At 44.2% G+C, this 128,894-nt stretch overlaps 1 protein-coding gene across 1 annotated transcript; it reads right to left on the bottom strand.

Annotated features, from left to right (window-relative positions):
* Positions 1 to 8,972: 8,972 nt before the first annotated feature.
* On the bottom strand, positions 8,973 to 121,263 carry LOC143974934 (ectonucleoside triphosphate diphosphohydrolase 8-like). The gene is made up of 10 exons (XM_077476790.1): positions 121,167 to 121,263; positions 109,510 to 109,642; positions 98,514 to 98,631; positions 45,179 to 45,329; positions 25,458 to 25,617; positions 21,152 to 21,382; positions 17,837 to 18,094; positions 12,804 to 12,914; positions 12,318 to 12,455; positions 8,973 to 9,946 (listed from the first exon to the last, which is right to left on the bottom strand). Exons 2-10 carry the CDS (start codon positions 109,636 to 109,638, stop codon positions 9,731 to 9,733), a joined length of 1,512 nt encoding a protein of 503 aa, XP_077332916.1. The 5' UTR covers positions 109,639 to 109,642; positions 121,167 to 121,263; the 3' UTR covers positions 8,973 to 9,730.
* Between the last annotated feature and the right edge of the window lie 7,631 nt (positions 121,264 to 128,894).

The following is a 128,894-nucleotide window of genomic DNA, read 5'->3' as shown; positions in this document are numbered from 1 at the left end:
AAATGGCAGGTTCAGCCAATAATCAGCTCCAGGGTGATGAAAGGTTATGAAAAGTACTTGAGAAAGCCATTGCCTTTCACCTTCAGGATCATCTCAAATATAATAACCTCTTTGAAAAATTCCATTCAGGTTTCCGCTTTGCACACAGCACAGAGACTGCCCTTGTCAGAGTTACAAATGATCTCCTTACATCATCTGATACTGGCTTCCTTCCCTCCTCATTCTCCTGGATCTTTTGACTGCATGTGATACTGTTGATCATGGCATTCTTCTAAACCGGCTCCATTGCACCGCTGGACTTAATGACACAGTCCTTATTTGGTTTAAATCATATTTCACAAATAGGATAGAATACATCTCCCTGGGCCACTTTAAATTAAATCCGTATACAGTTACCTGCGGTGTTCCCCAGAAGTCAGTTCTTGGCCCCATTCTTTTTATCCTCTACCTCACTCCCCTTGGTCAAATTATTAGCCGCCATAAAATTAAATTTCACTGCTATGCCGATGACACACAGTTATATGTAAATGCAACAGCTGAAACCCTACCTTCACAGTCATCCCTATCAGTACTCACTACCTGTCTGGAGGAGATAAAGGTATGCATGGAGCACAACTGTCTTCAATTGAACAGTTCTAAAACTGAAGTTATTATGATTGGCACTCCTCACCAGACCAAATCATCATCCATAACCAGAATTACCTTTTCTGGTTCTAATATCCCCTTTCATCTACAGTTACAAATCTGGGTGTAAAAATGGACTCCCAACTTAATTTTGAAGCCCATATAAATCATCCATGTAAGACCTCTTTTTATCATCTTCGTAATATCTCTAAACTCCATCCTATCTTTTCCCTTCCAGATGCTGAAAATCTGGTTCATGCCCTTGTCTCCTCCAGACTGGATTACTGTAACGCACTTCTCATTGGGATTCCTAGAAAGAGTCTGCAGAGGTTTCAGTACATCAGTACATCCAAGACTCTGCAGCAAAGATCCTGATGAGAGTGCATATTACCCCTATTCTTCACTCACTCCACTGGCTTCCTGCCTGAGCCAGGATTGAACATGCCCCCCGCCCATACCTCAGAGAACTTCTTATACCACAAAACACATCACGTTCCCTCCGCTCCACTCACTCAAATCTTCTGCAAATTCCTGTAACTAGACTTAGGACAATGGGAGACAGGGCTTTTTGTTCATCTGCCCCGCACCTGTGGAAAGCCCCAACTGACACCTTGAGGGCTGCTCAATCCACTGACTGTTTTAAAAAAGGTCTTAAGACATTTCTTTTTAGCAAAGCTGTTTGTTTTTTTTTGTTGTCCATTTTATTGCATAAATTGATCATCTTAACCTGTTGCACTTTGAGATCTTTTGATGTAAAGTGCATTATAAATAAAATGTATTATTATTATTAAAGTTACCTGCGAGTAAGTCCACATTTTGTGGACTGATGAAAGCAAGATTGCTCTTTTTCGGTCTAGGGGCCGCTGACAGTTTTCTCAGACAACCTCCAAACACTGAATTCAAACAACAGTACACTGTGAAGCATGGTGGCGCAAGCATCATGATCTGGATGTTTCTCATACTAAGGTATTGGGCCTATTTATCGCATACCAGGAATCTTTGCTCAGCTTGAATACATCAAAATACTTGAAGAGGTCATGCTGCAGAAGAAATGCCATTGAAATCGGTGTTTCAACAAGACAACGACCCAAAACACACCAGTAAGCAAGTAGCATCTTGGTTCAGACCAACAAGATTAACATTATGGAGTGGCCAGCCCAATCCTTGGACCTTAATTTAATAGAAAACTTGTGGGGTGAAAATGTGGGGTGAAATGTAGTTTCTGAAGTAAAACCAAAAAATGCGGAGGAATTGTGGAATGCAGTGCAGTTGTCCTGGGCTGGAATACCTGTTCACAGGTGCCAGAAGTTGATCGACTCCATGCAACACAGATGTGAAGCAGTTCTCAGAAACAGCAGTTATACAACTAAATATTCAGTGATTTAAAAGAAAGCTAAATCTTCAAGCATTTTTCAGTTAATACAGTAAATGTTTGAGTTTGTAAAGAAAAATTCACACTGCTATTTTTTGGAAAAGCCTAATATTCCTTTTCTTCACTTTCTGTAAAGTAACAACAACTTTTGATTTGGAATAGATTGCGCAGTGTTCCCAATGCGTTTTCATGTATAAAAATAAACGCTATTATAAGGATTTCCAGCTTTTTTTAACATAGATTTTATTTATTTTTGACAATCAAAAAAAAAATAGATCATGGTACAAGAACATGCAGAGATATACATTTGACAGCAGTATCTGTTTTTTTAGCCAATTGAGTACAATATTTATAACAATCTTATAGGTCGCAGTTAACATCTTACAATTGAGAATAACACTACAGTATCCAAGTGGTGGGGGGGAGGGCGAGGACAAGGGTAGATTGGGGGGGGGGCGGGATGTGCGGGACCCGCAGGATCAACCAGGTCTTTCAGTGCCTATTTGGGAGAGAGGTCAACGGTAATCAACACAGTCTTTGGTGTCAAGTGGACACGGGGGGACAAAGGGTCGTCTGATCCTACTCCAGGGTCAGCTCTCCTGCCTCCACCCAGGCTGCCCAGATTTTATTGGATTTTTTCTTCCAAATTTGCCTATCTGGGGGTTGAGTTTGGTTCCATCTTAGAATAATTTCCTTTCTAGCAGAGAAAGACGTTTAGAAAACAAATAATCCTTTGAGTAGCCTCCAGGGAGTCACAGATCCCCAACAGAAGAGGGATAGGACTGTATGGGACCTTTATGTGCCCTATAGAGTTAATATCTTCAAGGATTACCTTCCAGGTAGGACCAGACCATATGGAAGAGATCTGCACCATCCGATCCGCATTTGGGGCACACTGCCGATCTACCGGGATAGATTTTTGCCAAGCGCACTGGGGAGTAGTAGGCACGGTGTAAGAACTTTAATTGAGTAAATCTATCTCTGGCTGAAATTATCAAGGGTAAATAGTGCTGTATACCCTCTTCCCAATCATCATCCGCCAGGTTTGGAATATATTCCTGCCATGCCCTACACAGCTGGGAGACTTTAGATGTATCCTGAACTGCCAACATATTATAGATACTAGAAAGTGTTCCACCACAGTCCGAAGATCTCAACAATTTCTCCAGTTCCGACATATGTAGTGATATCACAGGGGAGAATTGAGCGCGATATGCATGACGCAACTGGAGAAATCTAAAAAGCATGTGATTCAGTAGGTCTTTGTCTCTCTTCAGAGTATCAAAGGTGAGCATCCGTCCCTCCCATACAATGTCACCCAGCTGTATAATCCCATGTCTAGCCCAAATAGTTGGGTCAGGTATGGAGCGGAAGTGGGGCAGACGTGGATTACCCCATAGCGGAGTTGTTGGGGACCATGTGTTTGATTTCCTAGTCTTCAAGTTGACCGTGTCCCATACTTTAAGTGTCGTCTTCATAGGTGGGGTCACCTGCGTGTTGGATTTAGGTCCCCTGTGGATTAGGTTCCTGAGCTCTGCGTAGGAGCCCAACAGGGCTGCCTCCAATGTAGATGCTGGATTGGCCAACCACCATTTAACAGTGACCAATACTGCTGCCCAGTAATATTTTAGGAAGCTCGGAAGGGCCAGGCCCCCCAGTGCAAGCGGCAGTTGCAGTGTCGTCTTTGCTACTCTGGGTGCCACTCCCCTCCATATAAAGGCGGTGATTAAGCTGTCCAATCTATTAAAGAAGGCTACAGGGATGGCCACCGGGGTTTGTCTAAAGAGGTAAGTGAATTTGGGCAGCACTGTCATCTTGATGAGATTAACTCAGCCCACAGGGTAAAGTGGGAGGGACTTCCAGGCTGCACATCTTTGGGAAAATTGGGAGATTACTGGATTTAAATTCAAAATAATAAATTGATTTAGGTCCCTGTGTATCTCCATCCCCAGATACCTAAATTGGGAGACCCTCTAGAGTAGTGTATCTGAGGGCCAGGAATTAGTGTCAGAGTGGAGTGGGAATAGTATGGATTTTCCCCAATTTACACATATTCCCGAGTATTTTCCGAATCTGTCAATCTCCGATAGTGCTTTCTGTAGGGATGTCCCATCGTCTTGAAGATACAGGAGTGTATCGTCCGCATACAGTGACACTTTTTCATGGAGTGGGCCCACCGTAACACCACGTATCTGGGGATTGGATCGCAAGAGGATCACCATGGGTTCTATTGCCAGCACGAACAATCCTGGGGAAAGGGGGCACCCCTGTCTTGTCCCTCTGCCCAGAGGGAAGGGTAGGGAAAGGACCGTACCTGTACGGACCCTAGCTGTTAGAGACTTGTACACGGTCCTGACCCAGGAGGTAAAAACCGGGCCAAAACTGAACCTACGGAGGACCTCCCATAGATATTGCCACTCAACCGAGTCGAAAGCTTTCTCTGCATCCAGGGAGGCCACCACCGCAGGTTGTTTGCTCCCATCCCCAGAGGCCAAGACTGCATACAACCTCCGGAGATGAATGTCCGTCCCTTTACCGGGCATGAAGCCTGACTGATCTGCATGTACTAAGGTGAGTATCACATCGTTCAGGCGCTCGGCTAGAATCTTGGTCAATATTTTGGCATCTGCATTGAGAAGGGATATAGGCCTATAGGATGACCAAAATTGCGGATCCTTCCCTGGTTTAGGTATAACTGCTATAATAGCTTGGGCCATTGATTGAGGGAGATCCCCATCCTGTAGTGTTTTAGTAATCATGTGGTGCAGCCTAGGTACCAGTTCTGTCATTTACTGTTTGTAGAACTCTGGTGGGAACCCATCCAAATCTGGGCTTTTGCCTAATTGTAGTGAGCTTAGTGCTAGTTGAACCTCCTCCAAGGTAATCGGGGCTTCTAAACCTTCCCTCGCTAAGGACGTGAGAGTCAGAAATGGCACTCCATTCAGGAACTCGCCTAACTCTCCAACCATGCCAGATGTCCGCGAGGTATAGAGTTTGGAGTAGTAATCTACAAAGCAGGTGTTGACACCCACCGGATCAGCCACCAGAGTTTCATCCTCTCGTCGGAGCCGAGGTATAGTGGAAACTGGGGACTGTTCCCTGGAGATCCAAGCCAGCATCCTGCCTGTCTTGTCCCCCTGTTCAAATATTCTCTGTGTCTGAACCAATTGACGCTCATGTACTTTTGTTACCCTGCGTTATCATCACCTCTCTATAAGCCATTCTCATATCCTGCCCTGTAATAGGGTTCGCAGTCTGGGCATAGCGGGACTCAAGAGCTAGGGCTTTTTCCTCCACCTCTTCCAACGTAATCTGGTCATTCTTACCTTCCCTGGCTATAGAGTATATGTAGCAACCTCTGGTTTTATGCCTTCAAGGCCTTCCACTCATTCCCTGGCGAAGTGGTGCCCTCATTCAGTAACCAATATTGCTTAATCATTTTGGCCAATTTGATCTCCAGAGTAGGATTGGCTATCCAAAACCTGGATAAATGCCAAATCCTGTCTGCCAGGGGTGTTTTGGTTTGCATGCAGCAAAGCAGGGGTGAGTGGTCGGATATACCCTGCGTAAGCATCCTGATATCCTGTATTTTGGTAAGCATGCTAGTACTGGCGTACATAAGGTCAATACGAGATAGGGTGTTATGGGATAAAGAGTGGCATGTATACATGCGTTCCGAGGGATGCTTCCACCGCCATACATCGACCAGTCCAAATATCTGGGCCCATCTAGACAGGATCGAATCAGTATTAGATTCCGGGGAGAGTCTATCAAGAGAGGGGTTCAGGGGTATGTTAAAATCCTCCACCAGGAGAATGTTGTCTGTAGGGATTTGTGCCAGTAGGGAGGTAACCAAATGAAGAAGAGAGAGATTGGCAGGGGGCGGCAGGTATAAACCAACAATCACCATTTCTACCGTGTCTATGAGTGCATGTAACAGCACATAACGTCCCTCTGGGTCCAGTTTCACCGTAAGAAGTTCAAAGGCAAGAGACTTGTGTATTAATATGCTAACCCCTCGGGCATAACTCGAGTGGGTAGCGTGATAGTGGTGCCGCACCCAGGGCCATTTAAGGCTCATGATTCTGCCACCCACCAGGTGCGTTTCTTGAAGTATACAAATTTGAGGGCTGTATTTCTTCAAATATTCAAAGACTAGAGAGCGTTTTACTCTATTGTTCATACCCCTTACGTTCCAAGAAACGACCTTCAATGGAGCTATGGTTTAATAGGGGAGGGGCAATTTCCAGGGAAAACTCCACAGTCTGGACCCAGAGAGACCTGCGTACTTGCCAACCCTAGAACATCCCATATCCTCTGTCCACATGTAATACATAGCCACATAAAACAGCATGGTAGTTTTGCATTTTGTATTCACTGTAAGAGACTGTCTAGATTCATAGAAACAACAAAAAAGAAAAAAACTAAGAAACAAAACAAAACTTATAAACCAGAACACCCATCCCAGCCCACCCCGCCGCACATGGCACAGGGTGCCCTGAGAACCCAAATTTAACCCAACAGGGAACTTGTATAATTTTGCCCTAGGAAGGTCTCCTGTGGGGGCAGTGTGTAGCAGACAGCACACCAAGGACACGGTTTCTGACGGCAGGAGCAGGACACTCCGCAGTCTATTTCCTGGAGGCAGTATAGTTGAAAAGTTTCAGCAGAGAAAAAAATAAAAATAAAAACCCCCAAGGGGGCACAGAAACATAGCTGCCAGCAGTGATCAGCACCATACTCTTAGATCAATCTAAGGGCTTAAGCTTAGTTGCAACAATAACTTTAGTAACTGGAAAAAGGATCCTAAATCCACATAGGGACCATCCAAACTTGATCCCGAAAGGGGGGGGGACATAAACAGGGGGGGAAGGAGGTCCCTTGCATTCCCCAACTCCAGTCTCCTCGCACAGCTCCCTGTGATGATCAGGTGATAGTATCGAGTCCCGGTCAATGCTCCCATATCAACCAGGTCATTAAAGTGCGGGGACATAGTCTAACAGCGTGTCACTAGACCTTCAAATAGTTTGTTGTACCTCCCCAAGTCTCACACCCCTTACCTCCGCATGCCAGTCAAACATACACAATGGCTCTAAGGGGGACCTTCCAGGACCATCTTCACGGGAATGGAGAGGGGGGCAGGGAGGTAGTGGAGCCACCGGATCTCAGTCCTCAGCTCATTCAGGGAGACCCACCAGACGGAGGTTGTTCCTCCGGTTCTTGTTCTCCTGGTCCTCCGCTCGAGCCTCCATGGCTTTTACTTTCAGCTGGAGAGTACGAAGGGAGGCGTCATAGTCACGGATTGTGTCCTCAGCATCTCTGACTCTCCCCTCCGCCTCCGATATTCTATCACGGACCTTGTCCATGTCCCTTCTAACCAGGCCAATCTCCATCTGTATCTGCTCTATTTTCGCCATCAATGTAGTCTGGCAGCCCGTGATGGCCTGCATGAGTGCATTATATTGATCAGTTCCAAGAGCGGCTGGGTCTGGTTGTTCAGTTTGGGATGCCATGCTGGACGAAGTCGTCGCATATGGGTCCCGAGGCAGTGGTGGGGTTCTTGGAGCCTGATTCCACTTTCGCTACGAACCGAAGTTTCCCCTTCTCATGCCCAGTGCCAGCTAGCACACTTTGGTGAGGGTAACTTAAAGATCTATCCCCAAGGGTCGGATAATTGTGCCATCCAGATGCGGAGGTCCTGTCCCACACATCCTCTCAGTTCGCCATCTTAACCACGCCCCCAGGATTTTCAGCTTTACTCACTTTTTTAAACACACTGCTATTATTTTTAACACAACTATATATCCACATTGAGAGCCCCATTACGCTAAATCGAACTTACTTTGGTGTAAAAGATTTGTTGTAAAGCCTTTATTCCCTACAATACCCCTAGTAACAATAAAACAGGTTCACACACATTGAGTAGTCAGTTTATTTAGCTCTGAACCAACAGAGTACATTTTGCCATATACTTTCAATCAGCCCCGCTGACACTTTTTCTTCAAACCGGTCAAAGCATTGCACTGTGTTTTCCTGATGAATGTATTCATGATTACAGATCAAAATGCATTCACATAGAGTTTGACTGGTACAAAGGGTCTCCAAATTTTCACAGCTTGTGTGCCATATTTGAATAGTAGCAAGTGGTGAAGAGCTATGCTTAAATATAAAAAATAGCACACAAAAAGTCTAATGTTAAATCCCCAGTTCATATTTTTAACGGAAGAGATCAGAATTAAAACCTACTCAGGTTTTCATTGTCACCCTCCTGTTGACCCCACTGGGGAGATTTTCTTTCACTTCATGTCCTGTGATGCCCACACAAGAAATAAGTGTGCAGTCAGCAGGACAGGGAGACACAGACACAATAAAGTTTTTCCCTACTCTTCCTATTGGAGAAATTTCCCATCACTTCACAGACAGAAAAAAATAGCTCCAATTCTTCTCCATTCTATCGAAAACAAAAGGTTTTGGCTAAAGTTTGGCCATGGAAAACAGAAGGTCTGCTTTTTGTCAGACCCCTGCCCCATCAACACAAATTTAAAAAGCTATTGACCAAGAAATGGTTCTCCGTATAAAAACATGTTCCTCAGCCCTAGCTCTAAATGTTTCCGAAGTGTGGGTGATGTCACTAAGCTTCCTGGCAGAGCTGAGCTGGAGTGCATTCAGACAATATTGAGCACCCAATTATGCCAAGAGGCAAGGTGCCATCATCCAGGTCTACTAGAAGAACCGGAAATACAAGATGAGGTATTTTGTGTTTTGGGGAACAGAGTTTGTTGACCAAAGAATTTTTAAAGACATTTGTGGAGGTCACAGATGGCTGTCAAAAAACAGCCCTTCCATTTCCATAGAAAGTCTGCTTTAAAGGGTAACTCCACTATTGTGAGAAAAAAAATTTAGCAAAAAAAAAATAAAAAAAAAAAAAAAAAAATATATATATATATATATATATATATATATATATATATCATGTACAATTGTGACTCAAGTCATCAAGTCATATTGTAATTGAATGTTATTAAAATGACCCTTACTTTTAAACCTTCAGCCCTGTAATTTTCTGTCAAATAAAATGCAGTATGGCTACTTTTGTGAATGGTTTACTGGTTTTCCCAGAAGTCTGCACTAAGATACAAGTGGGATGTTTGGCCTCCCCTGCAACAAAAATGTAATTTTTGGTAAGATCAATGGAAAATCATGTCTAAAGGGATGCAGACCTTGCCAATTTCCTCATTCAAGCTCTGAAGGGACAGCAGCTGATTAATAATTATAAAACCACTCCCATACATATTCACTCTGCACACCGACACAGACAAACACTATCTCTTTAAAACAACAGAAGGTAGGAATTAAAAAAAAAGTTTGTTCATCAAATCCTTGCAACGTACAGTACTTACAGTATATCACCCAGAGGGGAATGTTTTTTCTTAACCAAAATGGAGTTACTCTTTATATTGTGTGTAAATATGGTGGATGAGGCATTAGGTGCCCAAATAGTTAAGCACCCAGTGCCCCCTGCTGGGAGATTGCCTTAGATCACCATTATATCACAGTCCAGCCCCATGAAATTTCTCCAGTGAGTTTTAAAGTAAAAAGTCTTAATGGAACAGATCAAAATACACAAAGAAAAATAAGTTACAAGTGGGAAAATTAGGGTAGGCACTATAAATTAATAATTTCCAGTTTTTTAGTCATGGTTATCCTGTGCGTCATCATGGCTGTACTGTGGCCTCATTTCCACCCCTCTTGGCCTGAGCAAGCATTCCGGAAGTAACAATGTAGCGGAGCAGCCACCAGTCCTGCTGCCACGCTCAGCACAATGAAGAAAATGGCAGCCACCCAGAGGTTGTAAATGTGAGCCTTCATAAAACTGGGGCCTTCTGATGGGATCTTATTTGTCATGTTCAGCATGTAACCCAGAGTCCATCCGACATCAGCATTGTTGGCCTGTGGACAACATCAAAATTAAGACATGTTTGCATAACCTGGGGTTGGTTCTGGTCAAACACATACTGTAACAGAACACTTACTGTAAAGTTACCTATACACAAGTAGAAGAATTATAGCATAAAAATGTGTGTTCATACCAGTGGGCTGTGAACAATTATGTCCTATGGGAAAACCCCAGTGCTGGGAAAATTATTGATCGATCCTAAAAGTTTAGGATGTTTTCAGATGTCAGAAGCAGCTGATAATATACATAATGGTTCCCTGGTCTGTTTTTGTCTGGATTGCAAAACAGTCCATCATTCTCTTAGCTTGAAATTACACTATTCAGTTTTGGTGTGTTAACATACAGGTTTTAAAAAGCACAAATTACCATGCAATTTGTTTCTCCAGCCCATTCATTGATGAATAGGCTGTCAACACACCACAGCAGCCAAGAAAATGCACATAACCCTCTTAGCAACACAGCACACCACAATGTAAGTTGCAATGTTTTGGAGAGCACGTGGCAACACGTTTTGACACTTTGTTCCACAACACACACATCTTAATTAATGGCCTGTTGGGATGGAGTAACAAAGTCTGATTGTAAATAAAAACCATAAATGGTTACTTTTATTTTGAGAACTTATTAGAATGTTGGGAAGAGGCAATGAAAGAGGGCATTTGATCACCTTTTTTTTTTATAAATATTTAAATTATTTATATAGAGAACTAGTGGAAAGGTGTTAAATAGACACAGGAGAAAAAAAAAGTTTAGACCTTTGCATATGGAAAGATGTTCAGTAGATAAGGGTGCTCCGAGAGGGGAGGAATAAAAAGTTTAAACCTTTGCATATTGAAAGATGTTCAGTAGATAAGGGTGCTCCGAGAGGGGAGGAATAAAATGTTTAGGACCTTTGCATATGGCCCTTTTACTGGTATAGCTGGGAAACATTGCAGGATGTTGATCTAGGGAGTTGTCTAGTTGCCTTAGGAAATCAGGAATTAATGTTTACTCTGTTTCAGCAAATTGGACACAACTTTATAAGAGTTTTTGCTTTCTTTCCAATCAAATGCATTTTTTTAAATTCAAGTTTGAGGGACATGTGTAATCAACCTAAAATAGGCAACAATGTACTAGTGTTGTCCCTGAAATGTACTATATTTGCCACTAGAGGTCAGGAAGGAACTATCTCCCTGATATGGTAAGCTCAAAGGGATTGTAAAATTTTTCCTCTTATTCTTTTAATAAACATGCTTTACTTACTTTGCTCTGTGCAATGGTTTTGTACAGAACAGTCCTGATCCTCCTCTTCTGGAAGTCCCCCGCTGGTGCTCCTGGCTCTTCCTACCTTCCCAGTGTCACTCATGCATGCTTCGATTCAGAGCCGCACTGTGTGCATCTACTGACACGCATAGTGCAGCTCGGCCCTTCCACGCTTCCTCATTCCTCATCACTGGAATTAATTGACAGTAGCAGGAACCCATGGCTTCCGCTGCTCTCATAGGGTCCAGTGAGGTTGGGAGAGTGGAGAGAGACACTGCTCCCAGGCACAGCGCTGGTTTGAGATCAGGCTCAGGTAAGTATTTAGGGGGGCCCGGAGAAGCTATATGTAAAAGATTTTTTACCTTAAGAGATTGCATTAAGGTAAATAGAAAAAACAACAACAAACAAACAAACAAACCTTTAGGCCTCATGTACACTGCTACTGCTAAATGGACTTTAGGAGCAGTTGGGCATTTTTTTCAACTGCTCCTGAACTCTCCTCTATGTTATCTTATCAGTACATGTATACAGGGTCATTTATAGTTATTTCTAGGCAGCTGAGTTTAGAGGCCTTTTTTGAAAAGCAAAAAAATGGCATTTCAAGCGCCAAATGCTTCTAAATGTGGCTAAACGCGGTAACTTGCATTTAGTCACGTTTCGTTTACAGGCATTTTTAATTTTTGCCTATTTAAAAAGAAAATATTTTTTTTTTTTCCAAGGACTTATAAATGTAAACGCATCAAACCGTGGCAAAACGTCAATAAACGTGGCATGTAAATGCAGAAAAATTGACGTTTTAAAACGTGGGTTACTATCTATCAAGTTAAATCATTCAGGAGAGGTAATAAAAATGTCACGTGTACATTAAGCCTTAGTCTTTATGATGACTTCAAGGCTAATGGCAATAATGTCCCCAACAAACAGAAATAAGATTATCCTTACATTTTATTTACATGCATAGCATAGTATCTATATATAGATCCCCTAAGCTGACCTTGTTCTGTCATAAAAACTATAGGATGAAACAACCAGTGACTGATAATAGCTTATCACACTACACAGTAGATAGGATTTATAGAATCAATCATAGAATTGCATATCTGTAGGTACACGTATACGCACCTGGTTTGCAAAACGTATGTTATTCCACGACTCGCTGGTAAAGTTGTACCCGTCCACCAGCAGAGTCAGTATGTACATTGCTGAGGTACAGTACTCCAACAGTCGCTTCTTGTTCTCACCCGGGAAACTAGCATTGAGCTGAAGACAACAGGAGCACATGGTTAGGACATAAACGGTTAATTGTATTGGGCCAATTAGCCTATGTAACAGTGGGGTTTATATAAAAGGTATCTACCCCCCCCCCCCCCCCACTCAAATAATTTGTATAAATACAGCTGTTTCATATAGACTTTTTTTTTTTTTTTACATTGTCTGAATATTCTAGGCCAGGTTAGGAGTCGTCAACTATAATGTTTTCAATAAAACAGGTGATCCTAGTGGAGGGGCATTCTTTGCACTTCGTTGCTATTAGGCCTATGGGCTCCACTGATGGAAATCCAGCCCTGCCTTTGAACCAATGTGCTATTCAATTAAATTTTACTGTACCTCTTTCCACTCGCGGGTGCAATAATTCCAGACAGAACTGTTGGCGATACTCAAGGGCTGCCCATAGGTCAGATTCAAGAAATTGAAGGTGTAATAGAAGGCCGAAAAAGCCTAAAGAAAATAACAGGGTGTGGTTAGACCTTCCTAGTAATATTAATACAAAAATAGTACAAAACGAATTACAGAAAAAGTATAGTGTTTTGCATTTTCCATTATGTAAGCTTCCTTTCATGTTTCAAAATCCAGTAAAAAAAAAAAAAAAAAAAAAAAAAAGATCAGCTCGAAATATTTACTGACAAAAAACACACTTGTACACTCATATGATTTCCAGCAGCACTACCCTTCTATGTAAAAAGAAAAAACATAGCTAACAGGGAAAACTTGTTCTTTTTGATAGAAATTCATATATCCAAACTCAACTGTAGTGAGTTTTCTGTAGGCTGCTTTCACACTAAGGAGCTTTAAAGGCGCTATAGTGCTAAAAATAGTGACCTGCATAGTGCCTGTAAAGCGCCTCTCCTGTCACTCCAGTGTGAAAGCCTGAGTGCTTCCACAATGGAGCGGTGCGCTGGCAGAAAGCTAAAAAAAAGTCCTGCAAGCTGCAACTTTGAGGCGCCGTAGGACCGGGGCATATGCCGCTCCTAAAGCCCCTGCCCATTGAAATCAATGACTAGTGCCGCCGAAGCGCTGCGACGCTTTTCAGGTGCTTTTAACTCTTTTTTGGCCGTTAACGGGGGTTGAAAGCACCCAGCTAGCAACCAAAAGGTCCGCAAAAACAATGGTAAAAATATCGGCTCTTTACTGCCAACGCCCCAGTGTGAAAGTAGCCTTAAACAAAAAATTTTAATTTTCTAGTGTTAGTGCATGTTTTTGCCTACGTCGACAGGTTTGAGGTTTCAGATGTATTCTTCCTGCCTTTGAGATACAAAATTAACACAATTGTGCTTTTAAAAACTCACAGTAGTACAAGTTGACATGCGTCATTACACAAGGTAGGCAATCTACTTTTTTGTCCTCTAGAAGTCTTCCACAGTTCCCATTACCAATGACAAAGTTTATGTATAAACCTTTGCACACAAGAACAGTGCTGTAATAAGCTCCTCTGTAACACTTATGGTGCGTACACACGATTGGATTATCCGGCGGAACTCGGCAGTCCGCTGGACAATCCGCCTATCTGTGTGCTAGTCCACCAGACTTTTGAAATGAACGGACTTGCCCACACACGGAGGCTCCAGGTAGACGGAACTAGCGAAGGAAGTGAATGTCGCCGCCTCCATCAGCGAGATTGACACCTCGCGAGCCCCGTCACCTGCTATGGATTTAAAGGGGAACCCCTACGCCGAAAAAACGGCATGGGGGTCCCCCCAAAGTCCATAGCAGACCCTTATCCGAGCACGCAACCCTGCAGGTCAGGAAAGGGGGTGGGGATGAGCGAGCGCCCCCCCCCCCTCCTGAGCCATATCAGGCCGCGTGCCCTCAACATGGGGGGTGCTTTGAGGAAGGGGGGCCAAGGAAGGACAAGGGCCTCTTCCCGACAACCCTGGCCATTGGTTGTCGGGGTCTGCGGGCGGGGGGACTTCTCAGAATCCGGACCCCCACCCAATGTGTATGAGTATGGGGTACATGGTACCCCTACCCATTCACCTACCCATTCACCTGGGAAAAAAAGTGTACATAAAAAAAAACACAACACAGGTTTTAAAAAAACTAAAATTGCAGCGCTAAATAAAGGTTTTTAAAATACTTTATTAGACAGCTCCTGGGGTCTTCTCTTCTTCCGTCTTCGGGGGTCTTCTCACCGGACTCCTCCACTATCTTCTGCTGGCTCTTTTACTAGCGGAGGAGCCTGGCTTTCTCCTTCGCCGCCGCTGCAATCCGGGGGTCTTCTTCCGACTTCGAGGGTCTTGTCCCGCTCTTTGGGGATCTTGTCCTGCTCTTCGGTTCTTCTTGCCGGGCCTCCGCTTTCTTCTTCCAGCTCTTTTACTAGCGTTGGCCCGGTCTTCTGTCGCTGTCACTGTCGCCGCCGCCACCTTCTGCTCCTTCTGCTTCTTCTTCTACCTTCTTCCGATGTTGACACAACACTCTCTTCAGCCCTAATGGCAGGGACGCGTTGTGCGGCGACTTATATAGGGACAAGGGGCGGCGTCACCGGGTGATGTCACATTGTGACCCTGCCCCTTATGATGTCACAGTCCCAGCATCCCCTGGGACTGTGACATCATAAGGGTCGGGGTCACCATGTGACATCACCCGGTGACCCCGCCCCTTGTCCCTATATAATCGCAGCACAACGCGTCCCTGCCATTAAGGCTGAAGAAAGTGTTGTGTCAACATCGGAAGAAGGAAGAAGGAGAAGCAGAACAAGCAGAAGGCGGTGGCGACGGCAACAGTGACAGAAGACTGGGCCAATGCTAGTAAAAGAGCTGGAAGAGGAAAGCAGAGGCCTGGCAAGAAAACCCGAAGAACGGGACAAGACCCCCGAAGTCGGAAGAAGACCCTCGGATGGCGTCGGCGACGAAGGAGAAAGCCGGGCTCCTCCCCTGGTAAAAGAGCTAGTAGAAGATAGCGGAGGAGTCTGGCAAAAAGACCCCCAAAGACGGAAGAAGATAAGACCCCCGGAGCCGTCTAATAAAGTATTTTAAAAAACCTGTTTTTGTGTTTTTTTTATGTATTATTATTATTATTATTATTATACAGGATTTATATAGCGCCGACAATTTACGCAGCGCTTTACAACATTGGGGTAGACAGTACAATGCAATACAATTCAAGACAAGGGGAATCAGAGGGCCCTGCTCGTTAGAGCTTACAATCTAGGAGGGAGGGTCAAGTTATACAAAAGGGTAATAGCTGTGGGGGATGAGCTAATGGAGAGAATAGTGAAGTTCTTAGATGGAGGCAGGATAGGCTTCTCTGAAGAGGAAGGTTTTCATGGATCGCCTGAAAGTGGATAAATTTGGAGACAGTCTGACAGATTGGGGTAGTGAGTTCCAGAGGATGGGCGAGGCTCGGGAGAAGTCCTGTAGGCGGATATGGGAGGAGGTGATGAGGGAGCTAGAGAGCAGGAGGTCCTGGGAGGAACGAAGTGGGCGAATAGGTTGGTATTTGGAGACTAGGCTAGAGATGTAGCTGGGGGCAGAGTTGTGGATGGCTTTGTAAGTAAGTGTTAGTACTTTGAATTTAATTCGTTGGGCAAGTGGCAGCCAATGGAGGGATTGGCAGAGAGGGGTAGCAGACACTGTGCGGTTTGTAAGGTGTATGAGTCTGGCAGCAGCATTCATGATGGACTGAAGGGGGGATAGTCTATTTAAAGGTGAACCAATGAGGAGGGAGTTGCAGTAATCAAGGCGAGAGATAACCAGTACACTTTTTTCCCCAGGTGAATGGGTAGAGGTACCATGTACCCAATACTCATTCACATAGGGTAGGGGGCCGGAATCTGGGGGCCCCCTTATTAAAGGGGGCTCCCGGATTCTGATAAGTCCCCCGCCCGCAGACCCCGACAACCAACGGCCAGGGTTGTCAGGAAGAGGCCCTTGTCCTCATCAACATAGGGACAAGGTGCTTGAGGGCACGCGGCCTGGTACGGCTCAGGAGGGGGGGGGGCGCTCGCTCGTCCCCACCCCCTTTCCTGACCGGCCGGGCTGCGTGCTCGTATAAGGGTCTGCTATGGACTTTGGGGGGACCCCCACGCCGTTTTTTCGGTGTAGGGCTTCCCCTTTGTATAACCATATTATATTACAATTGTATTGTGTTTTTGTCTCTTGAGTCCATATTCCCAGCCTGACACTTTTCACTGAGAAACCGCAAGTAAGCTAGCCCAGAGTTTGTTCTTTCTCCTCTAATTCACTCACTTGGGGAACATTTTTCCGTTTGGTTGCTCACATTTATATCTTTAGTCCTGCAGGATGGGATAGTGGCTTATAGTGATATATTGCCTTGGCCTGGTGGTGTTTTGTCATTTGAAAGACAATTGTTTTCTTTTGCTTGTTCTGCCATGTCTGTGACATAATATAAGTTAAACATTTATCTTATCAGTGTGTGTGTGTTTATCCTTTGTGTGACAGCAGTCACCTGGCCATGTGTCAGGGCTGGTTTAGCCCTTCCTTCTCTGGGCTGGCCGCTCAGCTGTCGGCTAATTGCCAGCTCTCTTCTCTCTCCCCAGTTACCAGCTGTTCCCGATGATGCTCGTCTGACCTGCCTACTTAACGCCTTCCAGCTCACTTCACCTCTGCCTTCGCGTTGGTCACATCACAAGGAACCATCTCCTGCGGTTTGTTTCAAGACTGGCTTGCTGACATCCCTCCTGGCTCCTTATCCTGCTTGCAGTTGCTCTACTTGGATCCCTGACTTCAGGCCTGGCTGATTACCCAATCTGGTTATTGAACTTTGGACTGGCTGATTACCCAATCTGGTTATTGAACTTTGGACTGGCTGAGTACCCGATCTGGTTACTGGACTCTGGCTATGCTTGACTATACTTTTTCTATTTATCTTTTTATTTTTATTAATAAACAAGTGTGATTTAATTGTACTTCTGTCTCAGTCTGATTCATGGTTTCTGACACCATGGTATTATGGTGGTGTCAGCAGGGGCAACACTCTGCTCAGGGCTCAGTAGTAAACAGGCTACCCAGAATACTCAGCGGTTCCTGAGAGGGTAGCGATACACAGCTATGAAACCCTGACCAGACAAAAATATGAGATCACTGATCCACTGACTTAATTGAAGGCAAAAATTTAATTCAGCCCATCAGCCTATAGAGGTGGGTACTACAACTGTATATTTTCCTTTAGATTATACTTGTTCTAAAAAAAAAAATATCAATAAAACCAAATTGAAATATATATATATATATATATATATATATATGAACTTCCTATGGCTTTGTCTGAACAAACAACTGCTACAGAGCTTTCTCTCTTTAGAACCCTTTGCCATGGGTGCACAATATTAATAATATCAGATATAACAGTAATATCAGCTTAAAACGCATATATACAAAAATAAAGAAAAAAATGTTACTTACATAGAACTTTCCATGTACAGATGGTTGGTAGATGCCATTAAAAGAACATGTTTTATATAAACATCCAGAAAAGTTGAAAATGTTCTTTATGGCCATCTGACACACAGAAGGATCTCCTGTACCCTCCACGGTAACGTTGGCTCCTATGTGACCTGGAGATGTTGACACACAGGGACTATTGTAGACGGAGGAAAGGGTGACAATGGCATTGTATCCTTTTGGGTAGCAAGGATGCTTGACATTCCCGCTGCTCGTCTTCTAAAGAATACAAAAAAATCCACCATTTCAGCTTTTATTTTAGATGTAAAGGTCGACACCATCACCCTGCCTTGTAAAAACAGTTTTTTAAAGCAAACATTATACATTCAAGCAGGGCAGAGCAACAGGTTTCTTTAGTTATATGTCCGACATTCAGTGGTGTACCTAAGATATCAATTTTTTTCAAATTATCAATGTAATAATTTTGGACACAATTCTACCCACCCACTGAAAATATTTCCAAGTAATAAAGTGGTGTGCTACGTTGAGATTTGTGAGTGTGGCCAAATTATGTTACCAGTAGGAGGGGCTTAAAGGGCATGGTTAAACAAAATCTGAGCTTCCCCTATACACAGCACACACATGCCACAGTCTTTATACCCCTCTCCCCAAAGTTCATACCCCCACTGTAAAGATCTCCCTTAACATCCCTAAATTCTCCTCCCAACCCACTTTTCCAGCACAGATCTCTCAGTATAGATTGACCCTGCCACACCCCTCAGTACAGATACCCCCCCCCCCCCCCCCCGAACAGTCCCTCAAGACAGTCATATCCTGTTACAGACACCTCTCCCCAGTTCAAACCCACCCCCCCAGTACAGACTCGCACAATCACTCCCATCCCCCCCGACTCGCCTCCCCAATACAGTCCTTCCAGGATAGTTACCCCTCCCAAGCACAGGCCCGCCAGTGCAAAGAAAACACCAACCCCCCACCCCCAAATGTATTCATTGGACCAGATAAAGTTTAATGTGAGGGAAGTCCTTTTTTAGCTCTGCCATATGCCCAGAGCAGGAAAGGAGGCTTCCCCTCACTCAGAACTTACTCAGGTAATTACTGGGTGGCAACTTGCTGGGAGTGCTGTGACCACCTGACAGCACCTGTTACAGGGTACTGTACACGCCCCATTTGGAAGGCCTCTGCCGCCACCCATCAGCATTTATTCACCTTCCCTTTATTCCCCCAGAGTCTTATTTAGATGCTGGGAGTTAAGGAAATGCCTAGTACCTTCCGGTATAGAAAAGCATGTTGTGATAGACTCACCCGGGACAGAGGCTTTTGTAGGGGACTGAATGCTAGCCTCTTGCGAACTATGTTTGTTTGTCAACCTTTATTTCAGCTCTGCATGCCCTTTTATGTCCAAGTCTCACCCTGTGTCTATTAGGGGCACAGGGTGACCAAGAAAATGGAACGGTAATATTTATCCACAATATTTCCCAGGAAATATACAAAGACTATTTCTTGTTTATTTGATTCTGAACTATACATGTTAATTATTAGAGCTGAGCACATTGGCCTCTGTACAATGTAGGAGATGGATAGTCATCTGCTGGTGGGCTCCTGCTATTGTGAGAAGGTGTCCTGTGTTTTTACTTATGATAATGTGGATTGTGTCTTCTGAGCTAGGAGATGGCAAGGCTGACCTGAAAGGTCAAACCTCTGAGTCACCTAGGCTAGTTAAATGATTAGTTAATTAGCTCATGTTAATTTATGTTTCTGGTTACAGTACGTATTGTTAGGGTAATATGATCAAGAGGGGGGAACCTCCTCCTCAAGAGTATATAGGACTGTATTCTTGTTCTAATAAACAGATCTATTTCTGATGTACTCCAAAACTGGGGTAACTTAGTCAGATTCACTGGTCCCATGTTCCATAGCTTGGGAAGCGATATACTGACGGAAGCACTCAAGTAGAGTGTGGGATGTTCCATCACACATGTGACTCACACCATGTGGCAATTCACTGTTATATGGTGTAGGGAGAGAAAAAAAGAAGCACAGTTTTGTATAACCTCAGATTCACTTACAGAGAGTCTTTCTTCATTTCAAACAGTTGAATAAATTGGTTGGAGAGAGAAGGGAAAATTAGTATGTGCATCTGACAAGGGGTGGGGTATTAATGTGAACTTGTGGCATTGGCTTGCATGATCATAGCACAGGTTCTCCAAAGGAATTTCTTAAAATATTTCTGCTATAAAACCATAATCCATCATATTATCAGCCAATAGTGTCTCTTTTCCAATATCATGATCAATTAACTATGTGACAATAGAGGACAAATACAACTTTAGGCTGGGTTCACACTAGTGAGAACTGGATGTGGGTTTCCCCACATCCAATTCGCATGACAGATTGTGACCGGCTCTCTATGGAGCCGGTTCACACATCCCCGGGGCGGCTGCGGAGCACATTGTACAGGAGTCCTGTGCGTCTTCTGGTCCATTTCAGGCAAAAATGAAACATGAAACACAGAACAGGAACGCACCGGACCCCTGCTGTGAGCCGCATCCATGTTTAGTGTGAACCCAGCCTTAATGCAAACCTTTCACAGAATCAGCACCTCAAAATGAGCATGTGATAAAAAAATGCAAGGTGTTACTATGAGTGAAAACTGTACATAAAAATAATCAGTACATCCAATTAAAATTCAAAATAAATCTAAATCCAACAACAAAATTGTAATCTATATCAGTTTACCAGTCCTTAGATGTGGTTGCTACATTTGTTTACTTTTTCAGGCTAAGTATGATCAGCTGATCCTGACAGAAATGCAGCGACCTATCAACCTCCTGTGAACTGAACAAATATCAAACCATGATATGAGTTTTCTTATGAAGCTTTGGTACTCTATAGAACACCTCCCCATTTCTGCAATATAGATGAGGAAAAGGAGAGGCGTTTGTAGTCCAAATTATCAGAGCAGCCTAGGGTGACAACGCTGCTCCTCCATAGATACAGTACAGCAAATGAGCATTGTTATTCTAGAACAGGAAGTTAGTTACTAGCGAGATCACCAAGTGAAAATTAAACGAAGGCTGAAAAGTTAAGAAAAATCCAGCCATCACATTGAAAGGCAGGTAAGCTGTAATATATTACATTTTTGTTTTTCAGTTTATATGCTATTTACTGCAATTCTTAGCTTTTCCTGTAAATTCAAACTTCACTGACAATTGAGGAATCTAAGATCATCATAATGTTGCTCAAGCATAAATTATATAATCATCCTATGATTTTAGAATATTAGGCATATTTTACATGAATATACACATTTCCCACCTCTATAAGGTAGACAAGGAGTCTCTTCAGTGCCTGGTCCTGGCCATAGCAGAGGTAGCTGTGTGTGTAAATAGTGTAATCAAAACCATAGAGTCTAAAGAACATCTCCGTGCTATTGTCTTCAATGTCACCGGATGGTTGAAAAGTCATTTGGGTAGAGGCTCCTCCAAGGTCCATGGCTCCAAACAGCTGGGCTTGCTGGGGATGTATCCAGCTGTTTACGTATGAATGCTGGATCCAAAGGAACAAAGGGCAATAAAAGTAAAGAGTAACAAAAATAAAAAAGGTTACTTAATAGAGATTTTTTAAATACCTTCATTAAAATATGTTAAGACACAGAAAATTACTTTAAACAAACTTTTTATTAGTAACCCATAATATGTATATATTGATAATTTGGTAACGTTTCCCTTTACAATTTTTGTTTTTTTTATATTTTACTATGTATTGATTTTTTTGTTTTTTGTTTTACTTCTATTGAATTATATGATACACTGCATATTAATATTTTGTATTATCTTTTTCACTCAGCAGATGGCAAGTTCTACACAAGCTCTTTGCAAGTACTGGTTTTCTAATATTAAATTACTTCCTGTTAGAAGGTGGCTATATTCATTCGTCACCCTCTCTTTCTTACTCATGAGATGGAGGACACACTATAAACTATGGGATAAGGGGCACATGACCACAACACTAATGTGCACTGCTCATTCCAAACAAACAGAAGTGAGGGGGGGGGGGGGGGGGGGAATAGCTACAGGATCGTATAATTCAAAGGCAAAACTTTTTTTTTTAGTTTTGGATAGAGTAGGGAGAGATTAGAACACATGTCAATTTTTTTTTGCCTTCTGTGCTCCCGTTAAGGAGATTCACCCTCTCTATTTTTCTTGTTTACCAATATCATTGAAAGTGAAAGTAAGCCCTTGTACACACGATCGGAGATTCTGTCGGAATGTGTCCGATCGGAGCGGTTTGTCGGATATTCCGACTGTGTGTGGTATGCATCGGACTGTTTCCGTTGGAATATCCGTCGGACCAAATTTTCCAACTTGCTGGAAATATTTTCCCTCAAACTGCTCCGATCGGACATACTCCGATCATGTGTAGAGAATTCCGATCCACGCATGAGCCAATGACGGCGCTCTTTACTGATGTGAACGGCTGTATCCAATCACAGCCGGTTACATGTAAATGCAGAAGTGCTGTTTATCGGCTCTCCTCGCCTCATAGCGACTGTGTATGGCAAGTGTAAGGTGAGGAGAGCCGATCAGCGGCATCTCCTCACAGAGGAGATTTTATAGATAATCAGGGCACCAATCATCAGTGCCCTGATAGTCAGTGCAGCCCCAGCAGTGCCCAGATGTGACCCCAATCAGTGCCCATCAGTGACACCAATCAGTGCTCATCAGTAACACCAATCAATGCCTATCAGTGACACCAATCAGTGCCCATCAGTGACACCAATCAATGCCTATCAGTGACACAAATCAGTGCTGCCTTTCAGTGCCCATCAGTGTCTGCTCATCAGTGCTGCTATCATCAGTGCCACCCATCTGTGCTGCCTATCATTGGCCATAAGTGCTGCCTATCAGTGCCCATCGGTACTGCCTATCAGTGCTCATCAGTGCGGCATATTAGTGCCTCCTCATCAGTGCCCATAAGTTCTGCCTCATGGTGTCAATTTCATGGGTCAGATGGTAACTGTACCAACAAGAAACAATGTGTTACTGGACCTACTGATTACTAACAATACAGACCTGATCGTGAAAGTGGAAATACGGGGCAACTTAGGAAACAGCGACCACAGGTCAATTAGTTTCAGTATAAATCACAGAATTAGGAAGCACAAGGGTAATACAAAGACACTGAATTTCAAAAGAGACAATTTCCCTAAACTGCACTCTGTGCTAGAAGATATTAAATGGGATAAAATCCTAGGAACAAGGAGTCAGTGCATTCCAAACGGAAATAAATTTAAAAGACCTAATAAAAATCCTGGGTGGCTCAACTCCAACGTAAAAATGCATATAATAGCAAAGGAAAGGGCCTTCAAAAAATACTAAGCTGGGGGGGGGGGGGGGGGGTCACTGTCAGCATTCCAACTTTACAAATAATGCAGTAAGAATTGTAAGGGTGCAATCAGGCCGGCTAAGATAGAACATAAATGGCACATAGTGGAGAAATTCTTTAAATATATAAATAGTAAGAAAGGGAGACCAGAACATATTGGCTGAAGGGAATCTGGTTACAGAAGAGGAGAGATGGCGAAGGGATTGAATATACTCTTCTCTTTAGTCTTCACAGGGGAAACTGGGGGGGGGTATAGTAACCAAGACAGTAATGCGAATCTTCATTAACACGTCACAGGAAGCACCCTCATGGCTAACAGAGGCCAAAATTAGAAAGAGACTTGAAAAACTTACCATAAATAAGTCACTGGGACCAGATGGCTTGCAACCAAGGGTCCTTAAGGAACTCAGTCAAGTGATAGCCAGACCATTGTTCCTAATTTTTGTAAACAGTTTATTGACTGGAATGGTACCAGCTGATTGTAGAAAAGCCAATGTGGCACCAATATTTAAAAAAGGGCAGATATATATCCCTGGGAACTACAGGCCAGTTAGCTTGTTAGCAAAAGTCTGCAAGCTCTTGGAGGGCATGATAAGGGACTATATACAAGATTTCAGTTATGAAAATGGTATCACTAGCAGTAATCAGCATTGATTCATGAAGAATTTTCTTGCCAGACCAATCTATTAACCTTCTATGAAGAAGTGAGCTGCCATCTAGCTAAATGAAGGGCTGTCAATGTGGTGTATCTGTATTTTGCAAAGGCATCCTATACAGTTCTCCATAAACAATTACAGTACAAACTAAGAACTGTTGACATGGAATATAGGGTGAGTAAATGGATTGAAAACTGCCTTCAAGGCCAAGTCCAAAGGGTGGTGATAAATGAGGAATACTCAGAATGATCCGGTGTAGAAAGCGGGGTCCCCCAGGGTTCTGCCCTGGGACCAATCCTTTTTAAATTATTCATAAATGATCTGGAGGATGGGATAAACAGCTAAATCTCAGTATTTGTGGACGATACAAAGTTAAGCAGGGCAATAACTTCTCTGCAGGATATAGAAACCTTGCCAGAAGATCTAAACAAATTAATGGGGTGGACAACTACATGGCAAATGAGGTTCAATGTTGAAAATTTTTTGAAAAAAATTTAAGTAATGCATTTGGGTGTCAAAAATATGAATGCAATTTCCTCGCTGGGGGAGAACCTCTGGGGGAATCTAGGATGGAAAAGGACCTGGGGATCCTAGTAGAGGACAGGCTCAGCAATGGCATGTTGCTGCAAGCAAAGCAAACAGAATATTGGCATGCATTAAAAAGAGGATTCACACCAGAGATAAAATGATAATTCTCCCACTCTACAAGACTCTGGTCCAGCCACACCTGGAGTATGCCGTTCAGTTCTGGTCACCAGTCCTCAGGAGGGATGTGCTGGAACTGGAGAGAGTCAAGAGAAGGGAAACAAAGCTAATTAATTGACTGGAGGATCTCAGCTATGGGGAAAGACTACAAGCATTGAACTTATTCTCTCAGGAGAGGAGACACTTGAGCGGGGATAAGATATCAATGTACAAATACTGTACTGGAGACCCCACAATAGGGATAAACCTTTACAGTGAAAGGGAATTTAAAAAGACTTGTAGTCATTCACTAAAATTAGAAGAGAAGCGATTTAAACTTAAACTGTGTAGAGGGTTCTTTACGGTAAGAGCGATAAGGATGTGGTATTCTCTTCCACAGGCAGTGGTATCAGCGGGGAGCATTGATAATTTAAAAAAAAACAATTAGATGAGTACCTTAATGACCATAACATACGTAGGACTGGATGGACTTGTTTCTTTTTTTTAACCTCTCCAACTATATAAGTATGTAATCAGTTCCCATCAGTGCTGTCTCATCAGCGCACATCAGTGAAGGAAAGGGAAACAATTACTTTTTTACAAAATTTTCTGCCAGAAACGAAGAAAAACTTGTTTTTTTTTCAAAATTTTCCATCTTTTATCTTTTTTTTTTAGAAAGAAAGCTATATTTTTGGAAAAAAAAAAATTGATTTGGGTACAGGGCTGCATCCCCGCACAATTGTCATTCAAAGTGTGACATTGCTGAGATCTGAAAACTGGCCTGGGAATGAAGGGGGCGAAAGTGCCCTATATTCAAGCGGTTAATGTCATTTTAATTTGACAGCCACACATAGGCCTATGCAAAGGTGGAAGGAGTTGGAGACTTCTCTACTGACCTGTATGAAGGTATCCAGAAGGTAGTTCACAGTGATCCAGCCAAATGACCCTTCCTCCATGCCACTTAGTATCCTTGCTCCCTGGAAATCCACTGGATAGAGCCTGAGAGTTTTTGACACTGCGTCAAGGATGAGATGAGTTTTGGTCTCATTCTGCAGACTGCAAAAATAGATTTAGGCCATACATGAACAACTTATCTGGTTTGGGTTTTAGATCTTTGTAGGAAATCTGCAATTATAATGATTTCCAGCTTATGTTTTTACCCCATATTTACATGTTTGGATACCATTGTGATACCATTGCCAGCCATAGACAGTTCGGATCTCAGCTGGTTCAGCAGGGACCAGGCAAGATTCCAACCATGAATGGGCAGTAGTTGGGTGGGTTGGGGGGGGAGGGGGGCCGGGTAGCTAAAGTCCTGCCCCACCAATGGTCAAAATTTGTGGCTCCTCTGACTTATGGTTCTAGAGATACGTGGCTCAATGTGCAGCCTGTCAGAAACTACATACAGCATGGCCAGTTTAAATACAAGCTGGCACACTCTATTTGCAGCAGACTGAGTGGATGACTTCTTGTCAGAGGCACTGAGCTCAATGGACAGCTTGGAGCCTTGGACCAATAGTAAAGCACCTTTGGTCCAGGCTGTCCAATGAAAATGCTCCAAACTTCAGTACTTAAAAATCTCCATAGGTGAGGCTTTAATCTTTTTCTTTTTTTTATAGGTTACATGTGAGTTACAGAGGAGGTCTAGTGCTATAATTATTGCTCTAACGATCTTAGCGATACCTCACATGTATGGTTTGAACACTGTGTACATATGCTAAAACAAGTCCTAATGCTGGTTAAATTAATAAGTAACCTGTGAATATGTAATCTGTGAGCATCTGGCTCTGATACTAACCAGTGCCTCACCAGCAATTGACCTCACCGGACATCCCTGCTGTATATAACAGAGCTCAATAACTCAACAATACCTAAAGCAGAACTCCAGCCAAAAACAAGATAAATATGAATAGCCCCTTAAACGATTTTTTTTTTAATGACAAAATCCACTTTTTCTGCAATATTAATTTTCACTGCATTACTTTTTTTCTGCCACCAAATGTCTTCAGTCTGATGGCCAGTATCATACAACCCACTTCCTGTGAAGCCAGGTACTCCTGGAGCCCAGAGGCGTAACTAGAAACCTCAGGGCCCCAGTGCAAGAAATCAGGAAGGGCCCCCTCCGCCCCGAAAAGCATGATTTTGATACTATATTTTTTTCCACTGTACAACAAAGTAAAACATTTCTGTGCAGCCTGTGTCCCGAGTGAAACCTGTGTCACCAGTGCATTGGTGGTACTGGAGGGGGGAGGCGGTGGTACTGGAGGGGGATGGTGGTCCTGGAGAGGGGTGGTGGTGGTGGTACTGGAGGGAGGTGGCGGTCCTGGAGGTGGGTGGCGATGGTGGTACTGGAGGGGGGTGGCGGTGGTACTAGAGGGGGATGGTGGTCCTGGAGAGAGCTGGTGGTGGTACTGGAGGTGGTGGCGGTGGTACTGGAGGTGGGTGGTGGTACTGGAGGGGGGCTGGTGGTGGTACTGGAGGTGGGTGGTGGTGGTGGTACTGGAGGGGGATAGTGGTCCTGGAGAGGGGTGGCGGTGGTACTGGAGGGGGATGGTGGTCCTGGAGAGGGGTGGCGGTGGTACTGGAGGTGGGTGGCGATGGTGGTACTGAAGGGGGGGTGGTGGTACTGGAGAGGGGTGGCGGTCCTGGAGAGGGGTGGCGGTGGTACTGGAGGGGGATGGTGGTACTGGAGGTGGGTGGTGGTGGTGGTACTGGAGGGTGGGTGGTGGTACTGGAGGAGGGTGGCGATGGTACTGGAGAGGCATGGTGGTCCTGGAGACGGGTGGCGGTGGTACTGGAGAGGGGGTGGTGGTGGTCCTGGAAGTGGGTGGCGGTGGTACTGAAGGTGGGTGGCACGGTGGTGGTGGTGGTACTGGAGGAGGGGTGGCGGTGGTACTGGAGGTGGGTGGCATGGTGGTGGCACTGGAGAGGGGGTGGCGGTGGTACTGGAGGGAGGGTGGTGGTCCTGGAGGTGGGTGGCGGTGGTACTGAAGGTGGGTGGCACGGTGGTGGTGGTGGTACTGGACATCAGGGTTCACAGAGGGCCCCCTTGCTTCAGGATCCCCAGATACCCCCCCTTACTTTAGCATCCCCAGAGAGCCCCCCTTACTTTAGGGTCCCTAGACAGTCACCCCCCTTAAAGAGGTTTCTCTGTACCTTGCTGGACTCCGCTGTGCACCTTGGCCCCCAGCAGATCTCTGTACCCCCCCCCGCACCTGAGGGGAGGCAGTGATCAGCAGCTCTATGATGTTGATGGGCGGCGGGATCTTCCTGAGTCTATACAAACACTGTAGAGGGGTCAGCACGGCTGTGAGTGGAGAGCGTGCCTCTCATGTAACAGCAGCACAGAGACACTGGGATTGAAGTTTAATTTTCCCTCGTCCTCTCTCGCACGGGACACAAAACACACTGCTGATCTGCTCCCCCTTCGGCCCCCCTCCCCTCCTCCTCTCCTGTGTTCTCCGCGGGAAATGTGAGCTTGTTAGCTTCACCCCTGAATGCCCGCGGAGAACACAGGAGAGGAGGAGGGAAGGGGGGGTGAAGGGGGCGCAGATCAGCTGTGTGTTTTGTGTCCCGTGCGAGAGAGGACAAGGGAAAATTAAACTTCAATCCCGGTGTCTCTGTGCTGCTGTTACATGAGAGACACGCTCTCCACTCACAGCCATGCTGACCCCTCTACAGTGTTTGTATAGACTCAGGAAGATCCCGCCGCCCATCAACATCATAGAGCTGCTGATCACTGCCTTTAACTACTTGTCGACTGCCTGCCGCAGATTTACTGCGGCAAGGCGGCATGGCTGCGCAAATCGAGTACCTGTACATCGTTTCACGCACTAACCCGTGTGGGGGGCATGCACACACGCGATTGGCCAGAGGGGGAGCCAATCAGTGGGTCTGGCGGACGCAATGTCCACCGGCCACCCGCGATCGTTCCCCACAAAGGCAGAACGGGGATCTGCCTATGTAAACAAGGCAGATCACCGCTCTGACATGGGAGGACATACAGATCTTTTGTTCCTGCTAAGCGTGTTGTCTCAGTCAGTCCACCCCCCACACAGTTAGAAAACACTCCCAAGGAACACACTTAATCCCTTGATTGCCCCTAGTGTTAACCCCTTCCCTGCCCGTGTCATTAGTACAGTAACAGTGCATATTTTAGCACTGATCACTGTAATAATGTCACTGGTTCCCAAAAAAGTGTGAGTTAGTGTCCGATTTGTCCACTGCAATGGTGCAGTCCAGCTGAAAAAAAAAAAAACGCTGATCGCCGCCATTATTAGTAAATAAATAAATAAATACAAAATTCTATAAAAATATCCCACGGTTTGTAGACACTATAACTTTTGCGCAAACCAATCAATATACACTTGTTGGGATTTTTTTTTTTTACCAAAAACATGTAGCAGTTTTTGGGTACAGCATCGCACGATCTTGCAATTGTCAGTTAAAGTAACACAGTGCCGTATCACAAAAAATGGCCTGGTCAGGAAGGGGATAAAACCTTCCGGTCCTTAAGTGATTAAACGTATTTCTAGGAAACTTTTGCATAAAAAACAGGGATTTTTGGACCACATATTGCAATACATGTTCCAGTTGGCCAACTGTGTTGAAAGTAATCCAACAGTTGGAGGAGAGCTATAAGCCAGATCTGGTCACTGACCTGCCCTATGCAGTAGTACTACTACAAAAGTAATACTGTGCATATAACCATTTGAGATGAATGGATTTGAGCACATACATTTGTCCCCCATTTTTACTGCATTACTCCCCAGCTTGGGACCAGGTAGCAAAGAGAAGCAGCAAAGTTATGATCTCATTTGTCACTCTACTGTCTCCTTCTGACAGCATGGTCCTTGCACATTAACCGATTGGCTCCTTGCACTGCTTCTGTCTCTCGCACTCCAGCCCTTCTGTACAGGGACAACAAGAGGCTAAAACCAATGCAAATTCAGGTACTAACATTGCTTGCACCGAACAAATACATTTAAAGCAGAACTAAGCTTATCAACATTAACCATTTAACCCTTATGCTGCCAGTATTAGAAAATATATAGGAAGGTATATTAAAATTTAATTGTTTAAACTTTTTTTTTGTATTTTTTTTTCCATTGCTTCCTGATTTCTGGCCTAGGCAAAAATGTCATACATCACAGGAGATTTCATGGACATTTTGCTTTTCTTTCATCTGGAGAAGGGGCTTTTGTCAGCTAAGCACATCCCCCTGCCTGAGCTAAGGGCAGATATCAGAAAGAAAAATGCTACATGATTCATCTAACCTTACTCAAGATGGCCACAACTAGAAATGCTGGGGAGTGGTTTCAAAGTGATTTCTCAAAAAACAAAACAAAAAAAACATGGGGATATGAGTGTGTGGATAAGTTTTCTTTGAATATTAAAAATGAATTAAATAGTATTTTAATGATGTATTAATGGTAGATCTAAATTAGTTTGTGTCTTTTATATCTGCCTGCAGCACTTTATTTAATTGTGTTTGTTTAGGATGGAGTGGGAAAGTATTAACCCATGTTAGGTTATGTTTTGCTGTCTGCATATCAAAAAAAAAAAAGTTTTGCCTTGACATACATGTTAGGTCAGAAACTGCCAGACAAAGACTCATTTCTTTTAGCAAATATGGGAAGTTTATATCAGCTAAGCCCCACTGCAAGGGAGAATTTTTTTTTTGAGTTTTTAACTAGAAGAAGGCACCTACAATGAAAAAAGAATTACTGATCATTTTTTGTTGTATGTTTCAGTCTGTTGGTTAAGAGATATACTGTATTTTAACTGGAAATCCATTTTAAAAAGCATAAAGAAGCATTCTTTCCAGCTTCAGTGGATAAAAAGGATGCCTCCAATAATGTGATCTCAGTTAATTCTGGTCTTAATGAAGAATGAAAAAATTAGAATTTTTTTTTATTATTCTTTTTTTTAAAGATAATTGATCTGCTTACAAGGTGGAAACACTAATCTAGGGTAAATATGACTAATAATCCTAACAACAAATCACCAATGACATCACAGAGATCTCAACCCAAGTGCTCAGTATTTGCCAGGGAATTGGGGACAAAGGTGATAATATTGATTATCCCATTACTGATGTTATGCATTCCAATTGAGATAAAATGTGATTAAGTAGCAGACTAAAGCCTCGTACATACGCCACCCTTTGGGCTCCTTCTGCTAATTTTGTGTTAGTAGAAGTTTGGTAAGTGTTGATTTGCGCTTTTCAGTTTGTTTCTGAACAGCTGTTTGTCAACCAGCCATGTTGCAGAATAGGAGGAGAGAACGTACTATTTTTGGCTTTGGAGTTATTGTTTTGACCCAATCCAGTCCAGTCCAGGAACAGGAGGAGGAGGATTTATTGGACCAAAAATTGGTTGCTTAATCGTGACCAGTTATGTCATATGCCTTTGCTGTAGGAGCTCCAGGAGAATAATACGGATGATTTTCGGAATTATCTCCAGATGACGGACCCCTGCTTTCATCAACTCTTGGCATTGTTGACCCCTATATTAAGAAGCAGGACACATGCATGAGGCTTGCCATTACTCCTGAGCAAAGGCTCATAGCCACTTTGCAGTACTTGGCAACGGGGAGAAAAGTCTCCAGGACCTCAAGTTTACCACTGGGATCTCCCCCCAGGCTCTGGAACTCATTATTTCAGAGACCTGCTCAGCCATTATTCAAGTCCTGCAGAAGGACTAGATTCAGGTAAGTTTTTTTCTTTAACATCACATTCTATGTATTTAATGTTTTCTAATGTATTGTATTAATTTCTTGATTCCATAATTAACATTATTGTAATATGCTGTGAATGTCATCTTTGTCCTCATGCATGCTGGAACCTTTTCCTGCTCTTTTTTGGGCTACATGCATATTTTCCTTCACTAATCTCCCCAGCATGCTATCCTGGGCCCAATCACACCTAGCCTAGTAAGTTAATGTTTTTGTCAGCTACATTTTTATGCTTACCCTAAACACCCCCTAAAATGTGTCCAAATGTTATTGTTGTCCTCCAATTCAGGCAGAGTACAAGAGGCCATTTTTTGGGGCCCAAACTCATTTGTAACCACCCCCCCCCCCCAATGCTAAGTCATCAGATAGAAATACTCTATCTGCTGACTTTGCAAAACCCATACACATTATCCCTCTTTTGTGGTCATATTTCTGGATGAATTCACCAAAGCATGTAGTACAAGGACCTGTCTGATTGTCTTCAAATTGTAACATAGAAAGTTTTTGTCTCTTATTATCTTGATAGGTTATTTCTGAATGTCAAAATGTGCTGCAATTTGGACAGTGTACAGCCATATTTTTTGATTATGACACTTCTTACCTGTGCACTGGGCTGCCAATAGTGTAAGTAAGGAGAGGCTGGCCAAAGTATCACATATTATTTATGCAAACAGCTCTCATGGTGAGGGTTACCTGTCCAAAACATCTACCCATTACCCCACCCCACCATAACATTTTTAGAATGGGCCACCAGAGGGGGTGAGGAATCAGATAAGTTGACCTTACATTTTTGTCTTTAAATAATCATTTAAGTTTTATACTTATGTTGGCCAAACATGTTTGTGTCAAATCTGCTTGCAATGTTATGTGCAGCAGTAGTAATTTCTTTTTCCTTTTTTTAATCCACAGTTTCCTTCCAACCCACAGCAATGGCAGGACGCTGCAGCCCAGTTTCGTCATCAGTGGAATTTTCCCAACTGTGGTGGTGCTATTGATGGAAAACATGTCCGGATTGTCCCACCATCCAACTCTGGCTCATATTATTTTAATTATAAGGGCTGTTAGCTGTTGTGTCTGCCACATATGAGTTCTTGTTTCTTGATGTTGGAAAGAATGGGCGCAACTCTGGTGGAGGAGACATTATGCAGAGTTCTACAAGAGGCTCCAGAATGGCAGCTTAAACTTGCCACCTGCTGAGGAGAATGTTGAGGGCCTCAATTTTGGTTTTGCTACAGATGAGGCCTTTGCTCTGGGGGAAAAAAATCTTATGATGCCATTTCCTATGAGGAACCTCTCCCCAGAGCAGAGAATATTTAATTACAGGCTCTCTCGTTTGAGAAGGGTGGTTGAAAATGCCTTTGGCTTCCTCTCCAGTCGGTTCAGGCTGTTTTTAACACCAATTAACCTGCCACTATACAAAAATCAACCATGTGGTATTATGCTGCTGAATATTCCATATTTTTTTTTACCGAGGAATGCTAGCAGCTACCTTGCCTCAGTGCCAACTGATGCGGACCCTGCAGTGGCAGTCCCAGCTGAGGAGGCTGCAGCTCGGCCGTACGTTATTTGCTACATGAGGTGACAATCTCTTCATCAGCTAACTATTATGGTGTGCTGTAGGTCTGCTATACACACACAATGTTTTTGTTCTTTATGAGTCTAATGCATGAATTTCAAAACATTATGACTTTTCAACTCCTTTCATTTTTTGGAGGCCAAAAAATTGCCGGAGTTGGCCACATTTGAGGGCACATTGTCCCTGTAACTACAACAACTTAACAAATACACTGGTATTTAGCATTAAAATTATAAACCACACTTGTTTAGTAAAAAACATTTTACTCAAAGCACATTCACGTGTGCGTTTTGAGGTTTTAAAACATACCAACATCTTGGTGTATAACATGTATGTTTGCCATTATTTTGCCTTTTTTGTGGCTAAACAGGCATGTTCGAAAACATAAGATACACATCCCCAACTCAGGAACTTACAAAGTTCGAGTTTGGTAAAGTGAAGGCCAAATGCGACAGTAGTATCCCAAGATTGTGTGGATGTTGCCTTCCTCAGATGGGGTGATCTCACCCTCTCAAAGCCAAAATTTGAAGCCACACACATGTAGAGGCCAAAAATGCAGGGACCCCCCATGCAGCTGGGGCCCCTGGGCAGAGCCCAGGTGTGCCCCCTCATTAATACAGCTCTGGCGAGGAGCTCATCCTGCAGCTCCTTAAAAGGGGGGCAAGGGGCGAGATCTATGCCACGACCCAACTGTGTGATTTTGTGGGCCCACATACACAACCTCAGCAGCCAATCCACCCACCACAGCCAACCCACCACAGCAACCCCACCCACCATAGCAGCATGGCGGTCAATGGCAATATCAGCCCCAAGACCCCCAACAAGGCCGCTGGTCTGGGGATTTTCACCCCTTCCCCACTTACTAATTATTATTTTATTTTTTGGTTGAATAATGATTTGATTTGTTATATTTTCTATATTTTTCAATCCATAGAATGCACTTTTTGTTTAAGTTCTATTGGCAGATAGCAGCTCTAATTGTATTTGTTTTCTTTTTTTAATGCACAATTAAAAACAATTGTGTAGAATAATACTTGGCTATGTGTTTTACTTCAAATTACAGTTTGGGAGTAATCCATTACATATTAAAAAATACAATGTAAAATTAACAAGGGACACCAACATAGTTGTATCTTTGATATTAAAAACTACAGGATAATAGTGTGTTGTGTTGTGGTAACTTGGCCAAAAAAACAAAACAAAACAAGCATAATAATATTATTCTTGATATCACTAGAAAACAAAAGAATGTTCAAATACGTTTGCCATAAATCTATCAGTATCACCAGCAAAGCAGCTTCATTATTATCCCATTAAAGAAAAAGATAATTGTGCGCTGCATTTCGATAATTCATAATTTGCCACGTCACGAATATTAAATCTCCATTACGAACATTAGTTTACAAGACTGACTGCTTCCGGCTCGTCCTTGCTTCCGAGCATGCGTTTGGACTTTTGTGTGACGGACTTGTGTACAGATGATACCGCTGAAAATTTACTAGCCTACCATCCAACATTTGTTTGCGGAAAGTTGGACAACAATTGTCTGATGGAGCATACTAACGGTCGGATTTTAGGCCAACAGTCTGTCATCACACAATTCCCTGCCGAAAATCCGATTGTGTGTACAAGGAGATCAGTGATCACAGCTGTCCCTCCTCCTGCACCGATCATCCCAGACTGTTCCCTGTATCCTCCTCCCCCAGCCCCCCCGTGTCCTTCTCCCCCCTTCTTCTCTGGCTCCCTGTCCTCCTCCTCCACCCCCCACCTCGTCTCCTCTCCCGCCAGTTGTGGAAATCTGGCAGGATGGCGAGCGGAGGAAGGGACTTGTTATTTACCGGCCCCTTCCTTTTCTGAATTGGACACAGTGAGCGAGAGCTCTCCTGTGTCATGTGAAAACTGAGCAAAGTAACCTGTGCTCAGTTTCTGAATGGACAGGAGCCACTGTCTCCTGTCCATTCATCTTCAATGCTGAGAAAGGGACTTGGGAATCTTTGTCCTCAGTCCCTTTCCCTGTCTCAAAGAGGAGATGTCAGGGGTCTGTTTAGACCCCTGATATCTCACCAAAGCCCCCCTTTTTTTATGCAAAAAATATATAGAAAAAATGAAATTGTAAACAAATTATAAAAAATGTAATTATAAAAAAAACAAAAAACTACTGACACCACTATCCTGCCTTACCAACACTGTCCACTGCCCCAACCCTCTCCCCCCAAAAAGCATTTAAAAAAAATGAAATTGTAAAAAAAACAATATGTAAAAGTAAAAACTACTGACACCATCCACTGCCCTACTGACACCATCACATACTCCCCACCCCTGAAACACTGTGAAAAACAATTAAATTTTTTTTTAAAGAAAATAATAAACAACAAAATTGTAAAACATAATAGAGAAAATAATAACAACAAAAAACTACTGACACACTGCTCTACTGACACTGTCCACTACGCCCACCCTAATCATTGTGAAAAAAAAAAAAACATTGTAAAAAAATAATAATAAAAATAAAGAAATACTGACACCGTCCACTGCCCTACTGACACCATCCTGCACATACTACTCACCACTGTACACTCCACACTCCTCACATGCACATTATACCCACCTACATAAACTCCGCTCTCCTCGCCTGCACAAACTACCCACCACCATACACTCCACACTGTACATTCCCTATTTAACATTATTACGTTCTGCAGTATAAGTCATCTCAGACTCTATAAAACCACGCCCCATTTAAGCCAACTCAATATGTAGCACGGTTTAGGCCAGGCACACCTCCCTGAAATTAGTTTTTGCAGATTGGGATGTCTGCTTAAGCAACATATACAGTATGTATGTTTTCAGGTCAAGTGCATGCTTGCTAAATGTTAAATAAAGTTAATCAATCTGGTCACTGGGGAACAGACTGAGGAAGTGCTCCCCCTTGTCTGCAGCAAACTGATATCATGAGCACCGAGCCTGGTGGAATTTCCTGTCCTGTCGTGGTCACCATTACCTCAGGGAGAGGACAGCAGCCATCTTTCACAACAAAGCTGTCAGACTCACCCGCAGTCCCCATTACCTCGGAAAGAGCTCAGCAGCCATCTTTAGTAAACAAAGCAGCCAGTTTCAGCCACAGTGACCATTACCTCAGAAAGAGGACAACACGGCAGCCATCTTTAACGATTTGTAATAATCGCAGAGTGAGATGTCAGTCACACTCGTGGCCACCATTACCTTAGAAAAAGGAAGGCAGTCATCTTTTGAAAGTCAGCCACATCTCAGAGAAACTGTCAGTTTCCACCTGCAGTCACCATTACCTCAGGGAGAGGACGGGAGCCATCTTTAACAGTCCAAGCTGTCAGTTTTATTTTTGGCCACCATTACCTCAGGGAGAGGACAGCGGCCATCTTCAATGCTCAGTGAGACTCCTAGAGAGAATTGTTAGCTGCTATTGCAGCGAGGTGTGGTCGGTGGTCATTTCTATAAGGGAGTTGGGAGTTTGATATTATATTTCTGCATGTGCCCCTCGGTGGTTTAGAGTGAGGATTCAAGCCAGATATTGAGACTTCTCAACGGGTCAAGGCAAATTTTGCCAACCATCACTTGCAGTCTCTACATCTCATGTACGGACCCCATTGTCTCTTATCATATCTCATACATCAGGTCAGTCTACCTAGAGTTTGCACTATTAAGCTATTAAGCTAACCGAGGTTCCTACGCTATTAAAGCGGGAGTCCACTGGGACTCCGCGTTTTTTTTTTTTTTTTTTTAAAAGCCAGCAGCTACAAATACTGCAGCTGCTGACTTTTAAAATAGTGACACATACCTCTCCAGCGCGCCCGCGATGTCGGCACCCGAAGCCGATCTCTAGATCGTCTCTCGAGTGCTGCCGCCGCCATCTTGGGTATGGGAATCAGGAAATGGAGCCTTTCGGCTTCATTTCCCGGTTCCCTACTGCGCATGCGCGAGTCGCTCTGTGCAATAAGGACGGTTCCCGCTGCCTCTGGGATCTGTGTGTTTCCCAGCAGGCAGCGGGACACTTGCGGAAAGGGGCGGGCACTTGCGGAAAGGGGCGTAATCTACGCCCCTTTCCGCAGAGAGCTATCCCGGAAGTGGGTGCAGATACCTGTACTGTACAGGTATCTGCACCCCCCTCCCCCCTGAAAGGTGCCAATTGTGGCGCCGGAGGGGGGGAGGGTTCCGATGAGCGGAAGGTCCACTTCAGGGTGGACCTCCGCTTTAAGACCAGTGAACAAGGATTGGTGAGAGAGGGTTGTCAAACCCATTTTACACAAATTACAGACACAAATATTGCTATATCACATGTTCTAGTAGTCTAGGACATCAAATAGAATTAGAATTCTTCCTGCTCACTCCTCCTGTTGGACCTTGTTTCAGTCTATATTCACCCATTAGTGTTTCTATTTATTTTATAAAGTATCACCTTACAAACATTGGATAAAAATTGATGATTTAAAAAAATGCTTTTGGAGTAAAATTCTATCTAAAGATAGTTCTCTATTTAACCATTTCCAGACGCCGATGTATGTCGGCAGAAGGGCATGGGCAGGCATATTGGCATATAGGTACGTCCATTTTTATATGCCTTTATATGCCAGGAATCAATGCATTTGTATAGCACTTTGTATACAACTGACAATGGTCCATAAAATGTGTCAAAAATGTCCGATGTGTCCGCCATAATGTCACAGTCACAATAAAAATCGCTGATCGCCGCCATTACTAGTAAAAAAAAAAAATTATTAATAAAAATGCCATGAAACTATCCTCTATTTTGTAAACGCTATAACTTTTGTGCAAACCAATCAATAATCACTTATTGCGATATTTTTACCAAAAATATGTAGAAGAATACGTAACGGCCTAAACTGAGGGAAAAAACGTTTTTTTATATATTTTTGGGGGATATTTATTATAACAAAAAGTAAAAAATAATGCGTTTTTTTCAAAATTGTCGTTGTATTTTTGTTTATAGCGCAAAAAATAAAAACCGCAGAGGTGATCAAATACCACCAAAAGAAAGCTCTATTTGTGGGAAAAAAAGGACGTCAATTTTGTTGGGGAGCCACATTGCACGGCTGCGTAATTGTCAGTTAAAGCGACGCAGTGCCAAATCGCAAAAAGTGGTCCGGTCTGAAAGTGGTTAAGATACATTAATAATTTTGTTCATTCAACATGAAATAGAGCTTAGTTTATGCAGCATGAGGCTGTATATTTTGCAATATTTACATTCAATGAATCCAAGCTCTGGAACCTGAGATAACATGCATTTTGCTTTTAATGAAAATTGCGTGGTCGTGCGGGTTCTACTGAAACAAAATTGGATGTTCTTTTTTTTCCCACAATAGAGCTTTCTTTGAAGGTTTTTGATCACCTCTGCGGCTTTTATTTTTTGTACTATAAACAAACAAAAAAAAGAGTGAAAATAAAAAAAAAATACATTTTTTTTTACTGTTTTCTATAATAAATATCCAAAAAGTAAAAACAAAAACAAAAAAAAAAACTCTCAGTTTAGGCCAAGATGTATTCTTCTACATATTTTTGGTAAAAAAAAACAAATTAGTGTATAAATATACAATAATTGGGATTTTTTTTACCAAAAATATGTAGCAGCATACATCTTGGCCTAAACTGAGGATACAAGATATTTATTATAGAAAACAGTAAAAACTATTGTTTTTTTGTTTTGTTTTTGCGCAAAAGGTTTGCGTCTACGAAATAGTGGATAGATTTATGGCATTTTTATTATTATTTTTTTACTAGTAATGGTGGTGATCTGCAGTTTTTAGTGGGACTGCGACATTGCGGCGGACAGATCGGGCATGTTTGACACTTTTTTGGGACCCCTGGCAGGGAAGGTGTTAACACTAGTGGTGATTAAGTCATTAAATGTGTTCCCTGGGAGGTGTTTCTGACTGTATGAAGGCTGGGTTGACTGGACGAGGAGAGAGATCGCTGTTCCTAATCTCTAGGAATAGACAATCTCTCTCTACTCCCCTCACAGAATGGAGGATCTGTTTGTTTACACTGGCAGATCTCCGTTCTGCCTCTCTCTGGAGCGATCGCGGTTGACTGGCAGACATCGACTCCATCGGACCCTCTGGTTGGCTCCCCCGATAGCAAATGGGCACGCGCCTGGCATACGATGGCGATTCACGCAGGCGAGTCAACCTGCCACAGTACAACTGCGGCGGCTGGTCGGAAAGCGGTTAAATAAATAAAAGAATTTGAATAGTTCTCCAACTATGTGTGATTAACCTATTGACCTAAAATCGGTTCTGAATTTGCTGTTTTACTAGCCTGACAGATTATTATTCTAAATAGGAAACCTTAATTTTTTTGCCAATATTAACCACTTGACCACTGGGCACTTAAACCCCCTTAATAACAGACCAATTTTCATCTTTTGGTGCTCTCACATTTTGAATGACAATTAGTCATGCAACACTGTACCTATATGAAATTTTTGTCCTTTTTTTCACACAAATAGAGCTTTCTTTTGGTGGTATTTAATCACCGTTGTGTTTTTTATTTTTTGTGCTATAAAAGAAAAAAGACAGAAAATTCAGTAAAAAAAATTTTTTTTCTTCGTTTCTGTTATAAAATTTAGCAGATTAATAATTTTTCTTCATAAATTTTGGCCAAAATTTATACTACTACATATCTTTGGTAAAAATAAGTACAAATTGGTGGATATTATTTGGTCTGTGTGAAAGTTATAAAGTCCACAAGCTATGGTGCCAATATCTGAAAATGTATCACACCTAAGTACTGACAAATACCCCCCAAATGACCCCTTTTTGGAAAGAAGACATTCCAATGTATTTAGTAAGAGGCATGATGAGTTTTTTTGAAGTTGTTATTTTTTCCCACAATTCTTTGCATAATCAAGATTTTTTTTTCCTTTTTTTTTCACAAAATTGTCATATTATCAGTTTATTTCTCACACACAGCATATGCATACCACAAATTACACCCCAAAACACATTCTGCTATTACTCCCGAGTACGGCGATACCACATGCATGAGACTTTTACAGAGGGTGGCCACATACAGAGGCCCAACATGCAGGTACCACCATCAGGCATTCTGGAGCACCCAGGCCAATTCTGACATTTCTTTCCTACATGTAAAAATCATAATTTATTTGCTAGAAAATTACATAGAACGCCAAAACATTATATATATGTTTTTTTTAGCAAAGACCCTAGAGAATACAATGGTGGTCTTTGCAACTTTTTATCTCCACGGTATTTGCGCAGCAATTTTTAAAACGCGTTTTTTGGGAAAAATAAAAAACTGTTTTGTGTGTAGAAAAGTTAGCCCAATGTTTTTGCATAATGTGAAAGATGAAGTTACGCAGAGTAAATAGATACCTAACATGTCACCCTTCAAAATTGCACACGCTTGTGGAATGGCGCCAAACGTCGTTATGTAAAAATCCCCATAGGCGACGCTTTAAAATGTTTTACTGGTTACATGTTTTGAGTTACAGAGGAAGCCTAGAGCCAATATTATTGCTCGTGTTCTAACGTTCACAGCGATACCTCACATGTGTGGTTTTAACACCGTTTTGATATGTGGGCGGGACTTACGTATGCGTTTGCTTCTGCATGCGAGCACATGGGGACAGGGGCAATTGTTATTGTTTATTTTACTTTATTTATTTTAGTTTGACACGTTTTTCCCCAAAAATACATTTTTTGATCACTTTTATTCCTATTACAAGGAATGTAAACATCCCCTGTAATAGGAATATGGCATGACAGGTCCTCTTTATAGTGAGATATGGGGTCAATAAGATCCCACATCTTACCTCTAGACTGGGAAACCTGAAATAATAAAAAAAAAACGATTCTGGCTTTGATAGGTTTGATTCATTATACAGATATCCCCGCACAAATTCAAGGACGTCATATGACGTCCGGTGGGCAGTGGTTAAAATGCTTATTTTTTTATAACACAAAGTTGTCCATTTATACAATATTTCTAACACATAGCATGTACATACCAAAAATGACACCCCAAAATAAATTCTCCTACTCCTCCTGAGTACGGTGATACCACATGTGTGAGACTTCCACAGCCTGGCCACATACAGAGGCCGTGTGCAGCCGAGAATGGCTGAGCATGGCAGAGTATGGCTGGATATGGCTGAGCATGGCTGGGTATGGCTGAGCATGGCCGAGCATCACCGAGTATTGCAGGGTATCACCGAGTATGGCTGAGCATGGCCGAGTATGGCTGGGTATTGCAGAGTATGGCTGGGTATTGCAGAGTATGGCTGGGTATTGCAGAGTATCACTGGGTATGGCTGGGTCGCCACCATTACCACCAAAATCGCCACCATTACCAGTAAAAACAATTTAAAAAATGAAAGTCGCTAAATCTATTCCCTTTTGTAGACGCTATAACTTTTGCGCAAACCAATCAATATACGCTTCGCTTATTGGGATTTCTTTTTTACCAAAAAAATTTAGCAGAATATATTTTTTTTTAACCTAAACTGATAAAGAAATTAGATTCTTTTTTTTTTATTTTTGGATGTGTATTATAGCAGAAAGTAAGATATTTAGTATTTTCTCAAAATTTTCACTCTTTTCTTGTTTATAGCACAAAAAATACATTTTGTTTGGGTTCAACGTTGCACGACCATGCAATTGTCAGTTAAAGCAACGCAGTGCCGTATCACAAAAAATGGCCCAGTCATTAAGGGGGTAAATCCTGAAGGGGCTGAAGTGGTTAAAGAGCACCTGTCATTTCAGATGAATCATGGCAGTGCTTGTTAGCGGGCATCCACTCACCTGCTGCCGCCATATCCTTCACCTTGTTGTGTCACTGCCACATTACCAGCCATCCCATTAAAGTGAGTGGGACTGTCATGAGTCAACAGAGGAGGAGCTGCTGTGGGACAGGGATGACAGTTGCTCTTTAAAAATTGTGATTTAAATTGAGTCGATTTAAATCAAGCCTTTTTACTAGTGATTTAAATCACAATTTAAATTGTGATTTGAATTTACTTGATTTAAATCAAATCCACCCTAAGCTCTTGTACACACGGTCGGAGATTCCGACAACCAAATTTTGTCCGACGGATCTTGTCAGAAACTGTTGCATACACACAGTCGGACAAAGTTGTCGGAAAATCCGATCGTTCAGAACGTGATGACGTAATTTCGTTACGATGGGACTACGTTCAGGCTAGTAGCCAATAGCTTTGATGTAGGAATTTGATCTGAGCATGCGTGGCACTTGGTCCGATCGGAATTCTCTACACATGATCGGAGTATGTCCGATCGGAGAATTTTGACGGAAAATATTTCCGGCAAGGTGGAAAATTTGGTCAGACGGATATTCCGACGGAAACAGTCCGATGCAGACCACACACAGTCGGAATATCCGACAAAACGCTCCAATCGGACACATTCCGTCACAATCTCCGATCGTGTGTAAAAGGGCTAAGAAGGATTAACCCCTTCAATACTGGGCACTTTTAAACACCTTCCTGTCCAGACCAATTTTGAGCTTTCAGCGCTGTCACACTTTAAATGATAATTGCGCGGTCATGCTACACTGTACCCAAATGAAACTTTTATCATTTTTTTCCCACAAATAGAGCTTTCTTTTGGTGGTATTTGATCACCTATGGTTTTTATTTTTTGCTAAACAAATAAAAAAAGACAGAAAATTCTGAAAAAATTTTTTGTTTTTGTTTCAGTTTCAAAACTTTGTAAATAAGTAAGTTTTCTCCTTCACTGATGGGCTCTGATGGGGCTGCACTGACGGGCACTGATATGTTGCACTGATGGGCAGCACTGATAGGTGGCACTGATGGGTGACATGGATGGGCACTGCTGGGTGGCACAAATTGGCACTGATAGCTGGCACAGATTGGCATGGATAGGCAGCATGGATGGGCATGGATAGGCGGCACAGATGGGCATGGATAGGCGGCACAGATGAGCGTGGATGGGCACTGATAGGTGGCACAGATGGGCACTGATAGGCGGCATTGTATTGTACTGATGGATGCCAATCAGTGCCAAACAATAATGCATGCCAATCAGTGATGCCCATTGTGGGCACTGATTGGCATCCATTATGGGTACTGATTGGCATCCATTATGGGCACTGACTGGCATCCCTGGTGGTCTCGGGTGGCATACCTGGTGCTGAGCATCCCTGGTGGTCTGGTGGTGCCCCTGGTGGTCCAGTGTGGGCATCCTCGGGGGGCTGCGCTGGTAATCGATCAGCACAGACCCCCCCTGTCAGAGGAGCAGCCGATCGGCTCTCCTCTACTCACGTCTGACAGACGCGAGTGAGGAAAAGCCAATCACCGGTTCTTCCTATTTACACTGTGATCAGCCGTGATTGGACACGGCTGATCACGTGGTAAAGAGTCTCCATCGGAGACTCTTTACCCAGATCGTAGTTGCGGTGTGTCAGACTGACACCCCGCAACAACGATCGCCGTGATGCACGCCCCCGGGGGCGCGCAGTGGCTCAAAATCCTGAGGACGTCATATGACGCCCGGTCAGGATTTTGAAACCACTTTGCCGCCGTCATTTTCCTATAGGGCCGGCGGCAAGTGGTTAATGGACCTAACCAAGATTCACCACTTGTGTACCATCGAAGAAGGGTCCCAGCTAAGCTAGCAAAAAACAAAAACTTTACGGTTTGGGGACAATCTCCTCTTACCTTTTATTAGCACCTGTCTCACTATTTTAATAAAGATCTTTTTATATATAAAAGCCCTGCAGTAAACTTTTTAGCAGGGCCATCCCTCAGTCTCAGAAGTAGCTTAGCTCCCTGAAGTTTTAACATTCTTGTAGCTATTCTGTTTGGAGGTCTGTCTTGTTACAAGTCAGGTGATAAACTGTTTGAAAACTGGGCCCAGTCACCTTTAGTGAAAAATCTCCATATTCAAGTCTGTTTCATGACTATATTACACAGTAGTAAATTTTTATAAGGTCATGATCATAGTTGTATAACCTTGTCTTTGTTGACTCACTTACCTTCAATATACTTAAGGTAATTTTAAACTGGTGTGGTTGGTTTGTGTAAAGGGTGTGTCAGAGTGGTCAAGGTATTACACCACTCAATTTAGTGAAAGCAGAATAACTCCAGAGAGATTACCAAACTAGGGGCTCCTGCCAGGGTGTACTACATATATTGCCTTTTATGCCTTTATCAGTCATTTCCCACCTGCAGCCACCATTACTTTAACCGCTTCCCGACCAGCGCACGACGATGTACGTCAGCAGAATGGCATGGACAGCCAAATGGGAGAGATTACCAAACTAGGTGCTCCTGGCGGGGTGTACTACATATATTGCCTTTTATGCCTTTATCAGTCAGTTTCCACCTGCAGCCACCATTACTTTAACAGCAAATGGGTGTACAGGTATGTCCCTTTGAATTTGGCGCCATGCCATCGCGTGCATGCCACCGCGCGCGTGCCGGTCGGGACCTCCTTGAGTCCGATCGCGGGTGCTGCAGACTCGATTGCCGCGGGGATACCCGTGATCTTCTCACGGGGAGGAAAAACGGGGAGATGCCGATGTAAACAGCATCTCCCTGTTCTGCCTAGCAACAAGTGACACTGATCTCTGCTCCCTGTGATTGGAGCAGAGATCAGTGATCTGTAAAACACAGCCACGCCCCCACAGTTATAAACAGACCCCTAGGACACACTTAACCCCTACACTGCCCCCTCCTGGTTAACCCCTTCACTGCCAGTGTCATTTACACAGGAATCAGTGCATTTGTATAGCAAAGACATAGATGACAAAGATGTATGATACCAGTCCATCCTGCTCTCTTCTGTCAGTAACATGGTGATCCTGGAACACATCTGCTGGTGATACCTGAACACCCTTTTTGCTGCCTCTCACACACAGAATACCTGATATAAAAAAAATGCTGGTATTACGCACAGCCACCAATAATATTCAGACTTGTGTAGAATTGGTGGCACAGGAAGCACAAGGAGGACACCACAGCTAGGAAGTACACACCTATTGCCCTCCCAATAATCCTTAAAATAGAGCTACCCATCACAAAAAAACAAACAAACAAACAACAGCGGGTCGGCCTTTACCATTCCCCACAACAAAAATGGAGTTACACTTTAGCATTACCCAAAACACAGATAGACTTGAAAGAACATGTAACCATCCACAAGTATGCCACAGAATAGCATCCTTATTCATTATCCAGGATGCTGCAGGATTCTGCTTTAACCTTAATTGCCATTTATGCAGTGTAAATATATCATACAGAAATAGCCGACTCACTTCAGTAACCTCATACCCGCTGTTGCTCCCAGTAACACTGTAGTCTCCTTGTGTTGTCCTGAGGGGATAATAGAAAGTGCCTCATCCATGCAGGACTTCAAAGCCTCTCCGGCCTGGGCTGGATTATCAGCATATGAAGAAAGTCCTGAATCTGTTGAAATAGGACAAAACATTGATATTAAAATGGTTTGCATTATGCAACATATGAAGTATACCTGTCTTGCTCTACCGGTCTTTCAAAGATTGCAGCTTATTAATTCGTTTAGTAGAGGCTTATGAAACAACAAAATACAAAACATACTGCAAATGGTATTTAGAACCAGGGCTGGATTTATCATAATGGTACCTATGGCTAGTATTTCCCCAGAGTTATAGGAAATGGATAGTTTCGGCATGTTTAGGAAATGGATAGTTTTGGCATGTTTGTTGGTCTGGTCTGTCTAGAACATTTTTAGAGCACAAATGATTACTCAACACAGGCTGTGTTGGCTGTTCCAATGTTCTGAGGCCTTTTTGGACATAGTGGCCCATTTACAGTATCTCATAAAAGTGAGCACACCCCTCACATTATTGTAAATATTTTATTATATCTTTTCATGTGACAACACTGAAGAAATGACACTTTGCTACAATGTAAAGTAGTGAGTGTACAGCTTGTATAACAGTGTACATTTGCATTTCCCTTTTAAAATAAATCAGCACACAGCCATTAATGTCTAAACCGCTGGCAAGAAAAGTGAATACACCCTTAAGTGAAAATGTCCAAATTGGGCCCAAAGTGTCAATATTTTGTTCGGCCACCATTATTTTCCAGCACTGCCTTAACCCTCTTGGGCATAGAGTTCACCAGAGCTTCACAGGTTGCCCCCGGAGTCCTCTTCCACTTCTCCATGAAGACATCACGGAGCTAAGGGATGTTAAAGACCTTGCGTTCCTTCACCTTCCATTTAAGGATGCCCCACCGATGCTCAAAATGGTTTAGGTCTGGGGACATGCTTGGCCAGTCCATTACCTTTACCTCCAGCTTCTTTAGCAAGTCAGTGGTTGTTTTGGAGGTGTGTTTGGGGTCATTATGTTGGAATACTGCCCTGCAGCCCAGTCTCTGAAGGGGGGGGGGGATCACCACGAATTTAGCACACCTGCTCCCCATTCACACCTGAGACCTTGTAATACTAATGAGTCACAGGACACCTGTGAGGGAAAATGGCTAATTGGGACCAATTTGGACAGTTTCACTTAGGGATGTACTCACGTTTGTTGCCAGCAGTCAGGGCTGGACTTACCATTGGGCTTGACTGGGCTCAAGCCCATGGGCCCCATCCAATAGGGGGCCCTGCGGGCCCCCCTGTTTACGTTTTAAATACTGTATCTTCTTTAAGTTTTAAATACTAGGTGTCTGCGCTATAGCCAAAAGATGGCTGCTGCATAGACTCCAATTGCCGGGAGGACGTCCCTGGACGTTCTCCTGTTTACTTCCCCAATGCGTGTCCCTTGGACATAGCCAATCACAGATCGGGCTTAATGGCCAATTACCGTGGCCATTTAGCACTTGATCGCAGTGTTCAATGGGAGATGATCTCATATGTAAACATATGAGATCATCTCTCATCACCAGCTTTCCCTCCTCACACAGAGACAGCGTGTGAGGAGGGAGAGCGAACAGCGGCAGCGTCAAGGTAAAAAAAAAGTGGAAAATAAAGTGCTCACAGTGCGACATGTCCTCAGTGCCACCTGTCCCCAGTGCCATCTGTATCCAGTGCCACATATAAGTGCCATCTGTCATCAGTGTCACGTGTCATCAGTGCCACATATTAGTGTCATCTGTCATCAGTGTCACGTATTAGTGCCATCTGTCATTAGTGCCACGTGTCATCAGTGCCACATATTAGTGCCATCTGTCATCAGTGCCACATCAGTGTAAGATGTCATCAGTGCCACGTCAGTGTCACGTGTCATTGTCCTGGTGCTCCAGGGCCTTCAAAAGTGTAATAGGTAGTCAAGAAGTTAGATGTGTAATTTTTTTTTTTTTTTTAATTGTTTATTTATAACAGGAGATGGGTCCACATAGACCAACAAGATACAAACATTCCACGTGTCTAACAGAGTAGCAGGCAAAACAGGTGGTACAACAAGTCTCTGCTAACATTAATATCAATATCAAAAACCGTTAATACCAATTTTGTGGAATTCAGCAGATTATCACTGTCTCGTGGGCACACCTCCCAAGGTCATTTTAAAGGAGCATCTACTCGGTTATATGGGGGGGGGGGGGAATAGAGCAAGAGGGAGAGAGAAAGAGAAAGAAAAAAGGAGGTAAACGGGGGGGGGGCAGGTGGAAAGGAGAGGAGCGGGAGAGCAGAAAGTATGCGGGAGGTAGCGGGAGAGGGGTGGGGGGTGAAGGGAAGGAAAAAAGGTGGGGAGCGGTGGGACACACGAACATAGAGCGTGCGGAAATCTGATCAGATGCGCATATACGGGATCTATATCTACGAGCCCTTAGCTCAGCCTACTATAGGTTCGTTCCGCAGTATTATGTGTCAGACCCTCTCAGGGCCTGGCCCGCAGCTGAATATATAAACACAGTCCAGCCCTGCCAGGTTTTAGTGAAGGCCTCTTCTCTATGTTGTGCTGTGAGGATAAGGTCCTCCATTTTTCTGATGTCCTCCACCTTGCGAAGCCAGAGGTCAATGGTCGGCGGAAGAGCCGATTTCCATTGAAGTGGTATACAGGCTTTAGCTGCGTCAAGCAGGTGGCGAATCACCGATTTCTGATATTTCCTCTCAGGGACGTTGGAGGCGTGTAAGAGAAAAAATGCTGGGTCGTCTGAGATGGGCTGGTCTATGAATTGTTGTACGGTCTCACGCACCACTTTCCAGAAGTGCGCTAGTTTCGGGCATGACCAAAAGATATGCAACATTGTCCCTTTATCGGTGTGGCAACGCCAACACAGGTCCGGTGTATTTGGGTAGTACTGGTGGAGTAACGAGGGAGTCCTATACCAACGTGAAAGGATTTTGTAATTGGTTTCCTGGATCTTGGCACATATTGAGGATTTGTGCGTAAATCTAAGAATACGGTGCCTCATGGAGGCATTGAATTGGCAAACTAGTTCTTTTTCCCAATTAAGTAATCCCGGGGGTGCAAAGTCTACTGAGGGGGCATTTAAAAGGTTATATGTCAGCGAAAGTGTGTGAGGTATGGTACCCGTGTCAGTGCATAGCACCTCCAGGGCCGTAAGCGTCTGGGCGTCCGCATTGGGAGGCGGAATTGTGGAAAGAAAATGTGACAATTGGAGAGTCCTCAGAAAATCCAGGCCAAACGGGCCCGTAGGGTCCATGAGGTCTGCCATTGGTTTCCAGCGCCCTCCTGAACTGTAGTGTGAGGCTTGGTGTAGGCCCGCCTCGCCTAGACTCCGGAGACAGCCGTCGTATAGACCCGGCGTAAATAGGGGGTTGCCTATTATAGGGTAAAGGGGCGAATTCGGGGAGGAGAGGGACGTTTGCGATATTATCCGGGCGCAAACTCTCGCCGTGTTACCTATCAGTGGGTGACGTTTTATCTCTGTCGGAAGTGCTGGGTAACACCATGGTGCCCCCCGTAGCGGGATTGGACTTTGGGACTGCTCCAGCTTGGCCCACAGCTTAATTCCCTGATGTCGGCACCAATCTATGAGTCTCCCCAAATGCACAGCTCTATAGTAAGCTCGAATGTTCGGCAAAGCTAGCCCACCATGAGACTTGGGGAGAACAAGAAGTTTATTGGCGAGTCTCTGCCTTTTTTTTGCCCAGACAAAGTCTGTAAATACAGATTGCACCCTTTTAAAGAAGACGGTCGGGATGTGTATAGGTAGTGCCTGCATCAGGTAGAGAATTTTTGGGAGGATAGACATCTTTAAGATGTTGCAGCGGCCTATCCAGGAGTGCATGCCTGATTGCCATTGGGTCAAAAGGGTTTTTATTTCCAACAGTAGTGGTGGGAAATTAAGTTCATACAGTTTCGAGAGTGTATGGGGAATGTATGTTCCTAGGTACTTCAGGGCCTTATTTGTCCACTTCAAGTGGAAGCTGGTTTGAAGGTGCGTGAGTTGCGCTTCCGGTATCCCTACCCCCATAGCCTCAGACTTAGCAAAATTAATCTTTAGGTTGGAGAGCGCCCCATAGGTTGCAAACTCATGCATCAAATTGGGAAGGGATATCACCGGGTTTGAGAGTGAGAATAGCAAGTCATCAGCGTAGGCCGACACTTTGTATTGAGTTTGCTTAATCGGTATACCCGTTATGTTCTGATTGGATCTGATGCGGCATAGGAACGGCTCGAGTGACAGCGCGAAAAGGAGGGGTGAAAGTGGGCATCCCTGTTGCGTACCGTTGGTAATCTGAAAGGGTTCAGAAATTACCCCATTAGCCCTAACCCTGGCCGACGGTGACGTATATATTGCGGAAATCCATTGCAGCATGTTATTTCCCAGTCCTATATGGCGTAGTGTGGCCGACATGAAAGCCCAGTTCACCCTGTCAAAGGCTTTCTCAGCATCTGTGCTGAGAAAGACACTTGGCTTGTCTCCCAAGATGGCAGCGTGCAGCAGGTTCAGGACTTTGGTGGTATTATCCCTAGCCTCCCTGGTCGAGACAAATCCTACCTGGTCAAGGTGTATCAGGTCGGGTATATATGGCTGCAGCCTTAAAGCCACAATTTTGGTAAACAGCTTAAGATCTGTATTCAGTAGGGAAATCGGACGATAGCTCCCACACTGGGACGGGTCCTTACCCTCTTTGGGGATCACTGCTATATGGGCCTGCATCGTGGTCTCATGGAGTTTACTTCCCTTCGGCAGGTGATTAAAAAGATTAAGCAGATGATGCCCGAGAGATGGAAGTAAAGTCTTGTAATATTGTATCGTTAAGCCATCAGGTCCCGGGGCCTTCCCTCGCTTGGTAGTACTTATTGCTAGTTGGAGTTCGGACAATGTTATATGTGCCTCTACAGTGTCCCGTATTTCCGTCGTCAGGGTGGGCATGTTGGAAGAGGTTATGTAGTCGGCTATATGTTCCTGGGTAGGCTGGGTCACGTTTAGGTTGTATAGAGTCTCGTAAAAGGACTTGAAAGTGTTGGTAATTTGGTGGGGCAACGTTTCTCGACTCCCGGAGGAAGAGAAGACGTGAGGTATATAAGAAGCTGTCCGTTGGGCTTTCAGAGATTGCGCCAACAGTCTGCCACATTTATTACCCGATTCGTAGATTTTTTTACGGGAAATCTGGAGTGCCGCCTTAGCTTTAAAATGGAGAAGGTCGGTTATTTGAGATCGTATTGTGTCCAGCTCACTACCTAAGGGAGTAGTCGGTGTCTGTTTGTGTGTCGCTTCTAGGATTTGAAGTTTACGGAATAGCTCGGATAGTTGAGCTGTTCTTTGTCTCTTGATCCGTGCGCCGTGTTTTATCAATACCCCTCTAATCACCGCCTTATGCGCCTCCCAAACGAGGCCCACGTCGCAGTCCCCTGTGTTGTTAGAGCGAAAGTAATGTGATAATTCTGTCGTCACGTCAGTTAGTACCTCTGCGTCTTGGAGGAGGCCCTCATTAAGCCTCCATGGCTTCTTTTGCCCCCTATAGAATTCGGTTAAAGCGTAGTGTAATGTTACAGGGGCATGATCTGACCACGTGATAGACCCGATAGTGGAGCCTTTGACCGCCTGAAGCTGGTTATGTGGCATCAAAAAATAATCGAGACGTGAATAACCGATCTGCGGCCTGGAGAAAAAAGTGTAGTCCCGTTCGCTGGAATGTAAGAGGCGCCAAACATCCACTAGTTGTGAGGCATGTAGGGCAGACTGTATGGCTTTCCGTGTGCTACTGGGGATGGAGGACAGCCCAGTAGAGGTGTCCTCCGTGGGTATCAATGGGATATTTAGGTCCCCTCCTACGATCAGTTGTCCTTCCGTAAATCCTTGAAGCAAATTTAACTGTTTCTTCACAAACCGGTCCTGTCTGCTATTAGGGGCATAGAGATTAGCAATGGTAACCTTCACACTACCTATCAGGCCTTTGAGAAATAAAAACCGTCCCTCAGGGTCTGTCATTACAGCTATCAGAGTCCATGGGACCTTGGCAGATATTTGAATGGAGACCCCTCTAGATTTGGCCTCAGAGTATGTGGAATGATATACTATCGGGTAAAATCTGTTTGTTAGGATAGGGAACCTGTTCTCCCTAAAGTGCGTCTCCTGTATCAAGACAATATCAGCGTTTTGTCGCTTCATATCGTTTAGTAGCATGCGTCTCTTCTCTGGGACATTGAGTCCCTTTGCATTAAGGGTAACAATTTTAAGCACGTCCATGTTCGTGTCAGGGTGGGTGGTATGGGAAGGGGGAAGAGAGGGGAGGGAAAAGCTGAAGGGAGGAAGAGTGCAGTATCGGGTGTGAAAATAAAAGGTTTAAAGAAGTGGGGGATAGACTTTCCAGAAAATGGGTAGCGACGGAGAGGGAAAGACTCCCAGCCGAAACTGTCCAGCGAAGCTGGATCACTAAAGTGCAGCCAATTGCTGCTTCAACGCCCACCAGGAGTGCCTGGATGAAAAGCGTCAACCTAAGTGGGGGAACGAGCAGTGCGGGCCGACGGGGAGCTCCCGGAGCCACCCCGGAGCCTCGGGCCCTATGTGTTTGCATAGATGTGGGCTATAAAGTGACGTCTGTATAGGCAGGACAATAGGAACAAAGGGATAGGGGTCGTCCAGGGTTCATGAGCATAAAACATGTCATACAACTAAACAAATTATAAAGTTGCACAGGTATCTACAAGGTATCTACACTGGCTGGAAACATTGCGCTAGCTAACAGCAAAAAACAAAACAAAAAACAAACATATAACAGCTACAAACAAACATCCCCCCATACAAAACATTGCAACACATCCCCCCCATGCCCCCCGGGGGGGCATCCACAGGTCCCGGGTAGAGGGAGACAGAGGGGGGGCGGGAAGAGAGGAAGGCAGGGATGGAGGGGACGGAGGAGGGAGGAAAACAGGCCCCACCCCAGCAGCCCCCACCCCACATCACAAAGTCCAGAGCCCCCCCCAACTGCTGTACAGGGCCCATCACAGTAGCCCACCCAGATCCCCAAATGTTCCGTTATGTCATCCCACTCCAAGCCTCCGCAGGAGCACAATAGTCTTGGGGTCCATGTGGATGGGTTGTGGAAGGCCCTGAGGGCGGGGGCCGCCCAGGCCCACCGGGGGGCCGAAAGCGTCTCCCCAGGGCGTTGCAACAGAGACCTCGCCTTCTCCCCAGATGGTGACACACATATGGAAGCGTCCAGGGATAGCATGTCTCCTCACGTCCCCAGCATGTCATCAGGGACCAGGACGGCCGTGGACAGTCCTGATTGGGGGGGATGTGGAGCACAGGAAAATAATGTGGATGAGGGGTGAAAAAATTCAGCCAGTGCAGAACAACATAGTAGGTGCTGAGGGGAGCTGTTATGACTCACGTGACCTGGTCACTGAAGTGGACGTAGTGCGGGATCGACCTTTGGACCTCTGGGGGCGAGCCGGTGGGGCGGCGCCACCCGACGTTGGGCCCAAACGGCCTGCCGGGCGTGGGATCCTCACCAGCCAGTTAGGCACTTGGACTGGATCTGTGCCCAGGAAAGCAAAGAGGGCGGGGAGGTCCGCCGGCGTGCGTAATGTAAAGGCTCCGCTATCCGTGCGGAAGATGACTGTTAGGGGGTAGCCCCATCTGTACGTGCAACCCCGGCGTCTTGCAGCTTCCAGAACTGGTTTCAGCATGGCGCGGCGTTGTAGCGTGGCCCTGGAGAGATCCGGGAGTATCTGAATCTGTGCACCGTCAAAGTCAATGGTCCCGTGGTCCCACGCCCTCTTTAGAAGTGCTTCCTTCCGTGCGTACCTGTGTAAACGGCATAGAACATCACAAGGTCGTGCTGGATCGGTAGATCTGGGGCCCAGTGCCCGGTGAACTCGGTCAATTTCCAGGGAGGGAGGCGGGTCACCCAGGAGCCTGTGAAAGATAGCCGTGACAGTCTCTGCCAGATCTTCGTGACCCGTAGCCTCTGGGATACCCCGCAGTCGCAAGTTATTGCGGCGACTGCGGTCCTCCATTTCCTCCAGGTGAAGCTGCATCTCCTGCGCCACCACCGCCTGGGTATCCTGTGCATGTTCCAGTGCTTGCACCCTAGTCGCCAATGAAGTGAGCTGGGTTTCCCCTGAGGAGACGCGGTCTTCTATGGCATGTAGCTCAGTCCTCACCTCTTGTATATCCCTGTTATGCGCCTCCTCTATCCGCAGGATTAGGGTTTCGATGTCTGCCCTCGTAGGGAGGGCCTCAATGTCCGCCCTTGTAGGCAGAGCACGTAGCATACTGCGGAGGTCGTCATCAAGGTTTCCCTGATTTGAGGAAGAGCCTGCCATCTCAGATCTGAACACCGCCGGAGTCCCTGAAAGATAGTCTGATGCGGGTGTACCTGGGAGGTCCTGTGTCCCAGCGGGGGCTGATTCCAATTGGGGTACCCGAGGCGTATCGGCGGTGTCACCAGGTGAAGTGCATGGGTTTACCCTGAAGAAACGTTGAATACCGGGCTGTGAAGGTCGATTGGGGGTACCGCGGGTCGCCGATCTTGTCCTGTAACTTTTGGGGGTGGTCATGCCGAGGTCACATCCGGTGAAGTTGCGTTGTGGCCCATAAGGTCCGGGTCAGGCATGGGGTCCCCCCATGGCTTATCTTCACCCAGCCATCCTCAAGTCACCGTCCCCGGGGAGGGGAGCTGTCCTGCCATGGTCCACAGGAATTCCTCTGGGAGCGCCCCCTCTCTGCCACAGCCGGTCCCGGGCTGTTGTTGAGTGACAGTTGGGTAGAGCACTAGGCGGCCCCAGGCCCACCGGGCACACTAATAGGCCAGAGGAGACGGCCAGGCAGCAAGGCCCCAAAGCTGGGATCTCCCCGATGCGGTGTGTCCAGGGCACAAATTCACGCACTGCAGCGTCTGTAGCCAGCAAGGGTCAGTCCAGGGGCTGTGGTGACACCCCAGGACAGGGCCTGGGACCGGAGAAATGACGGGGTGGGCCCAGACAGGCGGCCGCACTGATGAAGTAGGCCAGACCGGCCGCGGCAGCCTCCGGCGGGGATCCAGCCCCAGGAAACAGCGGGGATCCGCAGGCTCCACTAGGCCGCACTAGGCCGGACCGGGCCGCGGCGTCCCCGGGACCCGGAGAGGCCCTCCTATGCTGCCCGGGCAGTCCCCCGACAGGGTAGGGGTGAAGGAGAGGTCTCCTACCTCCAGATGGGTGGCGTTGTCCTCGGGAGGCCTGGGAGTAGCAAGATGGCGGCGGCCGCGGGAGTACCGGTGCGGACTCTCCCCGATGTTGTCAGCCGAATCCCGGGACAATAACCACTCCAGGCACTGCAGGGGAGCCCGGACTGTCATGCAGGCTGGTTTTTGTATAACTAGCCGCCGTGTATGAGCCCGATGGCGGCGGATAAGCACCGATGCACCCGGAGCTCTCCAGAAAGACGTCCGCCGTCGTCCACGCCCAGACACGCCCCCCTTAGATGTGTAATTTATGCTTCTAGAACACGTGATGGTGCTCCCTGCATGTTGGGCCTCTCTAAGTGGCTAGGCAGTGAAAAAGTCCCACACATGTATTATCGTAATACTCAGGAGGAGTAGTAGAATGTATTTTGGGGTGTCATTTGTGGTATACACATGCCATGTGAGAGAAATAACCTATTACAATAACAATTATTGAGATTAATTTAACATTTTTAATAGACTTCATCAATTAACATAAATTATGTAATTTTGTTTAGTTGTTTGTTCAGAATCGTGATCTCTATTTTTATTCTCAGTTTATTCTGAATTGTGTAGCTCTAATACATAGCTTGTGTATGTATCATTGTTTTATTTAAAGTAATGTATAGAAGGTAGGGCCCGAAAGTGACTCAAGCCCAGGGGCCCCCACCACCCTAAGTCCTGCCCTGCCAGCAGTATAGACATTAATGGCTGTGTATTGAGTTATTTTGAGGGGACAACAACTTTACACTGTTATACAAGCTGTACACTCACTACTTTACATTATAGCAAAGTGTAATTTCTTCAGTGTTGTCCCATTAAATGATAAAAGATATAATAAAATATTTTCAAAAGTGAGGGGTATACTCACTTTTGTGAGATACTGCATAATAGGTGTTGGTTGTGCCTCAAGCTCTTCCTTCACTCCTTGTCTGTTTGACATGGAGGCATGCAGGATTCCATTTGTCTTGACACTATTTGGATTTCAAATAAAGGGGGTGTTCTTTTCAGAAGATTCAGTTATTTTATTGTAAGGACGTGTGTCTTTTTTCAACTTAAAAAAGCGGAGCTCCACCCTAAAGTGGAGCTTCCGCTCATTGGAACCCTCACCCCCTCCAGCGCCACAATTGGCACCTTTCAGGGGGGAGGGGGGTGCAGGTACCTGTACAGTACAGGTATCTGCACCCACTTCCAGCATAGATATCTGCAGAAGCTACGCCCCTTTCCGCAGAATCTACACGCCTTTTTCCGAAGGTCCCCCGCTGTCTGCTGGGAAACACACGGATCCCAGAGACAGCGGGGACCATCCTTATTGTGCAGCATGCGCAGTAGGGAACTGGGAAATGAAGCCGCAAGGCTCCACTTCCTGATTCCCATAACGAAGATGGCGGCGGCAGCACCTGAGAGACGATCAAGAGATCGGCTTCGGGTGCCGACATCGCGGGCGTGCTGGGCGGGTAAGTGTCATTATTTTAAAAGTCAGCAGCTGCAGTATTTGTAGCTGCTGGCTTTTTTTTTTTAAAACGGCGGACTCCCGCTTTAAGTAACTAGGTACTCTTTGAATTACTCTATGTAGCACAGTTAAGCCTTTTTGGAACATTAGATATTCACATATTATTCTATTACATATCCTAAATGATGGAGCCATGCAAATTTTTCCCCGTTAGCATATAGTGAAAAACTACAACCTAATTTGAGTTAATCCAAGCTGAATACAGCTGTTTCAGGCTGACCATAGTTAGTGTAGTTTATGGTAACCATGGATCTATGAATTAGGGTTTGGAACCCAACAAGACAATATAACCATACAGGTTATGGTGAAAAGGGACTAAAGCAGTGGTGCACAAGGTTCAGCACACTACTTCCACCACCTGTCAACCTTGCTGAGTGGCAACAAGGTGCCAGGTGCTGAAACTCTGATACAGCCCTCAGCATTGAAATATTGACAGTACTGACAGGTGAGGTTATCTAATCTATGCCTGACAGTACAACAGACGCGGACTCACACTGCACTAGTGGCCATCAATGCAGTGAGGATTGTTATGATACTGGGGGGGGTAAAGTTTACTGCCACTGACTACCAATGCAGGGGGTGGGTTGGGTTAAATTTCACTTCCACTGACCACCAATACTGGGTGGGGGGTTCATTTTCACTGGCACTGACCACCAACACAGTCAGGGAGTTTAGTTTCACTGCTGCTGCACTGTCACTGACCACAAGTTAATGGGGTGTGTTAAATAGCACCACTACTGAGCACCAGTGCAAGATGGGGCTTAACAGCTCTACTACTAACACCAATACTGGGTGTTATTGTGGCCACTGACACAAATGTTTGGGGTTATTACTGTTATCTCTGACATCAATCTTGAGAGATAATATTGCAGTTATCGATAATTTTTTTTGTTTTATGTTTTTTAATGCAGCCACTGACACCAATTATGATGTGTATTGTGGTACAAATAATGCAGCAGGGTCAACATTTCTGGGCTTTGAGGTGCGTTAAAGCCCATTCAGTGCAAAGAACAAACACACATTGCTATTACGTAGTCTTCTGAAAGTTTTGGGGGCCACATGTGAGGTCCTTTATTTTCAAGTTGACCACCATTGGACTAATTTGACTACAGGAATCACAAAAGGTCTCCATCCGAATCACTCGGATGTAAAGTTCTGTGAACTAAAGATAGGTATAATGCATACACTATATAATTCACAGTACTTTACATTACATGTTGTTCTTCCAACATCCCTTCTCAACAGCATGTGCTTTGTCAAATTATAATCAGCTTCTTCTGGAAATAATTATGACATTCCTTCAACAAAGGCTTGGTGAGTGCATCAGCAGTCATCTCCTCTGATGGGCAGTATTGAATGTCATTAACACCTTGCTCTTGATTGTCCCTTGGTAGGTGATACTTGACGTTGATGTGTTTGCATTATACAGTGCCTTGCGGAAGTATTCGGCCCCCTTGAACTTTTCAACCTTTTGCCACATTTCAGGCTTCAAACATAAAGATATAAAAATTTTATTTTTTGTGAAGAATCACCAACAAGTGGGACACAATTGTGAAGTGGAACGAAATCTATTGGATTTTTGAAACTTTTTTAACTAATAAAAAAATGAAAAGTGGGGCGTGCAAAATTATTCGGCCCCCTTGCGTTAATACTTTGTAGAGCCACCTTTTGCTGCGATTACAGCTGCGAGTCGCTTGGGGTATGTCTCTATCAGTTTTGCACATCGAGAGACTGAAATTCTTGCCCATTCTTCCTTGCAAAACAGCTTGAGCTCAGTGAGGTTGGATGGAGAGCGTTTGTGAACAGCAGTTTTCAGCTCTTTCCACAGATTCTCGATTGGATTCAGGTCTGGACTTTGACTTGGCCATTCTAAGACCTGGATACGTTTATTTGTGAACCATTCCTTTGTAGATTTTGCTGTATGTTTGGGATCATTGTCTTGTTGGAAGATAAATCTCCGTCCCAGTTTCAGGTCTTTTGCAGACTCCAACAGGTTTTCATCCAGAATGGTCCTGTATTTGGCTGCATCCATCTTCCCCTCAATTTTAACCATCTTCCCTGTCCCTGCTGAAGAAAAGCAGGCCCAAACCATGATGCTGCCACCACCATGTTTGACAGTGGGGATGGTGTGTTGAGGGTGATGAGCTGTGTTGCTTTTACGCCAAACATATAGTTTTGCATTGTGGGCAAAAAGTTCGATTTTGGTTTCATCTGACCAGAGCACCTTCTTCCACATGTTTGGTGTGTCTCCCAGGTGGCTTGTGGCAAACTTTAGACAATACTTTTTATGGATATCTTTGAGAAATGGCTTTCTTCTTGCCACTCTTCCATAAAGGCCAGATTTGTGCAGTGTACAACTGATTGTTGTCCTATGGACAGACTCTCCCACATCAGCTGTAGTTCTCTGCAGTTCATCCAAAGTGATCATGGGCCTCTTGGCTGCATCTCTGATCAGTCTTCTCCTTGTCTGAGCTGAAAGTTTAGAGGGACGGCCAGGTCTTGGTAGATTTGCAGTGGTCTGATACTCCTTCCATTTCAAAATGATGGCTTGCACAGTGCTCCTTGGGATGTTTAAAGCTTGGGAAATCTTTTTGTATCCAAATCCGGCTTAAACTTCTCCACAACAGTATTACGGACCTGCCTGGTGTGTTCCTTGGTCTTCATGATGCTCTCTGCGCTTTCAACAGAACCCTGAGACTATCACAGAGCAGGCGCATTTATACAGAGACTTGATTACACACAGGTGGATTCTATTTATCACCATCAGTCATTTAGGACAACATTGGATCATTCAGAGATCCTTGCTGAACTTCTGGAGTGAGTTTGCTGCACTGAAAGTAAAGGGGCCGAATAATTTTGCACGCACCACTTTTCAGTTTTTTATTTGCTAAAAAAGTTTAAAATATCCAATAGATTTCGTTCCACTTCACAATTGTGTCCCACTTGTTGGTGATTCTTCACAAAAAATAAAAATTTTATATCTTTATGTTTGAAGCCTGAAATGTGGCAAAAGGTTGAAAAGTTCAAGGGGGCCGAATACTCTCGCAAGGCACTGTACATCCCTGGTTGTCTTCAAAAATGGGAATTGGTTCGGTTAAATCACACTTATTTGCTGGCACTGGTGGTGCTGTATTGTAATCAGGGCACTGATGATCAGTGCCCTAATTACTTCTCTGGATGTCCCCTGTGAGGAGATGCCGCTGATCGGCTCTTCTCGCCTCACCCTCTGTCAGTGTGAGGTGATGAGAGCCGATTACCGGCATCTCCGTGTTTACATGTGACCAGCTGTGATTGGACACAGCTGATCACATGGTTAAAGAGCCACGGTTCTTTACAGCGGGTACGCGCAAGCATGGCTGTTCTGGGACGACGCCATAGAGCACATGATAAATACAGAAACCACTTCACATCTGATTGTTTTTCCAGTGCATGCTGGGTGCTTTCGAGTGCATGGGGTATCCTCTCCAATGCATGGGTGTGCCTGGGCCCATAACCTGTTAGCTGAGTATTGAAATCATGCTTTGGAAGCTTCTTGGATACATCAAATGGCTTTACTTGTATGGAGGATTGCAATGCGTGTCTTACAGCATGACAAACATGAACAGGAACAGGGAGTATACAACTACATATACTGAGAGAGATAACACTTCCTCTAAATACATTATCATAGATACGCACTAGAGTGCCACCTGCTGGATAGATAGGTATATTGCATACACTCTATATAGTCCACAGTACTTTACATTACATGTTGTTGTTCTTCCAATACTTTACTGATTGCAGAGTCATATTTTCCCTTTAATTGGCTTTAATTTCTTGCTGAAGGCATGCCTCAGGCTTTCCTCTGATAACTGTGCCAGATGAACACTGTTAATCAATATTGTTTAAAGGTCTGGGAAAGGCAAATATTGACATGGCCAGCTACACTGGGATGGCTGCCAGGCCTACTGTAAACTGCCTGTGCATGAGCTGGGTGCCCTGGGCATGCAGGAGAGGGTATCACTTCCCACACACAGGAGATATCCTAGAATAGTATATATCAGCTGAGAGATTCCCACTTCTTTGTTTACATTCTTGCTAATTCTGGACATGGTTCTGGCTGCTGGTAATATGCCCTATGACACAGCTCAGTGCAAAGTGTAGGCGTCAGCTGAATGAACTGTAGATGTATTGCACAGAACACTGATAAGATACGATGATTAGGTTTTGTAAACTACATACCACTAATGTACAGTATGATCAGTGCTGGGAGCTGAACTATAAGGCTTGTTTTATATAGGTGCTGAGGCCTGTGCAGCATGAATGTTTACATATTTGGAGGAGCTTGGAGCTGCATACAGTTAGCCTGTGTTATAAAAGTGAAAAAAAGTTGCGCTACTAATAACAGTGTGAAAAAAAATAATATGAATCAGCAGCTAGCATCAACAATCTAGTATAATTGTGTAACAAAAAATGTTATAAATAAAATGCAGCGCTAAACCAATAATCTCAGAAACCTTATACAGTGATATAAGGTAAAATAATATCCCCTAAAAATTCAAAATTCAAAAGAAAAATACTGTGTCGACACCAGTGTTCACACTAGACAATAAATCCAAGTGTATAACTACATAATATAGTCCATTACAGTGAAAAAAACAAGAGGCCAACAATGAGTTAGATGCCCCAGTAGAAGGACTTTAGTCCGAAACATGTCGGGTTTGTAACTCACTTGATTTTCTGATACCACGCTGTGAATTTCATATGCACCTACCGTATGGGTAATTGTGCACTTTTATCTTTAGTTTTATTTTTTTAATAAAAGATCCCTTTTGTATCCTGATTCATGCACTATGTGGAAGCCTTTTTCTCCTCTTTTTTTATGATCCAAAATCCTCATTTGGATGCCATTGAGAGTTCCATATATACAGCTGTCCAGAGTTTGATCTGCCTTATGGTTACCTTTCGGACTGACTGAAGTACCAGCTACCCACCGTCCTTCCTTCATGATGTGGTTGGAGCAAGCTTCTGTGTTGTCAGTATTCCTGTCTAAAGATCTGCTGGATTAAACAATCCGAATGCTCGTTTGACTCACCGCTATATAGTGTGTGTGAACATCGGTTGTGTTAAGCATTCCCTATCCATTTACTACTACATATGGATTGTTACTGATGATATGTGGATGGATACAGTTCTCTCGGCATAGCAACACTTTTAAAAGGCAGCACTTCTTACCTATTTTGATGGGAGGCAGCATTTTTCACCTATCCAGATAGGATTTAATTACTTCCTAGGGGAGAAAGTTCACGTCTATGTGTTCACTGATTTCGTTTGTTTTCATCAGCACTTTTTGTGTGATCAGATATTTGGATATATATTTATAATGTGCCAAAAGGCACTTTCCTTATCACAGGCTTAAAGAGTTGTAATTGACTATATTATGTAGTTATACAGTTGGATTTATTGTCTAGTGTGAACACTGGTGTCGACACAGTATTTTTCTTTTTCTTTTGAATTTTCAGGAGATATTATTTTACCTTATATCACTGTATAAGGTTTTTGATTTAGCCTGTGTTGTCTAATGGAGATGCAGCAGCTGTACAGACACAGCCAGGTGTACAGGGGTAGGTGCGGAGAGCCCAGAGTGTGCACCTGTCCCTGCATACTTGTCAAACTGTGCTGTGTCCGTACAACCACTGCATCTCCAATCAATAATGCATTCATGCTGTTCGGGCACATATTAATGAAGCCTAAGGCTCAAAGCTTCAAAACATTCAACATTTAAAACCCCATGTATTTCAATGGTGGCTGTTGACATATGAGCACTCAAGGGCCTATAGCTTGAAGCTGATGCTCTAAAAGCTACATGAGCTACTTTTGAGGCAGAAATTGTAATTTTTGGCTCCACAAATTTAAATAGGAATGCCTGAACCAAGTGTTTTTTCAGGCATTTAGCCTGTAATGCTTTTCATTGGCCAGAACAATCACACCTAAAGATTAAATACATATCTAAAGCACTTAAAGTGTTTGTTACCTCAACATTTTATATTCCTGATATGTGTCTGTTGTACCATGTAATTGCGTAGCACCCTTTAGTGTGTGCTAGAAGTAGGAGTAGGCAAAAATAACCTGAGTCATGGAATTGGGGAAGGTTTATTAGAGGTCAGGGCTGGGTGACTCATCCTGGCAGCCCTCTGGTGCCTCCCCCTGGTCTGGAAGGTTGGGGAATCTTCTAGAATTAGAGGGCGGGGGTTAGGAGCAGCTGCCATGCATATTTCTGAGGCCTCAGCCAATCCCAGAGGTGGGCTGGCAAGAGTCAGAGCATACCTCATAAATAAACATGGGCCATGCCAGCAGGGGCAGTTGGGTGTAAAATGTAGATGAAGTGTTGAGGAGGGTGTTGGTGGACCTGAGAAGTAACCCCTAGTCTGGGGGGGGGGGTGACCTGCCTAGGGCTGGGGTTTGGGTGCTGGAGAGATCCTGCCAAAGACACAAGGAAGTCTTTCCTGGAGGCACAGGAGCAAGGAGAAGACAGAGTAGATCAACACTGGTGGGGGCCAACAAAGGGGGAGATTGGCACATGTAGCCAGCCTCCCTTGAAGACAGCGGTGGGCTTAAGTCTTCAGTCCTCCCCCTGGGAGATATCCAGAGAGTCAGTCGGAGTGACTTGTAAGAGAGCCAGTGAAAGAGGCAGCTGCAGCCAGGTGAGTTAGCAAGGCCTGAGGAGGTGGTGCTGGGATCAGTAAACATAAAGGAAGCAGAAGGGAAAGTTACAGGCAGAGTCACTCCACGTGCGTTACTGTTAAGGGACTGCGAGTTCTTGCCTGTAATGGGATGCTACTAAACTGACAAGGAGACTGTCAAGTTACCCCAGGAGTGTACCAGCAGAGGCCAAGAGTGTGAAAGAGGAGAGTGAAGAGGAGATGTATATAGGAAGTTGTCCCTGAGGTTTGTTGAAGTCAAGTGGGCATCCCATAACTTCCCATCCTTATCCAAGTTGTTAACCCTCTAATAAACAAAAAAAAGAAAGCTGCGAACTGTTTTCCTGACTCTGTGCACCTGTGAAGATTTGGCGTGTTTGGCTGTGAAGGGGTGGGAAATCCCTTTCATCTGCAGGTCCTACGTGGGGTGTGTTACACTTGTACAAAAAAAGTATCTTGTTCTCTTTGTATTGCTTCCTTTGTGTGAAATCACTGGTATTCCTGGCAGTCCCTCTGCTTTCCTATAACAAAAAACTGACCACACTAAACAGAAAAGCTGTCAGGTCACCTGAGTCCAGGTGACAGATGCACTCCGTAGGAGTCTGGGAGGTTCAGGAAGCAGGTCTACTGGAGCATCAACACAGATCACACTGGGAGCTAGAGCATAGATTCCCCAGGGTGCGGAGTCTAAGAGCCAGCAGGTGTTCACCAGAGCCTCTAGTGGTGAGGATGGACTACGCTGCAGTCTGGCTCCAGGTTGCGGCCCCAGGGTCTCACAGCTACACTCACGGTAGACTACAGGAGAAAGAGCAAGAAAGCAGCAGGCTGGAACAACAAGGATAGTAAAGGGATAAGCCAAGGTCTGGGCAACTAGCAGATAAGGATAAACATAGAACACGCCAAAGGTCAGGGCGACTAGCAGATAAGGATAAACATAGAACACGCCAAAGGTCAGGGTCACAAGCAGACAGGGATAGTGGAGAACAGATCAAGATCGGTAACTAGAATTTAGACGTAGGAGACACAGCAAGTAGCACATGAAAGCTAAACACACAGTGGTTGATCAGCCAGGTTAGCTTGCAATGCGCAGGTTAACATAGTGTCCCTAATTAAAGGGTAAGGTGGAGCTATGCTGAGGGAAGATTATATAAGCAGTCAGGTGAGAGTGGCTGGCCTCTAAAGGTGAACACATGGAGGAGAGGTAAGCTGACAAAGATTACTGCATAACCATGACAGTACCCCGCTCTTACGAGGCCTCCCCCTCTCCCGAGTGGGCCCAGGCTTAAAGGGAAACTCCAGATGAAACCTTCTCAACAGACAAGGCAAAAAGATCTCAGGTGCAATGATCCAAGACCACTCCTCAGGACCAAACCCTTTCCAATGTATGAGGTACTGAAGAATGCCTCTACGGCACCGGGAATCCAGAACTTGACTAACCTCATACTTTAGATTATCCTCAGAAACCGAAACCGAGGTAGGGAGAGGACGAGAGGTCTTATTGAGGACTAAAGGCTTCTTAGGAATGGGTCCCCCAGACCCTTAAAGATGAGCTGGACATCCAGCACAGGACCATCAGACTGGGCAGAGGTCAATGGATCCCTGTGACGAGCTGGATAGCTGAAAAAAAAGCAGAATGCAGAGTGTCCAGAAAGGAAGGTTAAAAACCCCACCTGGCCGAATGAGGCAGTCCATCCAAAGGATGGATTGAGCCTCTCAGACAAGCTTGAATAGATGTAGTACTAGTAGGGTGAGGCCATGTTACAGAAGGTCCTGAATAGGAAAAAGCAGGAAGCTCACTGGGCATGGGCATAGGCTGGGCTGGACACACAGCCTGGCGCAAAAGCTGATTGAATAGCATTGCCAGGTGCAGCAACTACCTCATCGCATCGCAGGGCGTAGCGACTGTGGAACTTGCGGACAAGTTAACCTGGCTGTGTGTCCAAGGGAGTTTAGGGACAGGCAAAGGTAAATGGTTATGCAAACTGGAGTAAATGATTGGCTCAGGTTCACAGGTGGGCTCCTCATCCCGAGTGCCACATGACTTAGAGAGTGCCTTTGCCCGACTATTGAAGGACACATCCCAGAAATCGCTATATACAGTGGGAAGAGCAAAAGATACTGGAATGGTGACAACAGGAAGTTTCCCTTTTGGGCTAACCTTGTGTAGGCAGGAAGAGGAACGGGAGGAACCCCAAGCCAGGATCTATCCAGCAGTCCAGTCAACATGTGAAAAATGGAGCCGTAACCAAGGCCAACCTAAAATGATAGGAGATAAAGCCTTAGGTAAGACAAGGAAGGATATCCACTCCTGGTGGAGTGTCCCCACGGACATCTTAACAGGGAGAGTCTGGAAGCGGATAGGGCCCCCTCGAAGAACAGTGTCATTAATCGCTAAGACCACCAATGGTGTTGTGAGGGGCAAAAGGGTAAGCCTCATGGAAGATGCAGTTCCCCAGTCCATGAAATTGCCAGCAGCTCCGGAATCCATATATGCCGAGATCGAATGAGAGGAAGTGCCAACATGAAGGAACACAGAAAGGAATAGACGAGAAGGTGATATTTCTGGGTCCAATACTCCACTTTCCAGATGTATTAGCCCCAAAAGTTTTTCCAGACGGAGAGCGCAAGGGTCACGAAAATTACCTTTGACCACACAATAGAGGCACAGGCCCAGAGTTCTGCACCTAGCGAATTCTTTGGGAGATAACTTGATCCAGCCCAGCTGCATAGGTTTCTCAGCAGGCAGGAGGTGCTCTTCGGGAAGGAGAGAGGGGACAGGGAGCTCAGGCTGCCTAAAGAACGGTGAGTGCTTTTTTTCCAGAGTCCTCTTGAAAGCGATTATCGATCTGGTTACACAAGGTGATGACACCATCCAGATCAGCAGGAATAGCTCTTCTCGCTAATTCATCCTTCACTCTATCAGAGAGGCCATGTAAAAAGGTTGCAACTAAGGCCTCATTATTACTGCTGCCCCCATAGGAAGCTCCCAAGCTCCACTGCTTGTGTCCAGACAGCGAAGCACGGCCCCGCCACAGAGTTTGATTGACAGCAGCAGGAGCCAATATCTCCCATTGCTATCAATCTGCCCTGTGAGGAAGGACAAAGCTGCAAAAGCCACTGCTCTCATGCACAGCGCTGGATCGCGAAAGGGCTCAGTTAGGTATAAGGTTTTGGGGGAGGGGGGTTTCAGCTTAATGCATTAAGGTAAAAAATTGTAAGGCTTTACAAGCATTTAAATAGACTTCTAAACCACTTGTCTACATATGCAAAGACAAAAAAAAATGAAGAGGAAAAAAAAAAATTGCTCTACTCAGGTTAATACAGCCTAAAGCTTCCTGTAGGCTGTCCATAGATAGATTGATGATATACTTAAAGCAGAATTCCAAGGAACTGAAAAAACTACCTTTGCAGTGAGGATCTCCCTCACCTCAAGGTTAAAACCTTTCACTGCCAGTGCCACTATTTCATTTTTTTCAACTGTTTATTGATGTCAGAAACCATGAACCAGACTGAGACAGAAGAACAATTAAATCACACTTGTTTATTAATAAAAAATAAAAAAGGTAAATAGAGTAAGCGTAGTCAAAGCATAGTCAGCCAGTCCAGAGTTCAATAACCAGATCGGGTAATTAGCCAGGCCAGAAGTCAGGGATCCAAGTGGAGCAACAGCAAGCAGGGTAAGGAGCCAGAAGGGATGTCAGCAAGCCAGCCTTTAAATAGAACCGCAGGAGATGGTTTCTTGTGATGTGACCAAGGCGAAGGCAGGCATGAAGTTAGCTGGACAGCTTTAAGTAGGCAGGTCAGACGAGTAGGATCAGGAACAGCTGGGTGACTGTGGAAAGGGATGAGAGCTGGCAATTAGCCGACAGCTGAGCAGCCAGCCCAGAGAAGGAAGGGCTAAGCCAGCCCTGACAATTGATTGGTTTGCACAAAAGTTATAGCGTCTACAACATAGGGGATAGTTTTATGGCAATTTTTTTAATAATTCTTTTTTGGCAGTGATCAGCGATTTTTATCATGACTGTGACATTATAGCGGACACTTGTGACGCTATTTTCGGACCATTCACATTTATACAGGAAACAGTGCTATAAAAATGCTATAAATATCCATTGATTACTGTGTAAATGTGACTGTCAGTGAATGGGTTTACCAGGAGGGGGCGCTGAAGAGGTTGTGTGTCCTAGGGATGTGTTATAACTGTAGGGGGGATGGGCTACGTGTGTCACGACAATGATCACTGCTCCCGATCACAGGGAGCTGTGATCAGTGTCCTGTCACTAGGAAGAATGGAGAAATGCTTGTTTACATCAGCATTTCCCCATTCTTCCTCTTTTTGGGACGATCCGTAGGACCCGCGATCACGCTCACGGAGCTCGCGAAGTACAGGTACGATAATATGCCTGTCCGTGCCATTCTGCCACCGTATATCGGTGTGAGCCGGTCGGCAAGAGGTTAATGAGACATCAGGGTTCTAAAAGACCCCTGAATTCTCACTTGTCCATCAATGAATCTATTGGAGTACAGATCACCCTCCATCAGCTTCTACCCCAGCCATACAGGCTGGTGACAGTGACACCGGGACCCGGAAGTGACATTTTATGTTGTACAGCAGTGGAAGTAAAAGGGTTAAAGGAGGTGTACAGGCAGAAGTCTCTTTTTTATCTTAATGCATTCTATGCATTAAGATTAAATAAAAAACCTTCTGTGTGTAGCAGCCTCCCCAGCACCCCCTAATTACTTACCTGAGCCCCATCTCTCTCCAGCGATGTCCACAAGTGTCTAAGACATGCAGGACACTACTCTGGATTGTCCGAGACACAGCAGAGGCGCCATCGCTGTCAATCAAAGTCAGTCAGCCTATCAGGGGAGAGAGGGGGTGGGGCCAGGTCGCCGCTCTGTGTCTGAATGGATACACGGAGCTCTGACTCAACTCGGATGCCCCCATAGAGAGCTGCTGGCTGAGGGGGCACTCGATAGGATGGAGGGGCCAGGAGCAGAAAGGAAAGACCCAAGAAGAGGAGGATCTGGGCACCTCTGTGCAAAACCAACTGCACAGAGGTGGTAAGTGTAACGTTTGTTATTTTTTTGAAAAAAAAAACAAGCCTTTACAATCACTTTAAATGCTCATTTATGCCTAGGGTACGTGTGAAGTGAACAGTAATGATATTTATTAAGATAGGTGATAAAATAAGAAAATACAAGCAGTGCACAACTACCCCAACAAACCCACCAACAACAACAATATATACAGGGACAGTACCAGAAACACCAATGTCAGCCAGGCCAGGGTCATACACAGCAGATCAGCAGAAGGACAAGGGATGTTCCAGAAACATAAATGTTTAGCCAGGCCAAGGTCATACATAGGGAGATCAGTAGTAAGGGACAGGAAACCAACAGGACAGGAAGGGGATGGATCAAGCTGAAGGGTCAGGGTATGGGTACAGGAACACAGGAAGGATCAGGTCAGAGTACGCTCGGGAACAAGGTCAGATGCAGGATCGGGTAACAGGCAGCAAGGTCAGAGCCCAAGGAGAGAGATACCAAGGCAAGCATCTGAGGGCCTGCCGGGTATTTATAAGACTGCCAGTGATTAACCTCACGTAACATGTGAGCGCAGAAGGTGCTGTCTGCTCCACACTGCCGGAGTATACCCGCTGGTGGACACTGGTACTAAGGCCCAAGGATCCAACAGTGCCACCAACAGGTGAGTCCACTTATTACAGGCCCTGGGTGTTAGAAGACACCCGCTGCTGGACACTGGTACTGCGATCCAAGAGACCGACAGCGCCACCAATGGGTGAACCTTTTCATGACACCATCCAAGTTCATCTTAATAAACTAATAAGCCCCTAGACTACTTCTGGAGCCAGAGGGAGACTCCCACAAATGCTGTGTGCCCGGTTGTGTGTGCAAAGGGGAGGAAATACGCTCCAAACTCTACAGTTAGTGGAGCTTGAGCGTGGTTTAAATATGTCCAAGATCAGTATAATGGTTGCCCACTGGGGGGGGGGGAGGGCAAACCAAGAATTCAAAGAGGCTGAACTCTCAAAGTGTTTGTAACCTTAAAATTAGAAATTAATAAGCAATTTTCTGTTTCTTTAAGGGGGTTCCTGTTAAACTTTGTAATATCACTATTTTATTTGTGTTTGCATTACTTGGTTGATCTTGCCAGTTTCCTTTCATCCTGGTAATAAACTGACCATGCCAACCATAGAAGCCGACCCCATCATTCCGCTCTGAGATACAGGCACGCCGTGCAAGAACACAATGTCCCTTAGGTTCAATCAGTAAAACCACATCCCCCTCTATCTGTCCTCCTTTGATTGACATAGGTTTCCCCAGCCAGCCAATCCTCCTCCGTGAAGCTGCAATGATGTGATGCCCTGCTCTGTACACACCCACCCGCAGGTCCATGAGCTGCTCTAGCATGTGGCACTTTTATCTTCTAGCGGACCGCCCGCTGAAGAAGGGGATACCGGGGTTATGGCAGCTAGCTGTTGCCATAAGAACGATATGCTCCTTCAAACAGCCACCGTAAAAAACTGCGACGGGCGGTCCGTAAGTGATTAAACGCATGAACACTGAAGAAATTACACTTTGCTACAATGTAAAGTAGTGAGTGTACAGCTTGTATAACAGTGTAAATTTGCTGTCCCCTCAAAATAACTCAACACACAGCCATTAATGTCTAAACTGCTGGCAACAAAAGTGAGTACGCCCCAAGTGAAAATGTTCAAACTGGGCCCAAAGTGTCAATATTTTGTGTGACCACCTATTTTCCAGCACTGCCTTAACCTTTTTGGGCATGGAGTTCCCCAGAGGTTCACAGGTTGCTACTGGAGTCCTCTTCCACTCCTCCAAGACGACTGGTGGATGTAATGCCACGTACACATGACCGGACTTTCTGGCAGAAAAGGTCTGACGGAATCATTCCATCAGATATTACGATCGTGTGTGGACTTTTTTCTTCAAACATTCTGATGGACCTAGAAATAGAACATGTTTCAAATCTGTCCGACAGAATAAATTTCTATTGGGAAAACTGTTCATCTGTATGCTGGGCCGACAGACCAAATATGATGCAAGGGCAGCTATTGGCTACTGGCTATTGAACTTCCTTTTCTAGTCCAGTCGTACGTCATCATGTTCTAAATGAACGGACTTTGGTCCGTTTGTGTGTGGGCAAGCACGTTCGGTCGGAACTCCGTTGGGAAGACCGTCGGACCTTTTCTGCCGGAAAGTCTGGTCGTGTGTACGTGGCATTAGAGATCTTACGCTCCTCCACCTTCCATTTGAGGATGCTCCACAGATGCTCAATAGGGTTTATGCTCGATCAGTCCATCAGCTTTACCCTAACCTTCTTTAGCAAGACAGTGGTTGTTTTGGAGGTGCGTTTGGGGTCGTTATGTTGGAATACTGCCCTGCGGCCCAGTCTCTGAAGTGAGGGGATCAAGCTCTGCTTCAGTATGTCACAGTACATGTTGGCATTCATGGTTCCCTCAATGAACTGTAGCTCCCCAGTGCCGACAGCACTCATGCAGCCCCAGACCATGACACTCCCACAACCATGCTTGACTGTAGGCAAGTTACACTTGTCTTTGTACTCCTCACCTGGTTGCCACCACACACGCTTGACACCATCTGAACCAAATAAGTTTATCTTGGTCTCATTAGACCACAGAACATGGTTCTAGTAATCCGTGTCCTTAGTCTGCTTGTCTTCAGCAAACTGTTTGCGGGCTTTATTGTGCATCATCTTTAGAAGAGGTTTCCTTCTGGGATGACAGCCATGCAGACCAATTTGATGCAGTGTGCGGTGTATGGTCTGAGCACAGACAGGCTGACCCCCACCCCTTCAACCTCTGCTGCAATGCTGCCAGCACTCATACGTCTATTTCTCAAAGACAACCTCTGGATTTGACACTGAGCACATGCACTCAACTTCTTTGGTTGACCATGGTGAGGCCTGTTCTGAGTGGAACCTGTCCTTTTAAACCACTGTATGGTCTTGGCCACCGTTCTGTAGCTCAGTTTCAGGGTCTTGGCAATCTACCTATAGTCTAGGCCAACTTTATGTAGAGAAACAATTTTTTTTTTCAGATCCTCTGAGAGTTCTTTGCCATGAGGTGCCATGTTGAACTTCCAGTGACCAGCAGTAATCAGTTATGTAAGTAACTGAGTTAAAGTAAACAGCGTTACTTAACGCCGTTACTTTAGAGGGTAACGAGTAATCTAACTGATTACTCTTCCCCTCATGGTAACGCCGTTCCCATTACTTGGACGGCATTACCGCAATTACATCTACCACCATGAGGAGGTCATGATGACACCTGTTCCTCTCTCCCCTCTGTGTACAGATCTGTACAGTGGAGGGGAGAAATCGGATGGCCTCCATACCCTGCCAATACTCTGTAATTCCCTGCCAATACTCTGCAATACTCTGCAATACCCTGACAATACTCTGCCATACCCAGCCATACTAGGTAATACTCAGCCATACTCAGTAATACCCAGCCATACTCAGTAATACCCAGCCATACTCAGTAATACCCAGCCATACTCTGCAATACTCGGTAATACCCAGCCATACTCTGTCATACTCTGCAATACTTGGTAATACCCAGCCATACTCTGCCATACTCTGCAATACTCGGTAATACCCAGCCATACTCCGCGATTCCCAGCCGTAGCCAGCCATGCTCAGCCGTACCCAGCCATGCTCAGCCAATATTACAGTGGGGGAGATGACGTGGATATTACAGTGGGGAGATTGTGGATATTACAGTGGGGACTATATGGTGGTGGAATTTTCACAGGTTTTTGCAAATTCAATTATTATCTGCTGATCCAAAAATGTATCTGATCTGTGACTCTGATCTGAGGAATGATCCGATCCGTGAGTTTGGGGGGGGGCAGATGTACAGGGGGGTACAGAGGGGAAATAGACGTGCAGGGGGGAACGCGCCCCTTGCTTACAGTAATACTAGACCTGCCCCTTAGAATATAAAAAAAAAAGTCACAGTTACTTTGCTGAGTAACTAATTACTTTTCCAATGTAGTAACGGAGTTACTAACGCAATTACTTTTTGGGAGAAGTAATTTGTAACTTAACTAATTACTTTTTTAAAAGTAAGATGACCAACACTGGTGACCAGTATGAGAGAGTGAGAGCAATAACACCAAATGTAACACACCTGCTCCCCATTCACACCTGAGACCTTGTAACACTAACGAGTCACATGACACAAGGGAGGGAAAATGGCTAATTGGGCCCAATTTGGACATTTTCACTTAGGGGTGTACTCACTTTTGTTGCCAGCGGTTTAGACATTAATGGCTGTGTGTTGCACTGCAATTATACAGTATTTATATAGCACCAACAGTTTGCGCAGCGCTTAACAAAATAAAGGCAGTCATTACAGTTACATTACAATTTGGTACAAGAGGAATCAGAGAGCCCTGCTCATTACTGCTTACAATCTAAAAAAGGAGGGTCAATTGATACAAAAGTTAATAGCTGTGGGGGATGAGCTGATGGAGGAAGTAAAACAGTGTATTAGTTAGAAGCAGGATAGTCTTCTTTAAAAAGAAGGGTTTTCAGGGATCGTCTAAAGATGGATAGATTAGTGGACAATCGGACAGATTGGGGTAGGGAGTTCTAAAGAATGGGAGAAGCTCTGGAGAAATCCTGGAAACGAGCCTGGGAGGAGGTGACAAGGGCGCTAGAGCCGAGAAAAGGAGGTCTTGGGAGGACCAAAGAGAGCCACTTGGTGGGTATTTTGAGACTAGGTTAGTGATGTAGCTGGGGGAAGAGTTATGGCTGGCTTGGTAAATTATTGTTAGTACTTTGAATTTGATTAGTTGGGTGAGTGGAAGCAAGTGAAGGGATTGGCATAGAGGGGTGGAGAACACTGAATGGTTGGTAAGGTGGATGAGTCTTGCAGTGGCATTCATTATGGACTGAAGGGGGATAGTCTATGTAAAGGTAATCCAATGAGGAGGGAGTTGCAGTAGTGGAGGCGAGAGATAACCAGGGAGTAGGGATGAGCCGAACACCCCCCGGTTCGGTTCGCACCAGAACTTGCGAACGACCCCCGCGTTCGGTACGAACGTTAGAACCCCATTGAAGTCTATGGGACTCGAACGTTCGAATTGGAAAGTGCTCATTTTAACGGCTAATATGCAAGATAGTGTCCTAAAAAGGGTTTGGCGACCTGCCTCCTGCCTCAGGGGACATGGGTCACTGCAAAAAAAAGTTTTAAAAACTACCGTTTTGGCGGGAGCACTGATTTTAATGACGATTAAAGTGAAAAAAAAAAAGTGAAATATTCCTTTAAATATGGTGCCTGCGGGGTGTCTGTAGTATGCCTGTGAAGTGCCACGTGTTTCCCGTGTTTAGAACAGTCCCTGCACAAAATGACATTAAACGGAAATAACACCATTTAAAACTGCTTGCGGTTTTAATGTTATATCTGGTTCCTGCAATATGGTTGAAAATCATTGAGAAACATGGCATGGGTAGCCCTCCCTGCCCATTACCAGCCTATTTGGGTCTTGTACGCATATTAAGGGGAACCCCGTACCCATATTAAAAAAAGGAAATGCGTGTGGCCCCCAGGCCCTATATACTCAGAACAGCAGTATACAGGCGGTGCAAACAAGACAGGGACTGTGTAGGTTTGTTGTGTTAAGTTGAATCTGTTTGTCATTTTCAACCGGTACATTTTTAAAGTGTAGCTCCAGTCAAAAAAACTATCTTTAAGCTTTTTGGAAAACATAGGGAAGGGTTATCACCCCTGTATAATTTGTTTTGTCGTCCATCTTTTTTCATCTCACTTGCTGCTGTCTCCTTGCGTTTGCAAGTAGGAGATGTTTGTAAGTTGGATGTTTGAAAGTAGGGGCCTGCCCTATATTATAGCGGTATGTACTGGGTACAGAGCACGCAGACAGCACGCACTCCTAACACTACTGACTGCAAGCTCTATTATTAACCACTTGTTAGCCCAATGTTTGCATAAAGTGAAAGATGAAGTTATGCTGAGTAAATAGATATCAAACATGTCACTCTTCAAAATTGCACATGCCCGTGGAATGGCGCCAAACGTCGCTACTTAAAAAATCCCCATAGGCGACGCTTTAAATATTTTTTTACTGGTTACATGTTTTGAGTTGCAGAGGAGGTCTAGGACTAGAATTATTGCTCTCGCTCTAACATTCTCGGCGATACCTCACATGTGTGGCACATGCGAGCACATGGGGACATGGGCGCTTTAATTTTTATTTTATTTTTTTATTGTTCATTTTACTTTATTTATTTTAGTTTGACATTTTTTTTCCCAAAAATATATTTTGGTCACTTTTATTCCTATTACAAGAAATGTAAATATCCCTTGTAATAGGAATATGGGGTGACAGGTCCTCTTTACAGTGAAATCTGGGGGGTCAATATGACCCCACATCTCACCTCTAGGCTGGGAAGCCTGAAATAAAAAATAAAAAAAAGATTCTGGCTTTGATCGTACTGGCGAGTTGGTAGAAGCACCGGAGGGCGGTGAGGGGTGGGGGGCGTCTATGGCTGGGTATTTCAGGGTATCACCGAGTATGGCTGGGTATCTCTGAGTATGGCTGGGTATGGCAATTTATGGCAGGGTATTACAGAGTATTGGCGGGGTATTGGCGGGGTACTACAGAGTAATAGCAGGGTACTGCACTGCAGAGTAATGGCAGGGTACTGCACTGCAGAGTAATGGCGGGGTACTGCACTGCAGAGTAATGGCGGGGTACTGCAGAGTAATGGCGGGGTACTGCACTGCAGAGTAATGGCAGGGTACTGCACTGCAGAGTAATGGCGGGGTACTGCACTGCAGAGTAATGGCGGGGTACTACAGAGTAATGGCAGGGTACTGCACTGCAGAGTAATGGCAGGGTACTACAGAGTAATGGCAGGGTACTGCACTGCAGAGTAATGGCAGGGTACTGCACTGCAGAGTAATGGCGGGGTACTGCACTGCAGAGTAATTGCGGGGTACTGCAGAGTAATGGCGGGGTACTGCAGAGTAATGGCAGGGTACTGCAGAGTATGCACTGGTATTGCAGAGTATTGGCAGGGAATTGAGGGGTTAAATTCGGTGAGCAGCGATGTGGGCACTGCAGATGCAGCCCACATCGCTGCTGACACCGATCTCTTTCCCCTCCGCTGTACCGATCGGTACAGAAAGGGGAGGTAGGAACAGGCGTCATAATATGACGCCGGTTTGTTTCCAAGTGATCACTCCGTCATTTGACGGAGCAATCACGTGGTAAACGGCCGCTATGAGCGGCCGTTTACCGTGATGCGCCGGGTCCTATGGACCCGGCGGTCACGGATGCTCTCGAGTGCGCACACCTCGGGGCACGCGAGAGCAGAATTCTGGGAGGCCGTTAATTAACGGCCTCTCTGAGTTAAACAACCGCCCTGAAGCCGTTAATCGGCAATGGGCAGTTGTTAAGTGGTTAAAGCTAGATCACTAGCTATATAGGTGAGGTGAATATAGTGGTGTATACTGCAGTCAGGGCACAGACAACAACCACTACACAGCAGCAAGATAGGAAATCAGCCAAAAACGATTGGTGTGTACTGTGTTGAAGGTACACAGAACACCCACTGCTTCAGATGCAAAGTAACACACTACAGGAGGCCGCCTTAAAGGCGGCCTTATATAGTGTGGGGCGTGCACTACACAGCCTGAGCTATGATTGGCCACAGGCAGGATGCCTGTGGCCAATCATGGCTCTCCTCGCTGCCGGCGCTGCGATTGGCCAAGCATGCGGGGTCACAGTGCATGCTTGGCCAATCATCGGGCAGCAATGCACTGCGCCAACGCAGTGCATTGTGGTCCGCGCGCGCGTCACTCGAATTTTGACGCGAACGGCCAAAACGTTCGGAATTCGCCGAACGGCCAATGTTCGAGTCGAACGTACGTTCGACTCGAACACGAAGCTCATCCCTACCAGGGAGTGAATTAGAATCTTGGTGGCATCATTAGTTAAAAAGGGGCGTATTCTGGAAATGTTACAGAGGCTAAGGCGGCATGATTTGGACAGGGATTGAATGTGGGCTTGAAAGGACAGTTTAGATTCTAAGGTTGAATAAATAAATAAAGTCGCGCTATGGAAAAAACAAATCTCCTAAGTGATAGAAATATGTGAAATAAATTGAAAATAAAAATTGGAGGAAGGAAAGAAAATATACTGGGTTAGAGCTGCCTGTGCCTGAAGCCCTCACTTCCTTATTGGGGAGGAGAGGGAAATGAAAATGTGAAATAAAAAGGTTATGGCGCTAAACCCTATTAGTGATGAGGTGAGTTAACTTATCAAATCCTAGTGTTTGATTTTTTATATAAAAAGAGAAAGAAAAAGAAAAAAGCTGTTGGTGATACCGTGAAAAAAATATATATCCTAAAGCAATTTTATCCAAAACAAATTGTGTGTGATTAATGTGGAGTCAGCATTCATGTTCCATTATAATAAAAACAAAAAATGAGTATTAAATTATCATATACGTATCAGCCTACTAAAAACATGTAAACCTTCATTAAATGTGCAAATTAGTGGAAATAATGTTAATATTCAACAGTATGTTAGTGTAAAACAGATTGTGCAAACATGTGCAAAAAAATGTGCAAAAAAATGTACAAAAAAGCAACTAAAGGTCAGAACAACCAAGGATCAGAAATAATTTAACCATAAAATCGCATGGAGTCGCTAAATGTGCGAATAGACAATATTTTCAACCAATAATCGCATGAAGACGCATCTGTGTCCAATATAAGTCCAAAATTAATATTTGGCTTGATAGTGCTGCCTCTTCAGACTATTGTTGTAATTGTTACAAAAAGTCAATGGGGGGTATTTGATTTACTCGTGCAAATAGTGCGGGCTTTCAATTAGAGAACTTCATCCCCGGTGCGCCACTCTGTGCTATAGTATGTGAATGCTCTCACCAGAGTTAATGCCCCTGTGGGGCTGGATGGACCTTCACAATGTAAGCCACTGTGTCGCTCTCTGGCTGCTGCTGGTGCACTGGGTGAAGCTTCGTTGTTCCGTCCGTATGGTATCCAACGTTAATTATATAAGGGAAGACATATCCATAGTGTAATACGTTCTTAACCAAATCGTTCGTTTATTAATATTAAAATCTACTCACATTTTACATTAAAAGCATGTGCATATAGGAAAAACTCCGCCGTTCGTCTCAAACGAGTGCACACAACGTGGCCACGTTGTGTGCACTCGTTTGAGACGAACGGCGGAGTTTTTCCTATATGCACATGCTTTTAATGTAAAATGTGAGTAGATTTTAATATTAATAAACGAACGATTTGGTTAAGAACGTATTACACTATGGATATGTCTTCCCTTATATAATTAACGTTGGATACCATACGGACGGAACAACGAAGCTTCACCCAGTGCACCAGCAGCAGCCAGAGAGCGACACAGTGGCTTACATTGTGAAGGTCCATCCAGCCCCACAGGGGCATTAACTCTGGTGAGAGCATTCACATACTATAGCACAGAGTGGCGCACCGGGGATGAAGTTCTCTAATTGAAAGCCCGCACTATTTGCACGAGTAAATCAAATACCCCCCATTGACTTTTTGTAACAATTACAACAATAGTCTGAAGAGGCAGCACTATCAAGCCAAATATTAATTTTGGACTTATATTGGACACAGATGCGTCTTCATGCGATTATTGGTTGAAAATATTGTCTATTCGCACATTTAGCGACTCCATGCGATTTTATGGTTAAATTATTTCTGATCCTTGGTTGTTCTGACCTTTAGTTGCTTTTTTGTACATTTTTTTGCACATTTTTTTGCACATGTTTGCACAATCTGTTTTACACTAACATACTGTTGAATATTAACATTATTTCCACTAATTTGCACATTTAATGAAGGTTTACATGTTTTTAGTAGGCTGATACGTATATGATAATTTAATACTCATTTTTTGTTTTTATTATAATGGAACATGAATGCTGACTCCACATTAATCACACACAATTTGTTTTGGATAAAATTGCTTTAGGATATATATTTTTTTCACGGTATCACCAACAGCTTTTTTCTTTTTCTTTCTCTTTTTATATAAAAAATCAAACACTAGGATTTGATAAGTTAACTCACCTCATCACTAATAGGGTTTAGCGCCATAACCTTTTTATTTCACATTCTCATAGATTCTAAGGTTACCCCTAGTATCCTGGCATGTGGGGATGGACTGATAGATATGCCATTGATCTTGACAGAGAAGTCAGGGGAAGGGGCACGTGGGTCAGGAAATATTAAGAGCTTGGTTTTTGGAAAGATTCAGTTTGAGGAAGTGGCGTGACATCCAGGCTGATATTTCTGTTAGTAAATCAGTGATGTGTGTGGAAACTGATGGGGTGAGCTGAGGGGCAGAGAGATAGATTTGGGTGTCATTGGCATATAAATGGTAGTGGAAGCCATGGGAGGCTATCAGCTGACCCAGGGAGGACGTATAGATCGAGAATAGTAGAGGTTCAAGGACAGAACCTTGGGGGTCCCCAACGGTAAGAGGAGTTGGAGAGGAGGAAGTAGAGTTGTAAGTGACACTGAAGGTGCGGTGAGATAGGTAAGATTGGAACCAACGGAGGGTGCAGCCATGCAGCACTGGAAAATCGCAGCATGTCAGTTGCCTTTTCAATGACACCTAAATGCTGTGTGGTTTTGCAGCAATAAATCACGCTGCAATGGTGGCAAATCCGCATTGCACAAAGCTTGTCGCCCAAAAGGAGCAGGAGTTTCTTCTGAGTGACAAGCGTTGTGTAGTGCGACAATCGTGGCAAAACTGCACCATATTTAGATGTCATTGAAAATGGATGGCACCCAAACACACATGCTGCATTCCTGGCAGCTCCAAATTGCTATCATAACAGTACAGATCAGTATAATCAAATCATGATTTTGAGTAAAAAAAAAAAAAAAAAAAAAAAAGTACCTCTGCCTTGCAATGTGAAACAAAAAAATTATTTTTCAGAACCTCAATCCTAGCCTAGACACCCTCATGATCTTATACTTTCCAAGCTGCAGGATTTCCCCACCACAGGCACATGCTGTGCTTAGGGATGGAATGACCCTTAAAGTGGTTGTAAACCCTTAAAAACCACTTTGACCAAGAAATATCTCCTAAGCCTATACGGTTTAGGAGATATTCGCCCGAAGACAGCGGCGCGCAGGCGCACTAAGCATGGCATCCTCGATGACGAAGATGCCGCGCAATGCCGCGCGTCTCGGCTCCCGTGCGCATGCGCGGGAGTGACGGCTTCGCCGAATGACAGCGGCGGAGCTGCGAGACCCCACCGAGAAGATGGATGCGCCGAACTACAGGGGACAGCGGTGACTTCGCTGGCTCCTGTGTCAGGTAAGTGACACATAATGGGCTACTATGCGATGCATAGTAGTCCATTATGCTTTGCCTTTGCAGGGAATGAAAGAGGAAGTAAAATCATCAGGGTTACTTCCTCTTTAAAGGGTATCTAAACCCCAACCAAGAACTTCTCAGATTTTCTCCCTTTGGTCATGTTATCAGTTAGCATTGCTCTTAGTTGTGTGAACTACAGAGCATCTCCCCTGTGTTATGGAAATACCAAGAGGGAAATGTGTTTCTGTCCTGTGATAATGTTGTTCCTCTCCATGGGATGGTGGCCGAGTACTGTCACCCAAGGACAGAAGTGTGTTACAGGCAGGATCATTGGATGAAAATAAAAGGAAAAACCCTGAAAAATAAAAAAATGTATGCAGCCTACACATCTAAGGACTGGTAGGCTGCAATATTACATTTCTTGTTCTTGAGTTTAAATTAATAAAACTTAAACACAGATCTTCACTGAATCTGAACACCATAAACCATATTTAATTCATTTTTTACATTTAAAGCAAACTTTCGCATCCACCCATGTCTTTATTTTGCTGAGAAATCACTTTGAAAACACCCCACTAGCATTTCTGGCTGTGGCCATCTTGAGTAAGGGCAGATGATTCATGTAGTATTTACTTCCTGGAATCTATCTGCCCATTGCTCAAGCATGCAGGCAAGGGGGTGTGCTTAGCTGAGAAAACCCCCCCTCCTCTCCCGAAGACTCCTGGGATGTATGGTATAATTTGCTTAGGCAAGAAATCGGGAAGTAACTGAAGAAATGTAACAAAATAACATAAGTAAAATATGATGCACTTTCCTATCAATTTTTCTAATACTAACAAGATTAAAAATAATCAATGTTTATTGGGTGAGTGAATTTCCACTTTAAAAACTGGTTGGTGTTGCCAACCTACCAGATTGAAATTTACTGACACAACACCTAAAATTTACTGGCACAGTGAAGTTTTTACTGGCATTTTCAAAAAGATACAAAATTCCAGTTTTAAGTGCAAATTTCAGTATTTACGCTGCAAACTAGTACAATATGCAATTAGCAATGTGATTTAAAGGAAAAGTGCAGCCTGAGCTTCTTAGGCTGGGCTTCTCCTATGAATCACAGGAGTGCAATTCATTTTGCACTCCTGGGACCCGTTTTCAGCGGAGAGCGGTCTGAAGTTTGCTCTCTGCTGATGTCACTGCCATTAGTCAAAGCACCACGTCATCCTGACCTAGGAAGTCTGGATCTGTCAGCTGGCTTGATTGATGACAGTCTCAGTGAGACTCGGATGGTCTTGGCCAGCCCCGGACTGGAACTGCGCATGCGCAGTTCCGAGTCAAGTGTTAGACATTTTTTTTTACTGGCAACCTTTTCCTGTCACTGTTAGTTACAGACAGGAGAAAAGTTTCTGTTTTTTACTGGATGAGGGTTGGTAACACTGTAATCCGCCTAATATCAATCATATACCCTCTCTGCTAGACACAGCCTATGTCAGCTTTTGGGTTCGGCCATCATTTTGAGCCCTTTCACACTGTGCTGACCTAGGGCATCAACGGTACAGCGCCGCTACTTTTAGCACCGCCTTACCATCGTTTAGGGACACTATTTGGCCGCTAGCGTGGCGGTTTTAACCCCTCGCTAGCGCCTGAAAGGGTGTTAAATCTGCCCGTAAAACACTGCTGCATCGGCGTTTTGCCAGTGGTATAGCAGCGCTGCCCCATTGATTTCAAAGGGGAGGAGCAGTGAGTTCACCGCTCCAAAGAAGCTGCTGGCAGGACTTTTTCTGATGCCCTGCCAGCGCACCGATCCAGTGTGAAAGCCCTGGGGCTTTCACATTGGAGTGAATGGAGCTGCTTTTTTCAGGCGCTATGCAGGCGCTATTTTTAGCGCTGTAGCGCCTGAAAACGTCTCCAGTGTGAAAGGAGTCTTGCGGAGGAATTTTTTCTGGAGAAGCAATCCTGCTTAAAGACAGCTTGTCCATTAAGGCCTGTGACCAACTCCATTTATAACTGAACTTTCCCTTTGGTTGGGCTTATCCTTTTAAACGTGCGATAAATCTCAGAGGCAGGCAGCCACAGGTATTTTTCCAAGGAATGACTTGTTATACTTGTTTTCTGCTTATCTTAGATTGGCACATTCCATCTGATAGATGATTGCAACAGGCGGACCTTATAAAATTTCACAAATCAGTGAGTTTTGTGATAAATGTTTATTGCTTTTATGGGAAGTGGAACCCTCTGCCTGTTAAAGGCAATCCAGCAAAAGAAGGGTTATAGAAGAAGCCTATTTATAGAGCTGTTATCATACATTATGGTATATAAAAAGGTGTGGTTTATTACAGACAATTAAAAGACTTCCTTTTTCCTTGTAGTTAAATCTTACTGTCTGTTCGTAAAAGTGAATCATGCCGATGATATTGATGAGATGACTACAGATATGGCTGCTGTTTGTTAGGCAATTTTTACTGCAGCACACAATCTCATGGAGGCTTCCATTGCTGGAATTTCATTCTGCTCATTCTAGGTGCTTGGTCGCCATGCTGACCCTCTGGCTTCAATATGCTGACTAACTAAAAAACAGATGTCTGCAGATAAGGCCGTCTAACTTGACCTTCCTCATCTACATAACTGTTGTGGGACAGTGAAAATACTGAAGCCAGAAGCTCAAAATGACTGCCAGGCTTTCCTTTGGTGATATCTTGTAAAAAGGTTTATACAATCCATAGAAAAAAAAACACACCTTTTCCTATTTTGATAAGTGTTCATAAAAACTGAAAATTGTATCAAATACCGTAATTTTCCTTTCCTGACAAACCATGGCAGCATACTAGTGATAGAGCTCTGCCTCTTGACCACTCCCTCAGGATCAGTGAATAGCACAACTAAAGGCATAGTTAGCCACCACCCGATTCTTTGTAACAAGCCACAGTGACTTACTGGAGTGAGCATGGGTGGGCTCATATGCTGCTATGGTTTGGCATCAGGAAACGAAAATTACGGTAAGTATTTCATACAATTTTCCATTTTCCTGATGCCAACATGGCAGCATACTAGTGATAAATAACTAGCTGACAGGGCGGGTACTTCTTGACAAAGCCAAATTTATTTTAAATCATAACAGAAGACTGGATAGTCCTCCTTCTGAAATCTACAGACGACAAAGCTCCTGGGTCGATTCTATAATGTCTTAAGAAAGTATTTTGAGAAGACCAAGATGCTGCTCTAACAGATGGTTTCCATGGACACATTTGAGAGAGCTGCCCATGAGGCTGCCACTGCCCTGGTGGAGTGTGCAGTCACCACTGCAGGAAGGTCACCACCCCTCACTCGATACGCTCTGCGAATGAATTTGATGATCCATCATGCCAAGGTTCTTGCAGTGGCCTCCTTCCTCCGGTAACTCCCTTTTGGGAATATAAAGAGCTTCTCCGAAGATCTAAATGGTGCTGTAACAGATAAGCATTTCCTTAACGTCCTGGAGACATCTAATTCAACCAGATTTCCTGAGTACTCTTCTGGGAAGTTGGGCAAAGCCCAAATACCAGCCTGGTGGAAGGGCGTTGCTACCTTTGCAATAAAGTGGTTGACCAGCCTTAGTTCGACCTGATCTGGAAAGAATCTTATTTGCTGCTCTGAGGCTCCCAGGGCTTAAAGCTCTGACACTCTCCTTCCAGAGGTAATTGCTGTTAAGAAAACTGCCTTGTACGTTATGTCCCAAACAGAACAATCCTCGGTTGGAACACAGTGCAGAAAAAAATGGTGTCACCGCCCCCTCCACCAACTATAGTCCCCCCTTAGTATAGACCCCCCTCCACTAACTACAGACACCCCTCCCGCAGTATAGATCCCCCTCCCTCAGTATAGATCTCCCCTTCAGTGCATACCCCCCACTAAGCACTGACTCCCCTCCATCAATATAGACCCCACTCCCTCAGTATAGACCTCCCCCCTCAGTACACACCCCCCCCTCCGTCAGTATAGACCCCCCTCAGTACAGATCCCCCTCCATCAGTACAGACACCCCCTCAGTGAGGACCACCCTCCATTAGTATTGACACCCCCACCTCAGTGCAGACCACCCATCAGTACAGACACACAAACATCCCCACCTCAGTGCAGACCCCCCATCAGTACAGACACCTCCATCAGTACAGAATCCCCCCTCAGTGCAGACCCCCTCCAGCAGTACAGACACCACCCCTCGGTGCAGACCCCCCATCAGTACAGACACCCCCCCAGAGCAAACCTCCCCAGCAGTACAGACACCCCCCCTCAGTACAGACACCCCACCTCAGTGCAGACCCTCCCATCAGTACAGGCACCCCCTATCAGTACAGACACCCCCCAGTAGTACAGGCAACTCCCCTTTAGAGCAGACTCCCCATTAGTATAGACCCCCCCCCCCGCTCAGTGCAATCCCCCCCATCAGAACAGCGAGGACAGATACACACAGCGTTTGTGCCCCTCAAGCTCTGGCTCCTCCTCCTCTGTGGATGTAAACAGAGGCAGGGGGAGGCAGTCCGCTCCACTGAGGGACACAGCCATGAGGCACAGATCATAAGGTCAGCGAGCAGTGTTAGTGGTGCTGCTATTCACTGGTGTCACCCCTATGGTGGGTGTCACCCGGGTACGGCTCGTACCCCCCTTGTGATGCCACTGGAACTGACAGATCCCACTGGGGAAAGACTCTTATTTGGTAGGCGAATTTTGATAACTGCTTTTAAGAATTGTCTGATTAATGGCTCCTCAGTCCATCTGAGCTTTGTTATTGCCGAGATTTCTGATATTTGCACTTTTAATATGCTGAGGATAAGGCCCAAATGAAGGAAGTTGAATACTGCTGATAGAGGTGGGGCTGCATGATCCAGGTCTCTTTCAGTTAGCAAGAGTGCAAATCTGTCCCAGATCTTGGTGTAGACTTTATTATTAGTGGGTTTTCTGGCCTTCAGTACGGTGGCAATTACTCCAGAGCAGCATCCTAAGCTCTTCAGCCTCCCCCTCTCAACAGCCAAGCCCGAAGTTCCAGCCTGTGTACGTTCGGGTGCAGGAACCTGCCCTGTACCAGCAAGTGCGGGAATGCTGGTAAGGGGATTGGATGCTGTTTGCTGAGGTGTATCACTAAGAGGAACCAAGGCCTCCATGGCCAGAACGGGAGGATGGCTATGACTGTCACCTGTTCTTTCAATAGCCTCAGGAGGAACCTCATAATTAGAGCTGTTGGAGGAAAGGCGTAAGCCAGGCGGCAATTCTAGGGTGTAACCAGCGCATCTGTTCCCTCCACCTGGGGATGCAGGAAATCTAAGTTCAGATAAGGATTCTCGCACTACTTTCTTTAGTAATGACGAGACTTGCGCAGTGTCCTGTTCCCTGTCCACTGCAAATTCTTTGAGACAGTCTTTGCACACTAATTGTTGGATAGGGGGACTGCACCACAAGCCCAATATGATTTTTTGCTGGGACGTCTGTATTGCTCCAGAGAAGAGGAGACATGAGGTCCCCTTTTGGACCTCTTTCTTGACCGGGAGTGACGTCTGGAGCTTGAGCATATGGGGCTGAAACAAATCAAAGCAAACTGTATCAGAGGGCACTCTTTTAAGGTCTCCTGAAAACTTACCAACTGGTGTTTCCCCTACCTTAAGCATTGAGGGTCTTGCATAAGTCGTGACTGATTCATGGTACTAGAGATAAAGGGATGGCCAATGGAAAATAGGAATAGCTCAAAGAGAGAAAAAAAGGATGCAGATCTTTATAAAAAATCATTGCAAAGTTATTTACAATGTTGCACTTTTTTTCACACAACATTAAAAAAAGAGAAAAAATTGGCAAACAAAATAAAAATGGAAAAAAAAGTTTCCATATTAATGTGTAGGAAAAAAATAAATAAAACATCTGCTGTAAAATAATAGTTAAAGGATGAAGGGGTTTTTGGATTCTTTAACCAACATCATATGCAGACAGAAGCTCATCCCTTTGATCTGCAGCAGTGGCGGACGCTTCATTAGGGGCGCAGGGGCGACACCCCCCTAATCCATGTGCTCAGCTCCTAATCTACATGCGGGGCGCAGAGCCCACCCAGTTGTGTGACAATAGTGAATTAATATTCACTATGGTCTTCCTGGCCAATCAGGAAGCGGGTCCTGAGACTTGATTGGACAAGAGGAGAAGCGACCATATTGGCCGGCACCGGCTAGGATGTACGGGTAGATCCGGGAGATCTCCCCGTACCGATGGCCGTCCTCATCGGAGCGATCTCTCTGCTTTGGCTTGCCGCCAACATGGCCAACAAACCATAACCTGACCGCATGAGTACCACCTACCGACCGACCAACATTGAGAGCGTGATAGGGATAGGAACATAGGGATCTGATAACCACACGATTGACCGACCAAAAACTAGAGCTTTCTTTTGGTGGTATTTGATCACCACTAGGTTTTTTATTTTTTGCAATATAAATGAAAAAAGACCAAACATTTTAGGGGGAAAAAAAAAGATGTTTTTTAATTTCCGATAAAAACATATCCAATAAATATTTTCATACATTTTGGCCAAAATGTATTCTGTTACAGGCTTTTGATAAAATAAAATAAAAAATCCCAATAAGTGTATATTGATTGACTTGCATGAAAGTTATAGTGCCTACAAACTATAGTATATATACTGGAATTTTTATTTCATTTTTTTTTTTACTACTAATGGCAGCAATAAATGACTTATAATGGGACTGCGATTGTGCGGCGTGAAATCCGGCACTAACTGACGTGGGGGGGAGGGAGGACTAACTACCACTGACGTCACAGTGCCATTAAAACAGTGATCAGTGTTTGCACGAATGATAGAATGAACGAACCCAAAGAGCGATAAAAGATGGGTGAAGATTGAAAATACATTACGTAGAGCACAATTAAGTAAGAATATTTGGATACCACAAAAATATAGAAGATTTGATGAAAACACACATGAATTGATTAGGAATGTTTTCAAAATATGGGATATAATTTATAGACAGGCAAAATGGGAATATAATTCCCCACTAGTTTCACTTGGGGGAACAAATTATTTTCTACCGGGTAATGGTACACACTTTGGAAACTGGGTAAAAAAAGCACAGTTAAAATATATAATAAAAAAGGGAAAATATGTCAATATCATGAAGTAAAGCACACCAGAGAACTGGTGATATTAGATGAATGGAGGTATTTCCAGTTAAAACATGTTGTGGGAAGTTTGCTACAACCAATTAGAGATGGGGAGAATCTGAACCCAGTAGAACAACTATGTAATCAATCGATAAAAAAGAAATACAGGATCTCACAGACTTACAAGGTTCTCATGCAGATGGAAGGACTGGGAACACTTCCATTCATAAAAAAATGGGAAAAGGAATTAGGATCACATTTAAAAGAACAACAAATAAGTAAAATACTGGGAGACGTACATGGCTTTGCATCAAACATAAATACAATAGAAATAAACTATAAATATTTGACAATTTGGTATGTGACACCGGATAAAGTACAGAAATATCAACCAGGGAAAACCCAACTGTGCTGGAGAGGGCGCGGGCAAAAAAGGCACTATGTTCCACATATGGTGGCAATGCCCAAAGATAAAGGGACTATTGGCATGAGGTACAACAGTACATGGGGGAGATTATGGGGTCAGAGATTCCCAATGACCCATGGTTTTGTTTATTGCATAATGTAAACATTACAAAAAAACAATATAAAAATTCAGTCATGCCATATTTAATAAATGCAGCAAAGGGGGCAATACCAAGAAAATGGTTAGACCCGAGGAGACCCACCGTTAGGAATTAGTTTAATAGAATAGAAAATATTTATAAAATGGAATATTTGAATAGCAGGGAAGAAGACCAGGTAGAAAGAGATTTGCCAAGATATGGGGAAAATGGATAGAATTTAAAAAACCAAGAAACATGCGGAATACTGGGTAGAGTAGAGACGGAAGGAAAGAGAGTGGGGAGATGAGAAATGGGAGGGATTGGCTCATATGGGGTAATGGGGGAGGGAAGAGGGGTGGGAAATGGGATTATTGGGAAAATGTATGTTTCATAGGGTAATATGTATAAATATGTTAAATGTATATATTTATTTGTATTTTTTTTTTTACATATGGAACAATCACATAATTTGTAATAAAAACATTGTTGCCATTCTGAAGCTTTCCTCCAATCACTTTTCATATTATTTTATATATATTGTGATTCTGTATTTGCCCAATATACTGCAGAAATCTCCTTCCACTGAATCTGGCTGCAACTATTTTAACTGTGGGCAGCTGAAGCTGCTGCCTGTTAACTTTCTGGATTTACATAGACACACAGAGGCACTCCTCCAGCTCTGCAGCTCTCATCAGCCCTCTTATGACTTATCCATAACTCCCTTCCTGACAAACTCTCACGAGAGTGAGAGAGTTGTGCATGATGTCATAAGCCTACAAGAAACAGGAAGTGGGCTGTATAGGGTATTTACTGGCAGAATTTTTTTTTCACTATCCAAAGTTAAAACAGCAAGGACAGAAGATTTAATAGATGAAAAGATTAAAAAATGACTGAAGTTCCGCTCTAAAAAAAAAATAGTCATCAGTGCAAAAAATATACACTGTCACTGTACTAATGACACTGGCTGGGAAGAGGCTCAAGGGGTTAAATATGTACCTAGATATGTGCAATGTGTGTAAAGTGTGCTGCTTTTTACTAGTGATCTCTCAGTGTCCCTGCTGTGCAGGGATGAGAAACTGACAGATCGCTCTTTGTATACAGAGCTCTGTGTTGAATGTCAACACAGAGCTCTGGGCTGTTATGTACACAGCCAATCAGCAGGACCTGGCTGTGAATCATTGGCCTGGACTTGTTGACAGGCTCCCGCTGTGTACAATCACAGCGGGTGTGCACGCCCTCAAACCGGAAGTAGGCAGAGATGTACCAGTACATTGCTTTGCTTACAGCAGCCGCTTACCCGCAGTACAATGCGGGCGGGTGTTCATTAAGTGGGTATTTTGTATCTATCTTGAGTCTGTACAATGTTTCAAAACACTGTCAGAGGGTCAGTTTTTTGACAGTAGTCAGTGTAGTGGCTGTGGCACACTGGCCCTTCAACGCCCAGATCAGTGTGTTCATGAGATGGGTACAGCCAGGTGTTTACGATCAGCTGTGCATAGTAAGCCTGTAAAAATCAATGACAGACTGACTGTCAGCAGCTGTTCACAAGCGATCAGCTGCAATTATATGGAAACAGTTGTCAGCCTGTCATTGATTTGATACAGGCTTCCTGTCCTTGTCTGATCCAAACATTTGGTTATAACCGCTACAGGAATATGGTGAATTGGGCAGTGTTTGGTTCTAAATGGCTGTGTGTGGAAGCTCTAATAGCTGCTCTACTTCCACAGCAACATACACAACTGGGAATTGTCAGCAAATAAAAGAAGCGGAGGCAGCATGGCTGAAGGACAGGGCTACTACACATGTCCTGTGTACTTCAATTCATATTTTTTTGGCCGTGTTTACTGAGTTGCACTGTCTTCTCCTCCAAAAGGAGCCTCTTGTATTGGTAAAGCTACTCTTATGCAACATATTATTCAAATCCCACCTAAACTCAAAAAGAAAAATGTCATATTACACAAGAAGGTCCTCGTTAATCCAGGCCAGGGTATAGCTAAAAGTAATTAGTCACATGCAACTGGACTTGTTCTGTAACGTTGAAGACATTTCATAGTTTCTCCAGACTCCAAGCCACTTCTCCTGTTCAAATAAGTGTAGGGAACATACCGCTGCAATTATTTTTCACACAGGTAGCACAAACACTTATATCCTGTCACCATCAGCATGAAATGTGTAGATGTGTAGATGTTGACTGTCCAAGAACAGGATGGGGGGGGGGTGAAAGTTGTGGAACCACTATGTTCCAGTTACATAATCCTATCCATGGTGTCAGGAAGTCTACATAGGTTTTTATTCTTTGATTTTATAGCAAAAAGGTATGAATTGTTATCATATTGCCAGGGTAAAGCATTGTAGGGAGGAGTGCAGAGATTTGTACTTTGGGGAGATAAACAACCTCTCAACAAATGCATGGCCCAACATAGGAGGGCAAACTCTACAGGCCAAGAGTTAAGTCTTCCTGCACCTTAAAGCAGTGTTCCAGTCATTTGTTTGTTTGTTAAAAGTCAGCAGCTACAAAAAGTGTCTTCCCGTGTCCTTCCTTGGTGGTGCCAGCCTCTCTACTATGAGCATCCATCCGACTGTGACAGCTTGTGACTTCCCGAAGTCTTCTAGGACCTGTCATGTATCCCCAGAAGACTTCGGTAAGGAGAAATTCTGCTTTTGATCGCCTAGGCGACCAGAACGGAAGTGGGAGCAGGTACCTGTCAAGTTGGGGTACCTGCCCCCCCCGCCCTTGCCAAAAACTCAGTTTCACAAACAGAAGTCAGGGAGGAGGCCTTTTGGGTGGAATTTAAGACATTCTTTGAAGGACAGTGAGGTGCACATTTGGACAAAGAACAACTAGTTTGCGAAGGTGTGAAAAAGGGTTATCTACATCAAATTGTACCATCCCTGAACAGCTGTTTAACACCTTTGCCCTGGAGATTTGCCAACAATTCACACCTTTAACCATGTACATTGATGTGTAAAAGGTAAATTGAAACCTATATGGACTTCCTGGTGTACATTTGTGGTTTCGCTTTAGCTATGCTTTAAATGCTGGCATATGTCAGAATCACTGCAGTGCCTGCCCAAGCCATAAAAGGAAGTCCTCCAGTGCTTCCTCTGGGTTCCGTCAGATCATAGGTCACAATAACAATAAAACCCCCCCTATAAGTGGGACTTTAATGGCACTACCAATACACATATAACCAAAAGAAAATATACTATATATAATTACATTTTATTATACACAATAAAAAAAAAAAATAGTTATATACAAAAACACAGATGCATCATAATACAGACAAAAGTGAACAGTTCCCTGAACCCAACGACGTTTCGGAGATACAACATATTCTCCTTCATCAGGGGTTATTTGCAGGGAAGAACTGTATCACAATCACTTAGCAGGGTGTATCTAAGCATCCGAGAAATATCAAAAACTATGGGATTCATGCAGCATGGAGTCGTAACATCAGCCAATTCTATGAATCGCAAGTAGTTGGAAAAAAACAGCAGGGGGAGGCAAAAGAGGGGAATGGAAATGTCCCCTCAGAGCATAACCCCCAATCCACCTGGGGCCCGGGATCCAGACCACCAGATGGTAGGTGTGCGCACTGAGGTCTCAGAAAAATTGGAATCTAAATCCCAAACTGTAGCAGCTTACAGGTGGGCAGCACCAAAAAGGGGAAATGGAGGCCGGAAATCCATGGATCAAAAACTCTCAAAGATCTTCAGCAGAGAAAATATCCTAGCAAGGAGGATCCATGGGATAGTTCCAGCAGCTTGACACCATACAACCTTTCCCTCTCCCGGTATCCCTCACCCAAAATCAAATTACTGGAGGATAAGGTGGACGATTTGGAAAACCGTCTGTGGAGGAACAACCTGAGGATGGTGGGCCTGTCAGAGTGGGTGGAGGGTTCTGATCCGGTAGTCTTCCTGGAAATCTGGCTCATCCAGGACAGTCTGTCTCCCTGCTTCACACTGAAAAGAGCTCCTGGCAGACCGTTCCCTGAAGGTAACCCTCCCCACACCATGGTGATCAGTCTACTTAACTACCGGGACAGGGACTATGCTCTGCTTGTCTGAAAGGTAGCCTCAAGATCAACAATGTCCCTCTTTCCTGATTACTCCACTGCTGTCTGTTCCTTGAGGTCCAATTAACAACAGGTCAAGCAGAAGTTAAGGGAAAAAGCCATTCAATACTCCATGCTGTTTCCTGCTACCCTGCGGGTCGTTTACCAAGGCCAGGTGCATTTTTTTCAATCCTCTGTGAATGCTCTCTCCTGGTTTAAATCCCTGCAACAACTTGGTCGTTTGTCCGACCAGGCACCTGAAACCTGAATTGGGCTTCTCATAGTGTGTTCTACCCTTTTTCATTCTCAGCCCTTGGAATCATTGCAGGGACATGTATCCATGATTATTTGCCCTGACAAGAGGATAAAGATCTTCAAGTGGGAGACTATTCTGGTAATGCTAGTTTAATCTTTGATCACTGACTGATCCAACATTTGTTCATTAACTTTGACTGTATTGGCCATGCCTCCTGCATCTGTTAGCTGTTTGAGGTCTAAGCCCACTCCTTGTTTTTGGAGCCGGGCAGGGGTCAAATTTTGGTCGTGGTTTTTACTACACATGTCTTATTTTGCTATAGCTCAAATGTTAGTTGGTATGCATGTAGTGTGTCTGTGTGTGACTGTTTTTTTGCCTTGTCTCCTCCTCCCTCTGGGATTGCAGCCATGTAAGGGCCTATGGATAGTTCAAAGGGCTGATTGCCTGTACCCTTTTTTTGGTTCAGTTTCATTTTCTTTACTCAACCATGTTTAATGTCACGTGCATCTCCTGAAATGTTTGGAGGTTAAATTCTAAATTTAAAAGGGCCTCTATTTGATTTCCTTAAACACATTTAATGGGATCCAAGGTCCTTGCTCTCAAAAAACACTGGGTAATGCATGGATATCACTCTACCTGTTCTAACTATGCTGGGGAGTGTAAATTTTTATACGTAAAGGTCTCCCCTTCTCATGTGATTCGGTTGTTCTGGATCCAAAGGGTCGCTATATTTTTCTCCTCTGTACTGTATACACTGAGCTATTATCTATTATCAGTGGCGGTCCTATGTCCCACCCCCTGTCATGGCTGCAGTCTTCACAGAATTGAGTGTACATTTGTCAACCTTACCAAAGCTTGCTACCCTTATTGTTGGGGACTTTAACTCCGTACTTGACCCCAGTCTGGACCGATTGAAGCCTCTTCATTATGAATCTAAGCTGTTTGGTCAGTGGTGTGCTTCTTATGGATATGTCGACCTATGGCAACAGAAGAATCCCACAGCAAGGGTATACTCCAGTCAATCTCAGACATATTGTGCTCTTTCTAGGCTGGATTATGCCCCGGGGACACCAGATCTAATTTCCTCTTTTCATACAGTCTCTTATATATCTCATTGTATATAGCTCAAACTATATCAGACCATTCTGCCCTTTGTGTAGAGTTACTATTGGGGCATAGGCCCTCCTTTCAGCTGTGGAAACTCAGTCCACTCTGGCTAACCACCCCTAATTTTTCCAGGATATGTCTCATTACTGGAGGGACAATACGGGGTCCTCCTCCATGGGCCAAACATGGGGTGCCGTCAAGGCAACTGTGCGTGGTTCTTATATCTCTAATATTGCTACACATAGGAAATCTACTCAGGCTACCCTTCGGACCTTGGAGTTCTCTTTAGAGGCAGCTAGGGCCCAGTATACTGCACTGCCAATTCTGACTTGCCTTGGTGTACTCGTAGGGGCACATATAGCTCATGATCTTCACAGGGTGGATACAACTCAGAAACGACAACTCTATTTGTTAGCTAGGTTACATGAGCACAGTGGGAAGAATGGAAAGCTTCTGTCCTATCTTTCTCTCAGGGCTGGTGCAAGGACCTTTGACACCCTGGGCGAAACCTACTTTTGCCCCCCCCCCCCAGGCTGCGCCCCTGACTCCACTTTAACCCACCTGACCATTACACTGACACCTACACTGACCCACTTGACCATTACACTGACCTACCTGACACCTACACTGACCCACCTGACCATTACACTGACCTACTTAACCCACCTGATCATTACACTGAATTACCTGACACCTACGTTAACCTACCTGACACATACAATGTGCCACCTCACTCCTACTTCCTGCACTACTCACATTACACTGACCCCTACACTGACCTACTTGACCATTACACTGACCTACCTGACCCCTACACTGACCCACCTGACCCCTACACTGACCCACCTGACCCCTACACTGACCCACCTGACCATTACACTGACCTACCTGAGCCCTACACACTGACCTACCTGATCATTACACTGACATAACACCTACACTAACCTACCTGACACCTACACTGACCATTACACTGACACACTGACCCACCTACCTTACACCTACACTGACCTACCTGACACATACACAGACCCACCTGACTCCTACTTCCAGCACTACTCACACACAAACCCCCTTCTCCCCTCCATACAGCTCAATGTAGATCGGGGAGGCTCCATCCTCCTCCTTACCTCTGCTCTTTGTGGCTTCATCGACCATCATCAGGGCTCTCCTCAGCACTGGGTGTGCAGAATTGTTTAGGAGTACACGCCAGCGCCATCCACCCGCTCTATGATGTTCCCGCCGGGGCCAGGCCAGCGCAGTCCACCCGCTCCATGATGTCCCTGCCGGGCGGGAGGTGAGCTAACAGGTGCTGCACCTCTCAATGCTCCCATCTCCACCGAGCTCCGCCCGCCGCTGCACACACAGACACACAGTCTGTAAGATATACCTGTGTGAGGACTGAGGAGATGTGACAGCACAGCGGGGCGCTCAGCATGACTCATGGGGGATTGGTGGCGGGACACAACGGATGGGTTTTCGACACTGAATGGGGCGAGCGATCAGGAGAGGAGTGCTGAACTTACACAGGACAGAGGCCGTGGTTGCACCCTAGGTGGCTGCCTACTTCGCCTAGTGGTAGCGCCAGCCCTGCTTTCTCATACAGCATACACTGATAGGTCCATATCACAAATTCAACTACCCGAAGGATTAGTTTCATCAGATCCTTTGACCATTAACCAGACGTTTAGGTTCTTTTATGAATACCTATACTCTGGTGCACCCTACTGAACTTGAGGTGGCTGGTTTCTTCAAATCCATCCAATTCCCCAAATTGGAGGACTCTCACAGACTTATTTTGGATAAACCCCTAACGATCGAATAAATTACAGAGGCCATTTATTCTCTCCCTCAAAACAAGACCCCAGGGTTAGAGGGTCTACCCACAGAGTGGTACAAGCATTATGTGGAAAACCTCGCTCAGAAATTACATTCTCTGTTTGGAGCAGCACTAGAGGAGAGGAACTTCCTGCCTCTATGTATGAAGCATTGATTGTAGTACTGCCCAAATTATGTGGGTCCTACTGTCCAATTTCCCTATTAAATTGTGATGTTAAAGTGCTGGCCAAACTCCTTGCCCACAAGACTACAAAGGGTCATTCTTCACCTTGTCCATTGGGACCAAACAGGGTTCATGCCTACTAAGAGTACATACGACAATATTCGTTGTCTTCATTTAGATATTCACAGGTTGGCCACTGGCCAAAATATTGGTGTTATCATTGGATGCGCAGAAGGGTTTCGATACTGTTTATTGGTCCTTCCTCAGGGAAACAATACACCGTATGGGTTTTAGTTTCCACTACATTAACTGGGTCTGCCTGCTCTACACTAACCCTAGGGCCAGGGTATGCACCAATAAGGATATTTCTGATGCTTTTTTCTTTACAGAGAGGTACAAGGCAAGGCTGCCTGCTCTCTGTGCTTCTGTTTGCACTGGCCTCTTGCTCTGGCAGTGCGACAGACGGCAACGGTGGGTGGCATCTGTTATGGGGAGCATACTGAAAAGATCTCTCTCTATGCGGATGATGCCTTAATTTACTTAGATGGCTCAGAACAGTCCTTTGTGTCCCTAATGGGTGTTGTGGAGGAGTTTGGGAAGGTCTCTAGGCTGCGTGTGGGTTGGGAGAAATCTGTGGCATTTTCAATTGGCCCCAACCTCGACTACACATATCTAACTTTCTCTAAACTGGCCATTCAACCAACATTAAAATATCTCGGGATCCATATAAATGCTGATCTCCTCAATTATGAACCCCTCAACATAACCCCAATTATAACACTCATGGAAATTAGTATTTGTACCTGGACTACCTTGCCTATGAATCTGATTGGCCGTGTGAACATTTTTAAAATTATATACTTACCCACATTTTTTGATGTTTTTCGGCATCCCCTTTTTTTGTTAAAAAAAGTTTTATAAAATTAAATTTGATTTTGTCCACCTTCCTTTGGCAGGGGGGCATGCTCATGTATTGCAAAGGCATCTCTCCAAGCTGCTAAATCGGATGGCGAATTGGCCTATCCGAATCTATGGCACTATTTTTTGGCTTACAACTTACCTATGTCTATGACTGGTTCCTGGAGGTCTCCTTATCCCCCTCCACCACTCTGCTGACTGCACTACAGGGTTCCAGGGCCTCAATTGTGGATGCACTCCACAGGTCTCTACATAAACGCTGCTCTCACGGCTCTCCGATAAAGGGTGGCAGGAGGGTAAAAACGTGTTAAAAAAAGTCGGGTGGGGTATCTCCTAATGTCCCCCTGTGGCACAACCCCAATCTCTCAGAGCTCCTGAGTCATCCATGTGGTGGACACGACTTGGGGTCACCCATGTCTCTCACATTTTTGTTAACAAAATTTTTACTTCGTTTGAGGAGTTGAAGACTAGGTGTCATGGTTATGCAGTAATCTTCCTCTGTTTGCCTACCTCTCCTCATGTGTTCAGACTAAGAGGCCAGCCACTTCCACCTGGTGGTTTTTATAACCACTCCTCTAAGCATGGCTCCACCCCAGGCCCTATCAGGGAACCCTATATTAACCTGTGCACTGCAAGCCAGCAGTGCTGATCAACCATTGTGTATCCATTGTGTGTTTGGCTTCCTGTTTCCTGCTTGCCGTGTGCTCTACGTTTGTCTCTGTTACCGACCTTGGCGTGTTCTCAACGATTCCTGTCTGCTTGTGACCTTGACCTTTTGGCATGTCCCCAACCATCCCTGTCTGCCTGTGAACCCTGAACCTTTGGTGTGTACTCTGTTGTTCCTGTCTGCTAGTTGCCCTGACCTCTGCCTTATTCCCTTACAATCCTTGTCGTCCCAGCCTGCTGCTTCCTTCTCCTGTAGTCTACTGTGAGCGTGAGCTGTGAGACCCTAGGGGCCGCGACCTGGAGCCTGCAGTTTAGTGATCCAGTAGACTTGTGTGCTGAACCTCCCTGGGTACAATCCGCAACAGTCAGTCCTAAGGTCCACTACCTAGCGGTGCACTTCTGACTCCTACGGAGTGCATCTGTATCTGTATCTGCATCTGTCACCTGGTCTCAGGTGACCTGACACTAGGTGTGGAGTGACAAATATTTTTATTTTTTTTAAATATCTTTTGCTACGTCATGCCATTCGGGCATAGTTTGCTGGTCTGACCCAGGAGCTCTCTGAACCACCATTGGAGGTGTTGTTGTCTTACCCAGATATTGAGAAACTGTTTACAACTGTTTACTCTTGTTTTCAGTGAGCTGAAGTTAATCCCTTCCAACTAGCGCAACGTAAATGGGAGGTTCTGATTCCTGAGCTGTTCATGGAGGAGTGGGAGGAGGCCTCCGAAATCTGCTTTCAGGACCGTATAGGTTCTAACGATCAATATACTCAGTTTAAATTTATACACCTGTTGCACTATACTCCTGCCAGGTTGGCCTGAATGGGCTTTGACTCTGCTTCCTTCTGTTCAAGATGTGGGTATAAAGAAGCAGAATACTTACACATGTTTTGGTCTTGCCCTGCTTTATGAGTATATTGGAAGGCCTTATTTTCTTTCTTTGACAACACTTTACATATACCTCATACTCCTGAAGTTGGACTACTTGGTGTGTTAATTGACTTTGTACACAAGACCCATAATCGTACTCTTGTACGTATATTATTATTCTATGTCAGGAAATTAATTCTGTTGCAATGGAAAAATGCTAATGCTCCAGAGGTCCAAACCTTTTACTGCATGGTGAATAAAGTCTTACCCATCTTCAAACTCGTTTACAATGGCATAGCTTGCACCAAAAAATTCTTCAAAATTTGGCTGCCATGGCTTGCTATTGCTGATTCCATTTGGAGTAACACTCTGCTCTCCCAACAGTAGTGGGTAGTTGACACATGTTCATACCACTGTATTTGTAATCCATTACGTGTTCAGATGTAGGCTTTTTTTCCTATCTGATGGCTTGGGATGAGGCAATGGGGTATGTATGGTGTTTGTGCGATTAGTATGTTTGTGTGTGAATGGTGTCTGCAAGTTTTCCTCCATTTGTTAAACTGTACTGTACAAGCTTTTGATCCTATGCGGCCCCTATAAAGTAATATGGATAACCCATTCTATGACATTCACCCCATTAGGGGAATTGGGGGTTCTGATTCTGTTGTGGTGCTAAGTTGGCCTTGTTTGGCTAGTGATTCTATAAGTCTCATTGTACACCAGATGTACCTTTTCAAAAGTGCCTGTTAACACTTTATATTAAAACTCAATAAACAAATATGTAAAAAAAAAATAAAACGCCCTATGCGCTTATGCGTTGCGGTTGACAAAAAAACAAAAAAGGCAACAAAACAGCATGGGGTCTCCCCCAAAAATCCGTTCCAGACCCTTATCCAAGCATAAAGCCCAGCAGGTCAGGAAAGTGAGGGGACGAGTGAGGGACCCCCCTCCTGAACCATACCAGGCCACATGCCCTCAACATGGTGCTCTGCCCAAAGCACCTTGTCCTCATGTTGATGGGTATAAGGGCCTCTTTCCCACAACCCTGGGGGCTTATTCGAATCTGACATTGACATGGGGGGCAGGATTTGGGGGTCCCCTTGTTAAAGGGAGCTTCCAGATTCCGATAAGGGTGAGCCCCCACAACCACAGCCCAGGGTTGTGGGGAAGAGGCCCTTGCCCCATCAACATGGGGATAAGTTACTTTAGGGTGGGGGGGGGGGGGGTCGGGGGCAGAGCCCCTAGCTTGCTCTTGCAGCAGAAGAAGCTACATGGTTGTTGGAAAGATTGCAGGGATTGTTCTACATCAGGGATCTCCAAACTACGGCCCTTCAGCTGTGGCGTGTGACATGACTAGGCATAATGGGATTTGTAGTTCCTGAACAGGCCATAGTTTGAGACCCCTGTTCTACATGATGATACAGCCAGGCAAGGAGTGAAGCACTAAAGTGTAATACCTTCTATCATCCAATCAGAATTCATTGCGTATTGGTCTGACCTCAGTGAAAATATTTCCATTAGTTTCAAGGTGAAAACATACTTTGTGTATAGGAAATTACCCTATACTTTTTCTTCACTACTGTTCCAGACCATCTGAGAAATACCTATACTTCCAGGTGTGAAGGAACACACGAGAAGCCTTTTGCATCCCTGACCCACTTCATTTTCATGGCCAATTGGTTAAAACTCTTAGCACGTAACCAGAAATCTGGTGCTGCCTAGCAATGGATCATGGTGGTGGAAAGTGAAGGGAAGGTAAATAAAGGATCCCTATAGTCCCTTCTGCAAAACTAAACATGTTACTTCTGGGCAAAGTCCAGTTCCACTTTAAGTAAAATGTAAATTACGTACCTGGAACATTACACATGTGGATCTGAGAGACAATCCCCGTGTCATTCTCCTTGTGTGCCGGCCACTGATAGACGTAGAGTGAGGTGTGAGATGAGCCAGCATCAAACACTACACCAAACTGTAAGAAAGAACAAAGCTTAGAGCTGCACACAGGTTTTTTTTTTTACCTTAATGTAGAAAATGGATTAATGTAGGAAACCTTCAGCCTTCAAAACAACTTTAAAGATGTCACTGTAATGTAGAATACAAAACTGTAATGCTTAATCCTGACCTCCGGACCAGTAGTAGCTGGTGGTATATTTCTTTGGTCGGGTCACAGGCACCACCCCACTCTGGTTGGTCGTCACCAGCCAAGCACTTACCCCATTTCCCACTTAGATCGCGTGCAGGAGGCAGCTCCCCCTGTGTCTGCTCCCTCCCCTTCCTCGGCGGCCAATGAGATCGCATCTCCTCTAGGCCAATTGGGTGACGGGTCTCAGGACCCTCTTCCTGATTGGCAGGGAGGACAGTCAGGAAGACAATAGCAAATATTAATTTGCTATTGTCACACAACTGGGTAGGCTCCGGGCTTCTAAAAAATAAATAAAAAATCCATAGTAATCCAAGCGTCCGGCGCCCTGCATGTAGTTTAGGGGGGTGGCGCCCCATCACTGCTCTAGACCAACCTTTAGTCTTGCAGATGTACATGCTCCTCTCCTATACTGAAACTTCTTTCTCTGATTTCACTGCACACTGGGAGCTTCTAGGTGTTTCCTGAGAGATATTTGATCCAGGGCTCCCATGTTTTTTAAAACCGTGGTCATTTATCATTCAAGATGGCCAAGAGTTTCTCCTTAACCATTATCCAGGATAGTTTGGTCTTAACCATATCAAACGAGTTGGTGGAACACTTCCAAGATCAGGCTATAGCAATACATGCAACTATGAACACAAAGCAGATCAAACTCCTTACATGTCTCTGAGCCTCTAGAATTGGGCTGCCCAACATAGTTACGTATGTTACATAGTTACATAATAGGTGAGGTTGAAAAAAGACACAAGTCCATCAAGTCCAACCTATGTGTGTGATTATATGTCACTATTACCTTGTATATCCCTGTATGTTGTGGTCGTTCAGGTGCTTATCTAATATTTTCTTGAAACTATGTATGCCCCCCCCAGCATCACTGCCTGTGGAAGGGAATTCCACATCCTTGCCGCTCTTACAGTAAAGAACCCTCTACGTAGTTTAAGGTTAGACCTCTTTTCTTTTAATTTTAATGAGTGGCCATGTGTCTTGTTAAACTCCCTCCTGCAAAAAAGTTTAATCCCTATTGTGGGGTCACCAGTATGGTATTTGTAAATTGAAATCATATCCCCTCTCAAGCATCTCTTCTCCAGAGAGAATAAGTTCAGTGCTCGCAACCTTTCTTCATAACTCATATCCTCCAGACCCTTTATTAGCTTTGTTTCCCTTCTTTGTACTCGCTCCATTTCCAGTATATCCTTCCTGAGGACTGGTGCTCAGAACTGGACAGCATACTCTAGGTGCGGCTGGACTCTGGACTCTTTATGCTCTAGAATTAATCCTTTTTAATGCATGCCAATATTCTGTTTGCTTTGTTAGCAGCAGCTTGGCATTGCATGCCATTGCTGAGCCTATCATCTACTAGGACCCCCAGGTTCTTTTCCATCCTAGATTCCCCCATGAATGCTTTTTAAGATTTGTTTCAGTCAGTGAGTATATAAAATCATGCACACGGATACAAAATCGTCAAACTTTTGGGCAGTCCCACCAAAGATGGAGGAATTAGCCTTCCTGACCACAACCTGTAAAGCACAGAGAAGAGGCTCCAGGAATGCAAGAGGCCAACTCGTCGGGGCCATGGACCATCTGAATAAATCTTTGTAGTTAGCCTCTATGATAGATGTATTGATTTACGATCTGGATGCATGTCCCCCTATCTTATACTAGTTGTCAAGTTCTAATTCAGATCACTTTCTCACTTGATCATATACTGTAATACTGTACAATGTACTGTAATATACTGGGATTTGACATTAGTAAAGTGTAGATTGCTGAAAATAAACCTGATCATTTATCACATGATCTACACAAGGCTTCTAAGGTGGTCCAGCTAGTGGTCCAACTAGTGATATCTCCCTGACGTTGTAAATAATTTATAAAATTAGTCAGCTGTGTATAATGGTGTAGTTCTGAATTTAGAAGTTGGTGGTTTTATCACAGAAACTGGAGCGAGAGAACATCACCATTACATATACAGTGTCAGCGATCCACTGAAATCCCTTGTTTGTCCACCATTTGAATGTTGCAGGAGTGAAACTCGGGGTGAAAGACGGGTGTACAGACTTAAGATCATAGGATACATTAAGTCTATCCCACAAGCTCAATGAAAAAGAGGGTGGGACACAAAACAGTTGGCCTTGGCTTGATCGGCAACAACATCAGGTGGCTAATGGGCCTGGAGGCTGTGGCCATAGACTGTGGACATTCCAGGCAGATGTATACATTCCTTGTAATAGGATTAGTGTGTGTCAAGTCCTCTTTATGATTAGATGTGGAGTCAATAAGATCCCACATCTCTCCTCCAGGCTGGAAAGCCTGAGGTAAAAAAAAAACAAAAAAACAGCACGATCTCGGTTTTTCAGCCAAGTATATGGCAGTATTTACAGCTGCCAGGCAGGGCATGACCTCATCGCATCCGGACCTCCGAGAGTCATATAGATGACTGGGGACTATCTGTTTGCTGGTGGATTCCTTCTCCAGCTCGCCCGGAGAAGCACTGGAGGGCGGCGGGAGGGGGGACGTCCCCTCCTGCTGCCTGTAAGAATGATCAAGTGACTGAACTGCCACTATGATTGTTCTTATGGTGAAGGGAATCGCCAGCTGAAGAGAATGATACTGGGTTGATGCCTGTAAGTGCAGGCATCATCCCGGTATAACCACTGAAATGGAAGGACATCCATGTACGCCCTCCCGGCAGGAAGTGGTTAAATGAAAATCATACGATTTGGTATCATATGAGAATGATTTTCGTGCTCGTTCCATCAGATAATATCGGGTGAACTGTCGTAATTGGCTCTTGAAAGCTCTGTACTAACAAGTATTGCCACACATTCTCAATTGGATTTAGGTCTGGACTTTGACTGGGTCAGTCTAACACACAAATATGCTTTGATCTAAACCATGCCATTGTAGCTGTGGCTGTATGTTTAGGGTCATTGTCCTGTTGGAAGGTGAACCTCCACCCCAGTCTCAAGTCTCTTGCAGACTCTAAAGTCCCATACACAGATTCATCAATAAATCAGATTTTCTGCTGATTTATTCCTTCAGATTTACCAAAACCATATAATATGAGGTCATGGCTTCTTGTTCGCATTCTCTGCGCCCAGAGCCCACCCTATTTTGAAGCCTATTAGAGCCTAATTAAAGACCTGGGACTACAACTATATACACTCTCTGCATACACATCTCCTCACTTCCAGCACATCACTTGACTACTGCTTATTACGGACCAGCTAGCACTGTAGTTTAGGCCTGACACTGGCTCAGCCAGGCCTAAGCAAATGCCTCTTGCAGTCAGGGAGCGCGGTCTCCTTTGGTGTAGCAAAAAAATGGTGGTTGTCCTAGTGCCAGCTGTCCATGTGGCCACTGATCTCAGCACCACACCCCAGGGCCCCACCAGCCCTCCTGGCAGCAGCCGCCTCTCTCCACCACCAGTGCCACCACAGTCCACACCACCGGCTCCGCACCCATCCCAGATCGCTCTCTCTCAGTACTCCCTGGTTCCGCCCCCAGTCCTCCCAACCACGCAAATACCCACCAGCCCTCCTGCTCCACCCCCCCCCCCGTGGAACTCCTGGAGACCTGCTTATTTATATTATAAGGGATGTTTACATTCCTTTTAAGCCCTTGTACACACAGTGGGACATTCCGACGAAAAATGTCCGATCGGACTGTGTTGTCGGATAATCCGACTGTGTGTGGGCTCCATCGGACTGTTTCCGTCTGAATATTAGACGGACAAATTTTTAGAGCTGGGCTATAAAACTTTCCGACACCATGATCCGATCTGACTTTGTCCGATTGTGTGTAGAGAATTCCGATCGGTCAAAGTGCCACGCATGCTCAGACCAAAATTCCTAGACCAAAGCTATTGGCTACTAGCCTGAATGTAGTCCCGTCGTAACGAAATAACGTCATCACGTTACGTACGATCGGATTTTCTGACAACTTTGTCCGACCGTGTGTATGCAACACAAGCGGTCGGAATGTCCGACCGCGTGTACAAGAGCTAATAGGTACAAAAGTGATCAAACATTTTTATTTTTAAAGAAGCAGTGTAAAAAAATAAAAATAAAATAAATGTAAAAAAAATAAAAAAAAAGTAAATGCGCCCGTCCCGTAAATGGTGTTCAAACCACACATGTGAGGTATCGCCACGATCTTTAGAGCAAGAGCAAAAATTCTAGCTCTTTAGCACTAGACCTCCTCTGTAACTCTAAACATTGGAGCAAAACATGGCTCAATGCAGCAGAGAAGGTTATTAAAATACTCACTGTGCCTTGCTTTAACCTACCTATAAAATTACAGGTAACTGGTGTCCAAAGCTGTAGCTGGAGGTTCAGATCTCTGAAACCTCAGATGGAGAAGATAGGGAAGAAGCCACTGCTCTGGCTCATTGTCTTGTGTGTGTGAATTTCAGATTTAACTATTGAACTCTGTAAGGCTGGGTTCACACTGTAGTATGTTTTAAATATTGTTTATTTCGTTTTCCACATTTACAAAAAGAACAGTACAAAATATTCCTTATACATACTTTTAAAAATCACTTTGACTAACATTCATGTTATTTCAGTGTTTTCAACATTCACATAAAAACAAACAGTCAAAAAAAAAAAAGTACACATTGGGTGCCCAACCGGATCGATCTTAAATATCCCAAAAGGGGAGAAGAAGAAGAGGAGAGAGAGAGGGAGGGAAAAGAAGAAAAAAAAAAAAAAAAAAAAAAAAGGTTTTAAGCCCGCCCCCTCCCCCTCTCTTCATATGTTTAGAATTATCCTTTTGTGATTTTATCTTACCCATATTTATTACCCCTCCCACGTGACGCTTTTTCTTACTTCCAATTTGTGATTTGTGTAAGGTGGGGATTCCTCTCCTTCCATCCCCACTCCCTTCTACAAAAAAAAAAAAAAAAAAAAAAAAAAAAAAAAAAAGAAAAAAAAAAAAAAAAAATCCCCCGACAAACCCCCTAAAGGGCCCCAGAACAAGGGGTCCCCCATCTCCTCCCCCCCACGCAAAAAAAAAAAAAAAAAAAAAAAAAAAAAGGGGGAGAACCAAGGGGGGGAAAGGATCCTTTCCCCTTCTCCTCCCTTCTTCCCTCCTCTCCTCCTCCCTCCCCTATAAAAAATAAATAAAAAATTTTTATAGGGGGCTATGAAGTATATGCATCTTATCTCCCTCCCCTAGATGCCCTCTCCATCCCCCATAATTCCAAGATATATTGAGGATTTTCTAAATTCCATCCAGTTCCTCCAAGTCACCTGGAATCTAATTTCGGCTCCCCGTTGAAGGTGTATTAGTTCTTCCATAATCCTCAATCTATCTATTTCCCTAAACCATTCTCTTATCCCGGGTGTTTCCTTTACTTTCCAGTATCTCGGGATCAGTACTTTCGCTGCGTTTAGCAAAAATGGAGTTAATGCTCTTCTATATTTTTCCCTAGGGCCCTCGGCCGCGTGAAACAAACATTTCCAGGGATCCAGTTCTATTTCCTTCCCGTCGATCTCTTTAATTAAACCCACCACCTTTTCCCAGTATAACTGGATTGCACTGCATTGCCACCATATATGGGCATGGGTTCCCTCCCTCCCACACTCTCTCCAACAAAGGGGTGATAAGTCTTTGTTAATCTTATGCATTTTCGATGGAACATAATACCATCTAACCAATAATTTATAGTTCATTTCTTGGATCTTCGTATCTATTGAAGTGGAGTGGGTATAGTCTATAACTTTCCCTTTCAGTTTTTCTGGGATTGATTGATTCAATTCCCCTTCCCACCTCCCAAAAGCCGGTATCGCCTCATCCTCCATTAAAGATATTAAGGTCCTATATATCTTAGAGATCCCCTGTCTGCCCGCTCCTCCTCGGTCAATCAATTTCTCCCAAGGGTTTAAATTGTCACCCGAGCGGAGAGGTTTTGGAAGGGACTCAACAAAATGTTGGAGTTGTCTGTATCTCCATCCATCCCATGGTGTTCTTCCGTATTTCTCTCGTATCTCCTCTAATGAGCATAAGCTATTTGCTTTTAACACATCCCTTAACCTTAATATGTCCCTATGCGTCCACTTCTGGAACATTTTGTTTTCTTTCCCTGGAGGAAAATAGTTATTTCCTGACAGGGGCATTAGAGGGCTATTGTTGTTTTGACCTTCTGTACCTTTAAGTACCCCATCCCATGTTCTTAATGTTTCCATTGTAATCGGGGATATTCTTCCAGAGAGACCCCTAAACTTCATTGGAATCCAAATGGTCTGGCTCAGGACAACATTACTCATATTATCTTCCAGTGATACCCACTTTTTAAATGGAGCGTTGTAAACCCAATCCAAAATCCTCCTCATTACCGCTGCTGAATGGTATTTTTGAAAATCTGGGAGAGATACCCCTCCCTTATCCTTAGGCCTATTCATTACCTTATAAGAAACGCGACTTCCTCTTTTGTTCCATATAAATTTCTGAATCAGGGATTTAATAATTCTAAAATAGGCCCCTGGGATATTTATCGGGAGGCTCTGAAAGACATATAGAGCCTTTGGCAGAATCATCATTTTAATTACGTTTATCCTGCCAAACCATGACAGTCTGTGTGCAGGGTAACCTTTAAGATCTTGTTTAATTTTATTTAAAAGAGGGAGATAATTATCTTGATATAAATCTGTAACTGATGTCGATAAGTATATTCCTAAGTATTTCAGGCCCTTCTCTTTCCACACAAAGGGGAAAAGAGCTCTAAGTTCTCTTCTCTCCTCTGGGGAGGAATAGACATTTAATATCTCAGTTTTCTCTCTATTGATCTTAAAGTTCGAAACATTCCCATATTCCTCCAACTCCTGCAAGATCCTAGGAAGGGACTGTTTGGGATTCGTTATATAGAGCATAATATCATCTGCAAATGCAGATATCTTATGCTCCTTCTCTGATACTTTTATTCCCTCAATACCTTGGTTCGCTCTTATAGAAACCAAAAGAGGTTCCAAGGAGAATACAAAAAGTAAAGGAGATAATGGGCATCCCTGACGTGTACCATTATATAGCCCAAAAGAATTTGATAGGGTCCCATTCACCTGAATCTGAGCTGTAGGGTTAGAGTATAAGGCCTCTATCCACCGCAGCATTCTTGGGCCTAAACCAAATTTATATAATGTCTGCAGCATGTATTCCCATTCTAACCTATCAAATGCCTTTTCCGCATCGACCGATAGGAAAAGGGAAGACTGCTTCTTCTTCTTCTTAACTTCCTGCATTAAGAGGGTTGTCCTCAGTATATTGTCCCTCGCCTCCCTTCCAGGTACAAAACCTGCCTGATCTCCTTCTATACAATCTGGCATATATTGTTTCAGCCTCTCGGCTAAAATCCTTGCATAAATTTTTACATCCTCATTAATCAGAGAAATAGGTCTAAAGCTAGAGCATAATGTTGGGTCTTTCCCTTCCTTTGCTAATATAGTTATAAAGGCCCCCAAAGCTTCCTTCCGTATCTCCCTTCCTTCCCCTATTGAGTTCATGTACTGATGGAAATAAGGTGTTAAAGGTCCCAAAAACTTTTTAAAGTATAATGATGTGTATCCATCGGGCCCTGGGCTCTTCCCATTCTTACTATCCTTAATTGCTCTTTCTATTTCCTCCTTAGAGATATCCCTATCGAGCATACCAGCATCCTCCTCTGCTATCCTCGGTAGATCTATCTTCCGGAGATATTGTTCAATTTTTTCCCTTCTCTTTTGTTTATCCTTGGGGTCCTGGTTACCATTTACCTTATACAGTAGTTGGTAGTATTCTGAGAAGATGTTACTAATATCCCTTGTTGCATATTTCATTACTCCCTTCTTATCTTTAATTTTTGCGATATAATTAAAATTTCTTCTAGGTTTAATTACCTCTGCCAGGATTCTCCCCGGTTTATTACCAAATTCATATTGTCTTTTAGCGGACTTTAAAAAGGCCTGCCTGGTTTCCTGTTCCAGTATGTCTCTCAGTGCCTCCCTTTTTCCCATAAGTTCGTCCATTATTTTATGGTCATTTAATCCTTTATGTAACTGTTCCAACTCCTGGATTTCCTGTAAAATCAGTGATTTTTGCGTTGACCTTATTTTCCTCCTCTTAGCTGCTTCTGCTATCAATCTCCCTCTCATGTATACCTTATGGGTCTCCCACAACACAGTTGGTGCAATATTTTCTACATTATTTTCTTTAAAAAATAAGTTCATATCTCTTTCCAAAGCTTCAAATATTTTATGGTCATGCAAGAGGGATTCATCCAACCTCCATACTCTTTGCCTAATCGGTATATCCTCCAGGTCCAAAACAGCCATAACTGGGGCATGATCAGAGAGAGTTATAGATTTTACTTCTACTTTCTTTAACCCCTCCAAAAGCTGATGGTCCAAGAGGATATAATCGATTCTTGAGTAAGAGTGATGTACCTGGGAGTAATATGTAAAATCCTTTCCCCCTGGATGCGCAATTCTCCACACCTCTACTAGTTGCTGTCGATGTAGTTTTCGTTTAATTATCTTTAGGTATTTACCTTCTGAGCGTAGGGATGGGGGTTGGGCATCCAGGGTTGGATCAAATACAAAATTAAAGTCCCCTGCCATAATCACCCCCCCTTCCTTAAAACATTCTAATTTATTCAGCACTTTCCCCAAGAAGGGACAGGGGAGATAATTAGGGCAGTAGATACAAGCCAACGTATACATTTTATTAAAAATCAAACCTTTGATAAATAAATATCTCCCTTCAGAATCCGATTCCATATCCTTTAAAGTAAAGGGGGTATTTCTGTCAAACCCAATAGCAATTCCTCTTGCCCTTTTGCTAGAGGAATATCCATGAAACCAAGTTGGATAATTTTTAGACTTCAGACCACTATTATGGGACCATTTAAAATTACAGGTAACTGGTGTCCAAAGCTGTAGCTGGAGGTTCAGATCTCTGAAACCTCAGATGGAGAAGATAGGGAAGAAGCCACTGCTCTGGCTCATTGTCTTGTGTGTGTGAATTTCAGATTTAACTATTGAACTCTGTAAGGCTGGGTTCACACTGTAGTATGGAGCGGCTAATGGCAGGGGTCCGGTGTGTCCCTGTTCACTTATTCAGATCCGATTTCAGTGTGAATTTTTGTCTGAATTGGGACCTGAAATGGACCAAAAGACACACAGGACTCCTGTGCAATTCTCACCAGATCCGCTCTGGAGATTTATGAAATGGCTCCATAGAGAGCTGCACTGACTGGGACATTTTTTATCTGTATCTTTTTTCAGTCCTGACCATCATACATAAAAGAAAATACACCAATCAGCCATAAACGTTATGACCACCCACCTAATATTGAGTAGATTACCCTTTGCCACCAGAATATTCCTGAGCCGTTGGAGGCATGGACAACACTAGACCTCTGAAAGCGTGCTGTGGTATCTGGCTTCAAGCCGTTAGTAGCAGATTCTTTAAGCACTGTAAGCTGTGGGACCTCCATGGGTTGGACTTGTTTTTCTCATTACATACCACAGATGCTCAATTGAATTGAGATTTGGAGGCCAAGTAAACACCTGAAACTCATTGTTGTGTTCCTCAAACTATTCTTGAAACAATTTTGTCAGTGTGGCAGGCTGCATTACCCTTCTGAAAAGAGGCCACTGCATCCTGGTGCCATTTCTTCCCCAGGTAAGCATCCCGGCCATCCACATGATGTAAAACAAATAGACCAAGTCACCTTCTTCCATTGCTCCATGGGCCAGTTCTGATGCTCATGTGCCCATTGTAGGTGCTTTACCGTGGACACTGGTCAGCATGAAAATCCTGACTGGTCTGTGGCTACATTGCCCTATACACAACAGCGATAATCATTTTTTCTGCTTTCACACATCAACTTCAGGGACAACATGTTCACCGGCTGCCTAATATATCCCAGGACTTTCAGATACCATTGTAAAAAATATTTAATGTTATTCATTTAACCTGTCAGTGGTCCTAAAGTTATGGGTGATCGGTGTATATGCAAAACCACGAAAAACATTCTGTAAGGATTAATTTCAAATGGAGAGCCTTCCATGAATTCAGACCACTAGCCAGCAACTTTAGGGCTTCCTGCTTTACAGGATTACTTTTACAGGGGCTTTTTTTCTTAGAATCACACAGATATAAAGTAAATATTCAGAATCTTGGTTATTTGGTCTACTTCGGTCCAGACTATAGCCCCATACACACTATCAGATTTTCTGCTGTGTTTTTCCTTCAGATTTACCAAAACCATGTAGTGCAAGGGCCTGCCTGATTGCATACACATTGAAACTCCTAAGGTTTGACCTCATATTATATGGTTTTGGTAAATCCAAAGGAAAAACTCAGCAGAAAATCTGATAGTGTGTATGGGGTTTAAGTCTCTTGGCCTTGTCCAAGTGTTTATCTGTAATGCCAGCCAGTCTGGACAAGAGCTCCTGGTGTAGTTGCACATGGTGGATCTCTTGAGGGAGCACTGACTGATCGGAGACTACTCTTTCTTGTGAGTGAGCAACACCCACCTGTCTCCAGTCAGTCATTTCTATTGCCATCTGCACCTTTACACAGTGGCAGACGTGTCACAATTCCTTACTCTACTGGATTTATATCTACTTTCATCACCTTCTCTGATGAATTTTACATATGATGCCCTCCCTATATTTCTGCTGCTATGTATGGCTGCAACTCCTGTCTTGCCGTAGGTCCTCTTACCTTGTCAGGTGATGGCCGATACACGTTTCGGGTGTCCACCAGGCTGAGTATAAGTGCGATTACACCAGACACGGTAGAGATAACAATTAGACATGCTACTGCCAGACCCTTACGATTTCTACACTGCATTGACCTAGGAGAGGATAGATAAGCATTAGAGGCACACACCGATGAGGAAAAAATACTGAGGTTACAAGCGCGTAAATGGAAAATAACACCTTTGCCCAAAGTTAAATTGCTGTTACCTCCAAATGCTAACAGTTTAAAGTGATATTAAACTCTCATTTCTTAAAGCACTTTTAAGACTTTCTTGCCGGCATCTTCTTCTGTGAGCTGATTTTCAGCCATCTTAATTACCCCTTTCCCGCCGAGCGTACGCATATCTGCGTACTCAGCTTCCGGGGGGTATACCGGGATGATGCCCGCACCTGCAGGCATCATCCCGGTACCGTTTTCTTCAGCAGGCGATTGGCTTTCCAGCCATAACAACCGATGCAGCTAAAAGCCGCTCGGCTGTTATGCCGGAGGAGCGGGAGTGGACGTCCCCCCCTCCCGCCGCCTCCCGCCGCTGTTACCGGTGCTCCCGTTCGATCGGGAGCACCGATTCAAGTTGCGCTGCCTCCGGCCACTGGGGAGGAACTGGAACGAAGCCGTAATCGGCTTCGTTCCAGTCTCCTCATAGTAAACACAGAAGCGACGTCATGACGTCACTTCCCGTTTACTCGGCTGCCAATGGCGCCGGTTTAAAAAAAATATACAGTATTCAGAATCGCCGTTTTCGGCGATCTGAATACATTGAAGTGTGTCTTTTAGACCCCCCGATCCCTCCATAAAAAGTACCTGTCACCACCTATTACTGTCACAAGGGATGTTTACATTTTTTTAAAAAAACAATTTAGTCTTTTTAAAATAAATAAAATAAATAAAAAAAAATATATTTTTTTAAAGCGCCCGCCGTCCCCGCGAGCTCGCGAAGCAAAGAAAACGCATACGGAAGTCGCGCCCGCGTATGTAAACGGTGTTCAAATCACACATGTGAGGTATCGCCGCGATCGTCAGAGCGAGAGCAATAATTCTAGCACTAGACCTCCTCTGTAACGCTATCCTGGTAACCGTAAACATTTTTTAAAGCGTCGCCTATTGAGATTTTTAGGTACCGTATTTGTCGTCAATCCACAAGTGCGTGCGATTATAAAGTGTGACATGTTTGGTATCTATTTACTCGGCGTAACATTATCTTTCACATTATGCAAAAAAATTGGGCTAATTTTACTGTTTTTTTTTTTTTTTAATTCATGAAAGTGTCCCTTTTCCCAAAAAGTTGAGTTTAAAACACCGCTGAGCAAATACCGTGTGACATAAAATATTGCAACAATCGCCATTTTATTCTCTAGAGTCTCTGCTAAAAAATATATATATATAATGTTTGGGGGTTCCAAGTAATTTTCTAGCAAAAAATATGGATTTTAACTTGTAAACACCAAATGCCGAAAATAGGCTTAGTCATGAAAGGGTTACATACGCAGGAACCACTCATTATGGCAAACAGGGATCTGGTTGGCTGCTGTAAGTGGAGCTGCGCATGCACAACTCTGTTTATAGACCAGGGATCACAGTTAGCAGACAGGTAGGTGTAGTTTATTGCAATAAAAAGCCTGCCTGCTCACAGTATGTAACAGCATATTTTTAGTTCCGCTTTAAGCTGGTGCCATGACCCTCTGGTTTCCTGACTCTTAGGGTGGCTCCTTTCTCTTGCACTATCCTATGGAGATATCCTTGCATGCAAGGACCAGAGTTGTGTATCTTTACACTGTGTTCATTAGAAACACACAGCCCCATAGCCCAGGATGGCAAGACATTCCCTGGCTCCTCCCCTTTACATTCCTTGGCTCCTCCTTTTTTAAAGCTTCTCAACAGACTGACTCCAGACTGCATTGTCCATTTTTAACTCATTCCTGTGAAAGAGTTAAAAGAGTTAAAAGTTCAGGAAAGCAGCATTGAAAGTTGTAAACTGCAAGTGCTGAGGTAAGAATTTATTGTTACTTTTATTATGCTCAATGTCTTAGGTCCCATGCACACTGAGTGTTAAATGCAAGAGTCCCATATGCCTGGGATAAAGTGCAGGTGGAAGAGACAGGTCCAATGTCCAGTCCCACTGCTAGCAGCCTGTAAAACTGAAAGGCCAAAAGCCACTGTGGCTGAACAGTGCACAGACTAATGGTTTTAAAGTAACATTGACCCTTTATTATTATTAAAATAACAAACATGTCATTCTTACCTGCTCTGTGCAATGGTTTTGCACAGAGCAGCCCTGATCCTCCTCTTCTAAGGTCCCCCATCGGTGCTCCAGGCTCCTCTTTGATGAGTGCCCCAAGGAAAGCCACTTTCCATGGGGGGCCCCTGTGCAGGCTCGCTCCCGAGCTGCCCCGTGTCTACTGACACAGACTGGGCAAAGTGGCCCTGCTCCCTCGTCACAGCATTTTATTGAAAGCAGCAGATGCAAATAGCTCCAGCTGCTATTAATCTGCCCAATGAGGAGGGAGACAGCAGCGAGAGCCGCTGCTCTCATGGATGGGGCTCAGGTAAGCATTAGAGGAGGCTGCAGCACAGAAGGTTTTTTACCTTAATCCATTAACCACTTAAGGACCGCCAACCACATATATAATGCAGCAGGGCGGCCCTATTGCTTGAAACGACGTACCTGTACATCGTTTCGTGCATGAGATACTGTGGCCGCGTGCACCCACTACACAGCGGGGGAGCCAATACTCAGAGAGGCAGAACGGGGAGCTGCTTATGTAAACAAAGCAGATATACCTGTTCTGACAGGAGAGTACAGTGAGATCGTCTGTTCATAGTGATCAGGAACAGCAATCTCTGTACTCCCTGTGAGTACACCTCCCTAGGACACACTTAACCCCTTCCCTGCCAGTGTCATTTATACAGTGAACAGTGGATAATTTTAGCTCTGATCACTGTAATAATTTCCCTGGTCCCAAAAAAGTGTCAAAAGTGTCCGATCTGTCCACCGCAATGTCGCAGTTCCGCTAAAATCACTGGCATTACTAGGAAAAATAAAAAATAATAATAAAAAAGCCATAAATATTTCCTATTTTGTAGACGCTATAACTTGTACACAAACCATTTCAATTTTTTTTACCAAAAATATGTATAAGAATACATATTGTCCTAAACCGATGAATAAATTAGTTTTTTTGGATATGTATTATAGCAGAAAGTAAATCCAGGGTTTTTTTTTCAAAATTGTCAGTCTTATTTTGTTTATAGTGCAAAAAATTCAAAACCGCAAAGGTGATCAAATACCACCAAAAGAAAGCTCTATTTGTGGGGCAAAAAAAGACATCGGTTTTAATTGGGTACAGTGTCGCACGACCGTGCAATTGTCAATTAAAATAACGCAGTGCCATATCGCAAAAAAATGGCCTGGTCATGAAGGGGGTAAAACCTTATGATTTTTAAAGCGGAGTTCCATCCACAAGTGGAGCTCTCGCTTATATGCCCCTAATATGCTCCCACGGCCTGATCTCCCAGAAGTTCCCCCCCCCACTTCCCCCGCCAGGCCAATTTGAAAGCGCAGTGCGCTTCCGTATAAGCAGTAGGGCACTAGAAGTGATACTGCAAGTCTTCACTGCCTGGTTCCCATACCAGGAATAGTGGAGGCAGCACCCGTGAGCTAATCCGAAGATCGGCTGGGGTTCCAACATCGTGGGCTCCCTGGACAGGTAAGTGCCCTAATATTAAAAATGTAAAAAATTATTCACCCAGGCTGGATCTCCTCTTTAAGTGGTTAAGATAAAAAACCTTGAGGCTTTAGACCCACTTAACATTTAGGGCAACGTGTGCCCAGGGACAAGTTTTGTATGCAAAAAAGGATATCTCCTGAATACATTTACTACCTACTACCTGATGTTGCCTAACCTCGCATAATTTGTGGGTACATTTGGGCTTTTTAGTGGTTCTAAAGGCAGAAGATTTTAACGTCATGCATTCTATGCATAAGAAAACACAAACAAACACTGTTCAGCTCACCGCCCGAGTTACTTAATCTTGATCCCAAATTGTGCCCAAGGGCCATTGGCTGCTGCTGCTGTCAATCACAGTCTGCGAGGGGGGAGCTGGGGGGCGGGACTGAGCTGTGTGTGTCAATGGACATGAATGCCCCCATAGCAAAGCGCTCAGAAAAGGAGAGGAAGCCAGGTGTGCCGGGGGGGGGGGGGGGGAAGGATTAGGGCTGCTCTGTGCAAAACCATGTAAAACCAGGTAAGATGTTTTTTAAAAAAAAAAAAGTCCTTTACAATCACTTTAAAATAGTATCTGAGCTTACATATTCTATTTCTGGGTAGAAGGGGGAAGAGTTAGAATCTATTTCGGGTTTTTTTGCAGTGCGAGACCCTGATGGGTAAATTCTCCCCAACTTTCTGTCCTGATGAGCTTTCATTGAAATGGTGCAGGCATTGTACACAATATACAGTATGCCAGGCATACATACTTCCGAGGAACTGCGGTCTGCTCACATAATTTGTAATAAAAACATCTTTGCCGTTCTGAAGCTTCCCTCCAAACACTTTGCATATTATTTTATGTATACTGTGGTTCTGTACTTGTCAAATATGCTGCAGAAATCTCCCTCCACTGAGTCTGGCTGCATCAGTTTTAGCTGTGGGCAGCTGAAACGGCTGTCTGTTCACTTCCTGGATTTGCACAAACACACAGAGGCACACCTCCAGCTCTGCAGCTCTCAATGACCCTCTTAGGACTCATCCCTCCTCCCTTCCTGGCAAACTATCACAAGAGTAAGAGAGAATTGTGCATGATGTCATAAGCCTAGGATTTTTACCAGACAAGAAACAGGAAGTGGGCTGTATAAGGTATTTACTGGCAGAAAAAAAATGTTTTACTATCCAAAGTTAAAACGACAAGGGCAGAAGATTTAATAGATGGAAAGATGAAAAATGACTGAAGTTCCACTTTAACCTCCCTGGAGGTAATCCAAAGTGTGGCTCAGGGTTAATTTTCAGTACCGGAGGCAACACCCGGAGATCTATAGAGTTCTATTGATTTCTCCCTAGGTTTGACCTTGTTGCACTTTTCTCTTCTACCACTAGGTGGCCAGGAACTGGTGGTATTAGATATGAGAAGGGCAACACAAGGTCAGATTACGGGTATGTGGGGTATCTCAGCCAATGGGTTGGGGTTTTCTTAAATCCCTTGGCCTGCTGGGAGAACCAATATATACAAGTGGAGTCAGGTGATCGATGTTCTGTGCCACCTGGATGACTGTCTGGGTGGACATGTGTTGTAATGGCTGAGCTGCTAGGCCAGAGATTGGGCATATCCTGGGCACATCTGGCTTCTAGGCCATCTGATGGCCTATCGGCCCTATCCAGAAGCAAGAGAGCAGTGCAGGGTGGGGACTGCAGCTTGCAGTCCAACCAGAAGTGACAGTTCTGCCAGCTGGAGAATTTGTCGTGGTCGGAGGTAGAGGGGAAGCTATCGCCACTAAGGGACCAACCACTTTATAACAGGGACTACAGTGAGAAACTGAAGTAAGTTCCCGGAGCAGCATTCTCACCAACTGAACAGTGAAGAATCTGGAAACTTCAGTGGGAATCAAGCCAGGGACCCAGCCAGTGGAGGTGACTCTTGCAGAGCAGCCTTGTGTGTGAAGCTAGGGACCGAGCAGGCCAGTGGGGTGAAGCTTGAGAGGTATCCTGAGTGCCAAGCTAGGGACCCAGCAGGGGGCGACGCTTGAGGAAGATAATACCATGAAGATTGGAGGAGCTCAATGAATTCAGTGGCAGTGAATCGGTGGATCTAGTGAGAAACTGGGAGCTCAGTGGGCTGAAAAACTACAAGGAGTGATTGTAGTGGAAGTGAAGAGGAACCATTAAGCTTTGTGTGTTAAAGACTGTTGCCATAGGAGACAGCATTTCTGCTCATGCAGATGTGGCGTCTTGCTGGATGCCTATCCCTGCATGGCTGTCCTCCTGTTGGAGTCTGCTAATTAATCTTGCAACTACCCAAGGGTGTCCTGGCTCTAACCCTCTCTCCCTCAAAAAGTTTGTTAAGTGAAATAAACTCTTTTGCATTCGAGAAGTGTCTGGCACCCAATAACTTAAACTACTTTGCACCCATCATGCCTCACAACCTATCATATACAGAAGGATGTCTGCAATCTCTGGCCCTGGAGGTTCTCATTAGACCAAAGGAGGCCTTGGACTTTGCTACACACAATAATCTGTAGATTAGATTACTGTATCAAATCATTTCACGTCCCTTTTGTCCCTAGTGCTTTGTCCAGTGCCCGGCCTGCACTGTTATATTATATACACTATTCTTTCTGCCTGGAAACTTAAGAATGTCCATGGCATCCAAAAAGTGTCTCTTTACATCAAAAGCGGTTTTAGACCAGCTAGAAAACAGTGATAGTGAATTAAAATCTCTTGCAGAATTGAACGATAGTGATTAGTGGGGAAATTTGTCATCAGACACAGAAAGTCATGACAGTGACAGTGCTGCAATTGAGCAAATTTCAGTATTTTTGGATTTGATTACATTATTGAATCATTTTTTGTATTAATATATATTTATTATTTTATCATTATTTATTACAATTTATTACAATTTATGATTTCGTGTTTCAACCTTTATCATACCCGGGATGTCTACTGGACTCTTGTTTGGACAGATTTAAGTGTGCTATTTCTAAGAATTTCAGGCCTACAATATAAAACATCAAATTTCTATGCAAAACATTGTACCGCTTTGGCATTCCAAAATCTGACATAATCATACCGCCAGGGAGGTTAATGAGCAAAAAAGCCTTCACTGCAGATGTACCCTTTTACTTTCAGTGTTTACTGGGGCTATTACGAAATCAACTTGTAAATGTACAATAGAAAAATAATAAAAAAGACTTGCCTTTATTGACATAGTGAATTACGCACAGCTGTGCATGATATTTTTCACAGAAATAACTGTGTTAACTTGAACATGGAATAGTAAAAACAAATGTAACCACTTTAATACCAGAGAAATTTTTCCACATTTTTGCACACATGAAAAAATGCACATTTGAGGCCTGAAGATTAGGTTAAACCCCCCTCCCCAAACATTTTTGAATGCAGAGACCCTGAAGAATTAAATGGTGGTAGTTGCAATTTCTTGTCTATGTCACATTATATTAGAGCACATGTTTATCAAATGCAAATTTAGAATACAGTAAGAAAATACAGTAAGGTTATTTAAGGACAACCAAAAATTTTGTAAACTGGGGATGAGGCGTAAGTGGAGTAAAAAGATTTCCATCATGTCAAGCCTTAAAATAGCACATACCTGTGAATTAGTGACAAACTGGTACCCAAAATTGACCATATATATTACTTTAAAAACCTTTATGGTTACCAGTTTAAAGGTATGGTAACCATAAATGATGGTCCTAGAATTGTTTCCTCACTCAAAGCTTTGCAACGATATGTAACATGTCTTGTGCAATTGTTTGAACAAGACATTGGACCAAAAATTATACCCCAGCATGTTCAAGGGGTAGAGGAGACACATTCAAGTGACTGAGGCCACGCCGCAACCTCCCTTCAACTACGTGTAATGCCGTTATAGTACAGTGACGTGACAATATGTAGTCTCCCTCTTCACTGTCACACACATATGAAAAGCGATCCACTGAGGATTGCTTTCAAAAGAGGGGCAAGCAAAGTCTGCTGTAAATTTAAACTTAGCCTTAATGATAAATACAGCCAGTTACTAAATGTCTGGCAGCCATGGTTATCATTTAACTAGACCAGTAAACCTGAACAAGAAACATTTTTTTTCTTATGATACAATGCAGATTCCCAACCTTGATGATAATCTGATCTTTTCCGATTACGACTCCATGGGAGGATACACCCCCCCCCCCCCCCCCCCCCCACACACACACACACACACACACACACACACACACACACACACACACACACACACACACACACACACACACACACACACACACACACACACACACACACACACACACACACACACACACACACACACACACACACACACTGATACTCTATTCACTGATGTCCACATTCATTATCAATACTCATCAACTCAGTTTGGATTACCAGACTATGTCCATTCATAACTGAAACAATGTAAACTGTGTTTATGATGCTTCAGTTTATGAATGAATAGGAGCCCCTGTCTCCTGTTCATTTATCTTCAGTGCAGCTGAGGCTACAGAGAAAGGAACTGGAGAATCTGTATCCTCATGAAAATTTGGGTGGAAAGCACCACGCCAACTATAATAGTGAGCAGCCAACACAACAATCATACAAATTGTAAAGTGAGAAATAAATCAAAGGTGTGGCGCTTAGTGATGTATGTATTACACAAAAGCAGTGAGTCAATCAAGCTTGTATCGGAATACGGTCAATGGAGATGTTAGCCAAATGGGTATAGATGTAGATCTTGATCCCAGAAGGTCAGTGGATGACCCAAGCTGCTATTCACCAACCATCAAAGAAAAAAATACTATCAAATGGAAACCTCCATTGTTGTATATGTCGGAACCTCAAGCAATGTTACCAGCACTGATCATCTTTAGTCATCTCAAAATAGATGGAATTTCCTAAAAGAAAAAGAGAAAAAATGCCTCCACACGGTGTAAATCCACATAAAAATAAGGAAATGTATTAGGAAATCAATTCCCAGCCCCCAAACGTCAAGGGCATAAAGGTTAGTTCACAAGAACAAAGTAAAAAGCGCTATATGATTTGATATACTTACTGAGCCACGATTTTATAGCGCTTTTTACTTTCCTTATTTTTATGTGAATTTACACCATGTGGAGGCATTTTTTCCCTTTTTCTTTTGGGAATTTCCATCTATTTTGAGATGTCTAGAGATGATGATCGGTGTTGGTTTTAATGTAATACATACACCACTAAGCGCCACACCTTTAATCTGTGTCCTCAGTCCCTTTCTCAGTCTGTTTAGACCCCTATCTCATCAAGCCCCCATACCAAGAGGGGTAATAAAAAAAAATAAGAATTGCAATCAATTAAAAAAAATTAATTGTAATAAAATAAAAATGTAAAATAACAAAACAACTGTATATGATAAAAATAAAAATAAAAAACTACTGACACCATCCACTGCTCTACTGACACTGCCCTACTGACACTGTCCTAATGTCACTGTCCACTGGCAAAAATTGTACAAAATAAAATAATAAAAACACAACACTACTCTGACACCGGCCACTGCCCTACTGTCACCATTTAATGGTCTACCCCCCCCCCCCCCAAAAAAAAAAGTATAATTGGGAAAAAAAATAATAAAAATTATAAACTTTAAAAAAAATAATAAAAAATAAAATAAAAAAATCTGACACTGCATTCTCCTACTGATGCTGTCCACTATCATATTAACACCATCCACTGGCCCCCAAAAAGCATTTAAAAAACATAGATAAAAAAACACACAAAAAAAAAAATTGTAAGGAAAAAAATATATTTAATTAAAAATAAAGAATTACTGATACCATCCTGCACATATTACCCACTGCCGTACACTCCGCACTTCTCTCCTGCAGATAGTACCCACCACCATACATTCTGTACTCCACTTCTGCGCATACTGCTCACCTCCATACACTCCACACTCCTCCCCTGCACATACTACCCACCGCTGTACAGGACACACCCCTCATCTGCACATACAACCCATAGCTATACACCTCATACTCCTCTGCAGCACATACCACCCACTGCCGTAAACTCTGCACCCCTCACGTGCACATATTACCCACAGCCATACACCCCATACTCCTCGCCTGCACATGCTACCCATTACCGTACACTCCACACCCCTCTCCTGCACATACTACCCAACGCTGTATACTTTCCTATTTAATACTACCACATTCTGCGCTATGCAAGTCATCTCAGACTATCTAGCAACACCATTGCACAGAGCAGGTTTGTTTAAAAAAAAACAAAAAAAACACTTTCTTGTTAATAATAAAAAGAAAAAAAAATCCACACACATACATGCTTTGCAATCAGCACCTGCCTAAACCTAGTATCTTTATTTCCTACTTACATCTTAACTTGCATAGAACCTGAAGAATTATTCGAAAATAGGAGTTGAGGGTAGGTTCATACCACGTGCGGTGGGACTGCCTTGGGCGGCTATTCCAGCACAGTCCCTCATATGTACAGGGTAAAACGTCTTGTCTCCTCATCATCACTGCTCTGATCACAGCCCCATCGCACACTAGACATGTGCGATTAGTTTCGTATGAATCTCAAATTCGTATGAATTTTCCTAAATTCTTAGTTCGGGAGCATCCGAAATACGAATTGCCATGCGTCCGAATTTTGTACGAAATACAAACTTTTGTTTACGAATCCCCAGGAGGAAGTCAGCACAGCACAGGGGTGGTGGAAGCCCTTTATCTAACGAAAATTCATATTTCGGATCGGAAATTCTTCAACGGAATTTCGTATTTCGGATAAAAACCAAACTTCCATCAGCATCGACTGTCATATTGAGGTATATTTTTGCCTTTAAATTCATCGTAAAGAACGTTCGTACAAGTTAACGAACCTAACGACAATTCGTATTTCGTACGAATTGAAATTGAATTTCGGACACGAAATACGAAGTACGAATTTATTCTAATACGAACCGTAACGGAACAGAACAAAACAAATTTATTGACGGCGCCCATGTCTATCGCACACCAGCTGCTGCGTTGCAATGTCGCGGCTGCTGTGAAGATGTCCTACTGTTCATCTCAAATGTTTTTATATCAATTATAACCAAATACATTTTGTTGCTGAGGACAATCTGACCATTATCAAAGTGATAAAACGGATTAACCAATCAATACTTATCTTTTCTGCTCTGACATCACTAATTCATGAAAATAATGATTTATTTGCTGTACATTTCTGCAGGTTGCTAATTAAAAAAAAAAAAAAAAAAATGACCCTATTTATTGTTCAGTCCACTAAACCCGATCGTCCAGTTAGAGGTGGAACTTGTTGAAATAAAAAACACTAAGCCCGGGTTCTCACTATAACCCGCTGCGGAACGCACAGGACGAATCAGGGCTGACTCTATGCCTGAATTCGGCCCTGAAACTGAGCCAAAGACGCACGCGTTTTTTCTGCAGTGCGCTCCGCAGCCGCCCCGGAGATATGTGAACCGGCTCCATAGGGAGCCAGTCACATTCTCCTACTATGTGAATTAGATGCGGGGAAACGCACATCTAATTCGCATAGGTGTGAACGGGGGCTAAAAGTTATTTAAGCTGTGGAACCCTCAGGAAATAAGGTCCTTAGATGTCCCAGCTCTACTACTGTCTCCCTCCACCAGCTGTATTCTCAGTTCTGTAAAATAAAAAACGGGGAGAGCTATACCCATCTTTAAGGGCCACAACCGATGTGTGGACTTTCACATTCCTATGCACAGCCTTCTCTAATGTGGTCCCTATAAGATGTTAAACATTAGTGGGTGACTTAGCCTGCAGACAGACACCTTAAGTTGAGATATCACATTTGGTGGACTTATCCTTTAAATCAGCCTGTTTGTAAGACATGACAGTGACAGACAAATGATCTTACCCGTCCTGGTTAGTGTCAGCCACAGCCCAGAGAGGTTTCCTCTGCCAGTCTCTCTACCTCGCAGGTCAAGGTGCATTGTGTGCGATGTCACTGTGTGCACAATGAAGAGTTCACAGCCCCTCCTCCTCTACAGGTGTCCAATCACCTGAGGGTGGAAGTATGCCAAACCTGGTCATTGGCACTCAACTATCTAAACACAACTCAGCCTCAGATTCCACTGTGCTTACACCTATTTTTGTAGGATGTTCAAGTAAATGTAGCCTGGAGTGAAATTAAATAAACTGTATGAGATGACATATGGCAAATTGCATTGTAGCAAACACCTATCCTATCCATTGATCCATCTACGTGCTTTGCTGTCAATTTCTGCGTTTATACAAAAGTGGTAGATGGATATGGCAGCCACAAGCAGCGGAACAGTTGGCATTTATCTTCTGTATTTTCTGCCACTGTATTGCTAAAGACACTATGGCAAGGTTAAAGTGTTTATTACCCCAACATTTCATATTTCCTATATGTGTCTATTACTGTGTACTTGTGTTAAAATGTTTCATGTTTTCTTTGCATTGCTTTCTTTGTTTGAAATTCCTGCTGATCTCAAACTGACCACACTAGGCATAGGAGCACATCCATTCTGGCATGATCAGACTTCGGGCTGTGCTAGGAGCACATACAAGGACAAAAGAGCGGCACCATCTAAGTGCAGCAGTTGTTAACCATTTGGTTAATAACTGCTGCACTTAGATGGTGCTATTCTTTTGTCCTTGTATATCCTTCTAGTTCTGCACAAGCTGACAGCCACTAAGCCAAGCACCCCTTGATTTTTAAGGACTGTCATTTGGATTTCATGGACGTTTTTATCACTTTATTCATTTCATATCAGTGTTCTGACACAACCCACACCAGTCTCCCCGGGGTGTGCCAAATCCTGATTTTTTTTTGTGCTGGGAGCACAGCCTGCCTGTCCTCTAATGGTCAGACCAGTGGCAACCACTCCGTCAGGGGCACAGGGGCTGCCGCCCCCTAATCCATGCGCCTGGCCACTAATCTACATGCAGGGCACCAGATGAATGGATTCCAATGTTTTTTTTGAAGCACATGATTAGAGCATGAGGCTCTAATTGGCTTAAAAAAAGGGTCGGCTCAGGGCGCAGAGCACTGCGCCCTAAGCCCACCCAGTTTTGTGACAATAACAAATTAATATTCAGTATTGTCTTCCTGATTCTCCTTCCGGCCAATCAGGAAGCAGGTCCTGTGTTGTACACAGGTTTTCCAGCCTGAAAGAGGGAGAGAGTTGCCTGTCATGTCTGCGGGGGATTTCATGCCCCCTCCTTCTCCCTGTTCTATTGACTCACTGAATCTATTGTAATGCGAGCTGACTAACGCAGAGCTGTTCACTTTGCAGCCTCCCCTGTGTCCTTAGTGGCAGGAATAAGAAAGCCAATCAGAGGAGCAGTTACAGGAGCCAATCAGAGAGACTTTAACAAGCTGCAGGACGTAGCTGCGAAGGACTCTGGAATATGACGTCTCAGCACAGAGCAACCTCACTGACTTTTACAGAGGCATGCTTGCAAATCCCAGCATTCTTTGTGGGCAGGAAAATAAAGGACTCCATTTTAAATCCTGAAGAGAGTCAGTCACCATGAGGCATTGAAATATATCAGACAAAAAGGAGAGATGCTGTCTCTCAGATGATCGCAAATCAGGCCTCCGCTGCCACTCGGGACATCCAGCCTGAGAGAGAGGGATTCCAGATGCATATCAAGGCGCACCTGCACCGATGGTGAAGCTTTCCAGTGTGGGGTGACTAGTTGGGCCACCAGAAAGGCCTTCTGTTTCAGGACATTCGTTTGGGGCTTGACCACAGTATTTAGTGAAAGGGCATTTTGCCCATCTGCAGGGAACAGAGACACTGCACCATAGAAGGAGTATGAACACTGTATACAGACATCGTTGCTGGGAGTCATCTTCCTGACACATGTAGTGCCACAGGGATAAGGGATAAGTCCATCCATTTATGGGACACTGTATACAGACATCATTGTCCTCACCTTGCTGAGGAAGATCCTGCCTGTTGCACTTAATAATCTGGGACAGTTGTGTTGTTTGGCCCTGCTATCCAGGGGTTTAGGTGCACCAACGAAAGTGGCTAGCTGAAAACACCAAATCATATATTTTCTTCAAAAGGATTGAAGCTACTAGTGCCATATGGATTCATAGAGCCAACCTGATTAAAGGTAACCAATCCGATTTAAAGTGTCATATTGTGCTTTATTTACCATTTACGTGTGCCTCTGCTCTTGGGGACATTCTCAGGTTTGGAATCCCCTGAAAGCAGCTTGAATATAGGATTGAGAGCTATATTGCTCTTAAATCTCAGTTATTGCTCTCTAGTTGATAACTTGAATATGAACTGTTACTGTCTGTTATTCTTACACAGAAATATTGCAGTAAAGACAATTTCTGTGTTTTATCCTGACGTGTGTATTGGACTAAACAAACAAAAGCAGCTCCTTCGGGGGTATCACTACATATAATATAAGCTATTGGAACATGGTTTGCTTTTAAAAGGTGTGGCAATTTAGCCACACATGTAAACTTAGCCATACTAAAATGATTGCCTCCACAGAGTCCCAGTAACCGGCCTCGTCCTCCTGACTGTATTTCTTCCAATCACAGAACAGGATCTTGCTGATATACTACAACAGGGTATTGTCAACATTGTCGACCTCTCCTTATAAAGAAGGCCAATTGCCAGTTAACATGCTGATACTTTAGATTCAGTACTCTTTGTAATCTGACTCAGATATGATGAAGCAAGACAGCCAGGCAAGTAGCATTTTTAGAAATATGATCAGCAATGGCATCCTTCCTGTAATAGTGCATTCTAATTTGGGCTAGAAAATACTCTAACATAGGATACGCTATCTGCGGTTGTGAAATATCCTTGGTTGCCAGAAATCTATCTAGGACAGTAACATTTTCTCCCTGAATGGGTTAAGATTTACTGACTACAGCAGAGTACAAATGAAACAATAGCAGAATTGTGACAGTATTATTATTGTAAAAACAAAATGCCTTAGTTCCCAATACACCCGTCTACAGCAGCAATTCATGTTCCCTTCTTGTCCAGCCATATTAAAAAGTTCATCTATCACGTTGGTATGTACTGAAAACACTGGGGTATATTATTCCTTAGCCCTTGTACACACGGTCGGAAAATCCGTCGGAATGTGTTCTATCGGACCGTGTCGTCGGATAATCCGACTGTGTGTGGTATGCATCGGACGGATTCCGTCAGAATATCCGTCGGACCCAATTTTCCAACATGTTGGAAATATTTCCCGACCAACTGGGCCGATCGGAAATACTCCGATTATGTGTAGAGAATTTTGATCGGACCAAGTGCCACGCATGCTCAGATTCAATTCCTACATCAAAGCTATTGGCTACTAGCCTGAATATAGTGCCATCGTAACGAAATTACGTCATCACGTTCTGAAAGATCGGATTTTTCGCCAACTTTGTCCGACCGTGTGTATGCAACAGTTTCGGACAAGATCCGACGGACAAAATCCGACGGATTTGGTTGTGGAAAATCTCCAACCGTGTGTACAGGGGCTTAGAGTGCATATAAGCCGTACATAGTTACGTAGTAGGTAAGGTTGAATAAAGACAATAGTCCATCCAGTTTAACCTGTGAAGGTGTACGTGTGTCAGTGGTGATAATCATTTTCCATATCCCTGTATGTCGTGTTGTTTAACCACTTCCCTACCCACCCATAGTCATATGACGCCAGGTAGGATCTCCCATCCTGGGTGGGCGTCATATGACGTCCTCCCATTCCCGGCCGCCTAGGGGGGCGCACGGCGTCGCTCGGGACCCGGTGCGTGTGCCCGGCGGCCGCAATGTCCACCGGGCACCCGCGATTGCCCGGGAACACAGCAGAACCATGGATCTGTGTATGTAAACACACAGATCCACGTCCTGCTAGTGGAGAGGAGACCGATGGTGTGTTCCCAGTACAGAGGAACACTGATCGGTCTCCTCCCCTTGTGAGTCCCCTCCCCCCCACAGTTAGAATCACTCCCATAGGGAACATATTAACCCCTGCAGCGCCCCCTGGTGTTAACCCCTTCCCTGCCAGTCACATTTACATAGTAATCAGTGCAATTTTATAGAACCGATTGCTGTGTAAATGTGAATGGTCCCAAAAATGTGTCAAAAGTATCCGATATGTCCGTCACAATGTCGCAGTCAGGAAAAAAATCGCAGATCACCGCCATTACTAGTAAAAAAAAAAATGAATAAATATATCTCCTATTTTGTAGATGCTATAACATTTGCGCAAACCAATCTATATACGCTTATTGCGATTTTTGTTACCAAAAATATGTAGAAGAATACGTATCGGCCTAAACTGAGGGAAACATTTGTTTTTGTTTTTTAAAAAATGGGATATTTATTATAGCAAAAAGTAAAAAAGATTGTGTTTTTTTTTTCAAAATTGTCGCTCTTCTTTTGTTTATAGCGCAAAAAAATAAAAACTGCAGAGGTGATCAAATACCCCCAAAAGAAAGCTCTATTTGTGGGAAAAAAATGACGTCAATTTTGTTTGGGTGCAACGTCGCACGACAATTGCCAGTTAAATCGATGCTATGCCGAATCGCAAAAAGTGCTCTGGTAAGGAAGGGGGTAAAATCGTCCGGGGCTGAAGTGGTTATGATACACATCCTAGAGTCCTTTAAAAATATCAATACTCCCTGATCGTGGAAGGGAGTTCCGCATCCTTATCGCCCTGACACTGAAAAACCCCCTGAACAGCTTAAGGTTAAACCACTTCTCTTCCAATCTCATTGTGTGTCATCCCTGTGTCCTCTTACACTCCCTGAGACGTAATGCTTTTTTCCTAGGCTGGGATCACCATTGAGGTATTTGTAAATTGCTATCATGTCCCCTCTCAAGTGTCTCTTCCCTAGCGAGAATAACTTTAGTGCTTGTAGTCATTCCTTGTAATTGAGGTCCTCCAGTCCCCTTATTAATTTAGTTGCCCTTCGTTGGACTTTCTCCAGTTCCAGCACATCCCTTCTGAGGACTGGTGACTAGAACTGCACGGAATACTCCAGATGTGGCCTGACCAAAGTTTTATAAAGTGGAAGGATTATAGTTTTAGTTCTGGAGTATATCCCCTTTTTTATGCTTGCTAAAATTCTGCCCGCTTTGGTAGCTTCAGCTTGACATTGCATGTTATTGCTCAGTCTGTCTTCTATTAGTACCCCCAGATCTTTCTCCATCCTTGATCCCCCCAGAGGTTCTTCCCCTATGGAGTAGTTTGCGTTTATGTTTTTAGCCCCCAAGTGCATTACCTTACATTTCTCCACAATAAACCTCATTTGCCATGCAGCTGCCCACTCCATTATTTTGTTCAGGTCTTTCTGTAAAATTTCTATATCCTGATGTGAAGTCATTGCCCTACTTATCTTTGTGTCTTCCGTAAAAACTGAGATTGAACAATTTATCCCATCCTCTATATAATTTATGAATAAATTAAACAGAATTGGTCCCAGGACAGAGCCTTGGGGTACCCCACTTACCACTCCAGACCAGTCTGAATACATGTTATTTCTATCCAAGAAAGAACCTTATGGTCCATGCCTGCAGACTTCAGCTTGTAGATTAACCACTTAAGCCCCGGACCAATTTGCAGCCGAAGGACCAGGCCCCTTTTTGCGTGTTCGACACTGCGTCGCTTTAACTGACAATTGCGCGGTCGTGCGACATGGCTCCCATATTGGCATCTTTTTTCCCCACAAATAGAGCTTTCTTTTGGTGGTATTTGATCACCTCTGCGGTTTTTTATTTTTTGCGCTATAAACAAAAATAGAGCGACAATTTTGGAAAAAATGCAATATTTTTTACTTTTTGCTATAATAAATTTTTTTTCTCAGTTTAGGCTGATATGTATTCTACATATTTTTGGTAAAAAAAATCGCAATTAGCAATTATTGATTGGTTTTGCGCAAAAGTTATAGCATTTACAAAATAGGGGTTCGTTTTATGGCGGACACATCGGACATTTTTGACACATTTTTAGGACCATTGTCATTTATATAGCAATCAGTGCTATTTAAATGCACTGATTCCTGTGTAAATGACACTGGCAGTGAAGGAGTTAACCACTAGGGGGCGGGGAGGGGTTATGTGTGACACTGTGTGTGTTTTTTTATTGTAGAGGGCGTGGCTTGGCATGTGACGTCACTGATCGTCTTTCCCTATAAAAGGTGTGACAGAGCGAGGCTCTGTCCCTATGAAATTGGAGGAAAACGAGACGCAGACACAGAGTTTGCATATCTCCAGCCCTGTGTCTGGGTCTTGATGTTAACGAGCAGGGTGTGTGCCCAGCTGCATATAAGCCATATAAATGAAGGGCTGTTGGTGTGGAAGGTGGAGGAGTGTGAACAGCTTGCTGCTGGCTGAAGAGTGGTTTGCCCTGTGGGAGACTGTAGTCCGTGTAAGGGACTGGGAAAGGCTGACAACCTTGAGAGTCAGGAAGACTAAGGAAGTCGGTGAGTCCAGGGGGCTGGAAAGAGTTGACAAATCTGTTGGGAGCAAGCAGAGGAACTGTTGACAATTGAGAGCCAGGTGGCTTGGTATGTTCATTTGTGTGCTGAATGAATTTAAACCCCTGCGTGGGATTACTGGATGAACTAAATATTTTTGTTTTCTTATAATAAACGTGGGCTACCAGGCCCTTAACCATAAAACGCCTGCCTGATGTAGACTAAAACGTGCATCTACCAATTGTGCTTAATCACCCCAACATTACAAGTGGTGGAGAATGCGGGCACCTTAGACGGTGGAATCCGGGTCCTTGCTCCATGGTGAGTCGCATCAGGAACTACTGCTAGCTGTGTGTGGCAGCCAGGCGAACAGCATTGCGTATACGTTTATTTGATGGACTGTGTTGCATGCAGGTTGTGTACCTGTGAAGGAAGAATTAAACATCAGATTTTTTTTTTTTTTCCTTTCTCTGCTGAGAACTGTTACAAGCTGCTGTGTGCATGTGATTGCAAGGATGAGGCAGTCAAAAAGCAAGAAGTTCATGTTTAATCAAGTTAAAGAGGATGTTGTTCCTGGCAGCCTGAGCCCAAAGGTGCCACAGCATGACGCAAGGAGGCCTCTGCGCTGCATCCGTTGTAGTGAGTGGGGACATGCTGTTGCCCATTGCCCCTTGTCACAGGAATGTTTGTGGAATAACCAAGCTGGATGGGAGGTTGATGAATTCTGGAGCTCATCTACTAATGATTGTGATCAGCTGTGTCCTCAGAAGTGGTATCCAATGGCAACGAGTGAGAGCCAATCATGGAGGAGATGCCAAGAAGTGAGCTCAGCATGGCCTGAGAAGATGTCTCCACCTTGTAGGACCAGTAAAAAGGGGCCAGTGACATGTGAGACAGCGAATGAATGGTTCAAGCGGAATCGCAAAGAGTCGGGTGCACTGCAAGGGGCTGAGATCTTGGCCTCTGACTATATGCAACCCATGCTGCCTACAGAGGAGGTGGGAGACTTCCTTGTAAGATTTGAAAAAGTTGCTGTAAAGAGAAAATGGCCTAGGGACCGGTGGCCAAAACTGCTGCAAACCTTATTGCGGATAGAGTTCCGGTCGGTTTACCATTTGATGGATGGGGGCCAGGATGACTATCGCAAGTTTAAAGAGGAAATCCTTC

Source organism: Lithobates pipiens, unplaced genomic scaffold (genome assembly GCF_037356315.1).
Source record: "Lithobates pipiens isolate NorthernLeopardFrog02 unplaced genomic scaffold, aLitPip1_a1.2 Scaffold_1, whole genome shotgun sequence".
In the NCBI taxonomy this organism is placed as follows: Eukaryota; Metazoa; Chordata; class Amphibia; order Anura; family Ranidae; genus Lithobates; species Lithobates pipiens.
Note: the sequence above shows the minus strand (reverse complement) of the source record. Positions and strands in the feature narration are given on the sequence as shown.

What these genes read in the sequence shown, in the direction of transcription:
- LOC143974934 (XM_077476790.1), bottom strand. Translation starts at nt 109,638, where the DNA reads ATGCAGTGTAGAAATCGTAAGGGTCTGGCAGTAGCATGTCTAATTGTT. An exon ending in ATCGGCCATCACCTGACAAG is followed by an intron (nt 98,632 to 109,509) that starts GTAAGAGGACCT and finishes TCTTTCTTACAG; the next exon opens with TTTGGTGTAGTGTTTGATGC. An exon ending in TCCTTGTCTACCTTATAGAG is followed by an intron (nt 18,095 to 21,151) that starts GTGGGAAATGTG and finishes TGTATTCTTTAG; the next exon opens with AAGACGAGCAGCGGGAATGT.